This window comes from Coregonus clupeaformis, chromosome 33 (genome assembly GCF_020615455.1).
Source record: "Coregonus clupeaformis isolate EN_2021a chromosome 33, ASM2061545v1, whole genome shotgun sequence".
NCBI classification, from domain to species: domain Eukaryota; kingdom Metazoa; phylum Chordata; class Actinopteri; order Salmoniformes; family Salmonidae; genus Coregonus; species Coregonus clupeaformis.
The window spans coordinates 36,187,215-36,331,393 of NC_059224.1; the positions used below are offsets into that span (position 1 = coordinate 36,187,215).

Here is a 144,179-nt window from a genome sequence, read left to right on the forward strand (position 1 = left end):
TTATGTACCTTTTGGACTCAGATCTGGATTACTGACCTCTGCCTGCCCTTGACCTGTCGTTTGCCTGCCCCCTCTTTTTGTAATAAACATTTGTTACTTCGACACTGTCTACATCTGGGTCTTCTCCTGAAACGTGATAACTATGGTGTTTTTGCGGACAGTATTATACTGTAGTATTTACTGTAGTGTTTTTGCAGACATTACAGTAGTATTTACTATAGTTTTTACTATCTTTGACATAGAAGTGGAGGCATTCTCCTTCAGGAAACCTCCTTGAGAAATACTAAAAGAGCTAATTTTCCATAAACTATAGGTAGGTAGGACTGGGGTCTGTAATATTTACTATAGTTTAACAAAAGTGTAGTGTTTTTGCAGATAAGACTGTAGTATTTACTATAGTATTCTACAGCATTCTATAGTAAGTACTACACATGATCACATAATACTACAGTGCATAGTATAGTATTATGCAGTATATATACATTTTACATTTTAGTCATTTAGCAGACGCTCTTATCCAGAGCGACTTACAGGAGCATTTAGGGTTAAGTGCCTTGCTTAAGGGCACATCGACAGATTTTTCACCTAGTCGGCCCGGGGATTAGAACCAGCGACCTTTCGGTTACTGGCACAACGCTCTTACCCACTAAGCTACCTGCCACCCTGTTGTAAACTGTAATATACAGTTTACAATAGAATTTTATAGTAAACTGTAGTATTTTTTTGATGTTGGTAGTATCCAAAGGTAGAGACTTCCTCCATTTGGAACCAAACTTGTTTTAACCATGATACAGTGTTGTGTTCGAGACCACCTAAAGCGAGACCGATTCAAGACCAAGACCGGAGAAAATCGAGTCCGAGTCAAGACCAAGACCGGAGGGGGGGCAAGACCGAGACCAGAAAAATGCGAGTCCAATTCAAGACCGTGATTGTAATTTTCTTTAGACATTCAAAATAGTGAAAAGATGCATGGTGAGGGAAAATAGAGCCACTCTACAAAGAGAAAAAAAGATCCAATTAGGATTTTTCTTTGCTGGTCTCTGGGAAGATAAATCTAGCTATCTTAATCAGCTATTGGCTAGACCATCAGAAGCTAGATTAAGGCATCTGCCATTCAACTGTATTAAGGCAAAATTTTGGAGTGTGTCGTAGAAATATTTGACTAAAAAGTAGTCAACTCAAAAATATCTCTCAAACAACCTTAGCTTGTGAATCCAAAAATTAGACTTTATTATTTGCATAACAAAGCCGAGCTTGCTCCATGGAACAACTGCCTCTCCTTGACTCAAAGATCTCCTTTTATACACATACAAATGCATAATCATGTTTACATAGCATATACAATTACTCCCCTTAGGGCAAATGATTAACTTATTTTAGTGCCACTTTAGTACCCTTATCTTTTAACGTCCACATGTGGTTTACTCCAAAAGGCCATGGGCGCTTTTCCATATGAGGCCTCTTTCCCTTATCTCGTTATATTGGTGGCAGACCCTTTCTTTAAAAATAATACACTTACATACATTAAAACATGGTTACACACTGTATTGGCTATATTCCTTATTTAAACATGCATCTGGATTATAGAATGTCAATCATATTTACTATATTTTACTTTTGACATTTCCCAACATTTGCCTTAATGATACATAAAATATTACCATATAATCCCCCCTTTGGGACTTCCAAAGTCCCAATAATGACAAAGATTTACTTTAAAATGAATGTAAGCCTGTGCATTTTCTTATTCTTAGCCTTGACCTATGTGGTTACTTTTTATATGCATATATTTAAACCAATATATCTTCCTCATTGTTTGACCCATCACGATGAGGACCCAGAGCCCAGTCAGGTATTGGATACAAGTCTGCAAGGTTTTCCTCTATATTAACCTCCAAGTTTTCCTGTTGGGCTTTGTAACCATGGCAGGCCCATCCACCCCCAGGAACAACTTCATACAAACATTCAGGATTCCCAAATGGACAGTCCATTGGTCCTCCTTTAACATTACAAGGTTTCGCATATTCATTAACATACTGTCCTGGAGCTCCCTGAACTGGGTGTATTTCTTTGGCTGAACTAGTAACAATTGTCTGTACAGTCATTTGTTTTACTGTGGTTTGAATCAAAAGTGATTTTAACAGAGGTAGTATACAACAAAACACTACTCCCATCACTACAAGTGATATTCCTATCATTATTGCCATTTTTGTAAACATTGCACCCCATTTTCCCAAAGTTAAGTCCATCCAGTCCCAAACATGAGCATCATACCCAGCATTGTCCTTAACCTCTTTTCGTAGTCCTTTGAGCTTAGTCATTGCTTCAGTGAAAGAACCATCCGGGGCAGTATTATTGGGGATAAAAGTACAACATTAATCTCCTAACATAACACAAACTCCACCTTTTTCCGCTAATAGCCAGTTTAGAGCCTGCCTATTCTGCCATGCCATTCTACTGGTAGCCTGTACTTGCTCTCCTAGAGTTGATAATGCAGATTCTGTGTAATTAATAAACCTTTGTTGATTATAATAAATATAATTGATCCATTCTAGGTTTTTGTTGGTTGAAATCCAGACAAATATTGATTCAAATCCTGCTTTAATTTAATCTCTTGTCTTATATTAATTTGGAATTCCTCTGGGTTGACCTATTGCATCTAAATATACATTGGGGTCATGTTCATATGATCTTTTTACCCTTTTATTATTATTCTGTGCATCCCTATTTGTTGTTTTGTCTACCTCCCACTCTGATATAACCACCTCCTGAAGCATTTGTACTCTAGCACATACTCCCTTCCATCCTTTAGGCAAAGTAGCTCTAATCTTTTGTTCTCCACATACCCAAAATAAATCTGCCACTGCCACCGATTGATCCTCATAAGGAAAAATCAATGGCATTGCCAGTGTTTGCTTCTCACATTCCCCAGGGTCACCCGGCCCTCCATTTGTAGCTATTACCCCAGTTCTTGATCCTGCTGCCTGATACACTGCTCTGTGGGGGGTATCTGCATTCCAGGACATATCTTTATTTAGGTGCCATGTGGTCTCACACTTTCCCTTAAATTTTCACAAATCGTGCTCCCCATCCGTTTTATTGTAGCATTCATAATTTTGATTATAGTCTATATGGTATTTTTCCGGTGCTTCCATTTTTCTGGGCTTCTGATATCTAATTTTTTACACCACTCTCCCCATCCTACTTGATTATAGAATCTGTAATGATAGGGATTTCCCAAAAATGATAAACATTCTGCAGGACAGTAGGGCCTTTCTCCTCTTTTAAGATGACAGTAGCTTCGTTTAAAGTTAGCACAGTCCTTGTAACTGTGTGGATTTGGTATTACTATCAATTCTTTTAACGGAGAAGGAGCACATACTAAACAATTCGTTTTTCTATTAATTATTTTAGCTGAATATTGTGCCCATTTGTACCAATAATTTTGCATGGCTCCCTCCCATAGCCTTTCTATTTTTGTTGATGCTTTCATTACTTTCGGTATTACTGTTGGGGCTGAAGTAGATTGTCTATTTTCCTGACTTCCCCAACTAATGTCTCCTTTGTTAACTTCTATTTGGCAACCATATTCATCCCAGATTGCTGTTTCGAGCTATTTCCAAAGGTACATGCTTTTTTATTCTATTTCTTATTTTAGCTTCAGGAACCAATTTCTTAAGTACTGATGAAATCATGAGATGTTTGGCTTGTTTTATATCCATTATTTTTTCATGTCCATTCCCTTTTATCTCAACTTCTACACAATGATTTTTTTGGCATTTTATTCTAAACATTGCATATCCTTCAATCTGACATTTCCCCAATCTAGGCCATCCTGTGTACGATACTTGTTCTTTATTCACAACAACAATTCTTCCTGGCTCAGTAAGACTATCTCTAGAATATTGTATAGTTGTAGGCAGACTCACCACCATCTCTCCTAGGTTAACTGCTATTACCGTTCCACAGTTCTTAAATTGTCGGAGATCATGTGAGGGCAGAGAAGTCAATTGTGGGAAAATCCCTTTCCTCAACAGCAGAGGAGTCTCTTCCTTCAATGGTAGAAAGATCGCTTCCTCCTCCTTCTCCTGTTGTCCCTCCATTCCCTGGGTCTCTGCTTGTGTTTGGGGGATCTGCCATGGCAGGTATCCTATCAGCAGTATTCCCCACATCATCAGGCCCCACCTCCCTACTCTCCGGATTTTCAGGAGGGAGTGCCTGTTGTCCTTCGACGTTGGCACTTGGACTCGTGCTTGCTTCTTCTTCTTGGACTCCATCTGGTGCCTCGACATCCTCCGCTTCCCCACGGCTCGCCGACGGCAGACCGGTTCTCTTCGGGACCCTGGTGCAGTGGTTTAGATGGTACCACGTCGTACTTCCTTCCACCTGTACTGCTGTGGGCGTCGCTCGGATCACTGTGTATGGTCCTTCTCTCCTGGGCTCGTTCCACTTCCTGCAAAACACTCGGATGTAGACTCGATCTCCTGGAATCACCGGCCCTGGCTCCTCTGGTCCAGGTTCCGGTTCTCGCCCTTTTTCCTGGAGATAGATCACTTTATGTATAGCAGTTAGTTGTCTTACATATGCTTTAAGTTCCATCTCTAATTGTTCCAATGAGGGTCCTTTGTAGGGCCCTCTTAGACCTGGCACTGGCATGGGTCGACCCGTAAGCATTTCATGCCGGGTTAGATGCGTATTTCTGTTAGTTTGCATGCGATAACTCATCAACACTAGTGGTAGTGCATCCACCCAATTGAGCTTTGCACTGGCACAGATTTTATTCAGTTTAGCCTTGAGGGTACCATTAATTCTCTCAACCATCCCCTGAGATTGCGGCCGATACACACACCCTAGTCTTTGCTTAATCCTTAGCTGCTGTAATACTTGCTTCACTGTTTTCTGAATAAATGCTGATCCTAGATCTGCTGAGGGTACCGCCTCTACCCATCTACTGAATCTATCTATGATCACTAGCATGTACCTTTTGCCATTCACCTTTTTTTATCATATCTACATAGTCCATGACTAAATGTCGAAATGGTCCTTCAGGAACTGGTATGTGCCCTATAGGCGTTGTTATTCCTTTCCTTACATTGTTTTGTGCACACACCTCACATCTTGCTAATGCCTCATCTATTGTTGCCTGTTGGTATGGAGACCAGTATCCTTGTTTTTTAATTTTCCTTACTATCTCCCCCCTTGCGCAATGGTCAAAACCATGCGCATCAGTTATCAATAAATTGAGCAACACAATGGGTGCTACTATGGTTCCTTCATGAGACCTCCATAATCCCTTCACATCTTTGGTGGCCCCTCTTTGGTGCCACATAGTCTGTTCATAAGGTCCTGCTCTTTCCTGCATCCTTATTACATCATCTGGCTGTGGTATGGATTCAATAATGACCATTGGTGCTGTTAACACTGGAACGGTGCATCTAGATGCCTTCCTTGCAGCTTCATCAGCTGCATTGTTTCCTTTGGTTATAAATCCATTTCCTTTCCTATGCGCCTGACATTTCACTATCGCCAATTTAGTGGGATACATTAACGCCATCATTAATTCCACAATCTGCTCGTGGTGTTGTATGGGTGTACCATCGCTTTTCTTGAACCCTCGCTGCTTCCAGACTGCCCCAAATAAATGACACACCCCATGTGCATATGCTGAATCAGTATAGATATTAACAGTTTTTCGTTTCTCTAGGATGCAAGCTGCAGTGAGTGCTTTTAGTTCAGCCAACTGGGCTGAGCATGGCTGTGGACAGTATTCTGCTATCACCTCTTTGAAATCTTCTCCTTGTTTTTGCACTACTGCATAACCTGCATGATTTCCCACATGATCTTTATAACAGGATCCATCAACAAAATACTATTCTATGCACTCTTTCCCCAAGCTCGACAATGGGGTTGACTCTAAGTCTGGCCTTAGTCGAGTAAATGTCAATGAATCTGCTACACAGTCATGTGTTTGCCCCTCAACCTCCAAGGGGATTCTTTCAGCTGGGTTTACTGTACTGCATCGTTTAATGGAAACATCTGGATAGGTCAATAGAGTCATGTATTCTAAAGTTCTAGCATTGGTAAGGACAAACTTCCCTTGTTCTATTAGTTCCACTATTTTATGGTGTGTATGTATTGTTACCGGGTATCCCATAGTAATTGTGGACGCTTTGTCATATGCATATTGTAATGCAGCTAGACCTTGATAACAGGGTGGATATCCCTGGGCAACAGAATCTAGTTTAGAACTATAATACGCAATAGGTTGTTTTCGTCTTCCACTACATCTCTTGCATAAGTACCGCTGTTGCATACCTATCACATCTGTTTGCCACATACAACAAGAATGGTTTTGTGTAATCTGGGGCTGCTAGAGCCGGAGCTGACTGCATTTCCTTCTTCATTGTTTCAAACGCAGTCAATTCATCACTGTTCCATTCCAGGCTTGCTCTGAGGTCTAGTTGTCCTGCTTCTTTCATGATTTCTCGCAGAGGAGCAGTATTAATCGCATACTCCTCTATCCAGTCTGAGCTGAATCCAGTCATCCCTAAGAACGTCATCATCTGAGCAACTGTTTGAGGGAGTGGTGCCTTGCTGATTCCTTCCAGTTGTACTGTTGCTATCGCCTTTGTTCCATGTGCAATTGTTCTTCCTAGATATTCAACTTGAGATTGGCAGTACTGAAGTTTCGTTTTTGACACCTTGTGTCCTCCTTCTGCCAGTCGCTTTAAAACCTTAATAGAATCAGCATGGCATTGTGCTAAGGAGGCAGCGCAGATCAACAGATCATCCACATACTGGATCAATGTTCCTTCAAGTATTAGATCTTCTAGATTAGTTCTTAACACCTGATTGAACACATGAGGAGAATGCTTGAATACCTGTGGCGTCCGAGTATATGTGTATTGCTTACCTTTGTAGGTAAATGCAAACAAGTGTCTGCACTCTTCTGCCAGGGGCACACAAAAAAATGCTCCACATAGGTCAATCACTTTGAAGTACTTGGCTTCTGGGGGAACATTGGTGAGTAGCGTATGAGGGTTTGGAACATCAGCAGGCTAATCTTGTACTATGTCATTTATGGCCCTTAAGTCATGTACCAGCCTCCACTTTTTCCCATCTGCTTTAAGGACTGGCAACAAAGGTGTGTTACAACAACTTTGCGTTTCTATCAGTACTCCTGCTTTTATCAGTCCCTCAATTGTGGCACTGATGCCCTCTACTGCTTCAGGTTTCATATGGTATTGAGCCCTCCAAGGGGGCTTAACATCTGGCTTTATTTTGACAAACACAGGACTTGCTGATTTTACCAATCCAACATCTGTATCATGTTGTGACCATACCTCATGAGGTATGTTTTTCTCCATTTCCTGTTTTTGCTGGTCCTCAAATTCTGTTGCTTCCCCTAGCTGTGTTAGCTGTTTGTCACGATCGTTGGAGGAAGTGGACCAATGCGCAGCATGATGAGTGAACATACTTATTTATTAGAGAACAAAACAACAAAACGATAACATGACGTCCTTGGTTACAAACACTAACCATACACGGAACAAGATCCCACAACACACTGTGGAAAACAGGCTGCCTAAGTATGGTTCCCAATCAGAGACAACAAGCAACAGCTGATTCACGTTGCCTCTGATTGAGAACCACACCGGCCAACATAGAAACAAATGAACTAGATAATCAACCTAGCACACAAAACACATAGAAACAATACACCCTGGCTCAACATAACAGAGTCCCAGAGCCAGGGCGTGACAGTACCCCCCCCAAAGGCGCGGACTGCGACCGCGCCAAACATAAACCGAACAGGGGAGGGCCGGGTGGGCATTCCTCCTCGGAGGCGGTTCCGGCTCCGGGCTTGACCCCCACCCTCCAACAAACCCCCCATAGCGCCCCTGGTCCGGTCTGGCCCTGCTGGCTGGATCTGGACTGGACATCGGTGGAGCGGATCGCTCAGGCTCCGATGTGGAGCAGCTAACCGGTACCTGACCAGGCACCGATGACCCAGGCATGGGCTGTGCGGGGAGCAGGAACGGGCCGGACCGGGCTGATGACGCGCACCACAGGCTTGGTGAGGGGAGCAGGGATGGGCCGAACCGGGCTGACGAAGCGCACCACAGGCTTGGTGCGGGGAGCAGGGACGGGCCGGACTGGGCTGACGACGCGCACCACAGGCTTGTTGCGGGGAGCAGGAACGGGCCGGACCGGCCTGACAATGCGCACCACAGGCTTGGTGCGGGGAGCAGGGACGGGCCGGACTGGGCTGACGATGCGCACCACAGGCTTGGTGCGGGGAGCAAGAACAGACCGAGCCGGGCTGGCGACGCGCACCGTAGGCTTGGTGCGAGTGGCAGGAACAGGCCGGGCCGAGGTGGCGACGCGCACCCTTGGCTTGGTGCGGGGAGCAGGAACAGGCCGGGCCGGGCTGGCGACGCGCACCACAGGCTTGGTGCGTGGGACAGGAACAGGCCGGACCGCACTGGGCACACACACCACTGGCCTTACATGGGGATCAGGAACGGGCCGGAACGGACTGGCTACACACCTCAGTACCTCTCGCCGTGCCTCTACATATTCCTTCCCTCTACTCGCCAATGGCTCCCGTAACCCGGTGGCCTTCTCTCCTCGTCCACTAACTCGCCCCTTATCTGCCTCCAGCAGTCCCGTCGTCCACAGTGTGAGCCCCCCCCTAAAAATGTATTGGGTTTGTCTCTCCCCCGTGGCTATGGCCTCCATGGCTCTCGCCAGACTCTCCCTCTTCTGCTCCCAAGTCCAACCTCTCTCCTCCTCCCGCGGCTTGACCCAGTCGAGGTTGATATCCTTTAGAGACCTCTCTGGCGTTGGCTCCTGGACACGCTGCTTGACCCAGTCGAGGTTGATATTCATTAGAGTCCTCTCTGGCGTTGGCTCCTGGACACGCTGCTTGGTCCAGTTATGGTGGGATCTTCTGTCACGATCGTTGGAGGAAGTGGACCAATGCGCAGCGTGATGAGTGAACATACTTATTTATTAGAGAACAAAACAACAAAACGATAACGTGACGTCCTTGGTTACAAACACTAACCATACACGGAACAAGATCCCACAACACACTGTGGAAAACAGGCTGCCTAAGTATGGTTCCCAATCAGAGACAACAAGCAACAGCTGATTCACGTTGCCTCTGATTGAGAACCACACCGGCCAACATAGAAACAAATGAACTAGATAATCAACCTAGCACACAAAACACATAGAAACAACACACCCTGGCTCAACATAACAGAGTCCCAGAGCCAGGGCGTGACACTGTTGTGATGTAACTTCCACTTCCCTTGGGCCCCAGCCATTATTGTAGTATGGTGTATCTTGATTAAGGCTTTATCTGTTGAGTGATAAATCAGTGGATTTTCTGTCTTGTTCCATTGAATTGTTTTTGCTCGCTTCATCATGGGGCCCAAATCCTTGGCCTCCATTCCCTTGTTCACCAGCAAGGTAATGTGTGGGGTAGCTTTAGAAACATTGTACCATTTTGCCACAAAGTCTGAGCCATCCATGTCCGTCACCTCCATTGCTGCTCCTTGTTTTCCTATAATTATGTACTGAGACATTATAGGTACTGATTTCCCATTTGTATTTAACAACCACAGTTGCTCTAAAAGATCATCACGATAGGGATCATATTGCATGGTGCAGTGAAATTCTGACTTTCCTCTTTCTGCTTCTGGTATCTGAGCCTGAATAAACCTACCCCATTTCTTTACTACCCTATCTACTTCTGTCTCAATATCCCCTAACCAATAGACATTTGCTGTATCCTGTTTCATTACCATTTGTAAGTTTAACCCTGCACTGTCTATAATTACCCCTTCAGAGGAACATCGAATTTGTATATCCATTTTGCATAGGGCATCTCTTCCCAATATATTGACAGGGGTGTGTTCTGATACAAGTATAGGGAGGGTTGCGGATTTGTCATCCGCTGTCAGGCGAACTGGAGCTGTCATTGGAATTAACTGCGTTTGTCCCGATAATCCTATAGTTTTGGCATATTTGCCAGATATGGGGAGGTGTGAGGCATAATTTGGACTTACACAGGTGTAAGTGGCTCCAGTGTCAACCATCATGGGTGTGCCTCTGTTCTCTATTTGAACCTGAAACATAGGTTCTTGATCAGCTCGTGTAGTTAGTACTGAAAACTGACCCTCCCCGGTAGGATTCTCTGGGCACCCCTAGTACCCCTGATTGGGCCATGCCCATGGATTCACAGGACCTTGGATTTGTTGCTGATTTTGTTGCCAGTCGTCAGGTTGCTTTGGTTGCCAGCCGTCTGCTTGCTTCCAATTATTTTGGTTTTTGTTCACCTGTTGTTGCCAGGGGTTTGTGGGGCAGTTTCGTCTGGTATGCCCTGGCTGGTGGCATCCCCAGCAAATTCCAGGTGGCCCTTGTGGGCCCCGATTTCCTCCTTTCTGATTATTTTGCTGAAATTTCTGCTGTTTATTGTTATTATTCCATTGCCGGGGTTGTTGTGCATACACATTCACTACTGGTGCTGTGGGTTGTACTTGGGCCTGTGGCGCGGGAAGCAGATATGGCCCTCCTGGAGTGACTGCAGCCATCATTCCTGTTTCATTCGCAGGTGCTTTTACTGGGGCCTGGATTTTCTTCTTCCCTCTGTTTTTCAGTTCTTCCAATTGGAGTTGAGTCAGTTTACTCTGAATGTCTCTCCCCTGCTCCATAAGTCTCTGTTCATCCTTTCTGTGTTTTTCTACTGCATGTATCACATGGTCACAGAATTCTTTGTGTGTCTTTGAGGTTAGTCCCACCACATTCTCCAGCCTGCTTCTCACTGATTGGGGCATGGCCTCTATTATTGAGTTTTGGAATAGAGTTGTCATCAGTGTGTCCCATTCTGGATCTCGTTCTGTTTCCAGTCTCCATCGTTTCATCTGTTCATGTAGATAGGCAGCTGGATTCTCAGTTTCTCCCAGTGTCCCCCCTTTCAGTGACTTGGGGTCAATTCTCGCCGGGTATTCCAGTCTTAGTGCTTGCCAGACTTCAGGGCGGTGTGAATCAAAGTCCATCCCATCTCCTTGTGGGTCACTCACTTCGCTACTCAGGTCACTGTTCCCCAGTATATCCTCAATTTTTGCCTTTCCAACCACCCACGTGCCTTCAGATCCCCCACAGCCAGCAGTTTCCCCATGGTTTGTTCCTCAAAAATCCTAATCCATTTTCCTGCCCCATCATGCAAATCTGGCAGATGGGCAACCAATCCTTCCAGGTCCTGTGATCCCCACGGAACATAGTGAGCCTGGGTACCTTTTATTAGAATTGGATATTGTCCCTTGTATTTTTCAGGTCTTCTTAATGTTATCCTATTCCGCAATCTTTCTTCCCTTACACCTTGATTGCAATCTCCCCATATGTCAGCTGCTGTTCCTTCTTCCTCCTCTAGCTCTCTGCCTGTACGCTGTCTTACCTCACTTTGCTCCCTCACTTTTTCTTCCTTTTCTCTCAACATTCTCCTCATCCTGTCCATTTCTTTCTCTATTAGTTTGTTTGTTGCTTCAATATTTGCCATTTCTTATATGAGAGTTCTCCATCATCTCTCTTCGTCATTTTCATTCTTCCCAATGCTTCCCTCAGCTCTCCATAGCAGTCCAATCTGTTTGGCTTGATTTCTGCCCTTCGCTTGATTCCTTCTGTTTTCTTTGAGTCTTTTTCCATCCTTTGGGAGGATGTAAACAAAGGTCTTTCTTCTTCCATTTCTATTTCTCCTTTTATTGATATTACTCCGGACACCTGGGGATATTGTCCACAAACATACAGTGGGGAGAACAAGTATTTGATACACTGCCGATTTTGCAGGTTTTCTTACTTACAAAGCATGTAGAGGTCTGTAATTTGTATCATAAGTACACTTCAACTGTGAGAGACGGAATCTAAAACAAAAATCCAGAAAATCACATTGTATGATTTTTAAATAATTAATTTGCATTTTATTGCATGACATAAGTATTTGATACATCAGAAAAGCAGAACTTAATATTTGGTGCTTCTCTTCTTTCCTGTGTCTTTTGCTTTATGGTTCCTTATCATTTCCTCACACACCGAGACATCAAATGTTCCTCCTTCTGGCCATTTGGTGCCCATTTTCCTGGTGCGTTTCTCCAATTTTTCAGATATTTTCGTTATTTCTTCCTTGCCTAAGGGATACCTAGCACTCAGTATTTCTACCGCTGTTTTATTCATATTTATGGCCTATATTTTTAACTTCCTTTTTAATCTATTTTAGTATTCGTCCTATTTATTTATTTATCCTTCTTAATTCTTAATTAGTATTCGCTTTTATTGTTAAACTATTTGTGCTTCTTTGATTATTGTTTGGTCAGAACTTATTTATTATTAATGGGCATTTGACAGTCTCTTTATATAATAATAATATCTCCTGATGTCCACTTTTCCTTTGTGTGGACACCTCATGAATCTTCCCCTTGCTAGTGTTTTATCTAAGCTTTAAATCACTCAGCTATATTCTTTATGTAATAATAAAATAATGTCTCCTGATGTCCACTTTTCCTTTGTGTGGACACCTCATGAATCTTCCCCTTGCTAGTGTTTTATCTTAGCTTTAAATCACTCAGCCATATGTGTGTTCCTACCCCTATGAGCATCCACACCCCATTCACTCTTTCTCTTCTGGTGTGAGACCGGGTGCGTCCTTCCTACCAGGTTACACTTACGTAACGGTCCAGGAAAGGTGCGTCAACCTTTCCCCACCAAGGACAGAGATTTTCACACTCACTTGTACTCTCACTCTTTCACACACTTTTCTAAGTTACCTGTAAACTTAACCCCTTCTTGATACACTTCCTCGACACAAAAAAAACAGTTTTATACAGGATTTCTATTTATTTAGCCCCCTAGGTGATACACTTCCTCGACACACCTGGACTTCTACCTATCCTACGCTTTCCTAAGCAACCTGTAAATTCTGCCCTTCTTCTCTGATTCACTTCCTCGACACAGAGAAAAAGCGATATTTATACAGGATTTCGGCTACCTAAGCAGTCCTAAAAAACGATTCACTTCCCTGACATGTTTTAAAGCGGTATTCGTAAGACTTTCTAACATGTTATTCTCTAATCGCTCAACCAGATGGACAGCCGCCCGTGCCGAAATGACCCAGACAAAGTGATCAGCAAGATGAATCAAATGAATCGACAGAGTCAAACAGACGCATCAGATGAGCAGCCGAGTGACCCCGATGATTGAATGCATGAATTGAGCAATCGAATCAAACAGATCGATCAGACTGTCCAGATGAGCAACCCGAATGAGACAGATGAATCATCCAACTTGACCACAACCAATCAAATCACAATGGATTAAACAGAATGACCAGCAGGACGAACAACTGAATCAAATGACCTGAACAAATGGTTCAGACGAACAACCGAGTGACATCGACGAGTACAAGACGCATCAAAACAGTCGGTTTTGTCAAACAGATGCAATCATACTGACCAAATGATCAACTCAAACGAGACAGATAACCCACCCCACTCAACCACAATGACTGACTCACACCAACCCAAGCAGACCATCCACCTACCGAGCAGATCTGCTTAAACTATTTTCTACTTATTGCAACCCTCAAGGCTTTTCATCATTTAACATGCATTTTAAATCCAAAAGCTCCCAGTCTCTAATTTTCTGGTTCTTAAATTTGGAGAGACCTACTTGGTATTCTGCACCTGAGGCCGGGCCCCGGATCGAACCACACAAACTTTATACTATATAAGTAAGAACTTGGCTTACCTTTTTTTTTAAAGCGGCCGCTTTTGTTTGTATGGTCCGTCCAAGCCGTTTCACAACCGCAGATGTACACCGTCTCTGGTCCCCGTTTTCAACTCCTGGCAACGCTCGCCATTATGTCGTAGAAATATTTGACTAAAAATAAGTCAACTCAAAAATATCTCTCAAGAAACTAGAGCTTGTGAATCCAAAAATTATACTTTATTATTTGCATAACAAAGCCGAGCTTGCTCCATGGAACAACTGCCTCTCCTTGACTCAAAGATCTCCTTGTATACACATACAAATGCATAATCATGTTTACATAGCATATACAATTACTCCCCTTAGGGCAAATGATTAACTTATTTTAGTGCCACTCTACCCTTATCTTTTAACATCCACATGTGGTTTACTCCAAAAGGCCATGGGCGCTGTTCCATATGAGGCCTCTTTCCCTTATCTCATTATATTGGTGGCAGACCCTTTCTTAAAAATGATACACATACATACATTAAAACATGGTTACACACTGTATTGGCTATATTCCTTATTTAAACATGCATCTGGATTATAGAATGTCAATCATGTTTACTATATTTTACTTTTGACATTTCCCAACATTTGCCTTAATGATACATAAAATATTACCATAAGTGACAGTGGACTCAACCAATTACATTTTGCCTTAATGGGTGGGACCGTTTATAGAAAAATGTATGGAAACTTCTGTCTTCTTGAAGGCCAACAGGTCACGCAAAAGCGAGCAGTAGTTTTCCCACGGTCTACCTAGCTAGCTTTTGTTGTGGGCTAGTTTGCTATGGCTGCAGCAGGTGTTATCAAAGAGGATGTTGTTGCTAATTTGTTAGCTTCTCCCTTTTCAAGAGTAACTTTCAACAAGAAGTTAAGTTTCAAATTATCATCATCTGGTGAGTGGAACTGTGTGTGTTATTGCAGCGCGCTTGCTGTTGTTAGACATCTCTATGAAAATAACTTATGTGTGTGAAACATTGTTGCATTTAAAGTGGAACTGACAGCATTTTAGCAACATGAAATATTATTAAAGTCTGTTCATATACACCCCCAGGAAGAATATGACACTTTTAAAAAGATTTTCTGACAAGCGACCACTTAGATATGGTCATTTTCACATTTTCATAAATTCTTAGAATGTTTGGGATTTACGTATACTAAGGCATTTGTGAAAATTCTATAGCAATATAGAGAGGGAAAGCGGCCGTGCATTTGGAGAATTAATAGACACTGCAGTAAATAAAACCGAATAAAAACATCTGTCTTGTCCAGGTCCAGTCTACCTGGCTATCGCCAATCAGAGCTACAGTAGGCCTTTATACAAACAAGCCATTTGCCACACGGGCCTGCCATCATTCACTTTGAACTGGACTGTGTGTTTTTACAGGCAGTTGCAACAGCACAACTTTAGAAGCCACAAAATACACCTGAATGGATTTCTGCAAATATGTAAAGACCACGGAAGTCCTCTTACATTTGGGAACTTTAGAGTCCTATTGATCAAACAACCATGAAAAGGTAGGCTCTCTCTACCTCAGTTATGCACATCAACAACAACAAGATCAATAATTAATGCTAGCCAGAGCAAGATGAGCTAAAATCTAACGAAGGAACTTTAGATAAACCCTCTCAAACATTTTCAGCTAGTTGGCCGTCAAAATTGCACTGATAAATGATGAGGAATTGTAGCCTCCTCATCCTTCTGCAGCTTGCCTGCCAATGCATGCTTGTCCCAACCAAGCACCCAAACTAATTGGCTAAAGTTGGCTAGCTTGCTAGCTAGCTACTTCCAGACACAAATGAGAGAACACCTCACTCTGACCATTTTACTCGCTGTAGCAGAGCTGGTTAAGCTGTTTACATGTTAACTAGAGCGTTCTTGAGTAACTATTACTTTTTTTGTCTATGTTTACTGGCACCGGTTATATTCAGCTGGTGTTACGCGTTTGTAAATTGATCAGTTGATCTGCGCTCTGGCACACTGAAATCGGAGTAGATAGCCAGAGTGAGATTGCAAACGCAACAGATATGCTAACTGGATAACAGTCGTTCAAGTTCTTGCTAGCTAACCAAATGACACCTGCATCTCTAGCTGTGTATAGCCACCGAAAACAATATGAGGGGAAAAAGTCAGTCACTCAACCACTCCTCCAATGACTGCTGTCTTTCCATCGGCCCTATGCAGTAGTGTTGCCTGGAGAAGTGGATATACTGACATTTTGCCAAAAAGTTCCCAACTGGCATGCCCAGTGAAGGAAAGACAACCTGTGTGAAAAATCCTATGTTTTCCTATGTTTTTTATGAGTTTTCCTGTGGAGTTTTCAGATTGTCACTCTCAAAATCACAACTTTTTTGAATAGAAAACATACAAACATTTGATGGTCTTAAGTCCACAATGCAGAGAGCTGTGAAAGCCTGTCTGCAGATCAAGAGGTCGCAATGAAGAGCAGTGGTTCTCAGTCCTGGTCTTGGGGACTCAAAGGGGCGCACATTTTTGTTTTTGACTAAGCGCTACACAGCTGATTCAAATGATCAACTCATCATCAAGCTTCAAGTGGTATTTATGTATTCATTTGTGATGCTATCCTTGATATGATCCTGCTGTTGTCACATGCTACACATGCACATGTGTGTACACATGCACATGTGTGTGCACATGTATCTATCTATCCAATGTTATCATTATTTGTTATAAGAGACATTATACTTTAGTAATCCACAATGACCTGGTGATGTAGAAGTCTAATAATGACATTATCTTCCATAGTCCTACAGATACCTTGCAACTGGAGATTCCTTCAAAATGATTGCCTACAGTTACTGTGTAGGGCACTGCACGGTTGGGTGACCAGGGCCATCTGGGACTGCCGCCTGGGGTATTCAGGTGTGTGAAGGCTACCTGTGTTCTGCAAAGTAAGACACTTCATTATTTCTATTTATATAACTACGCTATATTGTTTTTGTTTTTTTAGGAGGTAGATCAGCTTTAATACTGCAGATAGATTGTAGCTTCCATCAATGTATTTGTCTGCATCATTTCCAATCTCCCATATATTATTTTGTAACTATATACAATACCAGTCAAAGGTTTGGACACACCTACTCATTCAAGTGTTTTTCTTTATTTGTACTATTTTCTACATTGTAGAATAATAGTGAAGACATCAAAACTATGAAAGAACACATTTGCAATCATGTAGTAACCAAAAAGTGTTAAACAAATCAAAATATATTTTATATTTGAGATTCTTCACATAGACACCCTTTGCCTTGATGACAGCTTTGCACACTCTTGGCATTCTCTCAACCAGCTTCACCTGGAATGCTTTTCCAACAGTCTTGAAGGAGTTCCCACATATGCTGAGCACTTGTTGGCTGCTTTTCCTTCACTCTGCCGTCCGACTCATCCCAAACCATCTCAATTGGGTTGAGGTCGGGTGATTGTGGAGGCCAGGTCATCTGATGCAGCACTCCATCACTCTCCTGCTTGGTAAAATAGCCCTTACACAGCCTGGAGCTGTGTTGGGTCATTGTCCTGTTGAAAAACAAATGATAGTCCCACTAAGCCCAAACCAGATGAGATGGCATATCGCTGCAGAATGCTGTGGTAGCCATGCTGGTTAAGTGTGCCTTGAATTCTAAATAAATCACAGACAGTGTCACCAGCAAAGCACCCCCACACCATAACACCTCCTCCTCCATGCTTTACAGTGGGAACTACACATGCAGAGATAATCTGTTCACCCATACTGCGTCTCACAATGACACGGCGGTTTGAACCAAAAATATCAAATTTGGACTCCAGACCAAAGGACACATTTCCTCCGGTCTAATGTCCATTGCTCGTGTTTCTTGGCCCAAGGAGGTCTCTTCTTCTTATTGGTGTCCTTTAGTAGTGGTTTCTTTGCAGCAATTCGACCATGGAGGCCTGATTCACACAATCCCCTCTGAACAGTGGATGTTGAGATGTGTCTGTGACTTGAACTCTGTGAAGCATTTATTTGGGCTGCAATTTCTGAGGCTGGTAGCTCTAATGAACTTATCCTCTGCAGCAGAGGTAACTCTGGGTCTTCCATTCCTGTGGCGGTCCTCATGAGAGCCAGTTTCATCATATCGCTTGATGGTTCTTGAAAATGTCTGTATTGACTGATCTTCATGTCTTAAAGTAATGATGGACTGTCGTTTCTCTTTCCTTATTTGAGCTGTTCTTGCCATAATATGGACTTAAGGCTATCTTCTGTATACCCCCGCCCCCTAACTTTTCACAACACAACTGATTGGCTCAAACGCATTAAGAAGGAAAGAAATTCCACAAATTAACTTTTAAAAAGGCACACCTGTTAATTGAAATGCATTCCAGGTGACTACCTCATGAAGCTGGTTGAGAGAGTGCCAAGAGTGTGCAAAGTTGTCATCAAGGCAAAGGGTGGCTATTTGAATAATCTCAAATATAAAATATATTTTGATTTGTTGAACACTTTTTTGGTTATTACATGATTCCATATGTGTTATTTCATAGTTTTGATGTCTTCAATATTATTCTACAATGTAAAAAATAGTTTAAAAAATAAAGATTTTCCTGCCCAGGCAGGAGAGGAGCAACGGCAACACAGAAGCCGGCCGAGGAGGAAGCCCGAGAAGCAGCCCCAAGAAAAAAAAATGTGGGGGGCTAAAGGGGTGGTCGAGGAGCGAGAGAGAAGGGCCCCGACCACTGCACCCGGTGGGTTTCCAGATTGAGTCCCTACGACCATGGGAAGAAGAGTGGGAACAGTTCTATACTGAGGAGTCGGAGGATGACGACGACGATGAGTTTCTGTTCCCTAACTCGTTGGGGCTCCCGGAGGAGTCCTCACTGGAGGAGGAGTGCCGAGAGAGAGAGAAGGATCGGTTCTGCAGGGTAAGAGAGGAGGCCACCACATTACGGGGGCTGATAGCTAGAATAGAGCGGGAGAGATCCATTCAAGAGGAGGCACTGCAGGAGGCTCGTAGGGAAAAGGAGGAAGTAGAGGCACGGAGAGAGGAGCTAATTAGGCAATATAAGGAGCAGGGGTTAATAGGGGAACCCAGGTATGCGGAGAAACGCACTGTATCGCCAGTGCGCATGCACAGCCCAGTGCGTTCTGTGCCAGCGCCCTGCACGTGTCGTGCGAAAGTGGGCAGCCAGCCAGGACGGGTTGTGCCATTTCTCCGCTCCAGACCTCCAGTCCGCCTCCACAGTCCGGTCAGGCCCGTTCCTGTCCTCGCACCAAGCCAGTGGTGCGTGTCGCCAGTCCGGCCCGGCCCGTTCCTGCTCCTCGCACCAAGCCAGTGGTGCGTGTTCCCAGTCCGGCCCGGCCCGTTCCTGCTCCTCGCACCAAGCCAGTGGTGCGTGTCGCCAGTCCGGCCCGGCCCGTTCCTGCTCCTCGCACCAAGCCAGTGGTGCGTGTCGCCAGTCCGGCCCGGCCCGTTCCTGCTCCTCGCACCAAGCCAGTGGTGCGTGTTCCCAGTCCGGCCCAGCCCATTCCTGCTCCTCGCACCAGGCCAGTGGTGCGTGTTCCCAGTCCGGCCCGTCCCGTTCCTGCTCCTCGCACCAGGCCAGTGGTGCGTGTTCCCAGTCCGGCCCGGCCCGTTCCTGCTCCTCGCACCAAGCCAGTGGTGCGTGTTCCCAGTCCGGCCCGGCCCGTTCCTGCTCCTTGCACCAGGCCTGTGGTGCGTGTTCTCAGTCCGGCCCGGCCCGTGCCCGTTCCACCGGTGCCTGATCCAGCTCCGGTCAGCTGCTCCACTCCAGAGCCAGAGCAATCTGCTCCACCGGGGTCCAGTCCAGCTCCGGTCAGCGGCTCCACTCCGGAGCCAGAGCAGTCCGCTCCACCGGTGCCTGATCCAGCTCCGGTCAGCTGCTCCACTCCGGATCCAGAGCAGTCCGCTCCACCGGGGCGTAGTCCAGCTCCGGTCGGCGGCTCCACTCCGGAGCCAGAGCAGTCCGCTCCACCGGTGCCTGATCCAGCTCCGGTCAGCTGCTCTACTCCGGAGCCAGAGCAGTCCGCTCCACCGGGGTTTAGTCCAGCTCCGGTCAGCGGCTCCACTCCGGAGCCAGAGCAGCCCGCTCCACCGGTGCCTGATCCAGCTCCGGTCAGCGGCTCCACTCCGGAGCCAGAGCAATCCGCTCCACCGGTGCCCAGTCCAGCTCCGGTCAGCGGCTCCAGTCCTGAGCCTGAGCAGTCCGCTCCACCGGTGCCCGGTCCAGCTCCGGTCAGCAGCTCCAGTCCAGACCCAGACTTCAGCCCCTCTCCAGGTTCGGGGTCTCCCACACCAGGGTCCAGACAGGGCTTGGATATCGTGGGAGGAAGGAGAGGGGAAGCAGCGCGCTGAGGTCCAGACCAGACCAGGGGCACAACAGGGAGGCGGAGAGTATGTTTGTTGTGTGTTCAACCTTAGGACTTCACGTTTCATTTGTTTATTGTTTTGTCATGTGTTTATTCAGTTTAATAAACATGTACACATTTCACGCTGCGCCTTGGTATGACCTGTCCTTGAACGAACGTGACAAATGGTAGGTATATTTGAACAGTGAGAAACAGAATAACAACAAAAAAATCCATAAAAATGCATGTCAAAAATGTTATAAATTGATTTGCATTTTAATGAGGGAAATAAGTATTTCCCCTCTGCAAAACATGACTTAGTACTTGGTGGAAAAACCCTTGTTGGCAATCACAGAGGTCAGACGTTTCTTGTAGTTGGCCACCAGGTTTGCACACATCTCAGGAGGGATATTGTCCCACTCCTCTTTGCAGATCTTCTCCAAGTCATTAAGGTTTCGAGCCTGACGTTTGGCAACTCGAACCTTCAGCTCCCTCCACAGATTTTCTATGGGATTAAGGTCTGGAGACTGGCTAGGCCACTCCAGGACCTTAATGTGCTTCTTCTTGAGCCACTCCTTTGTTGCCTTGGCTGTGTGTTTTGGGTCATTGTCATGCTGGAATACACATATATACGACCCATTTTCAATTCCCGGGCTGAGGGAAGGAGGTTCTCACCCAAGATTTGATGGTACATGGCCCCGTCCATCATCCCTTTGATGCGGTGAAGTTGTCCTGTCCCCTTAGCAGAAAAACACCCCCAAAGTATAATGTTTCCACCTCCATGTTTGACGGTGGGGATGGTGTTCTTGGGGTCATAGGCAGCATTCCTCCTCCTCCAAACACGGCGAGTTGAGTTGATGCCAAAGAGCTCCATTTTGCTCTCATCTGACCACAACACTTTCACCCAGTTCTCCTCTGAATCATTCAGATGTTCATTGGCAAACTTCAGATGGGCATGTATATGTGCTTTCTTGAGCAAGGGGACCTTGCAGGCGCTGCAGGATTTCAGTCCTTCACGGCATAGTGTGTTACCAATTGTTTTCTTGGTGACTATGGTCCCAGCTGCCTTGAGATCATTGACAAGATCCTCCCGTGCAGTTCTGGGCTGATTCCTCACCGTTCTCATGATCATTGCAACTCCACAAGGTGAGATCTTGCATGAAGCCCTAGGCCGAGTGAGATTGACAGGTCTTTTGTGTTTCTTCTATTTGCGAATAATCACACCAACTGTTGTCACCTTCTCACCAAGCTGCTTGGCGATGGTCTTGTAGCCCATTCCAGCCTTGTGTAGGTCTACAATCTTGTCCCTGACATCCTTGGAGAGCTCTTTGGTCTTGGCCATGGTGGAGAGTTTGGAATCTGATTGATTGATTGCTTCTGTGGACAGGTGTCTTTTATACAGGTAAAAAGCTGAAATTAGGAGCACTCCCTTTAAGAGTGTGCTCCTAATCTCAGCTCGTTACCAGTATAAAAGACACCTGGGAGTCAGAAATCTTCAAAGGGTCTAAAGTATTCAGACCCTTTACTCAGTACATTGTTGAAGCACCTTTGGCAGCAATTACAGCCTTGAGTCTTCTTGGGTATGATGCTACAAGCTTGGCACACCTGTATTTGGGGAGTTTCTCCCATTCTTCTCTGCAGATCCTCTCAAGCTCTGACAGATTGAATGGGGAGCGTCGCTGCACAGCTATTTTCAGGTCTCTCCAGAGAGGTTTGATCGGGTTCAAGTCCAGGCTCTGGCTGGGCCACTCAAGGACATTCAGAGACTTGTCCCGAAGCCACTCCTGTGTTGTGTTGGCTGTGTGCTTAGGGTTGTTGTCCTGTTGGAAGGTGAACCTTCGCCCCAGTCTGAGGTTCTGAGCGCTCTGGAGCAGGTTTTTAATCAAGGATCTCTCTGTACTTTGCTCCGTTCATCTTTCCCTTGATACTGACTAGTCTCCTAGTCCCTGCCGCTGAAAAAAATCCCCACAGCATGATGCTGCCACCACCATGCTTCACCGTAGGGATGGTGCCAGGTTTCCTCCAGACGTGACGGTTGGCATTCAGGCCAAAGAGTTCAATCATAGTTTCATCAGACAAGAGAATTTACACAAAATATCCCATAATAGATATATTTTGTTTGTTTTTAGTCCTTCCTCTACCCTCAACCTCTCCCATCTATTTCTGATGTCCATCCAGTTTGATTTCTATTTGCCATATATTTTTAACAGTGCTGTTTTGCAAAGGTTCTGAACCTATATACATTTTACGGACACAGTACATTTTACATTAGTTATCTTGTTGTTATTAGTCCCACCCTTCAGCTCCATTCAACCCCTCCCATCTATCTCTTAACGCCATCCATATTGGATTTCTATTTGCCATATATTTTTCAACTGTGCTGTGATGTTTCACAAAGTTCTGAACCTTTATATTCTCATAGTTTCTACAGATTGTAAATTAAAGATAAACATTTTTGATAAAAAGTATTATTATATTATTGAACGATTGACTATGACTTTTCAAATCACCCAGCAGTGCTATCTGCAGATTTAGCTCCAGGTAAATGTTGTAATTCTTCAGCCATTCCTACGCTACATTGTTTGTCCTTGTGTGTCTGTGCATGTTTTTCAGTATAAAGTACTCTGCAGCCACTTAGTGTGGACACCAGGTGAGGCCACACACACCGATCTCTTTAACTAACTTATTTTCTCAATAACAGTCTCTCTCCTTCACTTCATCCCTCTCCCCCCTTCTTCCTAAATCCTCTAGGTTATATCATCTGTGTCGGTGAACCCCTCCCGCATCTGAACTGGCTGACACAGCATGATCAGAGGTGAGAGGTCACTTGGTCGGGTCAACAGGAAGTATTATTAAAGGGATGCTTTACATTGAAATACAGATAGAGATGTAGTAGTCCCAGAGTTAATGATCCAAGGTCAGTTTTGCATTTCACCTCCTGATGATTATCATGTCTGACAGTGTTAGAATAAAAAAAACACAAGGCTTAATCATGCTATCTCTCTCTCCATCTGTCACTCATCTGCAGGTATGTTTTGATGTGAGAGAGGGTGCCAACCCCCAGTCCCGACATCGCCACCTCACCCGCTCTTAAGATAACCTTGAGGCCAACTGGGGGCCCAAGGCTGGTTAGGAGACATCGCTAGAGACACTATTATGTAATTGTGATGAACTGAGAGAATATTAGGGTAGCACTGTGATTCATTAATCATATGCTGCCTTCCCTGCTCCTCTGTTCTTACCTCTTTCCCTTTCTGTCTTTTACACTCTTTCTCACACTTCTCTCCCCACCTCCTCTTTCTTCCTCTGTTTTTATAATGCACACCAGATGTTCATGGAAGTACAGATTTAACTTGTATTTATCATATAATATTACAATTAGAATATTTATAATGCATGTATTATGTGTTTATAACACTTGGATAATTAACTTCTTTCAACAAAGCGTTTCACATTCTCTACTGGTTGAAATTAAGTCTCTCATTTGATGAAATACTACACCTATCCTGTGTCCTCAGATAAGTGCAGATGAAGGAAATTAGATATTGAGATGAACCTGTTTACATTATGCATTATAATTGTGTTGTATTGTTTTTTAAATTCTGTTTCTGTATATATGAATTACAAATCAGCCTTTAACTAGTTAAATCATGTTTCTAGTCTATTGCATAGTTACAATGTGTAACCATTGATGTCCCAGGACCAAGATTGGTAAACACTGTTGAAGTGTATAATTGTAATACATACATGCAGACACAGCGTCATTCAAAGACTGAAGTTTGATACTCCTAGTATTGGATATGACTGAAAAAGAATGTCACAGACATTCATACCTGAACCGCACCTTTATTTCCAAGGTAGAGTACAGTGAATATATTCAATGTACAGGCTACAATGTGGGGAAATCATTCTTGGTAATAGCTACATGTATATACGACTTGCATCCTTGGCACAATAAAGTTATATTATATTCTACTCAATCCATAGGCTTCATTAATGCCATTCAGACTGTTTTGAAGTCGATACAACTGGCTATGATAGCTGAGGTTCATACCTAGGTTCTGAACTAATATTTATACCAAACGTTTTAGGGTCCATACACAGATCGGCTACATAGCTAGCTACACATCCATAGGCATACAGGTATTTTTATCCTCCACTACACAATACGCAAGAAAATAGTTAGCTATCTACGTTACTTCAGCTGCATTGCATGGCAAATATCAGCAAGGCAAGCTTTCAAAATTGTAAATTCCATTTGCAGTAAATGCTTCAGCTAGCTAGATTCTTTACATCCACTGTTTAACAAGACGACAGCCTGGTTTGCTGGTTTTCTCAGGAGTCCCTAAAACATGAAACAACACAAATTACAATTTCAAACTCATGTCACAACGCCCATAAAGCTAGCTAGCTAGATGACTAATGTTAGCTAGTCAGCTAGCTTGCTATATATTGACTTTCTTAAATAAACTTTATGATAAAAAAATGTGCATAATCATTTGTCTCTACATTAACTAACATATTCGTCTCAACTTTACATTTTTTGCATGATTTGTTATGATGTTTTATACAACGGGTGGGTCTAATCCTGAATGCTGATTGGTTAAAACCGCATCCCAGCCGGTGTCTATTTAAGCAATAACGCACGAGGAGGTGTGGTATATGGCCAATATACCACGACTAAGGGCTGTTCTTAAGCACGACGCAACGCGGAGTGCCTGGATTCAGCCCTTAGCTGTGGTATATTGGCCATATTCACTGTAGGCAATTTCAGGCAACACTGTAGGCTACACCTCAGTAAGCACGGACCGACGCCGACGCCTTTTGGATGTCTTTTTTTGGATCACTTCTGGACCGGCCCTGATTTCAACGTCCACGGACATAGGATTTTGGTCCAGTCCGGACAAAATCTGAACCAATCATAGACGTCTATGTTTGGTTCAGAATTTGTCCGGTCTGGAACAGCCTTGATTTGGCCCAAACACGGACGTCTATAAATTACTTATTTTCAACTTTCATTCAGAACCAAAAATGAGCCTGATTTCATTGTCCGGAAAATACGTATTTTTCAACATCCGGAAAAGATGCCTGTTCAACGTCCTGGAAAATATGTATTTTAAACAAACGAAAAATACCTTTTCACCTTTCATTTAGAACCAACATTTTACCTAGCTTCAACATCTGGGACGTCTTTTCAAGGTCATTTTGCTTTCTGGAACTATTCTAGTTTTGCGGGGGGTGCATTTTTTGGTCTTGCCTATGGCAGCAGAACGGCAAGGACCGGCCCTGCGCTGGCTGAACGTAAGCTTATCATTATGAGTTTTATTTACTCCGAGTCAAGACCGAGTACAAATGTATCCGACACTCGATATGTGGTCTCGAGACCGAACTCGAGATCGGTCTACTACAACAGTGCTATGATAGCGTTTGTCTTCTGCCTCTTTTCTTTGGGAATTCAATCATACATGATTGTATATGGAAAAGGGAGGAAATGGAATATGAAAGAGAGAGTACATGGTTCTCCTATCCTGAACGTAAACAAATGTCCCAGCAATAGAACTTTACAGGGAAGAATGTGACTTTTAGGTAATTGCAACCAAAAAAGAACAACCCTGAGAGAAATCCTCCCGACTCCACCAAGATGTAGGTGGAAATAAATTAAATTCTAATAATGTCTCCAATGGATGTTCAATGCTGTCATCTGAGGAGACCCTCCCAGGCTCCCACCACATAAAGCAAAGTTAGGTAACATCACAGCTTTCTATACACAGCATACATTTAGTTTTATTGGCACGTGTATGTCTCCTAAAAATATTAACTTGGATATGTCAGTGGGTATCATAAGTATTCAACCCCCTTGGATTTGTTCACATTTTGTGATTTTTTTTGCAATTGATCATGACAAAATACTCCATAATGTCAAAGTGAAAAGACAATTCTACACATTTTAACAAATTAATAAAACTGTAATAACTGCATATACACCCCCTTTGTTTAGGCAAGCCTAAATCAGTTCAGGAGTAACATTTTCTTAACAAATCACATAATAAGTTACATGGTCTCACTCTGTGTGAAATAATAGGGGTTGACATCACAGGAGGTTGGTGGCACCTTAATTGGGGAGGACGGGCTTGTGGTAATGGCTGGATCGGTTTCCATGTGTTTGATGCCATTCCATTCGCTCCGTTCCGGACATTATTATGAGGCATCCTCCCCTCAGCAGCCTCCTGTGGTTCACATGATTGAATGACTGCCCCTACCTCTGTCCCCCATACATACAACATCTTTAAGGTCCCTCAGTCAAGTAGAGAAATTTCAAGCAGAGATTCAACTACAAAGACCAGAGAGCTTTTCGAAAGCCTCATAAAGAAGGGCAGTGGTACTGTAGATGGGTAACAATAACAAATCATTGAATATCTCTTTAAGCATGGTCAAGTTAATAATGATGCTGTTGATGATGTATTAAACCACCCAGACACATCAAATATCATTCTGAACTGAGCTGCAGGAGAGGAAGGAAACTGCTCAGAGATGTCACCATGAGTCCATTGGGGATTTTAAAACAGCGTTGGAGTTCAATGGCTGTGATGGGAAATACACATGCGGAGATCATCTGTTCAACCATACTGCGTCTCACAAAGACACAGCGGTTGGAACCAAAAATCTCAAATTTGGACTCCAGACCAAAGGACACATTTCCACCGGTCTAATGTCCATTGCTCGTGTTTCTTGGCCCAAGCAAGTCTCTTCTTAATATTGGTGTCCTTTAGTAGTGGTTCCTTTGCAGCAATTAGACCATGAAGGCCTGATTCACACAGTCTCCGCTGAACAGTTGATGTTGAGATGTGTCTGTTACTTGAACTCTGTGAACCATTTATTTGGGCTGCAATTTCTGAGGCTGGTAACTCTAATGAATGAATCCTTTGCAGCAGAGGTAACTCTGGGTCTTCCATTCCTGTGGCGGCCATCATGAGAGCCAGTTTCATCATAGCGCTTTATGGTTTTTGCGACTGCACTTGAAGGAACTTTCAAAGTTCTTTACATTTTCCGTATTGACTGACCTTCATGTCTTAAAGTAATGATGGACTGTCTTTTCTCTTTGCTTGGACTTGGTCTTTTACCAAATAGGGCTATCTTCTGTATACCCCCCCTACCTTGTCACAACTCAACTGATTGGCTCAAACGCATTAAGAAGGAAAGAAATTCCACATATTAACTTTTAACAAGGCACACCTGTTAATTGAAATGCATTCCAGGTGACTACCTCATGAAGCTGGTTGAGAGAATGCCAAGAGTGTGCAAAGCAAGGCAAAAGGTGGTTATTTGAAGAATCTCAAATATAACATATATTTTGATTTGTTGAACACTTTTTTGGTTACTACATGATTCCATATGTGATATTTCATAGTTTTGATGTCTTCACTATTATTCTACAATGTAGAAAATAGTAAAAATAAAGAAAAACCCTTGAATGAGTAGGTGTTCTAAAACTTTTGACCGGTAGTGTATATAACTCAGTCGGGGTCTCAACTTACTGTTGAGAGTTAGAATAATAGAATACACAAGGTGCAATTTCGAGTCACTCAATTAGCCCATGTCAGGAAAACATTTTTAGATTGGTAAGTTAGTCTAGCGGCTCAAGTTAATTTCCTGCAATTCTACACATTTTGCCATGGGGCGGAGAGAAGATTTTTCAATTTTATAACTCATTTCATGCAATCCTACTAATTTTGCCATGGGGCGGAGAGAAAAATTTGCAGTTTTACAGCTAATTTCCTGCAATTCTAAACATTTTGCCATAGGGTGGAGGCAAATGTTTGCAGTTTTTAATATGATAACTGATGATAAATGGGCCCCACCTCGGTTGGTAATTCGATCATGCTTACTAAAAGTTTAGATAGCTGGCCGCTAGACTAACTTACCAATCAAAAAAAATGTTGGCTGACATGGGCTAATTGAGTGACTGCTGATGCACAACCAAATTTCGAAATTGCACCTTGTGTATTCTATTATTCTAACTCTCAACAGTAAGTTGAGACCCCGACTGAGTATTTTGGGGGAAATTGGTCTGCGGGCCTACAAAAGGGGCCGCCAGTTGCCCATCCCTGCCCTAAACATATCTAACCCCAATATCCCTGAACATTGTAAATATGGTATTGGAAATGACCCTGGAACTCACCCTGTATATACAGTAGCTTACTTACTTTCTTGTGTTCTTCGTGTTTCTATTTCTCATGTGTTTTTGTTCTACTTGACTTTTTCATAAATGTTGTATAGGACTACTGATATTGATTACTGCATTGTTGGGAAAGAGCAAGCAAGAAAGACATTTCACTGTACTTGTGCAAGTAACAATAAAAACTTGAAACTAGAGTGGCCAAGTTACAGTTTTGACATAAATCTGCTTGAAAATCTATGGCAATACTTGAAAATTGCTGCCTAGCCAGGATGCCCAACACCTTGACAGAGCTTGAAGAATTTTGAAAAGAATAATGGGCTAATATTGCACAATCTAGGTGTGCAAAGCTCTTAGAGACTTACCCAAGACGACTTACAGCTGTAATCGCTGCCAACGGTGTTTCTAATATGTACAGTATTGACTCAGGGGTTTGAATACTTATCTAATCAAGGTATATTATTAGTGTTTCATTTTTTAATAGTCTTTTTTTTTTACTAAAAAAATTGTTCCACTTTGACATTACAGAGTATTTTGTGTAGATCACTGACAAAAAATGAAATGTAATCCATTTGAATCCCACTTTGTAAGACAATCAAATGTAAAGAAATCCAAGGGGGTGAATTCTTATGATAGCCACTGTAGTTACCATATTGTAATAACAATGAACAAAATAATATTTCCTGTGGATAAACTAGTTGACCTCCAAGCATAATTTCACACATTACACATGTTAACATTTATATTTTTTTAAATGATCATTTTGTATATTTTGCTCCAAAACTTGATTACTGGGAATAAAACAGCAAAAAAATAAGTCCCACCCATCAACCGTATGTTGGTTCACAGGCAATTTTAATGTGGTACTGTAAAGGTAGGGCACCAAAAACATCAATAAAACAAAGAGTTTATTGAGACACTCTGACAAAGACCACATCATATCAAGACGTGTCACCATTAACTGAGTGCCTTCTCAAACATTCACTGTGTAACTTATTTTTGTTGCTTTCAATTGAACACCTTTCACCTCCTATATAACCTGGTTGGGCATCTAAGAACTTCCGTGTCCTACAAAAAAGTCCCCCCTCTATGATTTTCCTGCATTATGTTTTTCATGTCTCTGTCTCCACTGCACCTGTTTCTAGACAATGTATTGTCGTTTTACAATTATTCTGTAATATCCTGACAGTTCTCTTGATAGAACCATCCCAAAACCATCCCCATTTTAGAAACACAAACTGGCTATCTCCCCAGTTTAAACCAATAATGTAGACAATACAGTAGAAGGGGAAAGCATTGTGTCATTATTGTCTTAAACCACTGCAGACCACCTTCACATTTAGTAGGCCCACCAGTGCTTCCAGTCATTTCTGTGTGGTTGGGGTGTGATGGAAAGCAGTCTCCCAGTCTTCCTGTTTGCCCTGTCTTTATCTGTGTTTTCTGTCCCCTGAGCTCATTTCCTCTTATTGTGCTGTAATACTATTTCCAGAATTGTTTTTCTTTCTGTTTTATTTCTCCTCTTTTTTTGATAACTTTCCACACCACCTAACCCCTTCCTGTATCAAGGGTAGTTTGCATTGTCCTGAATTGTGTTGCCATTTATCCTAAACAAGGCTGGAGTGAAAACATGCATGATGTGGGTGAGCTGCTTCTAACAATAAGTTATAGCTGCATTACATAAGTTGATTGCTTTGTGACCCTGAGGAACACAAGACCCATAGGTCAGGGGTGAGAGATGATTTTCAAATGTTATATCCCTATAATAACAGTGACCTTAAATTCCTGACTTTGGAGTAAATTCTTGCTATGATGATCCACTATGAAACTGTACCTATCAATTATGGGACAGATAGTTATGCACAAAAGTAAAATAATGAGGTTTTACCCAAGTGCATTTACAGTTTACATCCTCAGCAGAGGCCACACAAATGGAATTCAACCGGCAGTAGGCTATACATTCTGATCATATCTTTATTATTTAAAAACATAAAACAATATAAATAACTGTGACACAAACTTGAAGACATAAAAACATATTGCACTATGGGGGTCTTTCTGAAACTCCACCATATTCAATATGTGAAATAATTGCATTAATTCTTTACACATAGTGCTGCAGAGGGGTAACCCTGTCATCTTAATGCAATGTCAACCATTTACACACACAAACAAAACCCACTGAAGGCAGGATGAACAGCCTTTTTGATCAATATGAGAGCAGCTTGACCAAATAAAAATGTAGTCTAAGGCTTACACTTCAAAACAGTCATGTAGGCTCCAACACTTTGAGCAAGTAGAATCTTGGCTTGAAAGCTGGCCAGTATGAAAATGTATGCACTCACTAACTGTAAGTCGCTTTGGATAAGAGCGTCTGCTAAATGACTAAAATGTAAAATGTAAATAGCCTCTTTCACATTAATAATACAATGTGACCATATAAGGGGATAAAGCGTTCACTAAAACTCTAGGTTGTGCGATGGTTTTTCCTTTTGAGCACTGCTTTCAGCTATAGGCCTATCTTTCCCTCCACATATTGCATAAATTGCCAAACACACTGGTTGCATGTCAACAAGCCTTGGAACAAGATCCTCAAAGACTACAGCATCATTTCAGGCAGCATCTTGAATGTTTGACAAACGTATTTCTTCTGTAAATTACTTGTATTAGATTATAAGGTAAATGTATCAGAAGAATAGATCCAGATGATGATCCATAATCGGATTATTATTTATTTTGAACATTATGCTACTGGCTCGCAAGAAAGTATTTAGTGGGAGACACAAACAGACGTGTTTTTTGTTGTTGAACTTTTCAAGCACAATGACAACAGGTCTTAATGGTGTTGGCAGCCGTCCATTAAAGTAAGATAGGGCTACATTATCGCTTACGTCAGCTGTTCATTCGATCACAACAACAGACAGCAGTTTACAGAACCGCTGGAGGCTTTTGATCTCTTCTGTAAAGCTGCACGTGTCGCAGTGTCGAACACCTCCCGAATACCATCCTTTGTTTTAGCAGAACACTCCAAATAGTCATATGCATTAATGCGCACGGCCATGGCGCGCCCGTCCTCTGTTTTCACGGGTTCCTGTTTCATTCTGGACAGCTCGCTCTTAACATTGTCGTCGTTGCGCAAGTCTCTCTTGTTGGCAACTAAAATAATTGGCACGTTGGGACAAAAGTGCTTAACCTCTGGCACCCATTTCTCGGGGATGTTTTCGAGGGAGTCCGGGCTGTCCACGGAAAAGCACATCAGGATGACATCAGTGTCCGGATAGGACAGCGGGCGAAGGCGGTCGTAGTCCTCCTGTCCAGCCGTGTCCCACAGTGCTAGTTGGACTTGCTTGGTGTCCACTTCAATGTCCGCCACATAGTTGTCAAATACAGTTGGCACATAGACCTCAGGAAACTCGTCTTTGCTGAATACAATCAGCAAGCAGGTTTTCCCACACGCGCCGTCACCGACGACGACCAGCTTTTTTCTTATCTCTGCCATTTGTTGCTTTTGGCACAGATAGACCACTTTCCCTTGATTCTAGCTGTTCAACAAATATGACATTCGAAAATAATTCTGTATCAGCTGTCTTTGTGTTAGCTAGCTAAGAAGACTGATTCTGGCTGTAGGCTATGAGTCTTGTTAAAACTTCATTGAACGTATGCTCGTGCGTTTAGCCGCTGGATTCGATAATTTCCAAATATTTCTCCCTGTCCAACCACTGAAGGCTTGCTTTATAAAGAACATGGGTGCTTTCCTAATATAGCAATCCAATCGTAACTACGGAGGTGAGATCATCATTTCGGGAAAAGGAGGTGATTGGATCCCAGTCCTGATTTTGTCGGTAGGGGAGGGTAGTGTACGACGAGGATCATGTCTCGCCCAGATACCGACCTGGGATCAACTAATTTGGCAATATGTCTTTGGCATATTTCCTACATACATTTTTTTTCAATAAATGTTTCCTAATTCACAATCACATAACATAATGTATGAATACTCATTTGACATAGGCCTATATGCCACTATCCATCTGACAAACACATAGGGCCTATCCTAAAGTATAGCCAGCTCTAGGCCTACAAAAAAAGTATGTTTATATTTCAATAAATTGTGGCTCACAGCTGGCCATCAAATAACAAGATAACAATTCCCAATGTCACGTTTTTTTCCAGGGCCTGAGCTCAGGCAGGCCTATGCTACCCATGAAACAACTTTTTTCTCTCCCCATGAAACAAAGATGATAAGATATTGCAAAATGTCTCAAACCAATAGGACTATTTGAAATGAGCTCATCTAGATTCTGTTTCCTACTGCGCGTGCCATGATGTGTTCCCATTCACAAGAATCATGTTGGCGTTCCAAAAGGCCTAGCTATTCATATACATCATATTGAGGCGATTTAAAGACAATTGATTGAGATAGGAGCATATGAAGTTGAGTCTTCATCGGTTTTTGTCACACCAATGGAATTAGTCATAGTTGTCATATTGATTAAACAACATGAAAAATATTGATAATAATAATATGCCATTTAGCAAACGCTTTTATCCAAAGCGAATTACAGTCATGCGTGCATACATTTTTGTGTATGGGTGGTCCCGGGGATCGAACCCACTACCCTGTCGTTACAAGCGCCGTGCTCTACCAGCTGAGCTAAAGAGGACCACCCATACTTTCAGCATTACTGAAAGTTTACACGAATGACTCCCTAGTAGACTTTAATTGATACAGAGAAATCATGCATACTACATGTAAATAATTGACAAATTATGAGTGGGTCATTTTTCATAGGTCCCCTGTTGCTCAGTTGGTAGAGCATGGCGCTTGCCAGGGTTGTGGGTTCGTTTCCCACGGGGGACCAGTATGAAAAATGTATGCACTCACTAACTAAGAGCGTCTGCTAAATGACAAAAATATAAAATAGTATATTTTATAATAATCGCAAATATTGGCTTGTTTGACATTTTAGTGCGCAGGTCTAACGTACAACATGCATATAGACTGCAGGGAGGGCACTAGCGTGATAGTCAAACTCCTTCGTTGTACGTTCAATCGTAGCTAATCATTAAAACACGGATCTCCACGGAAACAAAACAATATACATTTCTACCACTGACATTTTGTACAAACATCGCTTTGTACCCGAAAAGACAGCGCGTGAGTATCTACGTTTATATAATGCGATGTATTACGCATTCTCGCTATTTTAAGCGTGGATTATTGCTTTGGTCGTTGAGTATTTCCCCTTTTGTTTAGCGGGTAAGGCCCCTCTCTGTTTGGAACTTGGAGGGGGGCCATGTTGTTAGTGAGTGTGTAGCTAGTTACCCAGCAGCAATGGTGTTTTGTTAATACAGCTCACCAGACGGCATTTGTATGTTTCACTCGGTTAACAAGGGTTGCTTCTGTTCAACGGCGTATGCACAACGGAGAGTTATGCTTTCATTGTATACACTTATTTAACTACACTAGTAATTTTACTGCGCTGATATTATCAAACTGAAAAGGTAAGGGGCCTCCCTTACTCTGCCTAGCTAGGCTAGTAGCTAACAACCAAATTCAACGTTGACGCTAGATTTGCAAGTGAATTGGTAACGTTAGGTAGCTAGCTAACTTGGCTTCTGTCTACTGTTAGTTTAACGAACAAACATGATAGCCAGCTAGCTAGGCAATATGCTAATTAGCTAGGTATCTAACTACTAGTTCACGAATGGTTGTTTTGCCAGTCTGAGCCAATGACTGAGCTCTGAATTAAGAAGCCAGTTGTCTTGAACAGAGAAATCGTGGACGTAGCTAGGTAGTACTGTAGTTAACTGTTTTTCTGACGTCAGTTTCATGCAAAACTAACCGAGTCTGCTAGCTATAGACATCGTTTGTTGGTTTAGCTAGCTAGTTATAAAGGAGCCAGCTAAGTACCTACCTAACTACTCGTGGTATTCAACATCCCTTTCGTGAAATCAATAACCACAATACTAGCTAGCGAACGTTAATTATCTAGAGACTCTATGCGAAGTTGCCAGCTAACGTTAGCTAGCTGGCGAATGTTACCAATTTCGCGTAAAACGTGTTTGAATGGCGTTAGCTAACTAGCTAGGTAGTTAAAGTAACGTTAACGAACTATCTACAATATGTAGCTAACGTTAGCTAGCTACTAACTAGGTACGCCGGCTTACTACGTGTGTAATATTTATTTAGCTAGCTAAAGTTAGGAAAACACACATCCGACAACGACGAGTTGAACACTCCAGCCAGACATTCATTGTTCGATTGGCTACGCTAACAAGTTAGCTAGCTAGCTAAATAAGCTAGCAACGGTAGGCTAGATGGCTAGCTAGCGATCCATCTAGCTAACGTTGTTTTGCTAGCTATATCAAGATATTGGTTTCAACTGTCTGTGATGTAGGTAGCGTTAGCTAGTTAAGTTTAACCATGGCATGTTCACGATTGATGTTAGTTATCTAACGTTAGCTGTTTGGCTAAGAAGGCCAAAGCAAAGCGCATATTACACGGACTTTCGGGACACTACCGACGGTACCGTAACGTAATGACGTTAGCTAATTTAACTATGTAAAGTTAGCTAGCTAAGTACGTTAACGTTAGCTATGTACAACAATGTAATAAATAAGTTGTCTAGATAGCTAGGTAACGTTAGCTAAGTCAAATAAATGGCATGTAACGTCCCCAGAGAAGATTGTTACTAGCTAGAGACAGTGCTTATTTAGCTAGAGACAGTGCTTATTTATGACGCTGACAGTGCTTTATGCTGCAGTTCTGCAGACCTTTCAGCTAATTTATTAAACAAATCAAAGAACGGAAACTCTGTCTTAACGTTTGGGACCAAAAAAGTATATATTTTTAATGATTTTACTAGCTACAGTTAATACACACGTGTATGTTTGGTTGGTTCAATAAGCTTACATTCAATATCAGAAACCTCAGCCTAATGTTTGACAAGTGCAATGCATAGCCAATGTAAAGCAACCCTCTGACATGTTCTGTTATTTCCCCTTCCATAGGCTTCCCCGTGGAATGAGCGTTCCATGCAGCATCCTAGGTATGAATGACGTGGCCTGGCAGGAGACACGAGGTGGGATGCTGCACACAAATGGTGCCCCTGAAGCCGGGGGTGTCAGAGTTCACGGAGGGGGATCCCTGGCAGCCGTAGGGGGAGCAGGGCAGGGTCCTGGAGGGCCACACCCTCTGCAGGGCATGGATAGGGGCCCCAACCCCACCCCAGGTACCCCGCAGCCTCCACTGAGTGGGCGCTCTCAGGACGATGCCACAGTTGGCTACTTCTTCCAGAGGCAGCCTGGGGAGCAGTTGGGAGGTTGCACCCCTAGCAAGCACCGTTGGCCTACAGGAGATGGCAACCACATTGACCAGGTACAATGATTTTGCCAGGGTCAAACTGCTTGGCTACAAACTTCCTGTTTGATAATTATACAATATTTGAACGAAGCAGACCTTAGACCCTTTAGAAACTACTTTACCACCGCAGAGAAGTTATGCCGTTTCAGCCCCCTGGTTCGATTCCAGGCTGTATCACAACCGGCCGTGATTGGGAGTCCCATAGGGAGGCGCACAATTGGCCCAGCGTCGTCCGGGTTTGGCCTGTGTAGGCCGTCATTGTAAATAAGAATTTGTTCTTAACTGACTTGCCTAGTTAAATTAAGGTTACATATATTTTTTTAAATAAATGAAGTAAATTGCACCAGCCAAAGACTGCCGAACCGTTATTCGGTTAGCCTCTGAAAATAAATGTCATCGGTCATGCTTTAGGTTAATTTGCATAATTTAGTGGAATTAAATTGGCACATGTGCATTTTCGTTACTTCATCCTATATCTTATTTATCACACACGCACCGCATACAGAGCCTAGTTTGAGTGGAATAATATCACCTGTCGGACAGCGAGCGCTACAGCTCCTTGAACAGCTGGTTGCTGCTGGAGTGAAACGTGTTCTTATAAGCCCAGTCATTGCGCAACAAATTTTAAATGAAATGTAAAAAACACTTGATGGCACAATTCTAGTTATATTAGCAACCCATCCTTGTTGCGTCTTTAGAGTCCCCCTCTTTCTAAGTTTCTAACTGAGATTTTCATCTGTCACATATGGAACCGCTTGCATCAGGTGTGCTATTTACAGTGCCTTCAAAGTATTCACACCCTAGACTTTTCCCACATTTTGTTGTTACAGCCTGCATTTCAAATTGTTTCAATTGTCCAAGTAGAATTATGTATTTTGATTTCTCTCCAAATTAATTAAAAATGAAAAGCTGAAATGTCTTGAGTAAATAAGTATTCAACCCTTTTGTTATGGCAAGCCTAAATAAGTTCAGGAGAGTAAATTTGCTTCACAAATTGCATGGACTCAATCTGTGTGCAATAATGGTGTTTAACATTATTTTTTAATGACTACCTCATCTCTGTAAGGTCCCTCAGTCGAGTAGTTAATTTCAAACACAGATTCAACCACAAAGACCAGGGAGGTTTTCCGACTCCTGAGTGGCGCAGTGGTCTAAGGCACTGCATCGCAGTGCTAACTGTGCCACTAGAGATCCTGGTTCGAATCCAGGCTCTGTCGCAGCCGGCCGCGACCGGGAGACTCATGGGCGGCGCACAATTGGCCCAGCGTCGTCCAGGGTAGGGGAGGGAATGGCCGGCAGGGATGTAGCTCAGTTGATAGAGCATGGTTGTGGGTTCGATTCCCACGGGGGGCCAGTATAAAAAAATATATATGTATTCACTAACTGTAAGTCGCTCTGGATAAGAGCGTCTGCTAAATGACGTAAATGTAAAGAATGGCACCTGTTAGTAGATGGGTAAACAAATAAAAAAGCAGACTTTGAATAGCCCTTTGAGCATAGTGAAGTTATTAATTACGATTTGGATGGTGTATCAATACACCTAGTCACTACAAAGATACAGGCGTCCTACCTAACTCAGTTGCCGGAGAGGAAGGAAACCGCTCAGGGATTTCACCATGAGGCCAATGGTAACTTTAAAACAGTTAGAGTTTAATGACTGTGATAAGAGGAAACTGAGGATGGATCAACAACATTGTACTTACTCCACAATACTAAGCTAATTGACAGTGAAAGAAGGAAGCCTGTATAAAATACAAATATTCCAAAAGATGCCTCCTGTTTGCAACAAGGCACTAAAGTAATACTGCAGAAAAAATTTGGCAAAGCAATTAACTTTTTGTCCTGAATACAGAGGGTTATGTTTGGGGCAAATCCAATACAACACATTGAGTACCACTCTATATTTTCAAGCATAGTGACGACTGCATCATGTTATGGGTATGCTTGTAATCCTTAAGGACTGGGGAGTTTTTCAGGATGATAAATAAACAGAATGGCGCTAAGCACAGGCAAAATCCTAGAGGAAAACATGGTTCAGTCTGCTTTCCACCAGACACTGGGAAATGAATTCACCTTTCAGCAGGATGATAACCTAAAACACAAGGCCACATCTACACTGGAGTTGCTTACCAAGAAGATGGGGAATGTTCCTGAGTAGCCGAGTTACAGCTTTGACTTAAATCATGGCCCAGCGTCGTCCGGGTTTGGCCGGTGAAGGCCGTCATTGTAAATTAGAATTTGTTCTTAACTGACTTGCCTACTTAAATAAAGGTACAATAAAATCTGCTTGAAAATCTATTGAAATACTTAAATGGTTGTCTAGCAATGATCAACAACCAATTTGACAGAGCTTGAACAATTTTGAAAATAATGTGCAAATATTGTACAATCCAGGTGTGCAAAGCACTTAAACTTACCCAGAAAGACTCACAGCTGTAATCGCTGCACTTTGTCATTATGGGGTGTTGTGTGTAGGGGGGGAAATTTATTTAATACATTTTGAATTTGGGCTGTAACACGTGGAATAATTCAAGGGGTATGAATACTTTCTGAAGGGACTATAGAATGGTATTTTCCTGCGAATTGAATTTTGGCAAATGTTTGAAATTATCTTTTACATTGGCTGCTTCATTACAGTAGTTGTATGTTCAATAATAAATCATTTTGGCCTTGAGACAATTGGCTTGTTACGGTTGCATGTTTCAATTAAACTCAATGAAAAATGTCAGTTCCTTGTATGTATGCTTAGTATCTTCTGTTGTGGGGGGGAAGAGTCTCAATCAGTGATCTCTCGCACAAAGGGAAAAGGCTTTGCTGATAGCTAATATCAATGACTTAAAATGGGGAAAATAACATCTATTGTGTCTAGGGATGTTAATCGGTTAGCTGCCGAAAATAAATTTGACCTGTTGTGCTTATCGGTCTATAGGTTAATTTGCATAATTTAGTGGAATTAAATTGTCTCGTGTATTTTCATTAGTCGTCATGTATCTTATTTATCACACGCACAGCATACAGAGCCTAGTTTGAGGAGTGGAATGGCCTATCACTTGTTTTGACAGCGCGAGAGCGTCCTCAAAAAGCATGTACTGGAGTGAAACCTGCTTTTATAAGGCCAGTCATTGCGCAACAAATAACAATTCTGATTGCAATCGCGTGTTAACTGTTTTGATGGGCACGATTTAAAGGGGGTAAAAAGCTGTTTTTAATTTCTCCATCTCAACTTGTAATTAAAGCGTGCCTCCCAGGCAGGCTATCAGTGCGTCACCCACCACTTTACAACGTGAGTGTGAGGCATTATAATTGTTTGAAACCTGAATGTTTTACTTTCCTTCAGATAATGATAATTGTCTTGCCTTGCCTCAAAGGAGCGTAGCCAAAATCCAACCATAGAAATGTGAAGGCAATTCAGTGTCGCTTTATTTGAAGTGCATTTTATGACGGCTTCTTAAGAACTACAGAGTCCTCACAAATCATCTATAACCGTATATATTATGATCTATAAAGATTAACAATGTGGCATAACTGTGTGACACAACCATCAATTTATTTGTTCATGCTCTATTAAACCTTTATAGAGCATGTACGTTTATAGATTTGTGACCTGTTTATGCAGTGCTTTATTATCGAAAATATTTTTCATTGTGTGGCAAAATTTCTTTGTGTGGGCGGAGCCCTGCTTCAATAATGCAACACTGCATGTATAAATGTTAATTACAGGCTAGAAGACTTTACAATACAAGCAGATACGAGTAGCTTCCAGTTTTGTAGACTTACGTTCCTTGCTAGGTTACAGCTGAAGCGAACATCAATTCACTACCCTAGTACTTTGTTTGTGATAATATACAAACTATAACGCAAAATATGGTGATTTCAAAGCTGATTGTCATCAAAAACCATAGTCCGTGTCATTGCCACTACCTTTATTAATTAACTTTGTCTCCCTTGCTTCAAGTCTCTTCTGTCTCTCTTACTGTGTGTGAATGACATCACTAGGTCTTAAAGAGACAGCGCACACTTCTTAAAAATATAAAACAAGAGGTTGCGTCTTATATGAAAATGTTAAGTACAATAAAATAAGTCCCATATCGAAGGCAAACATCTGTAGCCCCATGAAACCAGCCAAAATAGGGGAAATAACTTGATGCATGCACACTCATATTGAATATGCATTCTACAGTATAGTGAATGGTGCTACGCTTAATCTTGATTTACCCAGTTTATCAATATAGATTTACCTTTAAAATAAATGATTATGATATTAATGTAGTTAGATTGGTAAAAAGTCAAATTGATTGTATAAACAGTCACTGGTCATGTCATTGTCGGTGTGACCAAATCATGTGCTGGTGCCATCAACTGAAAAAATTGGTAGCACCAGTGGAGAAGGTTAGTCTAGAACCCTGGTAAGTTATTTCTATATAACATTTAAATGAACAGGTTAATTTATTTAAACTTTTAATGTTGAGGACAATAAAATGTAAATGAGTGATGTTTTATAGAAAACTTGCAAGTGCTACAGGAGTTGGCATCAATTTGCTTTCCTCCAATTTCGCTATGATGACCAGAGCTAGCCTATTACAAATCAGGATACCATATTCACCTGGTCGAATTGTGTGCGCTGTAACTGACTGAAACCAAACATTTTTTCCTATCTCAGGTTCGCACCGTGGATGAGATGAACTATGGTTTTCAAGCCCTTGCTTTGGAGTCCAGGGGCATGGGTGAGGTAGGTTGAGATCCGCCACATTGCAAGTTTCTACCCTTTTAAACTTAGGTTCTGTGCTACATCTTCCAGAATGTTGAAGTTGCCATTTTGCCTTCTCTTTACAGATGCTGCCAGCAAAGAAACTGTGGGATTCAGATGAATTGGCCAAGGATGGAAGGAAAGGGATGCTCCTTGGAGAGGAGTGGCGGGAGAATGCCTGGGGATCTTCTCGTGAGTGTAGTTTTCTGTGCCTCTGCTGGTCTGTCTGTATGTGTTTTACCCTCAGGTTTTTTGAGAACCGCAATGACTGGAAGTCTATCTGCTAGCAGATACCCATAGATTTCCAGTCATTGCGCTAACGGTAGTTAGCATTGGCTCGCAAAACTGCCTCTAACTTCCTCATACTGGACAGAGACATAACAATGGTATCTGAGTTCATCTGATTCAGGGGAAGTAGATAAAGTATCAAAATGACCAATTCAACCCAAAAATCTTAATGTCCTTCTATGCATAAATAAATAGTAGGCTTGGGCGGTATCCAGATTGTCATACCTTCATTACCGACCTTGTGCCATCCCGGGATATCCGGTAATGCCGGCAATGAAAACAAGTGGCGCTGATTACAAACCACACTGTCTGCAATGCAAAGGTTATTAGGTTTGGGGGACCCTGGTATAAACGTTATATTTTTCCAACTACCCACGGTATGATTTTCAATACCTTGCGGGCGTGCGTGCTACGCCACTGCTTATAACTATAAGTTAAGTATAACTATAAGATGTGTGAAATTATATCCAGCTCAGGCCTCCAGCTATGCATTTGCAGGGCTCTATGCTGACCTTTTTTACAAGGAGCATGCGTGCGCCTAAGTAAAAATGTTTTCGTTTTGAATTCCATACTTCTAACTAGATCACCTGGCGCATGCTGCACAACAGTGAGTGAGTGACTCACAAGGCTCTGGTCTCGCATCGTTGTGTGCTTGTAAACAAAATATGTGACTGGGGACTACTGGTAAGCTTCAGAATAAAAAATGATGTGACCGGTGAAATGAAGAACGCGATCAGCTTAACTCCTAACGTATTGCACAAGTTGACTGCAGGTATTTACTTACAAAGTAGCAAAATGGTTAAAAGGTATAGTTTCAACGGTATTGATGATATGGAAAAACCATCCGTGGCTATTTCCAAATACCCCGGTATACCGCCCAAGCCTAACAAATAGCCTTAGAGTTTAGTGCGGGAAGTTGAAATACTGCAGTTAATACTCAGTTCAACTGGTACCATTAAGACCATGCAGATAGCTTTTTCAAGAAATCTGCTGAAACTCCTCCTCTTCTTGAGGAATTGACCAAGCACAATCTTCCTATTATGAGCATGTCTCACAGTCCTTGATGTCTCTCTTCTTCGCTCCGCCCCCATTCCTCTGATGAGCAGATCACTCAGTGTCCCAGCCTATCATGGTGCAGAGGCGACCCGGACAGGGTTTCCATGGGAACGGCGATGCCAGCTCTGTGCTGTCCCCTCGCTCCGAGGGCGGAGGCCTGGGCGTGAGCATGGTGGAGTACGTCCTGAGCTCCTCCCCCGGTGACAAGATGGATGGCCGCTACAGGAACGGTGGCTATGTAAGTCTTTCTGCCAAGGGTCTCTCTTGCTCTCTCCCCTTCGACTAATCCACTCAGAACCAAGAGAAGACCTACATCGGGGTCAATCGATGGGTTAGCTGACAATGTCACAAACGATGCACTTGCTAAAATGGGGCAGAAGTCTGTGTGTTTATGATTATGGATGACCACATGGCTAGCAACAATGACAAGAAGCTGCCATGTGGGGAATCGTAGGTGGCTTGTTTCAGCTAGTTTTTGATACCATCTTGTTCTTGATACCATGTCTTGTTTTCAGGTGTTTTGACTATCATGTCTATGCTAATATGGTTAATATTTGCTAGCTAGCTAGCTAACCAACAACTAACAATATATTTGAGACAACAGGTGCTCATTGTGCACGTTTATTTATGTTTTCAATAAACAGTGGAGACAAAATATAGTTTAAATGGGTTGGGCTCTAGCCTCATGTTCTCCAATGGAGAATTGCTTCTCTTTGGACAAACAAGCATCAATGTTTTTTTTGGTTTTGCAGGGCGGAGGGGACGTTGACCCTGACAGGAGGGAGAAGGGTGACGCGCAAGACAAGACGTCTCCGTTCGAAGAGGACAAGAGCCCTGACATGAAAGTGGGAGAGGAGAGTGACAGCAACGGGAGAGGCCTGCTCAACGGCATGGACAGAGACTGCAAAGACTTCAAGTACGGTTCCTTTTTAGTGGTTATTTGGGGGTGAATGGGGGGGTCATGAAATAATCATTATAAGATGTATTTACCAATCCTTCACCGCACTTGAAGTTCCCTCTCTGGAGAATGAAATGTATTTGAATTGAGTTATGCAGACAAGACGTTCAAGTCACTTCCAAGCTGTATTAGATCCTTTTTTTGTTTGGTTAAGGCAGTCAGTCCTTGAGACTTTGCATAGAGACAGTTGTGAACAAAGCCTCAAAGACCATATCGTCACATGTACTTCCCCCCCACTTCTCCAGCCCCACCCCAGGAAGTCGCCAGGCCTCCCCCATTGAGGCGGTGGAGAGGATGGGCCCTGGCCAGGCTGGGCTGGAGATGATGACCCAGCACCACGCACAGCACCACGCCATGCAGCCCCAGAATCCAGCTCAGAACAAGCCCCAGCAGCAGGAGGACTTCCAGAGCCAGGAGACCCAGAACATAGGCGGCATGGAGCAGCAGCAGGGCGTGGAGTCCCTCCAGTTCGACTACGCTGGCAACCAGATCCAGGTGGACTCCTCTGGCACCCCCGTTGGCCTGTTTGACTACAACTCCCAGCAGCAGGTGGGTTGAACCAGGAACTAGGGACCAGATTTCTGTCAATGCATAGATACACCTGCTTGAGAGTAGTGGAAACTGGCATATTAAAAGCATCTAACTTGTTCTGTTTGTTTTCCAGTTGTTCCAGCGGTCCAACCATCTGACTGTCCAGCAGCTTACTGCCGCCCAGCAGCAACAGTATGCCCTGGCTGCCGCCCAGCAACAACACCTTGGTAAGTTGTAGTTTTATTACTATAGACAGTGTATGTACTGTGGATTTATTTATACATCTGCTTGGCTCCAAACGGTATACGTACAGACAAGGATTAGAGCATGTTTGTGCAAGATTGGGTAGTCATAGTTAGTGTTAAGTTAGAATGTTTTGTAAGTGAAAAATGTACTGAATGCGGTACTAGTTTGGTTTTGACGGCTATTTGATGATGATGTGTTATTCAATATGGACGCATGGCTAACTGTTTTCTCTAGCCGGCCTCGCTCCCGCGTTCGTGCCAAACCCATACATCATCAACGCTGGACCCCCCGGAGCCGACCCCTACACCGCTGCTGGACTTGCCGCAGCAGCTACACTTGCCGGTTAGCAATCCACACACACACACACATACAGTGGTGGAGAAAGTACCCAATTGTCATACTTGAGTAAAAATAAAGATACCTTAATAGAAAATGACTCAAGTAAAAGTGAAAGTCACCCAGTAAAATACTACTAGAGTACAAGTCTGAGTATTTGGTTTTAAATATACTTAAGTATCAAAAGTAGATATAATTGCTAAAATATACTTAAGTATCAAAATTAAAAGTACAAGTGTATATAAATAATTTCAAATTCCTTATATTAAGCAAACCAGGTTGCCACATTTTCTATTTTATTTTATTTACAGATAGCCAGGGGCACACTCCAACACTAAGACATCATTTACAAACGAAGCATGTGTTTAGTGAGTCCGGCAGATCAGAGGCAGTAGGTGATGACCAGAGATGTGCTCTTGATAAGTGTGTGAATTAGACAATTTTCCTGTCCTGCTAAGCATTCAAAATGTAACGAGTACTTTTGGGTGTCAGGGGAAATGTATGCAGAAAAAGTACATAATACTGTTTAGGAATGTAGTAAAGTAAAAGTTGTCATAAATGTTGAAGTACAGATACCCCAAAAAACGACTTAAGTAGTACTTTAAAGTATTTTTACTTAAGTACTTTACACCACTGCACACATACACACTGTACTCATACATAGCACCCTTTTCACTCTGAATGTGTACCGTCATTAATAGCTTCTTTATTTACATTTTAGTCATTTAGCAGACGCTCTTATCCAGAGCGACTTACATGAGCAATTAGGGTTAAGTGCCTTGCTTAAGGGCACATCGACAGATTTTTCACCTAGTCCACACTAATGTAACAATCTTCTACTTAAATGAATGCAACAATTGTATCAAATCGTTCATGCCACAGGTTTGGTAGTAGTAACTGAGGACTCCCTTCCCTTAGGGCCTACAGTGGTTCCCCCTCAGTACTATGGTGTTCCTTGGGGCGTGTACCCTGCCAACCTATTCCAGCAACAGGCGGCGGCGGCTGCCAGTCACAACGCTAATCAGCAGGCATCCAATCAGGGGCCGGGACAGCAACAGGTAAGCATTTCACCGACTAACAGCAGCTAACTGGAGAATGAATTTGAGTATTGATGAGTTATGACGAAGGAGTATTCAAAGTGATCATGATTGATGTTGTCATTGCAGTCATTTTAAGTGAGGTTGGTGCTCTTCTCTCTCCAGGTGATGCGTGCCGGGAACAACCAGCGCCCACTCACCCCTGGTCAGGGCCAGCAGAGCCAGCAGGAGTCCCTGGCAGCCGCCGCCGCCAACCCGGCCCTAGCTTATGCTGGTATGCCAGGTCGGTGACACTATACACAGAGTAGCATTAGTTTAGGAGCAGACATAAGGCCTTTTTCCCACGCTATATTCAAATGCCAGTATGCATTCTACAAATGGTGGAATAGGCAAAATATGATAACACAACTACTGATGGCAGTAGATAACTACTGTAGCTAACTAGCCAGCTAACTTCTGACGCTAGCAAGCAGCAATAAAAGGGATTGCTTATGGGTTAGCATAACTAGCCAAACACTTTTTTTAATTTTCGAAATATTAGCTTGCATTTATGAGGCCAGCAAACATGTTCTTCGCATGCTAGGAACCTATTTCCTCCGTTTATAATGAAAAGGTGCCTCTCGGGTCCCAAAACACATGTTTTCTGGAGACTTGTGGGAGAAGTGCTGATTATGTCGCCCACTGTATTCACTTTAGGTAGGCTGATTGCGTCTAGACTGAGGAGAAATCTGCACACAATGCATCCCTGACCACCTCCTGAAGTGGTCAGCCAGATCTGAACACAATCAGAGCACAAAGCGACATTTGTGCGTCTAGATCCAGTTTTCTTGTAAAACGTTTTTTATATGCTATCTTCATATTCTGATCGCAGAAGTCGCATGTTAGTGTCAAGTGTAGACACAAAGTTGGTTGCAGGAACCGTGCTGCAAAGGACAATGTGAAACGAGAATAGCACGGTGTGTGAAAAGTGTAAGACCGCTGGTCACATGCACTAAATAGGCCTCAAGAGCCGACCCAAAGAGTGAGAGATGAAGTGTAGCATTTGAATATATCATCCTTGCTCTCTGCATTCTATGCATCAATGCCGCTCTTGAAGCCTTCGAAGGCATGTTGTGGATTGCCCTGTAGCCCCTTTAAACATGCTTAACAGGTCTGTATAGTGTTTAAGGGGGAGATACTTTAATATGCAAACTCATCTCTCATATTCACACTGTCGGAATACCTTTTGTGTGCATACTTCTTCCACCTGCCTTTCTCTTGCTTATGATTATGGTGCAATAAGATACCACATCTTCAGTGCCCTCACGCTCCCTGTCGTAGATCACACACACACACACACTCCAGGCTGATTTTCATAAGTGCGTTTCCCCTCAGTGTGTCTGTCTCCTGCCCACCCAGGTTACCAGATGCTGGCCCCCGCCGCCTACTACGACCAGAACGGGACCCTGGTGATGGCCTCCGGGGCCCGTGGCGGTTTGGGAGGGCCCGTCCGCCTGGTCCAAACCCCGCTTCTCATCAACCCACAGGCCGCAGCGCAGGCTGGTGAGTACCAAGGGTCGTCTGGCCCCATGTTCTCATACTGTTGCATTGTGGGAAATTGTGTATTTTAAAGGAGGCTTAGCAGCCAGTGGAATGAGTGCCACATTTAGTGTGAACACACCATTACTGTGCTTGTGAGAATTGAGCAGGAATTTATATCTCCAGACTCTCACTCTTGCAATGACGTGAATTAATTGCTAATGCCGATGGGACTGTCCCACAGTTTTATGGCACTTATCCACCTCCTGTTCTCTCCTAATGGGCCGCGTTGACCTAGTTTTGCTCCCCCTCTCTTTCCATCCCTCTCCTCTCTCCCTCCATTTAGCGGCCGCGGCGTCAGCATCCGGCTCGGGCAACAGCATGTCTGGCCCTCAGCCCAACGGCCTGTACCGCTCCATGCCGCAGCAGCAACAGCAGCCCCCGCCCCAGAACCAGGGCCTGCCCTCCAGCTCCTTCTATGGCTCCGGGTCGGTGCCGGCCAGCTCCCAGAGCAGCTCCCTGTTCTCCCACACATCCCAGGCCCCGCCGCCCACTTCCTCCCTTGGCTTCAGCGGCACCGGCGGCTCCCTGGGCGCGGGTCTGGGCTCAGCGCTCGGAGGCTTCGGCTCTTCAGGTTAGTGGAGAAGTAACTTGCAGGTTCAGGTTAATCATTATACATATGCAAAAAGCATGCATAAAATGTTATGCCATGCACCACAAAAAAAAGTATATTTTTCTCTTGGCAATTAACTGAGTTTTCCAAGATGGTGCATCTGTACCCCTGCTTTGGATTCTCTGGTGTTCTCTCCTTTCTCTCTCCTCCCTCTTATTTGTTTTTGTTCTCCCCTCTCCTAATTTCACCGTCTTCATTTCTCTCCCTCCCGTAGTTTCGAGCTCTACCAGCAGCAGCGTCTCTCGCCGGGACTCCCTGCTGGCAAGTTCTGACCTGTACAAGCGTGGCGGCAGCAGCCTCACCCCCATTGGCCAGCCCTTCTACAACAGCCTAGGCTACTCCTCCTCGCCCAGTCCCATTGGCCTAACGCCGGGCCACTCCCCCCTCACACCCCCACCCTCTCTGCCATCATCTCACGGCTCCTCCTCCAGCCTTCACCTGGGTAAGGCCGCAAGTTAAACCATTTTTCAATGTTTTATTTTAGTTCGAGCGTATAGCATTACGGCCAAATATATTGGCACCCTTGCATTTTCCTTAAATAATTCTCTATTTCTTCTCAAATAAGTTGAAATTGGAAGAAACCTTTGGTCTCCACACCTTGTTATTGAATACTGGCAATTTGGCCTGCTCTTCATTAGCAGCAAACAGTGCCCTCAACCAACTGCTGTTTTCAGATCTTGCCATAGGGTTTTGCTGGCCATTTCAGAACAGTCCGTCGTTTCTTGTTGAACCATTCCTGGGTGCTTTTTGATGTGTGTTTGGGGTTGTTTTCCTGCTGGAAGACCCACAATCTTCAATGGAGACTGAGTTTTTGGACACTGGGTTGAACATTGAACTCAAATACCTGATCTGCTGATTTCATGATTCCTTGAGCACATTCAAGGCCCCCAGTACTTGAGGCAGCAAAGCAACCATACAGCATTATCAAACCTCCCCCATATTTAATTGTAGGGAGGGTGTTCTTGTCATTGAATGCTTAATTTGGTCATCGGTAAACACAGCGCCGATCTGTATTGCCAAAGAGCTCTGATTTTGTTCCATTGGTCCACAGAACATTTCCCCAGGATTTAGGCTTGTTTGGGTGGGTTTTTGAGAAGTTCAATCAGGCTTTCTTGTCTCAATCAAACATGGGGGAAGTACGCTAATGCTTTGGTCTTGCTTTGCTGTCTCTGGTACTGGTAGCCTTGAACGTGTGCAAGATATCATTAAATCAGAAGCTTATCAAGATGTTTTGGAGTGCAATCTTCAACCCAGTGTCCAAAAACTGTTAAAGTTGTGGGTCAAAAACCCCAAGCACACATCAAAGCACCCTGGAATGGTTCAAGAAGACACGCAGGACTGATCCTGAGTGGCCAGCGACGAGTCCAGATCTGCATCCATAACCTATGGCAAGATCCAAAAACAGCAGTTGGAGGGCACACCTCAAACATTGAAGAATTAGAGATGTTTGCTGCTGAAGAGTGGGCAGATTTCCAGTAGAATGCTGCAGCAAAGCTCATTGAGGAGGCTACAAGACGCATTTGTTGGCTGTGCAACCAAGTAGTAGCTCAGGGGCCATTTTCTCCATGCCATTTGTCTTTATTTTCTAAATGAAAATTGTAAACTGAAGTTAAAATAAAATGTGTTCTGCAATGTAGAAAATCTAAGGTTTGGAGACCAAAAGTTAGTCAATTTCAACTTATTTGAGAAGAAATATGGAATTAAGAAAAGTGCAAGGGTGCCAATGTATTTGGCTGCAACTGTACATGAACTTCACTCGACCACTACTCTGCCTAACTGTGCACCTAGACATGCAACATCCATAGAGTTAATTCACATTCAAGTTAACGTAGTGAGGGTCGAAAAATAATATTTCTATGGCCACGCCCACTCATCCCTTTGTTCCGCCCTGGCATCCCCAACCCCCAGGCGGCCTGACGAACGGCAGTGGGCGCTACATCTCAGCGGCGCCGGGTGCGGAGGCAAAGTACCGCAGCGCAGGGGCCACCTCCAGCCTGTTCAGCTCCAGCAGCCAGCTATTCCCGCCGTCGCGCCCCCGCTATAGCCGCTCGGACGTCATGCCCAGCGGGCGCAGCCGCCTGCTGGAGGACTTCCGCAACAACCGCTTCCCCAACCTGCAGCTGCGTGACCTGCCCGGCCACATGGTGGAGTTCTCCCAAGACCAGCACGGCTCCAGGTGGGTGACGGATAGACGTACGGATCAACAGACACATACACATACTCTGCTGCATATTACGCCCTCCTATCATGCTCTTGAGACACTTTCTTATCGCTATAATGTTCGGGTTACTCTTAAAATTCCCCTTCCATGTCCCCCTCTGTCTCCAGGTTCATCCAGCAGAAGCTGGAGAGGGCCACCCCCGCCGAGAGGCAAATGGTGTTTGGGGAGATCCTGCAGGCGGCCTATCAGCTGATGACTGACGTGTTTGGCAACTACGTCATCCAGAAGTTCTTTGAGGTGGGGACCGTTGTCACAGTTGTAGGGTTAGATTTGATGGCACTCGGGATACTTGTTATCATTGAATCGTAACCATACCAACTTTTAATGTGCCTTCAACCAATATATGTCTGATTTAGCTTTTTACTAGCACCGATATTGCTGATATGTTTTTATTTTTTTATTTTTAAGAAGGTTAATCATGATATGTGGTCGTTTTAACGACTTGGGATGCACCTATTGTAAGTTAATGTGGATAAGCGCGTTGGCTTAAAATGCATATTATATTCAGCAAACGCTCTTATCAATAATATATGCCATTTACCAGACTCTTTTATCCAAAGCGACTTAATCATGCTTGCATACATTTTCGTATGGGTGGTCCCAGTGGGAATCGAACCCACATTGTGGCACTGCAAGCACCGTGCTCTACCAACTAAGCCAGAGAAGACAGGTCGTCATAATTTTGCATCATCTAAATGTTCTCTGTGTGTCTCTGTGCAGTTTGGCAGTGCAGATCAGAAGCTGGCTCTGGCCACCCGAATCCGCGGCCACGTGCTGCCCCTGGCCCTGCAGATGTACGGCTGCCGGGTGATCCAGAAGGCCCTGGAGTCCATCTCCTCCGACCAGCAGGTAATTGTAAGTGGATCTTCACTTCTCTCCTGATTTTAGATGGTTTTTTTTTTTGGGGGGGGGCTTCTAGGTTGTGTCCCAAATGCCACCCTATTCCCTATATACAGTGCACTACTTTTGACCAGAGCCCCATGGGCCCTGGTCAAAAGTTGTGCACTATAAAGGAAATATGGTGGCATTTGGGACGTTGCCCTACTGTTATTGTTTTCTGAGTAGTGTACTCTCCAGTAAGCATGGGTAAGCTGTGTAATATGGTCCTGTTGTCCTTCTCTGTCCACTTTGAACAGCCTTAAGCATCTTTGAATAGCCCTTTACATTGAGGACTATGGTAGACAGAGCATCAAGCAATTAGAAGGAAGAAAATGGATGTGTACTGTATAAATAAAATGACTTTGTCGTTCTATTTCAATGGGATTAACATAGACGGGTAGAAAAATGGTCAGAAGATGTATGGAGGGAGAGATGGATAAATTACTCCTCTCCCTCTCGATCCCCTTCATCAGAGTGACATAGTGCGGGAGCTGGACGGCCACGTGCTGAAGTGTGTGAAGGATCAGAACGGGAACCATGTGGTCCAGAAGTGTATCGAGTGTGTCCAGCCCCAGGCCCTGCAGTTTATCATCGATGCCTTCCAGGGCCAGGTGAGAGCCCATTCATTAGGGCATGCAATGGAAAACTGTTTGCAACAGAAAAGGAAAATGTGTTTCTGATTGGACAATTTCATGTTACATTGTTTTTTTACATCGTTTTTTTCTCTGTTTAGTGCTTAATGAACACGACCCAGAAAACATGAACACAACTGCCAGTCACATTGTGTTCAGCAGGGCACACCGCATCAAAGCATTTTACAACGGGGGAAACAAAAATCTATGTTTTCATTGGACTACTTCCAATAGCTGTACCTGCCCCTTTCAGAACGTTTTTCACCTACTGAAAACGACCCAGACACGGACATATTAGTCACTTTCAGCCCCAGGATTCAATGTATGGACCAGCCGATTTGGGCCCTTTAACAAACATTTCCTAACATCGACATATTAATGACGACATACTCCTATTCTTCAATACATCTTCCTTAATGCATTTATCTGACGCTTTACTTTATTTTCCACTTATCTAGGCTCAAGGGAGACTGTAACCCATTGTGTTGACGCGTGTTGTCTCTTCCCTGCAGGTGTTTGTGCTGTCCACCCACCCTTACGGCTGCAGGGTGATCCAGCGGATCCTGGAGCACTGCACCCAGGAGCAAACCCTGCCCATCCTGGAGGAGCTGCACCAGCATTCTGAGCAGCTCGGTCAGGTAAATGCAGCCAGGCAAGCCCTGGTCTCAACTCCTAACTGCACCCCAGTCGCTCACACATGGTCAATGTAATGCTTTGCAGGGTTTAGGTGGTGGGTGTGGCAGTCAGCGCGGCTGGATTTTTAGAGAACCTTTTAGAGGCCCGCATCTTGGCGGTGTAGATGTTTTCATATTTAAGCCAATTTGCTGCAATTCTACCTATTTCTCCATGGAGCTGAGTGAGGTTGTTTCAGTTTTAAAGCTAGTTACCTGAAATTTTACACATGTTGTCATGTGGCTGAGAGAGAAAATCTGGAGAAATCAGCAGTTGCTACATCCATTTTTGGACTTATAAACAAATATAACAAATAAATTAATCATATGTACCCATTTGATTATTATAAATGCCTCAAGCTTAGTTCAACTGTCGTACCCCATCAGAACCCAAAATATAAGCTTGTTTTACACCAATGTTAGTAAAGATACACAAGTGGAGGCTGCTGAGGGGAAGACGGCTCATAATAATGGCAGGAACGGAGTAAATGGAATGGAATCAAACACATGGAAACCATGCATTTGATACAATTCCACTCCAGCCATTACCACGAGCCCGTCCTCCCCAATTAAGGTGCCTCCAACCTCCTGTGACATACACTATATATAACCCCCATACTCGGTCGGACTTCGACCCCTGGTATCATATAAACGCATGACATGGAAGAATGCATAGAATTGCAGGAAATTTGCTTTAAAACAGCAACAACAAAAAATCTGCCCTATGTAAAATGTGTAGAATTGTGGGAAATGAGCTTTAAAACTGCAACACTTTCTCTCCGCCAACGAGGGGTGTGAATAGTTTGGGGTTGTGAGATGGGGGTTTGTTACTACGCCAATTATTTACATTATCCATCCGGACCTTCGCCACCTTGGAAATTTGTGTGACCGGACCTTCCCAAATAGTACTTGAGTACCCCAGCTCTATAGCCTCAAAACATGGTTAAAACTAATTGTGATATCCTGGATGGTCAGTCCTTGCATCCATAGTGCGGTCTATGAATTTGAGGTTACATTTCTTCAACCCCATCCCTCAGCTTTTTACCAAAACAGGGGCGGAGAAAATGCTTTGTTTCAACTGCTGATCGCTGCTTTAAAGCACATTTCCTGCAATTCTAAATGTTTGGCCATTGCTTATGCCGTGTTCTCATGCTATCTGAGTGACTCAAACATTATAACAAAATCAGTGGTGGCCCCATGACATTTTAGGAATGTTAGATTCTCGCTGTCTAGTTTTTATTTTGGTGATTGTTAGTTCTCAAAGATATTATAAAAATAAAGAAAATATTATGTGTGTGTGTGTATGTATGTGTATATATATATATATATATATATATATATACATACATACATACATTATTTTTTTGGGGGGGTGGGAGTAGCGGCTACGAGTTTAGCAGCGGTGGTCTACCGCTGCTAAATTAATATATGGGAAACACTAGTGTGTGTGTGTGCATATTTTGTAATTCTTGTGATGTTTTCATTGTTAGTGTGGCTGTGTAGCCTGTGTCGTGTTCATTAGGGCCAAAAGGGTGACTGAATGAAAAAAAATAGCAGATTCTCATTGGACAAGTCCGGACAGTCCCTTCCTGTTTCAGTCCGTTTTCTTCCCTTTGGTGCCTAACGAACACGACCATGAGCAGTGTACATTTTTTTTTACATGATTTCTACCTCTGACCTATAATATGATGTTAATTTAACCCCCCCCGCCCCCCACTTATTCCATCTAGAAATATCAAGGCGTTTCATTGGAGATGACACCCAAAACATATTATACAGTGTCCAGCGATGCACTGTTCAAGGTCAGAGCAATTCGCCTCCCACGCGGATGTCGTCCTCGTGTCGCCTCCCTCACTACTCCTCCATATTTCTCTCTTTCTCAATAACCAGTCTGCTTTAACACCGTAGAGGCCTTTTCCCTTCATCAAACTCATCCCTTTTTTCAGGCCGCCTCCCTCCTCCTAAACTTAGAGCACGCCTCTTCCTCCTCCCCGCCGACGCCGCCTCCCTCCCTCTCCTCCTTTTTCTCCTTCCTTTGTTTATAAGACATCTTTCTGTCCTGTCACGTAGAGGATTCACAGCACCCTGCTTCTCGGCTCTGTTTGGATAATCCCTCTCTTAAGTCACAGGCGCCTCCTGATTCTGTCTTTTTTTCCTCCTGCCTTCCTTCTCTGATTTTAATTATCAATACTTGGTAGAAAGACTCCCCAAGTCAAGAGCTTTTCTTAGCCACAATTTGGACCCCACCAACATTGACATATTGTCCCGTATGCTTCAAACTTGACCGTGTAATTTGGTTTAAATCAAATGGGTGGGAGGGTGACAGCTGTAATAAAATAAGGCATGCTACTCATTTAAGGTGGTCAAATGTTGGCGAGTCACTATTGATATCTGGTCAGGTGAGTTTTAGTGTTCGTTTTCCTGCACAGCTTTAGGTATATTACGTTATTTTCCCTTAAAACCACACCCATAACTGTCTTATCACCTATCCCTGAAGGGGCAAATATGCTGCTGGTTGCACATGGACCTATATAGGCCCGTGTCCCATGCAAACCAGTAGCATCTCTCTTGTCGTTTGACCTGCAGTGGTATTTTAATAATTTTATAAAATGTCTATGGTGCTTTTCATAAGATTCTCAAAGCTTTTCAAAAGCAAAAAAACAAAACATCATGAGTAGCCTAGCTATAGTTGGGTCAACCAATAGAGGCCAAGTCCGAGTGCATTCTCCCAAAGATGGAGAGGGACTGTTCATGGCTCGATAAGAGGAAGATGGTCAGGGAGATGATTGATGAAGAGTCTGGTGACAATCATGTTGAGGTCTACTCAGGGAACCAGCCGGAGTCGTGTAGTTACTGGACTTCTCCTTCACAATGTGTAGCACCCACTTGGGTGACGTCTTAGCAGCTCTGGGCCCCAGAAGCTCACCACACACAGTTCAGAGTAGTAGCCAGTCGTTCCCACGATGAGCCCTTTGCCTCAGCACTACATTCCTTTACTGCATCTCCAATTCCTCTCAAGCTTCAGGTGACTCTACAATTTATGTTTTCAAAAGATCAGGAACTAGCAGGCAGGTGAAACAAAAAAGCTGGTACAGTGTCCAGATGCATCATTCAAACAAAAACAATTAGCTAGGCAAGCCAAAAGGCGTTGACCTGCCAGTCAATCTGCAAATCTGTGGGTCAAAAAACAACCACCAGAAATAGGCAATGTTATAATAAACAAAACAGCTGATTTTAAAAAGATAAACACCATACAATTTATAAACACTTACGTAATTAAATGCACTACATGACAAAAAATATGTGGACATCTGCTTGTCGAACATCTCATTCCAAAATCATGGAATGATTTGGTCCCCCCTTTGCTGCTATAACAGCCTCCACTCTTTTGGGAAGGCTTTCCACTAGATGTTGGAACATTGCTGCTGGGACTTGCTTCCATTCAGCCATGAGCATTTGTGAGTTTGGGCACTAATGTTGGGTGATTAGGCCAGGCTAATAGCTGAATCCACTAATTTGAAGGAGTTTCCTCATACTTTTGTATATAAATTATTCAGACCCCTTGACTTTTTCCACATTTTGTTAGGTTACAGCCTTGTTATAAAATGGATTAAATTGTTGTTTTCCCTCATCAATCTACACACAACACCCCATAATAACAAAAGTGAAACAGGTTTTTAGAAATGTTTGCTAATTTATAAAAATTAAAAAAAACATTACATTTACATAAGTATTCAGACCCTTTACTTAATACTTTGTTGAAGCACATTTGGCAACGATTACAGCCTCAAGTCTTCTTGAGTATGACACTACAAGCTTAGCAAAACTGTATTTAGGGAGTTTCTCCCATTCTTCTCTGCAGATCCTCTCAAGCTCTGTCAGGTTGGATGGGGAGTGTCGTTGCACAGGTCTCTCCAGAGATGTTCGATCGGGTTCAAGTCCAGGCTCTTGCTGGGCCACTCAAGGACATTCAGATACTTGTCCCGAAGCCACTCCTGCGTTGTCTTGGCTGTGTGCTTAGGGTCGTTGTCCTGTTGGAAGGTGAACCTTCACCCCAGTCTGAGGTCCTGAGTGCTCTGAAGCAGGTTTTCATCAAGGATCTCTCTGTACATTGCTCCGTTCATCTTTCCCTTGATCCTGACTAGTCTCCCAGTCCCTGCCGCTGAAAAACATCCCCACAGCATGATGCTGTCACCACCATGCTTCACCGTAGGGATGGTGCCAGGTTTCCTCCAGACGTGACACTTGGCATTCAGGCCAAAGAATTCAGTCTTGGTTTCATCAGACCAGAGAATCTTGTTTCTCATGGTCTGAGAGTCTTTAGGTGCCTTTTGGCAATCTCCAAGCGGGCTGTCGTACATCTTTTACCACTCTACCATAAAGGCCTGATTGGTGGCGTGCTGCAGATGTGGTTGTCCTTCTGGAAGGTTCTCCCATCTCCACAGAGGAACTCTGCAGCTTGTCAGAGTGACCATCGGGTTCTTGGTCACCTCACTGACCAAGGCCCTTCTCCCCGGATTTCTCAGTTTGGCTGGGCGGCCAGCTCTAGGAAGAGTCTTGGTGGTTCCAAACTTCTTTCATTTAAGAATGGAGGCCACTGTGTTTTTGGGGACCTTCAATGCTGCAGAAATGTTTTGGTACCCTTCCCATTTTACATTTGCATTTTAGTCATTTAGCAGATGCTCTTATCCTGAGTGCATAAATTTTTTTATACTGGACCCCCGTGGGAATCGAACCCACAACCCTGGCGTTGCAAGCGCCATGCTCTACCAACTGAGATACAAGGGGCCCGAAAACTTAGGACACTAAAGAGGCCTTTCTACTGACTCTGAAAAACACCAAAAGAAAGATGCCCAGGGTTCCTGCTCATCTGCGTGAACGTGCCTTTGGCATGCTGCAAGGAGGCATGAGGACTGCAGATGTGGCCAGGGCAATAAATTGCAATGTCCGTACTGTGCGACGCCTAAGACCACGCTACAGGGAGACAGGATGGACTGCTGATCGTCCTCGCAGTGGCAGACCACGTGTAACAACACCTGCACAGGATCGGTACATCCGAACATCACACCTGCGGGACAGGTACAGGATGGCAACAACTGCCCGAGTTGCACCAAGAACGCACATGCTGAGAGAGGCTGGACTGAGGGCTTGTAGGCCTGTTGTAAGGCAGGTCCTCACCAGACATCACCGGCAACAATGTCGCCTATGGGCACAAACCCACCGTCGCTGAACCAGACAGGACTGGCAAAAAGTGCTCTTCACTGACAAGTCGCTGTTTTGTCTCACCAGGGGTGATGGTCGGATTCACGTTTATCGTCGAAGGAATGAGCGTTACACAGAGGCCTGTACTCTGGAGCGGGATCGATTTGGAGGTGCATCATCGGACTGAGCTTGTTGTCATTGTAGTTAGTCACAACGCTATGCGTTACAGGGAAGACATCCTCCTCCCTCGTGGTACCCTTCCTGCAGGCTCATCCTGACATGACCCTCCTGCATGACAATGCCACCAGCCATACTGCTTGTTCTGTGCGTGATTTCCTGCAAGACAAGAATGTCCGTGTTATGCCATGGCCAGCGAAGAGCCCGAATCTCAATCCCATTGAGCACGTCTGGGACCTGTTGGATCGGAGGGTGAGGTCTAGAACTCACAGCAAGAACTGGCAAATCTGGTGTGTGTGTGTTACATTTACAGTTAAGTCATTTAGCAGACGCTCTTATCCAGAGCGACTTACAATTAGTGAGTGCATACATTTTTCATACTGGCCCCCCGTGGGAATCGAACCAACAACCCTTGCGTTGCAAGCGCCATGCTCTACCAACTGAGCTACACGGGACTACATGTATGTATGTACAGTGGGGAGAACAAGTATTTGATACACTGCAGATTTTGCAGGTTTTCCTACTTACAAAGCATGTAGAGGTCTGTCATTTTTATCATAGTTACACTTCAACTGTGAGAGACGGAATCTAAAACAAAAATCCATAAAATCACATTGTATGATTTTTAAGTAATTAATTTGCATTTTATTGCATGACATAGGTATTTGATACATCAGAAAAGCAGAACTTAATATTTGGTACAGAAACCTTTGTTTGCAATTACAGAGATTTCCTGTAGGTCTTGACCAGGTTTGCACACACTGCAGCAGGGATTTTGGCCCACTCCTCCATACAGACCTTCTCCAGATCCTTCAGGTTTTGTGGCTGTCGCTGGGCAATACGGACTTTCAACTCCCTCCAAAGATTTTCTATTGGGTTCAGGTCTGGAGACTGGCTAGGCCACTCCAGGACCTTGAGATGCTTCTTACGGAGCCACTCCTTAGTTGCCCTGGCTGTGTGTTTCGGGTTGTTGTCATGCTGGAAGACCCAGCCACAACCCATCTTCAATGCTCTTACTGAGGGAAGGAGGTTGTTGCCCAAGATCTCGCGATACATGGCCCCATCCATCCTCCCCTCAATACGGTGCAGTCGTCCTATCCCCTTTGCAGAAAAGCATCCCCAAAGAATGATATGTCCACCTCCATGCTTCACGGTTGGGATGGTGTTCTTGGGGTTGTACTCATCCTTCTTCTTCCTCCAAACACGGCGAGTGTAGTTTAGACCAAAAAGCTCTATTTTTGTCTCATCAGACCACATGACCGTCTCCCATTCCTCCTCTGGATCGTCCAGATGGTCATTGGCAAACTTCAGACGGGCCTGGACATGCGCTGGCTTGAGCAGGGGGACCTTGCGTGCGCTGCAGGATTTTAATCCATGACGGCGTAGTGTGTTACTAATGGTTTTCTTTGAGACTGTGGTCCCAGCTCTCTTCAGGTCATTGACCAGGTCCTGCCGTGTAGTTCTGGGCTGATCCCTCACCTTCCTCATGATCATTGATGCCCCACGAGGTGAGATCTTGCATGGAGCCCCAGACCGAGGGTGATTGACCGTCATCTTGAACTTCTTCCATTTTCTAATAATTGCGCCAACAGTTGTTGCCTTCTCACCGAGCTGCTTGCCTATTGTCCTGTAGCCCATCCCAGCCTTGTGCAGGTCTACAATTGTATCCCTGATGTCCTTACACCGCTCTCTGGTCTTGGCCATTGTGGAGAGGTTGGAGTCTGTTTGATTGAGTGTGTGGACAGGTGTCTTTTATACAGGTAATGAGTTCAAACAGGTGCAGTTAATACAGGTAATGAGTGGAGAACAGGAGGGCTTCTTAAAGAAAAACTAACAGGTCTGTGAGAGCCAGAATTCGTACTGGTTGGTAGGTGATCAAATACTTATGTCATGCAATAAAATCAAATTAATTACTTATAAATCATACAATGTGATTTTCTGGATTTTTGTTTTAGATTATGTATCTCACAGTTGAAGTGTATCTATGATAAAAATGACAGACCTCTACATGCTTTGTAAGTAGGAAAACCTGCAAAATCGGCAGTGTATCAAATACTTGTTCTCCCCACTGTATGTGTGTGTATGTATATACATACATGCATGCATGCATACTGATACATATATACACGTGTGTGTGTGTATATATATGTGTATGTATATATGTGTGTGTATATATGTATGTCTGTGTGTGTGTGTATATCTGTATGTATGTATATATGTGTGTGTGTATATATGTAGTTCAGTTGGTAGAGCATGGCGCTTGCAACGCCAGGGTTGTGGGTTCGTTTCCCACGGGGGGCCAATATGAGAATTTATGCACTCACTAACTGTAAGTCGCTCTGGATAAGAGCGTCTGCTAAATTACTAAAATGTATTTTTTTAAAGTGTGTGTAGTATTTGATCCCCTGCTGATTTTGTACGTTTGCCCACTGACAACGAAATAAAAATGATCAATCTATAATTTTAATGCTAGGTTTATTTCAAAAGTGAGAGACAGAATAACAACAAAGAAATCCAGAAAAATGCATGTCAAAAATGTTATGAATTTATTTGCATTTTAATTTGGGAAATAAGTATTTGACCCCCTCTCAATCAGAAAGATTTCTGGCTCCCAGGTGTCTTTTTATACAGGTAACGAGCTGGATTAGGAGCACACTCTTAAAGGGAGTGCTCCTAATCTCAGCTTGTTACTTGTATAAAAGACACCTGTCCACAGAAGCAATCAATCAATCAGATTCCAAACTTTCCACCATGGCCAAGGCCAAAGAGCTCTCCAAGGATGTGAGGGACAAGATTGTAGACCTACACAAGGGTGGAATGGGCTACAAGACCATCGCCAAGCAGCTTGGTGAGAAGGTGACAACAGTTGGTGTGATTATTCGCAAATGGAAGAAACACGGAAGAAACACAAAATAACTGTCAATCTCCCTCGGCCTGGGGCTCCATGTAAGATCTCACCTCGTGGAGTTGCAATGCTCATGAGAATGGTGAGGAATCAGCCCAGAACTACACGGGAGGATCTTGTCAATGATCCCAAGGCAGCTGGGACCATAGTCACCAAGAAAACAATTGGTAACACACTACGCCGTGAAGGACTGAAATCCTGCAGCGCCCGCAAGGTCCCCCTGCTCAGGAAAGCAAATATACAGGGCCGTCTGAAGTTTGCCAATGAACATCTGAATGATTCAGAGGAGAACTGGGTGAAAGTGTTGTGGTCAGATGAGACCAAAATCGAGCTCTTTGGCATCAACTCAACTCGCCGTGTTTGGAGGAGGAGGAATGCTGCCTATGACCCCAAGAACACCATCCCCACCGTCAAACATGGAGGTGGAAACATTATGCTTTGGGGGTGTTTTTCTGCTAAGGGGACAGGACAATTTCACTGCATCAAAGGGACGATGGACGGCGCCATGTACCGTCTAATCTTGGGTGAGAACCTCCTTCCCTCAGCCAGGGCATTGAAAATGGGTCGTGGATGGGTATTCCAGCTTGACAATGACCCAAAACACACAGCCAAGGCAACAAAGGAGTGGCTCAAGAAGAAGCACATTAAGGTCCTGGAGTGGCCTAGCCAGTCTCCAGACCTTAATCCCATAGAAAGTCTGTGGAGGGAGCTGAAGGTTCGAGTTGCCAAACGTCAGGCTCGAAACCTTAATGACTTGGAGAAGATCTGCAAAGAGGAGTGGGACAAAATCCCTCCTGAGATGTGTGCAAACCTGGTGGCCAACTACAAGAAACGTCTGACTTCTGTGATTGCCAACAAGGGTTTTGCCACCAAGTACTAAGTCATGTTCTGCAGAATGGTCAAATAATTATATCCCTCATTAAAATGCAAATCAATTTATAACATTTTTGACATGTGTTTTTCTGGATTTTTTTGTTGTTATTTTGTCTCTCACTGTTCAAATAAACCTACCATTAAAATTATAGACTGATCATGTCTTTGTCAGTGGGTAAACGTACAAAATCAGCAGGTGATCAAATACTTTTTCCCCCTCACTGTTTGTTTGTGTGTGTGTGTGTGTGTGTGTGTGTGTGTGTGTATACACTGCTCAAAAAAATTAAGGGAACACTTAAACAACACAATGTAACTCCAAGTCAATCACACTTCTGTGAAATCAAACTGTCCACTGAGGAAGCAACACTGATTGACAAATGTCACATGCTGTTGTGCAAATGGAATAGACAACAGGTGGAAATTATAGGCAATTAGCAAGACACCCCCAATAAAGGACTGGTTTTGCAGGTGGTGACCACAAACCACTTCTCAGTTCCTATGCTTCCTGGCTGATGTTTTGGTCACTTTTGAATGCTGGCGGTGCATACACTCTAGTGGTAGCATGAGACGGAGTCTACAACCCACACAAGTGGCTCAGGTAGTGCAGCTCATTCAGGATGGCACATCAATGCGAGCTGTGGCAAGAAGGTTTGCTGTGTCTGTCAGCGTAGTGTCCAGAGCATGGAGGCGCTACCAGGAGACAGGCCAGTACATCAGGAGACGTGGAGGAGGCCGTAGGAGGGCAACAATCCAGCAGCAGGACTGCTACCTCCGCCTTTTTGCAAGGAGGAGCAGGAGGAGCACTGCCAGAGCCCTGCAAAATGACCTCCAGCAGGCCACAAATGTGCGTGTCTGCTCAAACGGTCAGAAACAGACTCCATGAGGGTGGTATGAGGGCCCGACGTCCACAGGTGGGGGTTGTGCTTACAGCCCAACACCGTGCAGGATGTTTGGCATTTGCCAGAGAACACCAAGAATAGCAAATTCGCCACTGGCGCCCTGTGCTCATCACAGATGAAAGCAGGTTCACACTGAGCACATGTGACAGACGTGACGGAGTCTGGAGACGCCGTGGAGAATGTTCTGCTGCCTGCAACATCCTCCAGCATGACCGGTTTGGCGGTGGGTCAGTCATGGTGTGGGGTGGCATTTCTTTGGGGGTCCGCACAGCCCTCCATGTGCTCGCCAGAGGTAGCCTGACTGCCATTAGGTACTGAGATGAGATCCTCAGACCCCTTGTGAGACCATATGCTGGTGCGGTTGGCCCTGGGTTCCTCCTAATGCAAGACAATGCTAGACCTCATGTGGCTGGAGTGTGTCAGCAGTTCCTGCAAGAGGAAGGCATTGATGCTATGGACTGGCCCGCCCGTTCCCCAGACCTGAATCCAATTGAGCACATCTGGGACATCATGTCTCGCTCCATCCACCAACGCCACGTTGCACCACAGACTGTCCAGGAGTTGGCGGATGCTTTAGTCCAGGTCTGGGAGGAGATCCCTCAGGAGACCATCCGCCACCTCATCAGGAGCATGCCCAGGCGTTGTAGGGAGGTCATACAGGCACGTGGAGGCCACACACACTACTGAGCCTCAATTTGACTTGTTTTAAGGACATTACATCAAAGTTGGATCAGCCTGTAGTGTGGTTTTCCTCTTTAATTTTGAGGGTGACTCCAAATCCAGACCTCCATGGGTTGATACATTTGATTTCCATTGATAATTTTTGTGTGATTTTGTTGTCAGCACATTCAACTATGTAAAGAAAAGTATAATAAGATTATTTCATTCATTCAGATCTAGGATGTTATTTTAGTGTTCCCTTTATTTTTTTGAGCAGTGTATATATATATATATATATATATACATATATACACACATTTACATTTTAGTCATTTAGCAGACGCTCTTATCCAGAGCGACTTACAGTTAGTGAGTGCATACATTTTCATACTGGCCCCCCGTGGGAAACGAACCCACAACCCTGGCGTTGCAAGCGCCATGCTCTACCAACTGAGCTATACAGTGTGTAATATATGTGTGTGTGTGTATGTATATATGAGGGAGGAGGAGGATGTCTTCCCTGTAACGCACAGCGTTGAGATTGCCTGCCATGACGACAAGCTCAGTCCGATGATGCTGTGACACACCGCCCCAGACCATGACGGACCCTCCACCTCCAAATCGATCCCCCTCGAGAGTACAGGCCTTGGTGTAACGTTCATTCCTTCGACGATAAACGCGAATCCAACCATCACCCCTGGTGAGACAAAACCGCGACTTGTCAGTGAAGAGCACTTTTTGCCAGTCCTGTCTGGTCCAGCGACAGTGGGTTTGTGCCCATAGGCGACGTTGTTGCCGGTGATGTCTGGTGAGGACCTGCCTTACAACATGCCTACAAGCCCTCAGTCCAGCCTCTCTCAGCCTATTGCGGACAGTCTGAGCACTGATGGAGGAATTGTGTGTTCCGAGTGTAACTCGGGCAGTTGTTGCCATCCTGAACCTGAACCTGTCGGATGTACCGATCCTGTGCAGGTGTTGTTACACGTGGTCTGCCACTGTGAGAACAATCAGCTGTCCGTCCTGTCTCCCTGTAGCGCTGTCTTAGGCGTCTCACAGTACGGACATTGCAATTTATTGCCCTGGCCACATCTGCAGTCCTCATGCCTCCTTGCAGCTTGCCAAAGGCACGTTCACGCAGATGAGCAGGGACCCTGGGCATCTTTCTTTTGGTGTTTTTCAGTCAGTAGAAAGGCCTCTTTAGTGTCCTAAGTTTTCATAACTGTGACCTTAATTGCCTCCCGTCTGTAAGCTGTTAGTGTCCTTAACGACCGTTCCACAGGTGCATGTTCATTAATTTTGTTTCATTGAACAAGCGTGGGAAACTTTAAACCCATTACAATGAAGATCTGTGAAATTATTTTGATTTTAACGAATTATCTTTGAAAGACGGGGTCCTAAAAAAGGGAGGTTTCTTTTTTTGCTGAGTTTATATATTACAGGTGTGTGTGCCTTTCCAAATCATGTCCAATCAATTGAATTTACCACAGGTAAATCAATCAAGTTATAGAAACATCTCAAAGATTATCAATGGAAACAGGATGCACCTGAGCTCAATTTCGAGTCATAGCAAAGGGTCTTTTTTACATTTGATGAAAGTAGAGACTCAGCGCTAGAAAATTGTATATCATGCACTGCAGTTGAGGAACAATGGCAAAATAATTCTGCTTTCAAAGTTGATGAACTTGTAACTCCACTTTTGAGAAAATGATCCTTGAATATTTTGGTTCACCTACTGGAGAGCTCTTTGTCTACACCCATTCAGCATCGTTCACACCCTTTTAAGCCTTAGCCCCACCCATCTCTTTAAGAAGTCACATGTGAGGCCATGTGCTAAACCCAGTGAGTAGTGTAGTAAACAACAAAATATTTCAAGACTTATAGTAGCCTACAATAAGGAAAAACTCCAGGTAAAAATACACTATCTAGTCCTTGGCCTATATCCTAATCTGACTTTGGTGCAGGTCATGTTCTTCACATTACCTCATTTAGATAACACACACTATATCAAATCAACGTATCAAAAACAGAAAGTGTCCAGATGCAAATATTTTATTATTAGATTACTCTTACCCGACACGCTTGTCTTAAATGTTAATGAAATGAAATAATGGCCATACACACCTAGTGAACTTGATGGGTCATGTAATCATCTGGAGTCTTTTGTTTAGACCTCTAGTTAGCTACAATGAGCCGGCATAATCCCAACTCCTACTACTACCAATACAAACATTGTCATAGCTGTAGTATGAATCTGTAGGTAGCTGAAGCTAACCAACTAGGTTCAATGTTAGCTAGCTAACATTAGGCTATAACTAGCAATACAAATGGATTTCTGATTCAAATAATATTACTACACAGATAATACATGTAACGTTAGCTAGCGAGCCAGCAAGCTAACGTTCGCTAGCTACCAGTATGCTTTAACTTGCAATGAAAACAACTTCTGACAAAATTACAAACGTATAATATCTGAAAATGTAGCTCTTACCCGTATACATGGATGAACGCTTCACGGCAGACTGGAACCATTTTAACTTTGTTTGTAGCTACATCTTGTTTGGCCAGCGTTGTCAAGTCACTCCGGTTCACACTGACTGTGGCGTGTGCAATAATTAGCCCATCACAACTTTTTCCAACTGATCTGTCGATAGCGCCTGCTAAATTCAGGGCATCAATGTTGAGAAAAGTAGCAAAACTTTAGGCTAATGTTAGTACTTTCTACCGCAGCGTTTATGAAAGATATATCAACACATACTGAGCAGCTCACATTATATACAGAGGCATGCTACATGGCAGACCAATCCAAACTCATCTCCCGGCATGTCCAGCCCCTCCGTTATCTCAGCCAATCATGGCTAGTGGGAAGGCTTCTTTTTCCATGGCTAAACCAACTTGGCTCGTAATTAAACTTTTTTTAAAATTATTATTTATGGATGGAATACACGTTTGTTATTAAGGTACATGAAAGATCACGTTCCAAAAAACACATTTTGATTTAAAAAAAATAGAATGCCTATCCTGTGAAGTAGTGATGTGCGACATAGGCTTAGCTTCCTGAAACGGGTCACATATTTACAGGAGCTCTTTGCTTAGGCTGCTACTAGGGTGCCATGGTCACTACATAATTGGGGCTATTGATATTATTCTGTTGGGGTGTCATTGTAGATGTCTCTGTCAAACGGTAAATCTGTCAACTATCTATTGAGGGTCATATCTGAACATTATTGAATCCGTAGTGTGGGTTATCTAAATGATATTACAAGATGGTGAAATTAATTATTTTCCTTTGTTGTGAATGGGAAATGTGACCTACAGTCTTTTGCTTCCATCGCCCCCTGCAGGATCAGTACGGCAACTACGTCATCCAGCACGTCCTGGAGCATGGCAGACCAGAAGACAAGAGCAAGATCGTGGCAGAGGTCCGCGGGAAGGTGCTCCTCCTGAGCCAGCACAAATTTGCGAGGTAAGGCAACAAAAATCGTCCCCTTTTTTTTTCATAGCTGGTGAGAGACTCGTGGAGATGTGCTTTCCAATGAGGCCCACCTCCAATTTTAAAGTGACACTAGCCTCCACTGAGTGAGATGAATTAAGTTCATTGACAGACATATAGGGGCGGTTTCCCAGGTTCTTCAATGAAGATTCTTCCCCAGACTTTCAATGGAGATGCTCCATTGAGTTAAGCCGGAAGGACACTACACGTTTTTAACCCAATCTACGGGCTTCCGATCAGCCCCCGGCACATTTTTCAGAACAAGTAAAACTTAACGCCACAACCCGTAAAGTGTAAGCACATACCCTACTTTGCGGTTGATGGCTGCTTCCGGACACTTAGGGCGTCCTGATAATTTTCAAACATGTTGAATATATTCAGACATTATTGCCAAGTGTGAGCAGTGCTCAGAGCAGATGCGAGGCATGTCCCACCGTCAGCCAATCAGCTACTCAGAACTATAAAGATTCAGGCAGACGCTGTAAGGTCCCCACATGTAAGCTGAACAGGTATAAACATTCCTTCATTCCCATGTCCAACAAATATTTAAACTGCAATAAGTAAAGCTGTGCTGTGTTACTACGCCACTGACAGAATAAGGGAATATGCAAAGTGTTATGTATGTGGCTATTTGAGAAGTGTATGATAAGGGTAACGTGCAATGTATTATGTTGAGTGTGTCTTATGTATACAGCAGTACAGTGTGTCTAAGACAATTTTCCTCTAGGGACATTAAAGTTCATCCTATCTTCACATACCTCTCAAGTTAATCTCTCACACACACACACTAGCTGGGCTAGGTTACAAGTCACATTTAAACCTGTTCTTACCTCAATCTTTCTGCAAAATCGTTAATCCATATCGTCCTTGTTTCCATTATCAGTGCCCAAATTCGCTTCTTTCTTGCTTTTGTCTTTTGCTTTTTCTGAGCATTACAATCAGTGATGTAGTGCTATATTTTTAGGGACAGAACCACATTTTTAATTTAAAATGTATTGCGTAATTTCTCAATTAAAGTTGGTACCAAAATGTAGCCTATTGAATGATATACATTTTGAATATACATCGCCTACAATGCATCACCCAAATGTAACAATTGCCTTTTCCTACACATAGTGGCTCAAATACAGTTGTTTATTTTTAAAATCCTCAAACACCAAATTAGGCCTACCTTGTAAAAAATGATATGCCATCATCATTGTCAGTCATGAATGATAATTCTTCACATTTTACAGGTGAAGTGTCCATGCTGCATCTGCATGCCCAACCATTTGATCCCAATCAGTTTCATGGGAATTTACATTTCTATCTTATTCTTCTTGAATGATGTAGGCCAGGGATGGGCAACTGGCGGACCGCGGTGCGGCCTCCCTTTTGTAGGCCCCGCGGGTCTTTTAAAAATATATATTTTTTACTTGACTTACTGTTGCGAGTAAGAATAGTAGAATACACCAGGTGCAATTTCAAAATGTGGTTGTGCATCAGCAGGTTTTCTCTTGTTATGTCAACTTGTATCTAAACTTGTAGTAATCATGGTCAAATTACCGACCCGTGGGCCCCCATTGATTGATGTTTATTTTATATATATTTTTTGTCTCACTCATATCATATTAAAAACTGCAAACATTTGTCTCTGCCCCATGGCAAAATGTGTAGAATCACAGAAAATTAACTCTAAAACAAAATAATCTCTCTGCTGACGAGAGGGGCCACTAGAATGTTTTGTTCGCAAGGTAGGGGGCGCAACAATGTCGCTAAGGGCCCCCAAAAAGCACATCTGACTGCATGTGTCGGTATGGTTGTAGGTATGCAGATCCTCAAGCCACCCTGATGAGTTTAGATTTTTTGCGGCCCCCACCCACATCAAAGTTGCCCATCCCTGATGTAGGCTAACTACTGTTTTAATCAAATTTTACAGCAGAGGGAGTTAAGCTACCCTTCCACCTGTATTTTGTTTCAATCAAAGCATATTAAGCCTAGTGGCCCGGGCTGTAGAGTTCTGTCCGCATGAGAAGAGAAAAAAATGTGGCCATTCAGCACAATCATAATAAAATGTCATAAGTAGCCTAATTACATGGTGTTTTTGTTGAGTAGAGCCTAATTTTATACTATATTATATTTGTTTTATGTAGAATACTAATGAATCATTTAAGATCTCACGAGACATTGATTCAACTTTCATCTAAACTTTATTAAACAAGCATAATTCTGATAAATGGCAGCTGCACTACACCCCTTATAACAATACACATAAAGGAACACAGCATCTTCGTCTGCCATGATTTCCTTACTACACATGCGCAAATATAGCCCGATTTGTATGTACTTTACAGATTTGACTAATTCACCAAGATTTGGCTTGACTGAATCGTTAAATGGGAGATGTTCTCTGATGGGTAGAGCCGTAGATCCGGCAAAAACAGTTGTGTATTTTAGACTTGAACTGTTTAGTTCAGGACACCGGCCCATATAGTTTTGTTTTTAACTGAGCCCACGTCTCTCCCTAAGTAACGTGGTGGAGAAGTGTGTGATCCACTCATCCCGTGCCGAGCGGGGCCTGCTGATAGACGAGGTGTGCTGCCAGAAGGACGGCCCCCACAGCGCCCTGTACACTATGATGAAGGATCAGTACGCCAACTACGTGGTGCAGCGGATGATCGACATGGCCGAGCCCGCCCAGCGCAAAATCATCATGCACAAGGTTGGTTGGCATATACCATCTGAAGTGAATTAATGGTAAACATTTTGGTACATAAATAGCTATTTCTCATTGGACAAGTTCAGGTTAGTCCCTCCCTGTTTCGTCCCGTTTGGTTCCTAGTGAGTACACACCATATTTCACATTGCTTGTTAATTCAGATGAGATTAATTTATGCCAGGTTCATGTATTGCCATAAAACCAAATGTTGGTGGTACTTTTGATACAGCATTTCTAGTTGTTATCCGAATTCTAATTGTTACCCATAGGAGTCTCGATTCCATGTGATATGAAAAGTATTTTACACTGAACAAAAATATATACGCAACATGCAACGATTTTACTGAGTTACAGTTCATATAAGGAAGTCAGTCAATTGAAATAAATTCATTAGGCCCTAATCTATGGATTTCACTTGACTGGGAATACAGATGTGCATATGTTGGTCACAGATACTTTTGGTCATGTAGTGTATGTGGACACCTGCTCGTCGAACATCTCATTAGAAAATCATGGGCATTAATATGGAGTTGGTCCCCGCCTTTGCTGCTGTAACAGCCTCCACTCTTCTGGGAAGGCTTTCCACTAGATGTTGGAACATTGCTGCAGGGACTTGCTTCCATTCAGCCACAAGCATTCGTGAGTTCGGGCACTGTTGTTGGGCGATTAGGAATGGCTCGCAGTCAGTGTTCCAATTCATCCCAAAGGTGTTCGATGGGGTTGAGGTCAGGGCTCTGTGCAGGCCAGTCAAATTCTTCCACACTGATCTCAACAAACCATTTCTGTATGGACCTCGCTTTGTGCACAGGGCTTTGTCATGCTGAAACAGGAAAGGGCCTTCTCCAAGCTGTTGCCACAAAGTTGGAAGCACAGAATCGTCTGGAATGCCATTGTATGCTGTAGCATTAAGATTTCCCTAAGGGGCCTAGCCCGAACCATGAAAAACAGCCCCAGACCATTATTCCTCCTACACCAAACTTTACAGTTGGCACTATACATTGGGGCAGGTAGCATTCTTCTGGCGTCCGCCAAACCCAGATTTGTCTGTCGGACTGCCTGATGGTGAAGCATGATTCATTACTCCAGAGAACACGTTTCCACTGCTCCAGAGTCTAATGGCGGCGAGCTTTACACCACTCCAGCAGACGCTTGGCATTGCGCATGGTGATCTTAGGATTGTGTGCGGCTGCTCGGCCATGGAAACCCATTCCATGAAGCTCCCAACGAACAGTTCTTGTTCTGACGTTGCTTCCAGATGCAGTTTGGAAGTCTGTATTGAGTGTTGCCACCAAGGACTATTATTAAACGCAACGCACTTCAGCACTCGGCGGTCCCGTTCTGTGAGCTTGTGTGGCCTACCACTTCGCGGCTGAGCTGTTGTTGCTCCTAGTCGTTTTCACTTCACAATAACAGTACTTACAGTTGACCAGGGCAGCTCTAGCAGGGCAGAAATTTGCCAAACTGACTTGTGGGAAAGGTGGCATCCTATGACGGTGCCACGTTGAACTTTCACTGTGCTCTTCAGTAAGGCCATTCTACTGCCAATATTTGTCTATGGAGATAGCATGGCTGTGTGCTAAATTTTATACACCTGTCAGCAACGGGTGTGGCTGAAATAGCAGAATCCACTAATTTGAAAGGGGTGTCCACATACTTTTGTATATAGTGTACCTTTTTTAAAAAGGGGGCGTGGATCAGAACCAGTCAATATCTGGTGTGACCATTTGCCTCATGCAGCGTGAAATCACCTTCGTTTAGAATTGATCAGGCTGTTGATTGTGGCCTGTGGAATGTTGTCCCACTCCTCTTCAATGGCTGTGTGAAGTTGCTGGATGTTGGCGGGAACTGGAACACGCTGTCATACACGTCAATCCAGAGCACCCCAAACATGCTCAATGTTTGACATGTCTGAGTATGCAGGCCATGGAATAACTGGGACATTTTCAGCTTCCGGGAATTGTGTACAGATCCCTTGCGACATGGGGCTGTGCGTTATCAGGTGATGGCGGCAGATGAATGGCATGACAATGGGCCTCAGGATCTTATCACGTTATCTCTGTGCATTCAATTTGCTGTTGATAAAATGCAATTGTATTCATTGTCCGTAGCTTATGCTTGCCCATACCATAACCCCACCGCCACCATGGGGCACTCTGTTCACCACGTTGACATCAACAAACCGCTCTGCCTGTACATTTGAAACCAGGCTTCATTCGTGAAGAGCACAATTCTCCAGCGTGCCAGTGGCCGTCGAAGTTGAGCATTTGTCCACTGAAGTCGGTTACGACGCTGAACTGCAGTCAGGTCAAGACCCTGGTGAGGATGACTAGCACGCAGATGAGCTTCCCTGAGATGGTTTCTGACATTTTGTGCAGACATTCTTTAATTGTGCAAACCCAGTTTCATCAGCTGTCTGGGTGGCTGATGAAGCCCCATTTACTGGCTCAAATAGCTGACCAATCAGCCTGTTGCCAACCTTTAGTTAACTTTTTGAAAAAATGGTTTGACCAGAGACAATACTATTTTACAGTAAACAAATTGACAACAGACACTTATAGGGAAGGACATTCAACAAGCACAGCCCAAATGACTGATTTGCTGAGAGAAATTGATGATAAAAATATTGTTTTGTTAGACTTCAGTGCTGCAGCTTTTGACGTTATCGATCATAGTCTGCTGCTGGAAAAACTTGTGTTATGGCTTTACACCACTTGCTATATTGTGGATAAGAGTCACCTGTTTAACAGAACACAGAGGGTGTTCTTTAATGGAAGCCTCTCCAACATCATCCAGGTAGAATCAGGAATTCCCCAGGGCAGCTGTCTAGGCCCCTTACCTTTTTACATTTTTACTAACGACATGCCACTGGCTTTGAGTAAAGCCAGTGTGTCTATGTATGCGGATGACTCAACACTATACATGTCAGCTACTACAGCAACTGAAATGACTGCAACACTTCAAGAGCTGCAGTTAGTGTCAGAGTGGGTGGCAAGGAATAAGTTAGTCCTAAATATTTCAAAAACTAAAAGCATTGTATTTGGGACAAATCATTCACTAAACCCTAAACCTCAACTAAATCTTGTAATAAATAATGTGGAAATTGAGCAAGCTGAGGTGACTAACCTGCTTGGAGTAATCCTGGATTGTAAACCGTCATGGTCAAAACATATTGATACAACAGTAGCTAAGATGGGGAGAAGTCTGTCCATAATAAAGCACTGCTCTGCCTTAACAGCACTAACAACAAGGCAGGTCCTACAGGCCCTAGTTTTGTCGCGCCTGGACTACTGTTCAGTCGTGGTCAAGTGCCACAAAAAGGGACTTAAGAAAATTGCAATTGGCTCAGAACAGGGCAGCACGGCTGGCCCTTGGATGTACACAGAGAGCTAACATTAATAATATGCATGTAAATCTCTCCTGGCTCAAAGTAGAGGAGAGATTGACTTCATCACTACTTGAGAGGTATTAATGTGGAATGCACCGAGCTATCTGTTTGAACTACTGGCGCACAGCTCGGACACCCATGCATACCCCACAAGACATGCCACGAGGTCTCTTCACAGTCCCCAGGTCCAGAACAGACTATGGGAGGTGCACAGTACTACATAGAGCCATGACTACATTGAACTCTATTCCACATCAAGTAACTGATTTAAGAAACATGTAAAAATACACCTTATGGAACAGCGGGAACTGTGGAGCAACACAAACATGGGCACAGACATGCATACGCACAATACACACGTACACATTTTGTATTGTAGTGGTGGAGTAGGGGCCTGAGGGCACACAGTGTGTTGTGAAATCTGTGCATGTATTGTAATGTTTTTTAAATTGTGTAACTGCCTTAATTTTGCTGGACCCCAGGAACATAATTAATACAAAAATGGCTGTGCCCCTGCCCAGTCATCTGAAATCCATAATTAGGGCCTACATTTATTTCAAGTGACTGATTTCCTTATATGAACTGTAACTCAGTAAAATTGTTGAAATTTTTGCGTTTTAATTTTCAGTATACATTACCTTTTGCTGTTGTAAAGCACTATTCTGAATCTACTCAATACAAAAGTTAATGCTGACATCTAGTTGTGACATTACGAACTGCATTTTACTGCATAGGTTGAATTTGTGAACAGTGCAGTTTCAGATTTACTTTGAGACAGTTTAATTCCTTCAGCCCCTGTTTATTAGTATGCTTGTGGTGCTTCAAACACTTCTGCCTTAACCACTGCCATAGACAAATCTAAGAAGGTAAACTGAACAAGTGTTTTGTATTTTGGTGGTTATCGTGTAAACCACAAAAGTTCTTAAATAATAAGACACTTATAGTATCTGTTGATCCTTTGAGCACAGTAAGTTAAGTTTTTATATTCATTCCACCTTTGAAAAAAACAATATATTGGCAGATATATAGGTAATCGGTGAATTTTGCCTCCCTAAAATCGGTATCAGACCTAAAAATCCCATATCGGTTAGTTTAGTCCAAACACAAAACTTTGCATCATACAAAACATTGCTCCATTATTACATTACAATTTTACATTGATCCTTCATTACAAATATTAAATACTCCATAAATAAGAATGTGTGTGTGTGTATCCACAGTCTGTGTTGTCCTGTTATGTGGAATGTTGGCCAGATTTACATTTGCTGTCCTATCACTTTTAATCTCTAAGTATCCTTCAAGGACAATGTTTTTAAGTGGGAGGCAGGCGGCTTTGTTTTTTAAAATCAAAACAAGAACAACTTTTACACCTGATTTGGCCAGTACCACTAAATGTTATAATGATTTAATCTTTGCTCTCTGCTACCCCAGATCCGGCCCCACATCGCCACACTGCGCAAATATACTTACGGCAAGCACATCCTGGCCAAGCTGGAGAAGTACTACATGAAGAGTGGCTCTGACCTGGGGCCCATTGGCGGGCCCACCAACGGCCTCATGTAGACCTGTCCTCCCTCCCGTGTCCCCTGACTAAAGCACAGAGTAGGAGCCCACACCCCCCCTTCTTTCTAGTTCTGTAAAGAGGCGTTCCATCAGGGCTGACCTTTGACACACCATTTGTCGTGTCCCCCATTTTGGGGGAATTACCCAAAAAAGTATTAATCTTCACCTAAGAAATGCTGTGACATCTGACCCTGCCACTCTAATGCCAACCATGGAGCTGGTCCCCTAAGTGGCCACGGAGGGGGGGCAGGCAGGCAGACAGTCTTGCAGGCAATCTCTTCCGGGTAAAGCACAACCCCCCCGCCCCCCTTGTTTGATGGAGCTGGCTGGTTTTTCGTATATAATCTTGTACATTTTTTGTTTTTTACTTTGTAAATCCTCTGTAGAAAAAAAGATTACTGCGTTTGCTGAAAATGTACAATTCTTACAATTACACCAGCAAGTGACTTTATAAGGCTAAACTTGAGTGATCATTTTAAACAACTTTCCATTTGTTTTTGTACCCAGACTTACTACTACTATCATCTGTTCTAATTAAAAGCCAGGTGTTTAAATATAATATATAAATAATTATCTTTCTACTACCACACAATGATCCCAATGCACAAGCAATGGTGCCCATGCCAAAGCAGCTGATGGATCCATTTCTACTTATAGCACTGCATAGTATGGATAGATTATGAAACCAATCTTTCTCACCGACGATTACTATGTCTCTCGTGCCAATGCGTTAGTCACCCACTGGTCTCTATTGGACCAACTAGAATACTTTGCTTTGGAGAGCTCTGTGCTTAAATTTTTGGGGGTGTGTCATCCAGTTGGCTGCTCGTGATTGCCTTGATTTTGTTGCCTCTGTTTTTTCGCAGACGGGTGTAAGGCCTACTCTTGGTCTTGTGCTGTTGGTGGACAGCTTGCAGTTGGCTTGATTTGACTAGTCGGCTCCAGGCAACGACTGGCATCGTTACTAAACGGTGCACTTTGAGAAATGCATCCATAGGCAGTGATTCCACTAAGCCCCACCTATACAGTCTTACGCAATTATTTGTTTTTGCCGCTCACTCAATGGTTACTTGGGGGCTTACGCCAGACACGGCTACCGTAGACGTTTATTCTCTTTCAGAAGCAAAGCATGAGGTCGGGTTGTATAGTGAAAGTTTAACCTGGTTGTAATCTTTACATGTAATGACCGTAGCAGGGCTTGGGGGGGGGGTTATGTTTAGGAGCAGGTTAAGCATAGGCATGCTGTGACAGGTTTTTATAACTTGGAATGATTTTTCTTTATCATGTTGTGGGACATCTTATCGGTCTTGTAGTTTGAGATGAACACTGCCCTAGAAACGGTATCTTTATGTACTGAATATTCATCTCTTCTTGCATAGAAGTAGTTTAGCAAAAATGTATAGCATCTTTAAGTATGAGTAAATATGAAATTGTTGCTTTTTTGGTTAGGGGGCTTTTGTGTAATGATGGCACCCTCACCACCTGCAGTTCAGAGGAGTATAGGAAGATATGTAAGTGGCTCATTCCAGCGGAGAATATAATTGGGTTTTGGGGATGAGCTAACAAAAGGATCCTCGTTATGGGATTGCGAGACCGTCATAGAGGTGGTTTTAATTTGGTTTATCTTTTATTTATTTTTGCAGTCTGAATATGCAAGTGAATTGGGTAGGAGGGTAGTGGGGCCATCTAAAAAGCTATACAATTCATTTGTAATACTAGTAGTAATGGCTTTTGTTTTTTGCTTCATATGAATAAATTGTAGAAAACATGTAGTATATGTGCAGTTAATAAGTGTAAGTTTATTAGTTGACAAAAAAAATTATAGTTGTGATGTTTGACAGGCCTTGCTAAGTTGGTAGTGACGCTTTTATTTCGTCTGTACAGTTGTACATTTGTAAACGTTGATGCTGTAAATGGGATGTCTTTTACACTTTGGGGGAAAAAATAGCAAAAATGTGCTTTTTGATGTTTGTATTTTCATCACTCCTTTCCCCTCAAATATAATGTATACAGTTTTATTTGATCAAGCGTTATTTTAAAACAAAATATTTTTATGGCTTCACAATCTGACTTGTTTTTTGTTTTTAATCTGTTATGAAAAAGGTTGGCCTCATTTTGTACACGGAGCTGTATAACATCTCCTGTTGATGTTGTCTTTCTGACGTGTAACAGTTTAAAGGAACACCAATGCTCTGTACTTAAAATGAGGCTGCTTCTGGTCCTCTCTGCTACCATGGAAAACTTCACAGGATATGACTGAATTATTTTTGTACAGAAGAGGGCTGTATTTTGGAACAGCTACTACCTTGTAAGTGAAAGAAATGTAAGATATTGTCAATTATATAAATATGAACATATGAGTTTTGTCACACTGTTAAAGTCATGTACATTTTCAGGTGGCCTTATGTACATTTCCAGATGTTAGATGAAGAGAGAAATACTCAATTTTTTTTGGAAGCAGAATTGTGACTATGTATGATTAAACCGTTCTAACATTTGATTATTTGTTTATTTGCGTTCTTTCATTTCTATATCCTGTTTATGAAGTTGGTGTTGTACAAACTGCAGTACTTGAATTTGGGACTTGAAGTTGTATTGAGATTAACCTGTTTTTGACCAGCAGATGGCGCTGTTTGGCAGTCACCAGTTAGCCTACTTCATTATCAATTGTTTTATTAAGGAGTTTCGAACGGGTTGCTGAATGTTCACATTCACTAGAACAGAAACTTTTATTGGCGCGATACAGCCTATATCTATAAGGAAGAAATCATAAATTCAATCAATAGTTGTCTATAACTGTGACAAGCTCACTGTACCACAGGTAACTGCCAAAAGAAAGGAAATGCCTTAATAGGGCGTTGGGTGCTACACAGCTTCAATGCAACTTTGCATATATTCTACAAGTGTCTGGAACTGTTTCGGGGGAATGCGATACCATTCTTCCATGATAAATTCCATCATTTGGTGTTTTGTTTATGGGCTCATTTGAGTGGTAAGGCGAAAGCAACCGACTAGACAAGTCAGGGGGTGCATCTGCGACAGTTTTACACTGCTTTTCCAACAGCAAGGCTCAGTGCCCCCTCCCATATCACACACTCACAAACTGAAAATATACTTTATGTATGAACATTGTACAATCAGTTGGTGAGAGACGGCCTCAAATCACATTAATTTGTAAACATACACTGTATACACTAATTGCGGCAAAGTTTGTTCCTGTTTTCAGTCACGTTTTTGGGCACGTTCGTGTGGGTCAAACGCCCTAATGGTTGGTTGACAATAGAGCTGCCCACAATGCAGGTGATGGCTGCAGGAGGAAGTTGAAGAGCAACTGTAGAAACTTGCAGTCAATACTTCATGACCTTTGATCACATGATTTTTGTAAAGTTCATGAAGTTGACATATAGGCGAAGGTCAGACAATTTTTAACCCCATAATGCAACAAACTTGGAAAGTAGGACTGGGAATTGCCAAGGACCTCACGATAAAATATCACAATACTTAGGTGCCGATACGATATGTATTGCGATTCTATATGTATACTGTGATTTTATTGCGATTCGATGTCCCAAACATATTGCTTACCATATGTCTTCGATAGAGGAACAAGAGAGCATGAGGACACTAGTTTTGATCAGTCATGGAAATAAAAGTGCTGTAAACAAATTGTCTCCCTATTTAAAAAGATGGAAACAAGCTATGAAGGAAAAATGCAGTCGTTTTGGTGCAGGTACAGCCAACTAGCGCAAAAATAATATTGTCAAAACGATGTGATATAGTCAAAAATAATATTCCAATATGTAACTTGATTTTTTTCCCCCCATTACTATTTGAAAGGTGGTGACCAACGATGGTCACCAACTTGACCAATGTGTTCCGCTCGAACACGGCAACTGTCTCAGGCACCGCTCCAGAATCTCCCGTAAGTGTTCAATTGGGTTGAGAAGGCCATGGCATATGGTTTACATTGTTTTCATGCTCATCAAACCATTCAGTCACCACTCGTGCCCTGTGGATGGGGGCATAGCAGGGGGAAGACTGCCCCCTCTCATTGAAGCCACAAAGTTCAAAGCCGACCGTGAAACAGCTGGCATTGTTTGCAGAAAACACGATCCCCCATTATAGTGAGTGGAAACATTTTTCCGTGTAAATAAATAAAACATTTGAAGACGGGGCGGCAGGTAGCTTAGTGGTTAAGAGCGTTGTGCCAGTAACCGAAAGGTCGCTGGTTCTAATCCCCGAGCCGACTAGGTGAAAAATCTGTCGATGTGCACTTGAGCAAGGCACTTAACCCTAATTGCTCCTGTAAGTCGCTCTGGATAAGAGCGTCTGCTAAATGACTGAAATGAAATGAAATGAAGACAATCATGGTTCCAATAATTGCTTCTAATACACCAGGTCTATGTCCTTGAACCAATTATTTTAAAATCACACACGGAAGTAATTATAAGGATAATTTAGTTGCTAATGGCAGCCTGCAGTATCCCGGTCGGCCTTCAACTTGAGTTACTCAATGAGAGGGGGCATCACTGAGCTAGCCTGCAACGTTACTTCCTGGAATAGCTCAAACTGCGCATTTTATGATGCCATCTTAACCGACTTCATTTGGCTTCAATGTGCCATAGACCCCACAGTGGAGGTGTCATAATACCCATAAAACCTAGTGGTCAAACAGGTAAATGGTTCCAATTGTTTTTCCACCATTCATTTTTCATTAGAAACACTTAAAATAAGGGCTGTGTTTCGTGTAGGCTTACTCTGCTGTGACGTTTTGATAACCATGTAAATCTCTCTCGGACAAGGTGATTTTTATCAATATATGAGTCTATTTACTCTGATTCGAAAGTGCTAATTAGCATCAAAGTAAACATCATGCAAAACTACAAATCTCTGCAAGCTCCTGCACGTCATCTCTAGCTGACACCTTTGCTAACAGGTATTGTGTCAATTAAAAACTTGCACAAGACAGTTCACAGAATTGTCCAGTTAAAGAAATGTAGCCAATTTATTCATTACTACATTTAGCTAACGTTAGATAGTTAATCCAGAGATTCCTACCTTTGCTTCGATTCGGCAGTTTCGTCCAGATCATGGCATTTGTAGTTCTTTATGATAATCACATTAGCAGCTAATTAGCATTTCATTTTTTGTGGGTAAATACAGGCAGAAGTACAGGCAAATATATTGATAAAAGTAATCTTGTCCTAGAGAGATTTACACGGTTATCAAAAAGGCACGCCAGGGTAAGCCTACACAAAACCCAGCCCTTATTTTAAATGTTTCTAAAATCCCCAATAGGGAAAAAATAATGGTGGAAAAACGAATGGAACTATTTCCCTGTTTGACCGCTAGGTTTTATGGGTATTATGACTCATACTATGGTACTCTATTGAGTCTTCACATATGAATGAATGCTGTCACTTGGTCGATGGCTTTGTCCATTCATACAGTCATTGGGGCATAGCCATGGTAGCCAAAATAATGGCCTGCCCAGCATTTTTATACATGACCCTAAGCATGATTTAATGTTAACTGCTTAATTAACCACACCACTCCCTCATTTACTCCAAGTGTTTCCATTATTTTGGCAGTTTCCTGTATGCCTGTGCTTCTGTAAACAGAGGGCGGGTCTTTAAGAATCCCGCCACAGGTAGGTTTAACTCACACCTGTACTACTATGAGACGGAAAATATGTTTTAAGAGATACAGTTGTAATAAAACCACTGATGAGGATTTAATTGATATGCTCTTTTTCCCCCACTGTTTGCCATAGCCGCATGTTTACCTGCAATAACTACGTCGGTGAGTAGCCTGGTATACTTTTCTCATGAATGTTAGTGGCTGCGTATAATAATAATAATATGCCATTTAGCAGACGCTTTTATCCAAAGCGACTTACAGTCATGTGTGCATACATTTTTTGTGTATGGGTGGTCCCGGGGATCGAACCCACTACCCTGGCGTTACAACCGCCGTGCTCTACACAGGCAGCCCAATTCTGATCTTGTACACAATTATTTGCAAAAGAGCTGATCTGATTGGTCAAAAGAAAAAAATATGAAGTAAATAAAAGATAAGAATTGGGCTGCCTGTGTAAACGCAGCCAACGTGATTTACGTGTTATGAATGTCAATTCGAGCAGTGGACGTTTCTCTGTCACCTCTGCTATGACGTTGCATTGAATGAACATAGGCTTCAGCATAAATATATACAGTGTGAAATATGAAATACCTTGTGATCGATTGCTTGTTAATCTTTTATAAGTATTAACAGTATGCCATTAAAATTCTATGTATTTTGTCATTAGGCCTATGAGAAAGGATATGGAGCATCAGCTCTCAGACAGGCTTTCAAGAACATTCAAAACGATGTTGTTAAAAAAAGCAGCAAGCTACGGTATTGCGCAATGCAGCTGTCCGGCAGCCCACCTTTTGTCTGTATGTCTGGGCCCGTATTCATAAAGCATCTCAGAGTAGAAGTGCTGATCTAAGATCAGTTTTGCCTCCTAGATCAGCACTCCTGCTTTGCTTTATGAATACCGACCCTTATGTTCATGTTCAGATCCCACCGTCTATGGTTCAGATAATTGTCAAACATGTGGTTTCCATATGTTTGATACCGTTCCATTGACTCCATTCACGCGGAAATAGGGAGAGCTCGGTTTGTTGTTTTCGAAAGTTTGTTGTTTTGAAAGTGTATTGAGAAGTTTCTTAGTAGCTAGCTAACTTTTTAGTTTGGATCCCGCAACGCAGGTGGCATCAGTTGCTGGGACTGCTACTCTTTGTCCAGTGATCCTGCCGACCAAGGTCGGGTCTGAGGAGCTATTTGGCGTAGCAGCTAGCTTAGCTGCTAGCTAGCTGCCTATCAAGCTAGCAGGGTTTCTTGAGGGCTTGAAAGCAGCCTGCGACACGGTTAGTCATCTCGAGAGACAATCAAGGCGGAATAACATGGTTGTGGATGGAATTGCAGAATCTCCACATGAGACCTGGACGGAGTCTGAGGACAAAATGAGGGAAATGATCTCTGAGAAATTGAAGATGGACCACAGGAAGATTGAGGTGGAGCGCACCCACAGGACTGGAAAACCCACCACCGGCCACTTGACAGGCACAGGCCGATGGTGGTCAAGTTCCTGAGGTTCAAGGACAAGGTAGCTGTTCTGGAAAGAGCCAAGAACTTGAGAGGAACATATATCTTCCTCAACGAGGACTATCCTGAAGCTCTGCGCCAGAACAGGAAATAACTTATCCCAGCCATGAAAGCTGCCATAGCACGTGGGGACATTGCTAACATCCGCTATGACAGGCTCATTGTCCACCCTCCCTCCCAGAAGCCTGGAAGGGATGAGAGAGCCAAGCCTATGGGTTCGTAGCTTCAACCCCGCAGCACACACACCAACTGATTAATGGACTGCTGAATGTATATATTTTTTATCTTGCTTTGTTTGTTCTTTTCCATATTATGTCTATCTCTGATAAGCTACCCAGGAAAGGGCAGAAAATAGCCCATATTAATATATGTAGCCTTACAAATAAGGTTCATGAAATCAATAACTTGCTAACATCAGATAACATTCATATATTAGCCATTTCTGAGACTCACTTAGATAATTCATTTGATGATACAGCAGTAGCAATACAAGGACATAACATCAATAGAAGAGACAGAAATGCTTATGGGGGAGGTGTTGCTGTTGTGATGTCACGAGAGGCTGTGTCCTGGAGGGACGTTACATCCCCCTGAGGTGGCTGCAAACCCAGACAGCTATGGCTCCATCTGCTGGTATGGTCGGGAACTCCACCCCTCTATGGCCAATCTTCCCACGCAGCTGAAACAAATGAGGAGCTGATGAGCTGAAGGTTTGGGAAGGGAAGAGACACACTGAGGGAGTGTGTGGGGGGTGAAGAGACACAGTCTCCAACCTGGGCTCTCTGGAGGACAAGAGTGCTGCACGTCCACTTCCATGAGGAATATAAGGATTTGGAGATACTTACCTTTGGGAAATACTCACCTTTGGATATATGCACCTGTGGAAATACGTGAGAGACATTTGGAAGGACTTTTTGCTGGGTTGGCCACTAGCTGCAACGTGGACTACAGTAAGGCTGGGGAAAAGTTATCTGAGCGTAGTGAGAATTATGATTTTGGATGTGGAAGAGACATCCCTGAACTGTTAACCCTTAAAGAGCCACAAGAGAACAGAATTTTGTTATATTTTCGTTAATTTCCCAAGACCTATAATAAAATCCTTGTTTTGTTTGAACCTTGTCTCCTTGCACTACTTGAGCAATCCCGCTGAAAGCTGTGTAGCCTCTCGTGACGTCACAGATGGTGGAGAATACGGGCACGCTCAAGCGTTAATAGTGCATGTCAGAGGAGGATACCGAAGGTTTGATCACCCAGTTTTCCAAGTTGGCCGTAGGCTCCCCGCCGACTGAAATGGAGGACATATTGAAAGCCCTTGTTGCTGGCCAGCAAGCCCAGATGCAAGCAAACGTGGCTCTCTTGGAGGAGCAAAAGAAAGCCAACCTTCTGAAGGCAGAGGAATTGCAGTTGCAGAGACAGAGGGTTGTCCAAAATACCCGCCCAATAAAGGCAAGTGACTTTATATCTAAGATGGGAGCTACCGATGACATTGAGGCATACCTGCATGCATTTGAGGCCACGGCCACTAGGGAAGCCTGGCCCAAGCAACAGTGGGTTGGTCTGTTAGCCCCCTTTCTAACCGGGGAATCGCTGAATGCTGTCCGGGGACCTGGGCCCTGACCAGGTTACTGACTATGATGCCCTGAAGTCTGAGATCCTCAGCAGATATGGACTCACAAAGTTTGGTATGGCCCAGCGCTTTCACGGCTGGACCTTCCAACCAGACCAACCTCCTCGGGCGCAGATGCATGAACTTGTCCGAATCGCAAGGAAATGGCTGGATCCGCAGAGGAATACAGCAGCGGCGGTGGTGGAGGCCGTTGTGGTGGATCGTTACCTACGCGCCCTGCCTTATGAGGCAAAACGGTTCATCAGTCAACAGGCCTTGACCACGGCTGACCTGACCGTGGAAGCTGTGGAAAAGTACCAGGCCACAGCGGAGATGCTGAATGCTTCCCGAAAAGACCCCAGGAGTGCGGCCCCCACCACAAATGGGAAGAACCCGTCCAAAGGACCCCCAAGGTCTCGAACCCAGCCACGTCAGGACTTATCCCGGCTCCAGGGGGAGCCAGAAACCAGGCGGGTCCAAGAAGAGTACACCAGGAGGGGGAAACTCGACAGTGTTACCGGTGTGGGGAGATGGGACATATCTCCTGGCAGTGTGGGAAACCAGCCGATGAACCTATGCCCACTGCGGAGTCCTCCAGCTCAGCACCCACACACCGTTTTGCCTCGCTCTTGGGAGTCGTAGATGGCGGCCCAGATCGACCCCCCACCTGCCCGGTAACTGTGAATCACCATGATGTGGAGGCCTTACTGGATTCTGGTAGCCGGGCCACCCTGGTGCGTAAGGATTTGGTGGGCCCAACGTGTCTGACCCCGGGGAAAGTCCTCCCAGTTTCCCTGTGTCCATGGGGACACCAGAGAATACCCCATTACTGAACTTACAATGACCAGCACACGGGGAACCATACACACGACGGCGGGGGTGGTTGATTCCCTCCCCGTCCCTGTCCTAATTGGACGAGACTGCCCAGCCTTTTACCCACTCTGGAGAGAGTCTCAGGAGAGGATAACCCGAGTACCTCGGAAACGGAGAGGCAAGACTCATCCTGGGAAGGCTCCGGTGCAATCCTCCGAGTTACTCACTCCCGCCCGGGCTCTGATAGGGATGGCAGGTGCCCAGACCGACACCGAGACTGGTCCGGATACGGGAGAAGAGAACGCAGCCCAGGAAAGTGCTCCGTTCTCCAGTGAAGAAGACGTCCCAGGCACCCAAGAGCTTCCCCCTCTCACAGGCCAGTATGGTACGGCTCAATTACAAGATCCTACTCTTGCAAATGCCTTAAGAAATGTGCAGGTATTAGAAGGTGTAGTGTTAGGTGATAAGACAAACCCTACTTACCCCCATTTCGCAGTAAACCGGGGGTTAGTATATCAGATAGTCAAGAAAAATGATGAAGTGCATGAACAGCTCCTCGTGCCACAGCCCTATCGGGCCACAGTACTCAACCTAGCACACACACACCCGCTAGGGGCCCACTTGGGGGTAGAGAAGACTAAGGAAAGAATCATGCAACGTTTCTTTTGGCCAGGAGTACACAAAGAGATAGAGAACTACTGCCGTAGTTGCCCTGAGTGTCAGCAGGTTGCGCCAAAGCCCACATATAGAAACCCGCTCATTCCCTTGCCCATTATCGAAACTCCTTTTGAGAGGATTGGATTAGACATAGTCGGGCCCTTACCGAAAAGTTCCAGGGGACATCAATACATTCTGGTCATTCTGGACTATGCATCCCGGTACCCGGAGGCCATTCCGCTGAGGAAGGCTACATCCAGACAAATCGCCAAGGAGTTGTTCCGTCTCTCAACTAGTCTGGGAATCCCAAAAGAGATATTGACGGACCAAGGGACTCCATTCATGTCCAGAGTGATGAAAGAACTCTGTGCTTTACTGAAAATCAAACAGCTGAGAACCTCGGTCTACCACCCCCAGACAGATGGCCTAGTCGAACGTTTTAACAAAACACTAAAATCCATGCTGCGGAAAGCGGTAGGGGGAAGATGGGCGCAACTGGGATCAGCTGTTACCCTACATATTATTTGCGGTGAGAGAGGTACCTCAGTCTTCTACTGGTTTTTCACCCTTTGAGCTCTTGCTTTCCTACAGACCCAGAGGACTGCTCGACATCGCCAAGGAGGCCTGGGAGGAGCAGCCATGCCAACAGCGGACACTGATCGACCATGTCGGGGCTATGAGGGAGAGAATGAAGGCCATCTATCCCATGATGCGGGAACACCTGGAGGCCAGTCAGCGGCAACAGCAAGCCTCCTACAACAGATCTGCTCAACCCAGGGAGTTTAAGCCGGGGGACAGAGTGCTGGTCCTGGTGCCAACCGTTGAGTGTAAATTCCTGGCAACCTGGCAAGGACCATATGAGGTCATTGAACGCATGGGAGAAGTAAACTACAAGGTGAGGCAACCAGATAAAAGGAAAACTGAGCAGATTTATCATGTTAACCTTTTAAAGAAGTGGCACGCCAGAGAGGCGCTGTTCAGCTGTCTACCCCCCACAGAGACCAAGGAACCGGCGCGAGAAGAGGTTCAGCTGGGTCCAAATCTGTCCCCACATCAACGACAGATGGCCCTGGAACTCGTGGAGCAGAACCAGGATGTCTTCTCCTCCCTTCCCGGTCACACAGAGGTGGTCCAACATGAGATCCGCACCATGCCTGGCCGAACGGTAAACCAGCGCCCGTACCGCGTGCCAGAGGCTCGTAAAGTGGTTATACAGAAGGAGGTAAGGAAGATGCGGGAGTTGGGAGTAATCGAAGAGTCCCACAGTGCCTGGGCAAGTCCCATCGTACTAGTTCCCAAGCCAGACGGTTCAGTACGATTTTGTAATGACTATCGAAAGTTGAATGAAGTGTCTGAATTTGATGCATACCCAATGCCTCGTGTCGATGATTTAATAGACTCCTTGGGGCATGCTCGTTTCCTAACCACTCTTGATCTCACAAAGGCTACTGGCAGGTGCCCCTGACCCCGAGCGTCTAAGGAGAAGACAGCCTTTGCCACCCCGGAGGGGCTCTACCAGTATACCCGACTTCCGTTTGGTCTCCACGGGGCACCTGCCACGTTCCAACGCCTGATGGATCGAGTCCTTGCGCCCCACAAGAGTGCACGCAGCGGCTTATTTGGATGATGTTGTTATACAAAGTCCGGATTGGGCCAGCCACATACCCCGGGTACAAGCGGTGCTGGATTCGCTCAGGGAAGCAGGGCTCACGGCAAACCCGAAGAAGTGCAAGCTGGCCTTCAGTGAGACAAACTACCTGGGGTACACCATTGGGCGGGGGTTGGTCAAACCACAGGAAGCCAAACTGCGGGCCATACAGGACTGGCCGCAGCCCATCACCAAGAAGCAAGTAAGGTCATTTTTGGGCCTCGCTGGCTACTATAGACGCTTTATTGCAGATTTTGCTACCATAGCTGCACCGTTGACGGAGCTGACGACCAAACGCCACTCACGAATGGTGAAGTGGAACCCTGCGCGGAGGCGGCTTTCCTCAACCTGAAGCGAGCACTCTGCTCCAGTCCGATCCTGGTAGCACCAGACTTCAAGAAGGAATTCATTGTCCAAGCGGATGCTTCGGAGGTGGGTCTGGGTGCTGTCCTCACCCAGGCACATGACGGTGAAGAACATCCCATTCTCTACCTAAGCAGAAAGTTACTTCCAAGAGAGAAGAACTATTCAACGGTGGAGAAAGAATGTCTGGCTGTAGTCTGGGCCCTGGAGTCCCTCTCGGTTCTATCTCCTGGGCCGACGTTTCATGGTGGTATCTGATCACGCCCCCTCTGCAGTGGATGGCCAAGAACAAGGAATCAAACAGTAGAGTAACCAGATGGTTTTTGAGCTTGCAACCGTTTAACTTTTCTGTTGTCCACAGGGCTGGCAAGCACCACGGCAATGCGGACGCCCTCTCCCGGCGTGATGCCTTCTTCGCTGCCTTTACCCCGACGAGGACGTCGGTCCCGAGGAGGGGGATGTGTGATGTCACGAGAGGCTGTGTCCTGGAGGGACGTTACATCCCCCTGAGGTGGCTGCAAACCCAGACAGCTATGGCTCCATCTGCTGGTATGGTCGGGAACTCCACCCCTCTATGGCCAATCTTCCCACGCAGCTGAAACAAATGAGGAGCTGATGAGCTGAAGGTTTGGGAAGGGAAGAGACACACTGAGGGAGTGTGTGGGGGGTGAAGAGACACAGTCTCCAACCTGGGCTCTCTGGAGGACAAGAGTGCTGCACGTCCACTTCCATGAGGAATATAAGGATTTGGAGATACTTACCTTTGGGAAATACTCACCTTTGGATATATGCACCTGTGGAAATACGTGAGAGACATTTGGAAGGACTTTTTGCTGGGTTGGCCACTAGCTGCAACGTGGACTACAGTAAGGCTGGGAAAAAGTTATCTGAGCGAGTGAGAATTATGATTTTGGATGTGGAAGAGACATCCCTGAACTGTTAACCCTTAAAGAGCCACAAGAGAACAGAATTTTGTTATATTTTCGTTAATTTCCCAAGACCTATAATAAAATCCTTGTTTTGTTTGAACCTTGTCTCCTTGCACTACTTGAGCAATCCCGCTGAAAGCTGTGTAGCCTCTCGTGACGTCACACTGTATATATTCAGAGCCATATCCCTGTAATGCTTAGAGAAGATCTTATGTCAAGTGTTATTGAAGTGTTGTGGTTGCAGGTTCACTTGGCACATCTAAAGCCTTTTCTGTTGCTATAGGCCACCAAGTGCAAACAGTCAGTATCTAAATAATATGTGTGAAATGCTTGATAGTTGGAGCGCAGGGGAGGGTAGTGTGTTTTTTCCCTGGTTTACATTTTATATTCTGCTCATATGTGCCCTATAAACAATGACTTGACTTACTTTTGATATCACCCTAATAAAGTTTAGAAACATTTGTGAAGGTTTGGTATGTTGTGGCTATTATTAAGCTTTAGCTACTGCAGGCCGATGATGCAGTATGAAGGCAGTGCACCCAGGCGCTCCAACTGACTCCGACAGTTGAACTTAAGGTGAGGAAGACTGTTTCAGGCCTACCAGAGTTACTCCTATAATCTAACAATATAATGCTTATCTTTATACAACATATTCGGATCAAACATTAACAAATTACCCCCCTCCTGTACGTCTATATCTGTATAGCAGACGCAGTAGCCATCTGACATAAAGAAATTCATGTTGGTGTTGTAGCATGCCACTGGCATATCTCTATCTCTCTTGGGTTAGGCCTAAACACGGCTGGCCCGCTCATAAGGCAGGATTAGGCGGCCGCGTATGGCGGCAGAATGGCGAGGGCAGCATTTTCTGAGCTAAACTGACAAAGACACACCTCCAACAACAACACATAAAACCTCACATAATTCTGCCAAAAAAACAATGACAATTTCTCTCAACCAGTGGCAGATGGACTTTTTAGGTTAGCGCTGATGCCACCCTGTGATAAGCAGTGCCCACTTTCTCAAAGTCAGGGGCACAAAATATGTTGCTTGTCCATTCACAGCATACCTCTCTAGGGTGCTGTTGGAGAGATGCATCACTGCGGCACTCCACCAACTTTCCGTAAAAAATAAATAATCTAACAAAACTCATGTAGCAGATATAGGATATGGTAGAAAGAGTATGATGCTTTTTTCTGTAGCCTACAGGCTGGAGATAAAATGTATGACAATGTAACAAGATGGACACTTTTTACATTGTGCAGGTTTCTCCGATCAAATAGCCTAACCTAAATGGCGCCCAATCAAATAAAAAATTTTAACAAAAAAACAGGACAGGTCAAAGTTGAACTTAAGGTGAGGAAGACTGTTTTCTGCTAGGTGACCTAAACTGGGACATGCTTAAACCACCTGACCAAGTCCTAAAGCAATGGGACTCCCTAAGTCTTTCTCAGATTATTACCAATCCCACAAGGTATGACTCCAAACACCCAGAAAAGGCTACTCTCCTTAATGTCATCCTCACAAATAATCCTGATAGGTATCAGTCTGGTGTTTTCTGTAATGACCTTAGTGTTCACTGTTTTACAGCCTGTGTTCGTAATGGCTAATCAGTGAAACGACCTGTCCTGATTTGTAATAGACGCTTGCTAAAAAACTTTAATGAGCAAGCCTTCCTTCATGACCTGGCCTCTGTAAATTGCTATAGAATCAGCTTGATCCCCTCTGTTGAAGATGCTTGGACCTTCTTTTTTTATATTTTCAGTGGTATTGTTAACAAACATGCCCCCATAAAGAAAATGAGAATTAAAAACAGGTTCAGCCCCTGGTTCGACCGTGATCTGGCAGAGTTACTCCACCTCAAGAATTCCATTTGGCGAAAGGCTCGGCACACGCTTACTCAGGCAAATGAGAAATAAGTGCACTCAGGCTATCCAGAAGGCTAAAGCTAGTTACTTTAAGGAGCAGTTCTCTCTCTGTGGGTCTCCAAAGGACCTCTCACTTACATGGCTCTCCATCACATGATTGCGTCTTTCTCACAGGCTACAAGTGAAGACAGACACATCGGGACGCAACTGCGTGCGTCCTTATCCAATTCCGAGGTGCATATTGAAGATATTGGAAGAACTGTCCACATTTACTTTTCATCAGCCAACAAGATGAGTTGGCCTAACAAACAGCAAAAGCACCAGCCTATGTCAATCTATTATCCCCCATAGTAAAAAAGTTTACATATTCTATTCTGTGCAAGAAATAAATATTCCAAACATAGTCTGGGACAGTTGTGGGATGCGATAGATCCCAAATTAATACAACCACTAGCATCAAAAAAACAATTTTACGCAATGAGATCAGAACGTTTAGCTTAAAATGTTGATAAACTATTAGGCTATTTCTCCACATTATAAGCGCAGCAATGCGCACACCGCAGTAGGCTATAAGCGCAAATGTTCCATTAGCGGGAAAACACCATTATCAAAAGTGACCACAAATACGATTATGCATGTAATGCTTTTATTATAAAGGTGCATTTTTATGGTGAAAATTATCTTCCCCAAACTTGAAACTCACACGCTGCTTATGTATGCCAGTTAGGCTCTACACTCCTTGTAAAGCGGATTAATCCTGTGTAGCTCAGTTGGTAGAGCATGGCGTTTGCAACGCCAGGGTTGTGGGTTCGTTTCCCACGGGGGACCAGTATGAAAACAAAAATGTATGCACTCAAAAATGTATGTAAGTCGCTCTGGATAATAACGTCTGATAAATGACTAAAAATGTAAAACAATTAATGTGCTTAATTTTAAGAAGTTATTTGGCCACTTTACAGTAAGGGAAAAAAGTATTTGATCCCCTGCTGATTTTGTACGTTTGCCCACTGACAAAGAAATGATCAGTCTATAATTTTAATGGTAGGTTTATTTGAACAGTGAGAGACAGAATAACAACAACCAAAATCCAGAAAAACGCATGTCAAAAATGTTATAAATTGATTTGCATTTTAATGAGGGAAATAAGTATTTGACCCCCTCTCAATCAGAAAGATTTCTGGCTCCCAGGTGTCTTTTATACAGGTAACAAGCTGAGATTAGGAGCACACTCTTAAAGGGAGTGCTCCTAATCTCAGCTTGTTACCTGTATAAAAGACACCTGTCCACAGAAGCAATCAATCAATCAGATTCCAAACTTTCCACCATGGCCAAGACCAAAGAGCTCTCCAAGGATGTGAGGGACAAGATTGTACACCTACACAAGGCTGGAATGGGCTACAAGACCATCGCCAAGCAGCTTGGTGAGAAGGTGACAACAGTTGGTGCGATTATTCGCAAATGGAAGAAACACAAAAGAACTGTCAATCTCCCTCGGCTTGGGGCTCCATGCAAGATCTCACCTCGTGGAGTTGCAATGATCATGAGAACGGTGAGGAATCAGCCCAGAACTACACGGGAGGATCTTGTCAATGATCTCAAGGCAGCTGGGACCATAGTCACCAAGAAAACAATTGGTAACACACTACGCCGTGAAGGACTGAAATCCTGCAGCGCCCGCAAGGTCCCCCTGCTCAAGAAAGCACATATACAGGGCCGTCTGAAGTTTGCCAATGAACATCTGAATGATTCAGAGGAGAACTGGGTGAAAGTGTTGTGGTCAGATGAGACCAAAATCGAGCTCTTTGGCATCAACTCAACTCGCCGTGTTTGGAGGAGGAGGAATGCTGCCTATGACCCCAAGAACACCATCCCCACCGTCAAACATGGAGGTGGAAACATTATGCTTTGGGGGTGTTTTTCTGCTAAGGGGACAGGACAACTTCACAGCATCAAAGGGATGATGGATGGGGCCATGTACCGTCAAATCTTGGGTGAGAACATCCTTCCCTCAGCCAGGGCATTGAAAATGGGTCGTGGATGGGTATTCCAGCATGACAATGACCCAAACACATGGCCAAGGCAACAAAGGAGTGGCTCAAGAAGAAGCACATTAAGGTCCTGGAGTGGCCTAGCCAGTCTCCAGACCTTAATCCCATAGAAAATCTGTGGAGGGAGTTGAAGGTTCGAGCTGCCAAACGTCAGCCTTGAAACCTTAATGACTTGGAGAAGATTTGCAAAGAGGAGTGGAACAAAATCCCTCCTGAGATGTGTGCAAACCTGGTGGCCAACTACAAGAAACGTCTGACCTCTGTGATTGCAAACAAGGGTTTTGCCACCAAGTACTAAGTCATGTTTTGCAGAGGGGTCAAATACTTATTTCCCTCATTAAAATGTAAATCAATTAATAACATTTTTGACATGCTTTTTTCTGGATTTTGTTGTTGTTATTCTGTCTCTCACTGTTCAATTAAACCTACCATTAAAATTATAGACTGATCATGTCTTTGTCAGTGGGTAAACGTACAAAATCAGCAGGGGATCAAATACTTTTAGCCTTCACTGTAGTTGTGATACAAACCTTATCAAAACATATAGGCCTATGGGCTAGGCTACATGAGGTGTGCGACTATGATTCTAAAAAGTCGAAGGGGAAAAAAGGCATTGTTTCTTGCCTTACGCTGGGCATTATTCACAAGTGATAATATATAATTCACAAGTGATAGGCTAATATTGTCACCCATCAGACTATTCTTGATTTAATCTTTACATATACTAAATATGTGTGAAATTTGGTTTGATTTCGAATGGACCATTATCATGCACCTGTCTCGAAACAGGGGCAGGGGAAAAAATAAATGTAAGCTATGCACTTAAATATTGAATGGAGGACGCTTTTCCTGGGGTTCATTTTCATGCCAGGCAAGTAGGCTATACTCCTGTTGTAAGATTTTAAAGAGAAGCAATGTGCTTAATATTAGGAAAGTTAAGAAATAAATATAGTAGGCCTAGCCTATAGAAAGCTGAAGGGATCCTCCTCTTTTAAAGAGGTCATCACTTCCGCAATTGCATAGCCTATAGAAATGTTGCGCAACATGAGCTCATGGGCACTCATGAAGTGCTTGATTAGATTTTCCATAACATTTGCATTGATGTCAGAGTGATTAGAGGGACAATAGAGTGCTGAGTACCAGGCAGTTAGCAAGTTTGGTAGGCTACTAATGACCACCAGCAGCATCAGTGCTTGGAGAAGCCTAATCACCTGACTAAACGGTCACGTGGAATTAGACTGCCTTCATGACTCGTGACCGCCAGTGTGGAAAATACATATTTTCAACGTCTGGAAAATACGTATTTTCAACTTTAATTCAGAACCGAAAATTAACCTAATTTCAACGTCCAGAAAATACATATTTTTCAACATCCGGAAAAGACTCCTTTCAACATCCTGGAAAATACTTATTTTAACCTTTCATTCAGAACCAAAAATTGAACCTAACTTTAACGTCTGGAAAATATGTATTTTAGACCTCTTTTCAACGTAATTTTGCTTACTGGGACTATTCTAGTTTTGCAGGGGCAGCATTCTTTGGTCTTGTCTAGGGCAGCAGAAAGGCAAGGACCGGCCCTGGGCCCAAGCGTCTCTTCTTTTATATAGGATATGTTATTATTATTTATTAAAATATGAATATCATACAGTGGACACCTAAGCCTATAGGCAATTGCATGCAATGCCCTGATACATTTAGTGCTCAAAACTCTGACAGCTGAACTGTGAGGTGGACAAAATTTGTTATAGGCTGTTTTTAAGGACACGTAAACGTGGCTCATTTGGCCAACATCCATCGTTTATTGATGGCACTTGCTGCGCCAGGTTGGATCTGAATGCATATGGATGTCCATTAAATTTGTCAAATGTCCGGTAAATTAAAATCTTCCCTGTCATGTTGTCCTGCGTAAAATTTTCCTAAAGGAAACTCTGAAATGGCATACAGTTTTTATGAAGATTATAGAATATTCACATGAAAATCTCTCGCCAATTGGATGGAAACCTAGCTATTGACACCGTAAAGACTGGCAAGTGCGCTAGTCCAGTGTCAATTTGATTATGCCTGCACATCAGCACATCATGGTTCACCAGCAGCCCCAAACATCTAAAGAATAAGCTACCAGTCAAACAAGATCGTCTCTATGTCTGCAATGTGTCTATGTAATTGTCAGTAGCGGTGCGTGGGTAAAATCACTGGGGAAGCCAAGCCCCCCCACATTTTACAGCCTATGTGTTGTGATAATTGCTTTGTTTGCTCTATAACCTGTTAATTCATATGCCTTGCAACCGTGATATCTAGGCCTAAAGGCCGAGACAATAAGAAGACATAGTGGCAGAATAAATTCAACCACACCTTTGTTTTAACAAAAAACGGATAGCAACCTCTGTCCAGTGAAGTCCACAAAGCATATTGCATGTACAGTAACAGAAAGTTACATGACCTACAGCATGGTCAAGCAAGTTAATGTTTCCGACATTTTTGGACCACTAAACAACCAGTGGTGGACAAAGTACCCAATTGTCATACTTGAGTAAAAGTAAAGATACCTTAATAGAAAATGACTAAAGTAAAAGTGAAAGTCACCCAGTAAAATCCTACTTGAGTAAAAGTCTAAAAATATTTGGTTTTAAATATACTTAAGTATCAAAAGTAAAAGTAAAAGTATAAATCATTTCAAGTTCCTTATATTAAGCAAACCAGAAGGCACTATATTCTTGTTTTTTAAATGTATGGATAGCCAGGGGCACGCTCCAACACTCACACTGTTTAGTGAGTCCGCCAGATCAGAGGCAGTAGGGATGACCAGGGATGTTCTCTTGATAAGTGTGGTGGTTGGCGGAACCCTCAACCTTCTGGCCCGTAGCCCTGCGTGGCATCGACTGTGCCACAAAAGCATGCTGAAGTGGCAAAGTCGATATCCACGTTTATAAACACAGGGTCCCTACAGTTATTGTTATTTGTGGTCATAAACCTTATTTTGAGTTAATTCTATGAGGAGGGAAGGTGTTCAATTTATTTGACAGTACAAGGGTAGGGTCATGTGAAAATATTTGTAACTTTGGGGAGGGGGGTGCATTTTTTTTATGACACCTTGAGTTGGACCAGCCCCTCTCCCCCCCAGTGAATTTCGATCTGTCCTTTGGGGTAAAGGACTAATATGAGAAAGGAAGTCTAAGGTGTGTGTATTAAGTACATTTTAATAATGCTTAATTATTAGTAAATGTTGGCCTATCCTAAGTGTAACAAAGCTCTGAGTCTGTCTGGCATTATGTCGGACATAATGGCTGAGTTTACACAGGCAGTCCTATTCTGATCTTTTGCCACAGATCATTTACATTTTAGTCATTTAGCAGACGCTCTTATCCAGAGCAACTTACATTTACATTTTACATTTACAGTCATTTAGCAGACGCTCTTATCCAGAGCGACTTACAGGAGCAATTAGGGTTAAGTGCCTTGCTCAAGGGCACATCGACAGATTTTTCACCTAGTCGGCTCGGGGATTAGAACCAGCGACCTTTCGGTTACTGGGACAACGCTCTTACCCACTAAGCTACCTGCCTTCCCCCATCAGTTAGTAAGTGCATACATTCTTCATACTGGCCCCCCATGGGAATCGAACCCACAACCCTGGTGTTGCAAGCACCATGCTCTACCAACTGAGCTACAGGAGGCCTGTGAATTTGACTGCCTGTGTAAACGCAGCCAATGTATACACAGGGCTCTATTTTCGGCTGGCGTTAAGGCGGTGCTAGTGTCAAACGCATGCTCTTTGGCAATTTCGACTTGTAAAAGCCAGCACTCTGCTGTTAGTAATTTACCTGTCCCATATCAGCTCGCTTGCACTGAGGTGGGAGGGGTGGAAATATTTGAGGTGTGTCCTTAAAAATGTGCCAATTTCAAGCAGCGCTACTGGTGATATTTAAGACTCACCTAAAGCTGGTCTTAGCGGTAATGCAATTGATTATGGCACCGATTTTGCCAGCGGAGGCGCACACCATAGGGCTGGGACGATGCCAGTATCGGGATACTCTGTAGTGGCGTGGGAAGGAAACAAAACAAGAAGTGGATTTCGCTTCTTTAGGAAAACAGCCTTAATGTTGCAAACAAACATCATTATGTTGTCATCCAGAGTCACATTTATTTATTTTCCAAGCGAAAGCACATAATATTTTACATACAGCACGTTTTTAAAGGACCAAAGTGTGTGTTCTGCTTTGGGTTTTTATTTTCGAAATGCGAATGCAATGTGCGTAAACTAATATTTCCATGTTAAAGCCAGAATTTGATTAGAATTTTGCTCTGTCTTTTTAAGCCTTATCAATAGCCTAGTGAATTTAATCTTTCTTATTGACTACGTTTGGCATGTCAATGTCCAGACTGCAATTTACAGTAGGCCTAGACCCTATATCAGTGTGAATGCTATAGCCTATGTTTAACAATGTATTTACATATTGAAGCAATGCAATTAGAACAATGTGGACCGCAAACATGTTCAACATATTTAGCAAATATGGGGCAGGCTATTTAACAAACTAGGCTACAACGGACTAACATTCGAATTGGAGTTGATGACAACACAATGCATAAAAGACCATAAATACACAACTTGAAGCAACCAAATATTTAGCCATGGAGCACTTTCTGTTTGGCCAGTGAGGTATCAAGCCTCGACAAACCCAGCCCTTTCGCGCCATCGCCAGCTACTGCGCTCATAATTCCAGTTGTGAAAGCTACCGCCAGCGCTAAGATTTACTATTGCGTTAGGCTTTTTAAAATAGAGACCACAATCTTATCTCTGCTCAATCACATTCACATTTTAGGTGAAAAATTACAAGATAAGATTCCGCTCTGAAAAGTACACCAGTGTAATTTTTCTTCTCAATATGCAGGATTACAGTTGCATCTTAAAAAGATGTGTGCTCATGTGTGATGATAGTGTTAATGTGTGATAATGACCGTGTCATGGACACAACTGAGTGCATATCACTCACCATTATTGTGAAGAGATTAATTTCACTGAGTTATTAATTTCACAGGGCAAGAGGAGTAAAATCGATTAATTATTCTCAGTATCACCATGATAGTGACAGAATATTATAGCCTAATTCTATATATTTGAATTAGTGAAAGAATATCACAAGAAATAAGAAATAAGAAATGTAACTATTATTTTATTTTACTAATGGATGACCCCCATCTGTTGTTGAGGTCTTAAATTCTAGGTTCTAGCCCAGTGGCGGCTGGCCGATAGAGGGCGCTAGGGCGCCGCCCCCTTAAATAAAATTATTAAAAAAAAATAATAATAATAATAATAATAATAATAATAAAAACATCAGTATGTCAATATTTGTGTGTTTGAAATATGGAATGCACACAGTAATATGTGTAAGATATGATAGAAAATCATATTCGCAACCTTTCCTCTGCCTGTCAAACGCCTCGTCAGCTCTGGGCGATACAGAAAGTGCCCCGAGGAGGCGGGTCTACGTAGCAGTTAAGCCAATTGCTAATTTAAGATATGAATGTATGACATAAAATGTAGCCAATCAGCGATCTTAAATCGAATCCAAGGAGGGCGATTATTTTATCGCCCCAAGCTCGCCCCTGATAAAATAAGGACCGGGCTCCAGTGGCGCCATTTTTACTAGACGACAATGGCGAGCGCAAACGTTACTCCTCCAAGACCCAACCCTAACTCGGTGAAATCTCTCCTCCAAGATCCGTTTGAGAGGAGAACTTTGTCAGAGAAAGTTCGGGTGAAAGAGCTGGGCCCAGATCAACCTGACCTCTCAATCAGACAGCAGGCTAGCGAGAAAGGGAAGCAGTATATGCGCGGCTTCTCCCGTAGCTGGTACACCAGGAAGGCTTGGCTAGCTGGGTGCACTGATGCTAATGCTTTATTTTGCTTTCCGTGCTTGCTTTTTTAAAAACGACGGGGTCAGATTCAGCATGGACAGGTACCGGAGTGAGGGATATGAAGCACCTGTCAGAGAAGGTAAAGAAACATGAGAACACCAGGGCACACATGGACAACTCTGTAAAGCTAGCTGTATTAGGAAGGGTGAACATTGCTATGCAGCTGGATGACGGCCACAGGATTGCGGTGAGGAAACACAATGAGGAGGTGGATAAAAACAGGCACATTCTATCCAAAATTATCGATTGTGTGAAGTTCTGTGGGGCTTTTGAGTTGGCCTTGCGTGGGCACGAGGAGACTGACTCCTCGGACAACCCCCGGCATTTTCCGGGGCTTAGTGGATTTTGTTGCCTCCCTCGACAGTGTGCTGGAGGAGCACCTGAAGACAGCTACCGTTTTTTAAGGGCACGTCAAAGACGATACAGAACGAGCTGTTGGACTGTATGCTGTCAGTGCTTAAGGATTACATCCTGGAGGAAGTAAAGAGTGCTGATTTTATCGCCATTCAAGCTGACGAGACGACTGACGTTTCCACCCACTGCCAGTTGGTGCTTGTGATACGCTACATCGATGCTAAAAGTAACGTCCCAAGAGCGTTTTTCGAGTTCATTTTGATCGAGAACGCAACCGCCGACACCATCGCTACAGCGCTGCTGGAGAGGCTCAGCACCATACTCTCACATGGACAAAAGGCCAAACTTATTGCCCAGGCTTACGACGGAGCAAGTGTGATGAGGGGAGCCACCGGCGGAGTGCAGCGTAAAATAGTGGATGTGTACGAAAATGCGCACTACGTCCACTGCTATGCACATCAGCTGAACCTCATCATGCAGCAGGCTACTTCACGCATCCCCAGGATCGGCACTTTCTTTTCCGACCTTGCAGGATTTTCTGCTTTCTTCTCCAGGTCTCCCAAGCCGTGCTTGACGAAGTGGTTGCGCATAGACTCCCCAGAGCCTCTACAACACGGTGGAACTTCCACAGTCGCGCTGTAAACACTGTGTACGAGTACAGGGATGACCTCCTAACGTGTTTCCAGACCATCAGAGACTCTGGGAACTTTGATGCCCCGACTGTCAGAGAGGCGGGGGGCTTTGTGAGGATGCTCGAAGACGAGGCTTTCTGTTTTTTCCTGGCACTGTTCCACAAGATCATGCCAAATGTGGACATGCTTTTCAGCCAGCTGCAGAAGAGGAACATCGACCCTGTCTTCATTAAAGCACTTGTCCAGAGGTTCACAGACAGCATGCTAACAATCAGGTAAATAACTATATTTACTATTGGCTGATAAAGATGTTGTTAGAAAGATGAATAGTTCACTTACAACAGTTTAAAAGCCTAAATGTGTCTGGTCATCAAAGTGAGTGATTATCATAGAGCCGTCACAATTATATTTGTTTTAGTATTTTAAAAGGAAAGAGAAGACACAATCAGACGTTGATAATAATGCAGGAAAGTACTACACAGTTTGTAATAATTATTCAGGTGTCCACCAGGTCAATTTCTAGAAGAGGCCTAGTTGTTATTGAAGATTAACTTTATTGCTAAGTGCACAGCAGAACAAAATGATGTTGCATCCCTCTCACAAATGTAATAGAAAAAGGCTTTAAAACGTAATAACATCAGTTAATTATGTACATCACAGGTTAAAAGCAGTTACTAGACATAGTTTGTGTGTATATACACACTATCTGTCTGTCTGTCTGTCTGTCTGTCTATATATATATATATATATATATATATATATATATATATATATATATATATATATATATATATATATATATATATATAAAAGTCACTGGTTGTGTGTTGAGGGGGAATTACAGTGAGTTAAGAAGTCTGATTGCAAGTTATCAAATTAAACTTTATTTTTTGGACCCAGGGCCTCAATTCCCTCTTTGTGTGGGGACAGCGCATCTGACGAGCAGCAACAGCCCATCAAGCGACGGAGGATGCTGGGACCAGGAGAACAACAGAGGTTGGCTATAGAGGTAAGTTGTGATGTAATTGTCAGTGTTTCCCCCCTAGAACTTTTTTCAGGCCTGGTAGTATGTAGCCAAAACCCTGAACAATCAGCACCTTGGTAATCATATACTTGAGTTGGACATAGGCATGTGTCAGTCAGGATCACTTGCATCAAAATAGCTTAATTGCAAATTAAAGCTGATGATGTATCTTTTACAGGTATGTGATACCATCCTGAGTCATGCCAAAGAGAGGTTCTCCTTCACCCAGCACCTCATCAGCGCAACACTATTGCACGGAGAGTTGTTCCCACAACACAGTGTGAAGTTCCCCGATACAGCGCTTGAAACAACCGTGGAGGCGTACCCCATGTTGAACAAGGCCAAGCTCAAAACCGAACTGTCCCTCATCTATGAGAACAGTGAGTTCAAGGCTTGTAGTGGTGCAGTGCCCCTGTACCAGTTCTTCATGGAGAACAACCTTCAGAGCACTTTCACAGAGACTGCCAGCCTCCTCAAGATCCTCATCACCACACCCATGACAACTGCTGAGTCAGAAAGGTGCTTCTCTACACTGAAAAGGATCAAGACCTTCCTGAGAAACAGCATGACACAGGATCGCCTGAACGCTCTGGCCATGCTCTCCATGGAGAAGAAACTTGTCAGGGACATTCCTGACTTTAATCAAAGGGTCATTGAGAGGTTTGCCACTCAGAAGGACAGACGGGCAAAATTCCTGTACAAATAAGATGACAGACACACACACACAGAGCAGCTCTGGCCGCATGTTTCTTTGTATATAGTTGACCTTAGCATAAAAAATCCAGTTATATATGGTACTCTAGAAAGTCTTAATAGTGTCTTTGCTAATATTACTGTATATATGTTGTTTTGTATCAATTAATTGTTGCAGTTCTGGAGCACATTAACAATTAGTCACATTTAGTATGATCATAAAATACTGTATGCTATTCTTCCAGTCAAAGGTTTGAGTTCATCCACTTGATATCCATTTCTATATTATACATCCTTTTATACAGTGTAAGATTTCCTATAAACTTTATAATAATTTCATGTTATTGTCCACTTTCCACTCTGTTCTGACAGCATGCCTGTTGCGTTGCCTGTTTACTACCAATGGTGAAAAGTTCACTTTAAATGCAAATGAAAGGCTTGGGTTTGTGTAATATGTTTTTGTGTAAGAATGCCTCAACTTTTTAATATTGGCATTAAATAATTACTGAATGTTTCACTGAGCACTGCTGTCCTGCAGTTTGTGTTAAAATATATCGCGATGGTTACAGGAAAAAAAAAGTATGGCACAGCCCCACCGAGAATATTTTTCACCAGCCGCCACTGTTCTAGCCCCTCACTGGATTCTGTCAGATTCCTCACGAGCATTTCTGTTGTGAATCACACTTCTACCAACCATTTCCTTATGGCAGACAAAAGATCCAGTGTCCTGTTTGTTATCTCTTGCTGGGTTAATCTGGAAGTTTATTGACACTCACTCACCTTGTAGAATCCAGCCACTGCTATTGTCCCTACAGTTTATGTATTATCCCCTCTGCTTTTTTATAGGGCAGTGACAGCTTGCCGGCAGTGCCCCATCTTGAGTCATTATGTGTCAGCCATGTTGTGTTGTGAAGGGAGGAAATAGCCTGTGTTGCTGGTGTGGTGACGATACTGCTGGCATGGCACTTGACTTTGGACCCCATGATTCACTGGTTGACTCACAGCTTTGTATTATTGAGACAATGTTGTTGTAGTCTTTTCTTTTGTAGTCCTTAAGGTTACACAGGTATGACATAGTTCAAAGAGTTACAGGAAAGTTAACCCTGTAAATACTAGAATTGATTGACTAAATCACTAAAACTACCATAACATTTTTATAAATACTCCCTTGTTTTCTGTTTCTGTTACAATCCTCCTTGCCAAAGAGAGAGAGCCAGGTATTGGTACAGAGGTGCAGACAGTTATTGGCTTGTATGGGCAATGGCCTTATGTTTGACTTCTGGGGTCATTTCTACACTGAAGTTGTGTGTGTGTGTGTTTGTTTGTTTGTTTTACATTTCTCAGTACCAAACATCTCTGATCAAACATGCTTCCACTCCTTTCAGTTTCCAAAGTCAGCAGCAGTTCAAATGACTATGGCACAGTGAGGTTTACCACAATCTCAACATTTACAATGACAATGAGTCAAGATGAATCCTTGTTTAATGCCATCCACGAAGAGGATAAAAGCGTCCCAATTATAAGGAGAGACAACACCATAAATAAAATACCAGTACGTAATTTTACTATTTTAAGAATTGCATTTATTTTTAAGGACTTACTATGAGCTAAATATGTTCTCAAGAAAATTAATTGTGGAGTGTGAGTATCCCCTCTTTCTGTGTCTTTAGTGTGACTCAGACCTGACCTTTGACATAAGGCCTAAGCTAGGAGATGACTCTGGATCCGCCATTGGCAACATGGCAAAGAGCGAGGGGCTTCTAGCAAACAAAGAAGCTCTTGAAGGTAACGTCCAACTTATTTACTATATCTTATCGAGTCTATTTATTTCCTCCATATTTACTAACGGATGCACTCAGAGGAGGCTGGTGGGAGGAGCTATAAGAGGATGGGCTCATTGTAATGGCTGAAATGGAATCATGGAACGGAGACAAACATGTGGTTTCCATTTGTTTGATACCGTTCCATTTATTCTATTCCAGCCATTCTAATGAGCCTGTCCTCCTATAGCTCCTCCCACCAGCCTCCTCTGTTTGCATGGTGGTACTTGTAGTCCAACATTCTTATTAGATTCTTCCTCTTTGCAGCTACAGTGGGGAGAACAAGTATTTGATACACTGCCAATTTTGCAGGTTTTCCTACTTACAAAGCATGTAGAGGTCTGTAATTTTGCAGAAAAGTATCCCCAAAGAATGATGTTTCCATTTTTAAGTAATTAATTTGCATTTTATTGCATGACATAAGTATTTGATCACATACCAACCAGTAAGAATTCCGGCTCTCATAGACCTGTTAGTTTTTCTTTAAGAAGCCCTCCTGTTCTCCACTCATTACCTGTATTAACTGCACCTGTTTGAACTTGTTACCTGTATAAAAGACACCTGTCCACACACTCAATCAAACAGACTCCAACCTCTCCACAATGGCCAAGACCAGAGAGCTGTGTAAGGACATCAGGGATAGAATTGTAGACCTGCACAAGGCTGGGATGGGCTACAGGACAATAGGCAAGCAGCTTGGTGAGAAGGCAACAACTGTTGGCGCAATTATTAGAAAATGGAAGAAGTTCAAGATGACGGTCAATCACCCTCGGTCTGGGGCTCCATACAAGATCTCACCTCGTGGGGCATCAATGATCATGAGGAAGGTGAAGGATCAGCCCAGAACTACACGGCAGGACCTGGTCAATGACCTGAAGAGAGCTGGGACCACAGTCTCAAAGAAAACCATTAGTAACACACTACGCCGTCATGGATTAAAATCCTGCAGCGTACGCAAGGTTCCCCTGTTCAAGCCAGCGCATGTCCAGGCCCGTCTGAAGTTTGCCAATGACCATCTGGATGATCCAGAGGAGGAATGGGAGAAGGTCATGTGGTCTGATGAGACAAAAATAGAGCTTTTTGGTCTAAACTCCACTCACCGTGTTTGGAGGAAGAAGAAGGATGAGTACAACCCCAAGAACAACATCCCAACCGTGAAGCATGGAGGTGGAAACATCATTCTTTGGGGATACTTTTCTGCAAAGGGGACAGGACGACTGCACCGTATTGAGGGTAGGATGGATGGGGCCATATATTGCGAGATCTTGGCCAACAACCTCCTTCCCTCAGTAAGAGCATTGAAGATGGGTCATGGCTGGGTCTTCCAGCATGACAACGACCCGAAACACACAGCCAGGGTAACTAAGGAGTGGCTCCATAAGAAGCATCTCAAGGTCCTGGAGTGGCCTAGCCAGTCTCCAGACCTGAACCCAATAGAAAATATTTGGAGGGAGCTGAAAGTCCGTATTGCCCAGCGACAGCCCCGAAACCTGAAGGATCTGGAGAAGTTCTGTATGGAGGAGTGGGCCAAAATCCCTGCTGCAGTGTGTGCAAACCTGGTCAAGACCTACAGGAACTGTATGATCTCTGTAATTGCAAACAAAGGTTTCTGTACCAAATATTAAGTTCTGCTTTTCTGATGTATCAAATACTTATGTCATGCAATAAAATGCAAATTCATTACTTAAAAATCATACAATGTGATTTTCTGGATTTTTGTTTTAGATTCCGTCTCTCACAGTTGAAGTGTACCTATGATAAAAATTACAGACCTCTACATACTTTGTAAGTAGGAAAACAGAAGAATGATTCAAACCTGCAGATATCCACTTACAGTAAATTAAGAGACTTGTTTTTGTTTTTTTAACTTTTAATGTATAAAGGGTGGGTCACCATTGAGACCAAGGGAGCCCTGTGAACACGAACACACACTATTTAATATAATTACATTTTACATTTATGTCATTTAGCAGACGCTCTTATCCAGAGCGACTTACAGGAGCAATTAGGGTTAAGTGCCTTGCTCAAGGGCACATCGACAGATTTTTCACCTAGTCGGCTCGGGGATTAGAACCAGCGACCTTTCGGTTACTGGCACAACGCTCTTAACCACTAAGCTACCTGCCGCCAGGTAGAATAAAAACAACAACATTAATCAAAACAACAGTGTCATGATTCTTGAGTTTCTATTCCTCCAGAAATTCTCAATCAAGGTGTGTGTAGCTCAGGTACATGACGAAGTGAAAGGGCTAGTATGCTTTTTGTCTCTAAAAAAACGATAGATGTAGTGATTGTTATCCTTTCATTTATTTTGTCATGTGTAGTTTCCTAACAGAAATGTTTCTATATATTAGAGATGATTGTAACTTTTTGACCGACTCCCGATCTTTTATAACCATAATGTACTGTATATATACAGTGGGGGAAAAAAGTATTTAGTCAGCCACCAATTGTGCAAGTTCTCCCACTTAAAAAGATGAGAGAGGCCTGTAATTTTCATCATAGGTACACGTCAACTATGACAGACAAAATGAGAGAATAAAATCCAGAAAATCACATTGTAGGATTTTTAATGAATTTATTTGCAAATTATGGTGGAAAATAAGTATTTGGTCAATAACAAAAGTTTCTCAATACTTTGTTATATACCTTTTGTTGGCAATGACACAGGTCAAATGTTTTCTGTAAGTCTTCACAAGGTTTTCACACACTGTTGCTGGTATTTTGGCCCATTCCTCCATGCAGATCTTCTCTAGAGCAGTGATGTTTTGGGGCTGTCGCTGGGCAACACAGACTTTCAACTCCCTCCAAAGATTTTCTATGGGGTTGAGATCTGGAGACTGGCTAGGCCACTCCAGGACCTTGAAATGCTTCTTACGAAGCCACTCCTTCGTTGCCCGGGCGGTGTGTTTGGGATCATTGTCATGCTGAAAGACCCAGCCACATTTCATCTTCAATGCCCTTGCTGATGGAAGGAGGTTTTCACTCAAAATCTCACGATACATGGCCCCATTCATTCTTTCCTTTACACGGATCAGTCGTCCTGGTCCCTTTGCAGAAAAACAGCCCCAAAGCATGATGTTTCCACCCCCATGCTTCACAGTAGGTATGGTGTTCTTTGGATGCAACTCAGCATTCTTTGTCCTCCAAACACAACGAGTTGAGTTTTTACCAAAAAAGTTCTATTTTGGTTTCATCTGACCATATGACATTCTCCCAATCCTCTTCTGGATCATCCAAATGCACTCTAGCAAACTTCAGATGGGCCTGGACATGTACTGGCTTAAGCAGGGGGACACGTCTGGCACTGCAGGATTTGAGTCCCTGGCGGCGTAGTGTGTTACTGATGGTAGGCTTTGTTACTTTGGTCCCAGCTCTCTGCAGGTCATTCACTAGGTCCCCCCGTGTGGTTCTGGGATTTTTGCTCACCGTTCTTGTGATCATTTTGATCCCACAGGGTGAGATCTTGCGTGGAGCCCCAGATCTGTCATAGTTGACGTGTACCTATGATGAAAATTACAGGCCTCTCTCATCTTTTTAAGTGGGAGAACTTGCACAATTGGTGGCTGACTAAATACTTTTTTCCCCCACTGTAATTAAATGTAAATGTGTGCACTTTGGATATTACACACACTTTGACGAAATGGACACTGTACATACAACTGTGTTGAATGTAATTCATTTAGTGTGGCCAGTAGTCTAAAGTGTACCTTGTAGTCATTTGATGTCTTATGTCCCATCGCTCATTATTATTGCTTAATGAGCGGAAATGAAGAGTGACCTCCCTCACACAATACACTGCTTGTGTTGCAACATGAGAAACACCTTATTATGAAGCAGAGCCATATAATAGCCATTTCTCTCTGACTCTGATCACTGTCAATACACAGTCTTGAATCACTGAGGTCATAAAGAACTGTATTACTACATTTCTGAACCAGATTCTATTATGTTATCTTGCAAACACACATTTATTACATATTGTTATATGCTCATAGAGAAACTGTAGAAAGTTGATCTCTATTCAGATCTACAGTGCATTCAGAAAGTATTCAGACCCCTTGACTTTTTCCACATTTTGTTACATTACAGCCTTATTCTAAAATGGATAAAATAGTTTTTTTCCCTCATCAATCGACACACAATACCCCATAATGACAAAGCAAAAACTGTTTTTTAGAAAATGTATTACAAATAAAAAACTGAAATAATACATTTACATAAGTATTCAGACCCTTTACCATGTACTTTGTTGAAGCACCTTAAAGCCTCGAGTCTTCTTGGGTATGACGCTACAACCTTGGCACACTTGTATTGGGGGAGTTTCTACCATTCTTCTCTGCAGATCCTCTCAAGCTCTGTCAGGTTGGATGGGGAGGGTCGCTGCACAGCTATTTTCAGCTCTCCCCAGAGATGTTCGAAGTCTGGGCCCTGGCTGGGCCACTCAAGGACATTCAGAGACTTGTCCCGAAGCCACTCCTGCGTTGTCCTGGCTGTGTGCTTAGGGTCGTTGTCCTGTTGGAAGGTGATCCTTCGCACCAGTCTGAGGTCCTGAGCGCTCTGGAGCAGGTTTTTATCAAGGATCTCTCTGTACTTTGCTCCGTTCATCTTTCCCTCGATCCTGACTAGTCTCCCGTCCCTGCCTCTGAAAAACATCACCACAGCATGATGCTGCCACCACCATGCTTCACCGTAGGGATGGTGCCAGGTTTCCTACAGACATGAGGCTTGGCATTCAGGCCAAAGAGTGGAATCTTGGATTCATCAGACCAGAGAATCTTGTTTCTCATGGTCTGAGAGTCTTTAGGTGCGTTTTGTCATGTGCCTTTTACTGAGGAGTGGCTTCCATCTGTCCACTCTACCAGAAAGACCTGATTGGTGGAGTGCTGCAGAGATGGTTGTCCTTCTGGAAGGTTCTCCCATCTCCTCAGAGTGACCATTGGGTTCTTGGTCACCTCCCTGACCAACGCCCTTCTCCCCCAATTGCTCAGTTTGGCTGGGCGGCCAGCTCTAGGAAGAGTCTTGGTGGTTTCAAACTTCTTCCATTTAAGAATGATGGAGGCCTCTGTGTTCTTGGGGACCTTCAATGCTGCAGACATTTTTTGGTACCCTTCCCCTGTGCTTCGATACAATCCTGTCTCAGAGCTCTACAGACAATTCCTTCGACCTCATTGCTTGGTTTTTGCTCTGACATGCACTGTCAACTGTCAGACCTAATATAGACAGGTATGTGCCTGTCCAAATCATGTACAATCAATTGAATTTACCACAGGTGGACTCCAATCAAGTTGTAGAAACATCTCAAGGATGATCAATGGAAACAGGATGCACCTGAGCTCAATTTCGAGTCTCATAGCCAAGGGTCTGAATACTTATGTAAATAAGGTATTTCAGTGTTGTTGTTTTTTGGTCTAAAAACCTGTTTTCGCCATGTCATTATGGGGTATTGTGTGTAGATTGATGAGGGGAAACAATTATTTTATCCATTTTAGAATAAGGCTGTAACGTAACAAAATGTGGAAAAAGTCAAGGGGTCTGAAAACTTTCCGAATGCACTGTATGTGAGTGGGGATATTGTAATGTGAATCGTAACCATTGTTTAGTTTAAACCTTCATGCACTCACACACAAGTGTTAAATGATTAAATACATAATTGAATTGCCCGGATAACACATGCAGGTTAGCGTTTTTCCTCATTAATCTTGTTGTGGAGACAGCTCTGCAGCGTGGTCGTTAGCTGGCAAAGCCACAAAGTCATAAAATCGAATTTTAAACCTAACCTTAACCCGAAATGTAACCACATTGCTAACCCTAATGCCTAACCCTAACCTTAAATGAAGACTAAAAAGCTATTTCATTAATTTTTTACAATATAGCCAGTTTTGACTTTGCAGCTAGCCAAAGGGGAAATCGCTTAGTTCTGCCTCCAGGAAAAGACTCATGACAATAAACATCAACCTGCATAACACATTGCCACGTCTGACTTCAGAGTTAGTCAAACCTACTGTCTCACTAGTACTCTCCTTCCATCTAGAGCTCAAAGGAAGAATACTTTTACTGAATCTCAGTTGAATTTGTCACACGTAATACCCTAATACCATACATGGTCTTTGGTCTACATAGTTCATTGCTGTTTTACCATGTATCCATCATTCCAACATTAGCCGGGGTATTAAAACAACAACGACAGCAAAACACTCCAGAAGACTTCTGCATTGCCCAGGCATTGACCTGAATACAGTATGCATATACTTTAGTTATGTATTCTATTCATGATAACAGATTATCTTTCTATGTAACTCGTAAACCCAGTGCTTGACTTGGACTGAATAGGTGCCGGTACTCATTTTGGGTCCCGGTACTGTTTACATTTAGGTGCAGGAGCTCTACAATACTTTTGAGCTAATATGCTATAAGAGGAACAGGAGCTCAAACAGTATAACATTTGAGCTGCTGATACTCAGCTCCAGTGAACTCCGGCCGAAGTCAAGCACTGCATAAGCCCCATAAAGCAGAGGTGAAAAATGCAGGCCCATGTTTAGTGTAAGGGTAGAACAATAAAAATGTTCTGAATAACAGTTTTTGTTTCTTTTTTTGAGAGCTTTCTTCTTTTAGAGAAGGGAAACTGATGTAAGAGAAGGGAAAGTGATGATGGTGTTGTAGGAAATGAATTTCCCCATCATCCTAATCATCAACCCCTGATTGTGCCACAGGGACAGTTCTGCGGATTTGTCAGGTGGTGAGGCAGCTGATTGGTTGACGTTCATCATCCTACCTCTACTAATGGCCAAATTGTCTGTCAATCAAAACAGCTAATTGTTTGTGTTTTCTTTCAACACGCCTGTCACATAAGTGGGCGGTTCATATCAGTGTCGGTTGTTGATGGTGGAGGCTTAGTCGCACAGCTTTTTCAGCGATGTTTATCCCTAGTTTACAGGAAGACATGCACCATTTTAAACCGAATCGACACAGGCTCTACACAACGAGATGCTGTGGTTGTTGCCATGTCAGGACGGGAACCATCATTCTCGGCACATGGTACATGGTACGTACAAATGCCATGTTCGCCTGGCTTTTTAGATTGCGCTAGCTAAAGTTAACTAGCTAGTGTTAGCTTCTTTGCGGTAATGTTGCAGTACCCCCTCGTTGCCACTGTACTGTCGAGAGTAGGCCATTGTGCTAGCTACCAAAAAGCTAAACCGAAGACAATCTTTGTCAAGAAAGTCACTTTGATATCTGATGCGTGCCCTACGTTGGCAACGTTATATATGTGGAATTTGCTATATTAGCACTAACGTTATCGGATAGCTAGCTAGCTAACTAGTGATCAACTTTACCTTAGGGACGTTCAGCTCCCCCCGGTGCACATCGGGTGGACATCGGGTGGTGTTGAATGTTCTAAAGTTGGCTAACTGTTACCAGCATGTCAGGTAACAGTAATGTTATAAATAAAAATAAATATGCCATTTAGCAGACGCTTTTATCCAAAGCGACTTACAGTCGTGCGTGCATACATTTTTGTGTATGGGTGGTCCCGGGGATCGAACCCACTACCTTGGCGTTACAAGCGCCGTGCTCTACCAGCTGACCGCATCCCTTTTGATTTAAACAAAACTTTCCATACATGTTTGCCTATGGAAGAAGTGGTCAGAAAGGGACATTACGGACCATTTAGGAGATAAAGGTAGGGAAGTCAAACATTCATGCTGCTGCACCAGACCGGTCTCATAGACTAGATGTAACATAGTAAACGTAAATCAGGGACACTGAAATTAGTATAAAATGTTATGTTTGGTATAGTTACTTAAAACAAAAGAAGGATGGGTGGGTGGGCGTATAACGTGTGTTCGAATGTCATCACAGACAATTTTGCTAATTAGCAACTTTGCAACTACTTACTAAGAATGTTAGCAAACCCTTCCCCTAACTCTTTAATCTAACTCTGAACCTAAACCCCTAACCCCTTGTGCTAGCAAACATTAGCATTAACCACAACAAATTTGAATTCCTAATAGATCATAGGATTTGAAAATTCGTAACATTGTACTAATTACAATTTTTAACATATCGTACGAAACGGATGATGGACATCCACAAATTAACAAATACAATACGAAATGTAACATATCATACTACATGGAGTGTCTCGTATTTATGTACAGAATAATACGAAATGCTCGGAGACCACGTTGGCTGCACACACTAGCCCAAAGGCTTGCAGATGGCGATATTGAGTCGTTTCCATTTTACCGTCCAAACGCATTGTATGCAGACAGAAATACACTCGTATCCCCTGTGGACCGGTTCGTACCTAAAACATTCTCCATTCAGGCTGCAAAGGTGTAAATTTCCTCCTTAACTAGATTTAATGGCGAGAAGGCAGGGGAAAAAACGGGAATGAAACACAATTTTCCACGACCATTGGTGGCTAATGCCTAGGAATGCTAGTCGCGGATGTTGCGCATCGCGATCAGCCAATCAGGTTGCAGCAGTCTGTTTACCCCTGGCTGAACGCAGGGCGCAACATCAGGAAGTAGCATTAGCCACTAGCATGGTGGTGGGAAATGGTGTTTCGTAAGAAAGTAAGCATATTTTCCTGCCTTCTCACAATTAAATGTACTTAAAGAGGAAATCGATGCATTTGCAGCCTAAATGGAGAATGTTTTAGGTACAAACCGGTCCACGGGAGATATGAGTGTATTGCCGGCTGCATACAATGCGTTTGGATGGTAAGATGAAACATCAATATCGCCATCTGCTGGCCTCTCTAAATCAAATCAAATCAAATTTTATTGGCCACATGTGCCGAATACAACAGGTGTAGACATTACAGTGAAATGCTTACTTACGTGTAGACATTACAGTGAAATGCTTACTTACAGCCCTTAACCAACAATGCATTTATTTTTTAATAAAAATAGTAAAATAAAATAACAAAAGTGTTGAGAGAAAAAAAGAGCAGAAGTAAAATAAAATAACAGTAGGGAGGCTATATATACAGGGGGGTACCGGTGCAGAGTCAATGTGCGGGGGCACCGGCTAGTTGAGGTAATATGTACATGTGGGTAGAGTTAAAGTGACTATGCATAAATAATTTAACAGAGTAGCGTAAAAAGATGGGGTGGGGGGGCAGTGCAAATAGTTTGGGTAGTCCGGGTAGCTGTTCAGGAGTCTTATGGCTTGGGGGTAGAAGCTGTTGAGAAGTCTTTTGGACGTAGACTTGGCACTCAGCTACCGCTTGCCGTGCGGTAGCAGAGAGAACAGTCTATGACTAGGGTGGCTGGAGTCTTTGACAATTTTGAGGGCCTTCCTCTGACACCGCCTGGTATAGAGGTCCTGGATGGCAGGAAGCTTGGCCCCAGTGATGTACTGGGCCATACGCACTACCCTCTGTAGTGCCTTGCGGTCGGAGGCCGAGCAGTTGCCATACCAGGCGGTGATGCAACCAGACAGGATGCTCTCGATGGTGCAGCTGTATAATATTTTGAGGATCTGAGGACCCATGCCAAATCTTTTCAGTCTCCTGAGGGGGAATAGGCTTTGTCGTGCCCTCTTCACGACTGTCTTGGTGTGTTTGGACCAGGATAGTTTGTTGGTGATGTGGACACCAAGGAACTTGAAGCTCTCAACCTGTTCCACTACAGCCCCGTCGATGAGAATGGGGGCGTGCTCAGTCCTCTTTTTTTTCCTGTAGTCCACAATCATCTCCTTTGTCTTGGTCACGTTGAGGGAGAGGTTGTTATCCTGGCACCACACGGCCAGGTCTCTGACCTCCTCCCTATAGGCTGTCTCATCATTGTCGGTGATCAGGCCTACCACTGTTGTGTCGTCGGCAAACTTAATGATGGTGTTGGAATCGTGCCTGGCCATGCAGTCATGGGTGAACAGGGAGTACAGGAGGGGACTGAGCGCGCACCCCTGAGGGGCCCCCGTGTTGAGGATCAGTGTGGCAGATGTGTTGTTACCTACCCTTACCACCTGGGGGTGGCCCGTCAGGAAGTCCGTCCAGGATCCAGTTGCAGAGGGAGGTGTTTAGTCCCAGGATCCTTAGCTTGGTGATGAGCTTTGAGGGCACTATGGTGTTGAATGCTGAGCTGTAGTCGATGAATAGCATTCTCAGTAGGTGTTCCTCTTGTCCAGGTGGGAAAGGGCAGTGTGGAGTGCAATAGAGATTTGCATCATCTGTGGATCTGTTGGGGCGGTATGCAAATTGGAGTGGGTCTAGGGTTTCTGGGATAATGGTGTTGATGTGAGCCATGACCAGCCTTTCAAAACACTTCATGGCTACAGACGTCAGTGCTACGGGTCGGTAGTCATTTAGGCAGGTTATCTTAGTGTCCTTGGGCACAGGGACTATGGTGGTCTGCTTGAAACATGTTGGTATTACAGACTCAGTCAGGGACATGTTGAAAATGTCAGTGAAGACACTTGCCAGTTGGTCAGCACATGCTCGGAGTACACGTCCTGGTAATCCGTCTGGCCCTGCTGCCTTGTGAATGTTGACCTGCTTAAAAGTCTTACTCACATTGGCTATGGAGAGCGTGATCACATAGTCATCCGGAACAGCTGGTGCTCTCATGCATGCTTCAGTGTTGCTTGCCTCGAAGCGAGCATAGAAGTGGTTTAGCTCGTCTGGAAGTCTTGTGTCACTGAGCAGCGAGCGTCAGAGCTGGTGTAGTACGATTCAATCTTAGTCCTGTACTGACTCTTTGCATGTTTGATGGTTCGTCGGAGGGCATAGCGGGATTTCTTATAAGCGTCCGGGTTAGAGTCCCGCTCCTTGAAAGCGGCAGCTCTACCCTTTAGCTCAGTGCGGATGTTGCCTGTAATCCAAGGCTTCTGGTTGGTGTATGTACGTACGGTCACTGTGGGGACGACATCATCGATGCACTTATTGATGAAGCCAGTGACTGATGTGGTGTACTCCTCAATGCTATCTGAAGAATCCCGGAACATGTTCCAGTCTGTGCTAGCAAAACAGTCCTGTAGCTTAGCATCAGCGTCATCTGACCACTTTTTTATTAACCGAGTCACTGGTGCTTCCTGCTTTAGTTTTTGCTTATAAGCAGGAATCAGGAGGATAGAGTTATGGTCAGATTTGCCAAATGGAGGGTGAGGAAGAGCTTTGTATGCGTCTCTGTGTGTGGAGTAAAGGTGGTCTAGAGTTTTTTTTCCTCTGGTTGCACATTTAACATGCTGGTAGAACTGATTTAAGTTTCCCTGCATTAAAGTCCCCGGCCACTAGGAGCGCTGCCTCTGGATGAGCGTTTTCCTGTTCACTTATGGCCTTATACAGCTCATTCAGTGCAATCTTAATGCCAGCATTGGTTTGTGGTGGTAAATAGACAGCTATGAAAAATATAGATGAAAACTCTCTTGGTAAATAGTGTGGTCTACAGCTTATCATAAGATACTCCACCTCAGGCGAGCAAAACGCCTTGAGACTTCCTTAGTATTTGATTTTGTGCACCAGCTGTTGTTTACAAATATGCACAGACCGCCACCCCTTGTCTTACCGGAGTCAGCCGTTCTATCCTGCCAATGTACAGTGAGGGAAAAAAGTATTTGATCCCCTGCTGATTTTGTACGTTTGCCCACTGACAAAGAAATTATCAGTCTATAATTTTAATGGTAGGTTAATTTGAACAGTGAGAGACCAGAATAACAACTAAAAAATCCAGACAAATGCATGTCAAAAATGTTATAAATTGATTTGCATTTTAATGAGGGAAATAAGTATTTGACCCCCTCTCAATCAGAAAGATTTCTGGCTCCCAGGTGTCTTTTATACAGGTAACGAGCTGAGATAATATATCATATTGAAATACATTTCATGTTCAATCAATTGATTTCTATTTAGCTACTTGTAGGCTACGGTCTGTAATTTCTCAATATATTGCATGATGAGTAGCCTAACGTGCGCAATTATGTGCCGAATCTGTGATTTAGTGAATTTTTATTGGGTAGGCATTCGAATAAGCCACCTCAATATTTGCAGTGGTAGGTGGTAATAGGAGCTGATCCGTCGTCAGTATTGTGAAATGACTGTAATTTTAAACTAAGATTTGAATGGAGAAAGCTAATCTGAGAGCAGTGCTCCCTTTCTTTCGATATTATCAGTATCAACAGTAGGGGTGTGCCAACATGACCATACTCGCAATCATATCCGTAAATGACAGTTGATAATCGGATGACATTCGTGATTGTAAAAAACTGAAGTGTTTTAATATGCCTAAGTAGATGTTGGCAAAATACCTCCCTCCACATTCTCACTGCAAAAAAACCTGCAGATTAGGAGCAGTGTGCAAAGGGGGGTGTGTGTGTCCTCAATTTGCAGCTTGTCCTCAGTTTGCAGCGGGCGAGAAACTGACATGCAGCCCTTCTCTTTACAGACAGCCCCCCCCATACAAACTACTTGATGATAATAACCATTTGGTAACTATTATTAAGGCGTAATTTGCTGCTTATTTTACAATATTTGTCTGTGTATCACTTATGTCTGCGGAAAGGAAACGTAAGTAAAAGTTTAAACAGAAACCGGTGTGTCACAAAATATAGATCTTCTAATCTACAACAGACGGTATCCTAGCCTGGTGCCCAGTCAGATCTATTTGTAATGTCTTGACAACTCCTTTGGTCATTGTCACTCACGCCAAATTATAGGCGTTGGCAAACCAGCACAAACAGATCTAGGACCAGGCTATGTCTTCAAGGACATAGTGTAACAATGCCTTTCTCTCTCTCCAGGTGGTGAACCTGTTGATGGGCATCCTGCTGACTGTGGCCGTGACCCACCCAGATAATGTGCCCACTGTCGACTTGCAGTATGAGGTCATTGAGCACTACTTTAGCCACACCTTCCAAGGAGAGGGGAATGTCCTAAAGGGTTAGTTTATCTAATCTTCATGTGTGGCTCATGTTCAACTTGAGTTGTCTATGTAAGCCAGTAGTGACCGCATCCACAATAATCGCTACAGGCAGTAGCTGGCATGATTTAGCATCGTCCCCCGACTATTATAATATTTGTTAACATTTCCCTGATATTAGCAAAGCTGCACTACCTTTTTATATACTGGTACCTCATGGCTGTCCCGCACTCACTCATACACACACACAGACGTGACGTAAATGTAGACAGGGCAATCCCCTTCTCATTCATCATTGCTAACTATCACCAAATGCCTGCTTCTTTAACCTATTTAGCCCAATACGGACTGTTTTAGCTAGAGCTCTTATCTTGTCGCAGGCCCAAACCTTGTAAAACCAGGGATTTAATACATAACCCAGAGCTGGACAGAGCTGGGCCCGGTTACCCAAAAGCATCTTAAGGCTAAGTTCATCATTTATAACCTTTGTAGGAGCATCTTTAAATCACAGAGCTGTTTCTCAAAACCTTAGTTATTAACGGTGCACCTGAAAACGCTCGTAGTCTAACGTTTGCCTTAGACTACTCGTAGAACAGCTAAGTGCGTTGCTAGATTATTATTTTTTTGCCCTCCCGCGTCGCTTTATACACAGATCTCTGCTAAACATAGAATCACATGGTTTATCAGTCTCTCTGTGAACGCTGATTACTTCAGAACAAAGTTTACTACAAATACGAAGTTGCCAATGTCTTTGCAGTTGACACAAACAAGCTACATATAAATGGATGCTTTAAATGAAAACAGAGATGATGGCATTACAATATAAACAGTAGGCTATAGGCCTATTTCAATTATTGAAATACATTTAATGTTAAATAAATTAAGTTATATTTTGACACTTTTAGGCTTCTGTTTGTAATTTGTCTCAATATATTTCATGATGTGTAACCTAACATGTGCACAATGATGTGCCAAATCGGTGATTTAGTGCATTTGTATTGGGTAAGCATTAGAATAAGTCGCCTCAATATTTGCAGCCGTAGGAGCTGATCCGTTGTCAGTATTGTGAAATAATTCTCATTTTAAGGTACGATTTGAATGGACAAAGCTGATCCGAGAGCAGTGCGCCCTTTTCTTTCGATCCTATCGGTATCGACACATGCTTCAACGATGCATTGACCGTTCTGCGTGGCGTTTTGGGAAACGCATCTTCGGCCAATGTAGGAGAGATGCATTGTTAAAACACTCCTAAGCCTAAATTCTATCGCTATCGGGAAACCGGGCCCAGTGCTGTGCACTCTGTGGTTGGCTGGCTGTTTTGGTGTTTAGTTGGCTCGGTCACAGGGAAGGGGGGTTGGTGCGCTATGTAAATCCTAGCTTTGATACAATGTCAGCATTCAGCGGACTGATTGGGCTGTTATCAAAGCCTGGCACTGCTGTGGCTCCATCAGTGCCAGTTCTAGTCGGTCTCTTCCCACTTAGTTACCATGTTTAAGAAGGAGATTGTGAGCCAGAGTTTGGCGTCTACTCATCCGATTTCACCCTGCAGTAGTGGTTCAAAATCCCCGGTCCAACACTTTCAATGCTGTCCATCCCTTTCAATGTTTCCCACCTACTGTCTAAATAAAGTCCACAAAATAAAAGTATATTGTTTACAGACAAAATATGAGGGACTGAACCTCATGAGGGACTAAACCGCTGTGACCTACATTCTGATATTTTAGTGATATCAAAGTAGAAGGTGTGGAAGAAGAGGGCCCTCTTCGAATACCTGAGAAATCAACGGCTTCCTGCACAGCTTAAGAGTGACTGTCTGAATAATAAAGCGGGAGAGCCTTGGGACTGAACCACACATGCCTCTCCTCAATCACTTAATCATTCCCCAGCCTAGCACGAGGCCATGAGCGGTCAGAAGCAGACGGCAGGCCTATTCATTAGCCTAGCGTAGCTTGCGTTGTCGTCTTCACTGATTACCGAGTGCCTGAGCGGGAGAAACTAAGGGCTCCCCAAAGCAAGCTAATGCTAAAAGAGAGCGAGTTGAAAGGCAACCACGCAGCCCCGGAGATGCTCCAGTTACACACAAATCAATTAGGCCTCAGTAGTAGTGCTCTCACTCGACAGTTATATGAATGCACTCTGTGTGGCCCTACCGTGGGATGCAAGTGGCTCAGACCGGGCGGTCATGTTGGCCCGAAACAACTGATGCAGAATAACACTATTAAATTAAAGATAATTCAACATTTGGGCTCATGTTTTTGAGATTAGATTTTTCTCCCAAAAGCCTCTGACTGACATTATTTTCCAAGACTTAGACCAAGTTTTTGGGTTTGTACTTCAATACAAAAGTATTTTACCCTATTGAATGTCTTTGTCTATCTGTGTGCTTATAGAGAATGCCTGTGTGGGATTCGCCATCTCTCTGCTGATGCTCACTATCAGCGCCATGATGGTCTATGGAGCCATTACTGTAAGTGTCTATCCTTCTGATTTGTTTGTCTGTGTTAGCGTGTTTTCATCCACATCCTGTCCACAATGGAATTTACGACAATTACAAATTCTTGAGTCACTCCTCAACATATTTGCTCAGGGGTGGGAAAATAACCCCCTTGCATAATCTTTCATCCTGACTACTCTCTTGGTTTGTTATGCAAATGTGTGCTCCTAAATACACATGCATGAAAGCCTTGCTTTCCTACATTTGGTCGCGGCTATTCTAAACCCTGAATACAAATTAAATTAACGTGTAAAAGCAGGCTGACGACAAATACCCCTGGAGGAGTGGGTAAAATAGGAGGTTGAAAATATAATGTAATCATTGAACCTCAACCATTATGAAAGAAAGCGGACTGAAACAGGGAGGAACTGCCTGGAGTTGTCTAATAAGAAACACTCATTTTGAGTTTTCCGTTGCAAAATGTTTTAAAACGATATGTGCCCTAATGAACACAACTCGGGTGGCAGTCCCTTGTTAGGTCCTGGTGTCTGAAAGGACCATTTCTAATGTATTTAATGCTTTTTCAGCAATGGACATTGACCAATAACAGACTCACTGCATGCAAACTCCTTGCTTGTGCATTCAACTGGCCCCACCAGGGCAAGCAGAATGTTTGCTACACAACGTTGCTCTAACGATATCGTGTTTACCTCACCAGGTTCTGCCTGATGGGCATCCACACTGACAGGTTTGATGGCTATGTGACGTGGACCCGACTAGATCTGCTAGTTTAAATGGCGATTCACAGCTAACGCATGACATCTCGTCGAGGTTCTGCGTAAGCAGTCTTTTTAAGTGTGAGCGACGAGCATTATGCCTTAGCTGTGACTACAAGCTCTTAGGTTACCCTTGTTGATGCCCTGTATTCAGTGTTCACTGTGACAGAGTAGTTCCATTGCTGTCGGTAGCCTCCCCTGCTAAATACCCAGTCATGATGACCTAAGCACAGACGTGCAGTGCCTTCAGAAAGAATTCACACCCCTTTTACTTTTTCCAAATTTTTTTTGTGTTATAGCCTGAATTTTAAAAAGGATTAAATTGAGATTGTGTGTCACTGGCCTACACACAATACCCATAATGTCAAAGTGGAATCATGTTTTCAGAAATGTTTTAACAAGTCACATAAGTTGCATGGATTCATTCTGTGTGCAATAATGGTGTTTAACATTATTTTTGAATGACTACCTCATCTCTGTAAGGTCCCTCAGTTGAGTAGTTAATTTCAAACACAGGTTCAACCACAGACCTGGGACGTTTTCCAATGCCTTGCAAAGAAGCACCTATTGGTAAATGTGTAAATAAATTAAAAAAGCAGACATTGAATATCCCTTTGAGCATGGTGAAGGTATTAATTACACTTTGGATGGATCAACAACATTGTAGTTAGTCCACATTATTAACCGAAGTGACAGAGTGAAAAGAAGGAAGCCTGTACAGAATACAAAATATTCCAAAACATGCATCATGTTTGTAAGGTACTAAAGTAATACTGAATAAAATATGGCAAAGAAATTAACTTTATGTCCTGAATACTGTTACGTTCCCCAGCAAGAAAACAAAATGTTGCTCAAATAGAAGGGGGAACTAACAAATAGTCACGGACAACAACCAGGAGTGGTTCTAATAGACACTCATGAGGGTGTCCACTGAAAGTTGCATAGCAACAACAACTGGGACCTAAAAGACGCCCACTAAATTTGCCAACTAAGAGGCAAACAAAAGAAAAATCCACACCAAACTTAAAGACAGGAAGTGGACCAAAAAGTTTAGCAAAATGAAAAACAGGGAAGATCAGACAAAGGAATGTTTTTCTAGAAATCAAATGGGGATAGCTAACTAAAGGTGTTGACCCTCCACATCTCTCAAGGCAACTGGATCACTGGGCCAGCACAGGGGAAACACCTTCCGACTAACGAGGTGACACCAATCGGTGCGCCCTATGTGCTAACGTGTTAAAAGTCCAACCTCAAAACATAAATGTGAAAACCAAAACCTGTAACAATACCAAAAAATCTATTTAACCCATTTTTAATTCAGGCTGTAACACAATAAAATGTGGAATAAGTCAAGGGGTGTGAATACTTTCTGAAGGCACTGTATATAGAAACCTTTTTGATTTTGTGACATCCTCAACATTGCTTAGTACCCAACATTTAGATTAGGCTTTTGCTAGGGCTACATATGCCCCTTGCTTGACAAACCACCTGACGAACTCTAGTGAAATGGCCATCCCTTTCACACATTTGTTTAGTAATGTGTGTGGTTTTCCCTTCCTCCCCCCGTAGCATCGTGACGGCTGGCTTATCCCGTTCTTTTGCTACCAGCTCTTTGACTTTGCTCTGAGTTGCCTGGTAGCCATCAGCTCACTCACCTACCTGCCCAGGATAAAGGACTACATAAAGGAGCTGGTGAGTCAGTCTAGTCCACCACCACTGCCTGTCAGCTAGTCTCACAAATCAGGATTATGAAGTTAACCAGAAGTTTTGTTGTGAATGTTTTATTCTTAACAATTAATAACGGGAACAATTTATATTATGATAACCAGCGGACTTTATTGTGATACAACAACAAAAATCTGCTATAAACCAGTTAACTTAAATAAACATCCAGTTTCCTGGTTAAAGCACAATCAAGTGGTGAGGAGGAGCTCCGCGGACCCTTACACTTAAGCTCCACTATAAGCGATGCGTTGCTTTACCATCAGCGTTGTCAATGTGACGTTCTACCTGCTACACAGAGCACATTGTTTTGAGAGTGAATGAGCAGAGTGGAAGAGCATCTTTATAAAAAATTTATGTACTGTAACATATTTATCTATTATATGTAAGTACAATGGCTTTGGTCCAGTTTTCCGCAAGTACTCTTAAATTGTTTCTAGTGGTTGTATTAAATATCCTCTAATTACACATGTTGCTTTTGTTTACATTGTGAACATAGCAGAAACTCTAGCTAGCTACATTGACTAACTAGTAGCTTCTTGACATCATAAATCTTAGTAAAATAGCCAGTGGTGTCTAGTGGGGGCCGTTATGCAACCAAAATCTACTTTATTTCAATTCACAAGATAGAATGAACGTGCGTCAGCAGTCAAAATTGGAACCTCAGTGATTCTGGAGCGTGGAAGCTGCCGTTGGATGTGACGCAACGCGAGCAGTATAGCAGCTTTTATTAATTTCAAAGGAAGCATTCCATCAAAGCCTGATGTCTGACGGCTGTAGTGTAGCAGGGCTGTTAGTGTCCGGAAGTAATTTAGCCATTCATTGTAGTCATTGCGATCTCTAGAGTTGCTGTTTTCTCGTGACAATTAACTCGTGACATTCCTGGATTACTCATTATATTAATAAAGCCATATTTAATCAACAAATACGATAGTCAGTTGAAAAAAGGTTAAGGATACAAGATCGTGTACATATCTGGCTGTGTTGGCAAAATCAGTACATCCCATCGAGCCAAGCGGGAAGAGGCTGCCTGTTGTCACAGTTTCAAGACCAGTCGGATACGTCCAGCTAACCTTACACTAATGACGCGGTGGATCTCAAAACTGAACTTGGATCCGCATTAAGTAGCAATGATATCCTTCGCCACTGTCATCTTACGACAGATATCTCAAACCAGTCATGACTATTCAACAAAACAATACATCATTTTCATGTTCTTTCCAGAGTTTGTCTTACTTACTTGATTGTATAACTAGCAAAGGAGTTTTGAAGTTGAGAGTGCAGTATTCATGAAATTTGGCAATGAGGACGAAAACTAGCATAGTTCAGCTAGTTTAGCCAGGGAAAACGAGCTCGGGCCTTGTGCGCATGTGCGCCAGCCAGCTGGGCGCACATGCCCACTAGGCTAATTCAGGAGACAGATTGTAGTTTTTATGCCCTGATATCAGGAGATGGTGGCGAAAAATTGATTAAACAATTGAGACTGAAATGAATAAATCAAATTACTTATATTTAAGGAGTGAAAATCTATATACAGTCTCAATCTACAAATCAGCTGTAACTGCCAATAGTAAAACATAGCTTAAAACAATATTTGAGTGAACACTAAATATACATACTATTAATGGTGAATTAGCTTCCTTCTCACAGTTGATTAAAGCAAAACATTTATATGGGTTGCTGGTTCGAATTTCGAGTTTATATTCAGAGAAAACCGAAGTAATTTCAGAATACTTGGGAAAGTTAGCTGGCTAACTCATTGACCCTGCTCTGTAACATACCCCCCTAGAGGGTTTAAATGTGTTCACTGTCGTTGTCACCTGGCCTGCCTCTACTGTCTTTACATTAGACCTGCCGCCATTACATCATATGGATTTGACATCTGAATGAGAAATTAAAAAGGACTGGGATGTTCAATGGAACTGAAGCTAAAGATGGTCTGTAGGCCCATATTTCAGTACTGGTTTTATGGAGTTTTGTTTAGCTTCTGTATGTGCTGAATGTCTCTCCTCTTCTCTCAGCCAGACTTCCCCTACAAGGACAACCTGCTCTCCATGGACTCCAGCTGCCTGCTGCTCTTCGTCCTCGTGTTCTTCACCTTCCTCATCATCATGAAGGTCTCTGGGAAATAGGCTGTGATTGAATGCTGCACTCCACCCCCCCACACCCAGATTCCCAAGAATATGCAATTTATTTGATTTACTGCACTTGTTAGTGTTCATGTGAGATTTGATCTGATTTACCAATCCGTTAAAGTACTTTAGTAGACTGATGATAGACCTTGACTGACAGGTCTTTAGTAGATGTGTGATAGGCCTTCAGATGCTGAATCAAGGGTGTTTGAGCTGCGTATAACAAAAGCCTGCACACACTGTGGCTCTCTAGGACCAGGATTGAGCATCACTGGCTCAGGTAGAAGGACTAAACATTTTGACCACTTTCACCCCAGGCTTACCTGATCAACTGCGTGTGGAATTGCTACAAGTACATCAACAACAGGAACGTGCCGGACATCGCCATCTACCCCGCCTTCACGGCGCCTCCCCAGGTATGTTTGTGCCTGAAAAGCCCCCTCTCGTATTACTGGTAATCAAATCTGAAGCATACCTTTCACATCTTTTAAAGCGTCCGCAAACAGTTTTGGTTTGATCCTAGCAGAACTCGGCTAGGCGGCGCAAACGTCTGTGCTCGAATACTCCCTAAAGACTTTCGCTTGAAGAATGAGAAAATATTACGCCAATATTACTGTTGTTTATCCCTCTTGAGCCACCATAGCAACAACATAGCCAGAAACACTTCATCAAAATAGTCTGAATTAATCTAAGATAAATCAAGAAATCTGTAACTAATTTTGATGTTTTTTCCGAGGAAGTTGCGCAATTTTACATCTAACGAAGATGTTTGGGGCAGTATTTCAAGCGAAGCAATGTGCATGAAACAAACACTTAATTGAAGAATCCTGTCCATAGTTCAGTCTTCCACTAGGAGTAGTACCATTCACCGACGAAGGTACCAAACTTGGACTTGCCTCAAGAAAAAATGTTGTGTGCTCGAACAGCCGACGAAAAACCCTGCCGAACACCAAAACAAACAAAAAAAGTTTTCCACAAGCACAAACATTTACATTTAAGTCATTTAGCATATATTGCCAACTTAATAATAAAAAAAGTTTCCAGCCAGGCTCCCCCGGGTTAAGACATTTTTGGTGGCCTCTGGTACATTCTAATGCTTAATTGTATTTTCAACCAGTAACTATCAGGAAATAACACTGATTTAAAAAAAAATCACACTATTACAGTGTTAGTTTTATCAGCTGTTGTACAATATGATATAAAACACAGGAAACATTTAATCTTGACTGCACTGGACATTTAAAGAATCCTGTAGCCCCGTGTAGCTCAGTTGGTAGAGCATGGCGCTTGCAACGCCAGGGTTGTGGGTTCACAAGCACAAACATTTACATTTAAGTCATTTAGCATATATTGCCAACTTAATAATAAAAAAAGTTTCCAGCCAGGCTCCCCCGGGTTAAGACATTTTTGGTGGCCTCTGGTACATTCTAATGCTTAATTGTATTTTCAACCAGTAACTATCAGGAAATAACACTGATTTTTAAAAAAATCACACTATTACAGTGTTAGTTTTATCAGCTGTTGTACAATATGATATAAAACACAGGAAACATTTAATCTTGACTGCACTGGACATTTTAAAGAATCCTGTAGCCCCGTGTAGCTCAGTTGGTAGAGCATGGCGCTTGCAACGCCAGGGTTGTGGGTTCGATTCCCACGGGGGGCCAGAATGAAAATGTTTGCACTCGCTCTGGATAAGAGCGTCTGCTAAATTACTAAAATGTAAATGTGAAAAAATGCTGACTTCCACAGGCTTCAAGCTTCCATTTAAGAGGTATTTTCTCATCTATCTGCAATACGGGTATGATTGAAGAATGAAGCAGGTGTCAAACATTGGCTTTGCTACACAGAAAGCAGCAGTTGACAACTCCATTGTCAATAGTTTGATTAAATCAATAGACCTATATCAATATCTTTGAAAATATATACAGTACCAGTCAAAGGTTTGGACACGCCTGCTCACTCCAGGGTTTTTCTTTATTTTTACAATTATTTACATTGTAGAATAATAGTGAAGATGTCAAAACTATGAAATAACACATGGAATCATGTAGTAACCCAAAAAAGTGTTAAACAAATGAAAATATATTTTATATTTGAGACTCTTAAAAGTAGCCACCCTTTGCCTTGATGACAGCTTTGGTAGTCACCTGGAATACATTTCAATTAACAAGTGTGCCTTGTTAAAAGTTAATTTGTGGAATTTCTTTCCTTAATGCATCAGTTGTGTTGTGACAAGATAGCCCTATTTGGTAAAAGACGAAGTCCATATTATGGCAAGAACAGCTCAAATAATCAAAGAGAAACAACAGTCCATCACTTTAAGACATGAAGGTCAGTCAATCCGGAACATTTCAAGAACTTTGAAAGTTTCTTCAAGTGCAGTCGCAAAGTGCTATGATGAAACTGGCTCTCATGAGGACCGCCACAGGAATGGAAGACCCAGAGTTCATTAGAGTTACCAGCCTCAGAAATTGTAGCCCAAATAATTGCTTCACAGAGTTCAAGTAACAGACACATCTCAACATCAACTATTCAGAGGCGACTGTGTGAATCAGGCCTTCATGGTCAAATTGCTGCAAAGAAACCACTACTAAAGGACACCAATAAGAAGAGACACGAGCAATGGATATTAGACCGGTGGAAATCTGTCCTTTGGTCTGGAGTCCAAATTTGAGATTTCTGGTTCCAACTGCTGTGTCTTTGTGAGACGCAGTGTAGGTGAACGGATGATCTCCGCTTGTGTAGTTCCCACCGTGAAGCATGGAGGAGGAGGTGTGGGGGTGCTTTGCTGTTGACACTGTCTGTGATTTATTTAGAATTCAAGGCACAATTAACCAGCATGGCTACCACAGCATTCTGCAGCGATATGCCATCCCATCTGGTTTGGGCTTAGTGGGACAATTATTTATTTTTCAACAGGACAATGACCCAACACACCTCCAGGCTGTGTAAGGGCTATTTGACCAAGAAGGAGAGTGATGGAGTGCTGAATCAGATGACCTGGCCTCCACAATCCCCCGACCTCAACCCAATTGAGATGGTTTGGGATGAGTTGGACCGCAGAGTGAAGGAAAAGCAGCCAACAAGTGCTCAGCATATGTGGGAACTCCTTCAAGACTGTTGGAAAAGCGTTCCAGGTGAAGCTGGTTAAGAGAATGCCAAGAGTGTGCAAAGCTGTCATCAAGGCAAAGGGTGGCTACTTTGAAGAATCTCAAATATAAAATATATGTTTTGATTTAACACTTTCTTGGTTATTACATGATTCCATGTGTTATTTCATGTTTTTGATGTCTTAACTATTATTCTACAACGTGGAAAATAGTTAAAATAAAGAAAAACCCTTGAATGAGTAGGTGTGTCCAAACTTTTTTTTTAATTCAATCTGTATTATTTGATCCTTTTTGGAACAGAGTGAGGCTCTCTCCACTAGCCTATCTATTGTTCCTGCAGTGAAGTGGATTCACCATCTTCATCGAATGTTTTCAAAATTAATCTGCAGATAATCGCAAAAAGGCCTACCAGTATGCAAATTAGGGAGCCAAATGAACTGCTCTCTTACCGATGGAATTTGATAGGCTACTGACGAGTCACTCACTTTAACGTCACTGTCTGGCAAGTCCTGATGGACTACATATCGAACATACAAACGAGATCTTTACTTGTCCCGATGTGATACCATGGACATACACTGTGTACAAAACATTAGGAACTCTTTCCATGACAGACTGACTAGGTGAATCCAGGTGAAAGCTATGATCCCTTATTGATGTCACCTGTTATAAATCCACTTCAATCAGTGTAGATGAAGGGGAGGAGACAGGTTAAAGAAGGATTTTTAAGCCTTGAGACAATTTTGACATGGATTGTGTATGTGTGCCATTCAGAGGCTGAATGGGCAAGACGGAAGATTTCATTGCCTTTGAACGGGGTATGGTAGTAGGTGCCAGGCGCACCAGTTTGAGTGTGTCAAGAACTGCAACGCTCTTGGGTTTTTAACGCTTAACAATTTCCTGTGTGTATCAAGAATGGTCCACCACCCAAAGGACATTTGGCCGACTTGACACAACTATGGGAAACATTGGAGTCAACATGGGCCATTCGACAACTTGTAGAGTCCATGCCCCGACGAATTGAGGCTGTTCTGAGGGCAAAAGGGGGTGCAACTCAATAATAGGAAGGTGTTCTTAATGTTTTGTGCACTCGGTGTATATCTACGTTTTATGATTTATGAAGGATATATGAGGTTGACTTTATTGAGTCAGTTCCACACCTTTTATAGACTAGTCAAGCTTGCTTTTCGTCAATCAAAGCACCGTAAATGGCCTATGCGCCACCACTCCGTGGCTGCATATGAAACTAGGTAGAGTCCAACATTCACTTTCCCCAGTCGGCCCAGTCAGCCCAGTTGGCCAAAGATCTACTGGCCCAAACATGATTTCTACTGGCCCGGACATGGTGTAGTTCTTAAATGCATTGGGGTGGCACAGGGCCTATAGGTTGGCATGCTTTCTCTCTATATTCAGCTATTAATAGGCTACAGTTGGTTATTATATGTATTAAAAAGCTGTGTAGTATAATTTAGCAATGCAAGTCATTACTCTATTCTTTTAAAAACGGCATTGTATTAATGGCATCTGTTTTTGTTTCTGAAGTATGTCATTTTGTGAAGATTTCAAAATAGGACTCTGCCCCTTTAAGACAAACGTTCCTAAAGGGCAATCGACATGGCTACAGTAGGTTAGCCAAGACTAATGCAACTGCTTGAGATGTTGTGACTCGTGAGAGCGTGGTGGTGCTTGAATGAGCGGCCAATCATATTGCTCAAATACAAATAGCATGACATTTTACGTAGTCTTAAATGGTAGACTGCGACCAAGCAGGTAAATGTTGAACTGGAATGCAAAAATGCGCTGAAAAGTTACTGTCCCTGTCGGGCCTGTGACTGACGAGATCCACTGGCCCGACACATATTGTCTGAAAACAATGGGCTTGATTTCGACTCATCTTTACCACATTATATGGGATGTGTGAATTCATGCTCTCGCCCTCCGTGTAAAGAAATTTGACTGGAACCACATCCACACATCACACACCCAAAGTTACCGAGAGGCAGGCCACATGGCAGACTGACAAACCAGCAGTGTTTCTCTGTCATCGCTCACTTTGTGACTGAACAGGCGCCTGTACTATCAGTAGATAGCTAGAAAGTGCGTATTGTTCATTCTAGGGGAGAGGGCTCGACAGTCTTTTTTTCTGACTAGTGAATTGAAAAGTAGCCTAGTTAATTTCAGTGGAAAAAGTAGCCGGCTGAAAATTAGTCTAATCTGCTGTATAGCCGACAAGCGGCACTAGTGGAAAACACTGAAAAACGTCACAATTTCGTCATAATGTATGCGCAAACTGTTTTGACTGAGAAGCATGCGACAGGCTTTAGTCAGTTCAAGACAGCGAAGTGGTTACAAGTGTTACTGATACAGTACACCCAGTGTAGTCTCCTTCCCAAATTGTTTAAGAGACAGATGAATTATAGCACTATCAAATGTCTCATATGATTCATGTCCATCTCTTTGGTCCTCTCACACTGCGCAGTAGGCTATATTTATAAATGGATTCATTCATTAATTAAATGAATGTAATGATTAATTTATTCTCCCTCTCTCCTCAGTACATCCTACCCACCTACGAGATGGCAATGAAGATGCCAGAGAAAGAGCCCCCTCCCCCCTACATGCCTGCCTGAAGACCCCCCTCCTCTCTGTGTGTGTGGCGTTCCACAGCTCGCCATTTTGATCCTGCCATGCATTTCTAGAGAGGGATACTTTTTTTAAAGGCCCAGTGCAGTCAAAAACGTGATTTTCCTGTTTTTATATACATTTCCACACTGAGGTTGGAATAATATTGTGAAAATGATGATAATGCCCTTCAAGTTTCAAGTTGTATGTACGCGATACACATGGGAGACACGAAATGCTTACTTGCAGGTTCCTTCTCGAGAATGCAACAACAATAAGAAATAATAAAAGATGAGAATACTAACAAAGTATAAATGGCTCAGTAGAATAAACATTTTAGCATGAGTATAATACAGGAAGGGACAATTTAAAGTCCAATATTTACATTAGTTTTTTGTGGAATGCGGGATTGGGGGGCAAGTGTTTAAATTGTGCAATATTTAGCCATTTTATTGTAAGAGCTGTTTGAAAAGACCGCCTGAAATTTCAGCCTGTTTTGGCCTTCCATGGTGACATCACCATGTAGTAAATTAGTTAATAGACCAATAAGAAAAGAGTCCCAAACCTCTTTGCCAATAGAGGCTAATTTTCAGTTCTCAACTCGGACTACCCTGACAGTCCTAGCAAAATTCTTGCTTGAGAAATTGCTCTTTGCTAAGAAGCTGTTTTTGTTTTCAATTAAAACGGTCAATCACAGTAAGGTGCTTAATTGTTACCCAGAAATTATTTCATATTGAGATAAAAACGGCTGCATTGGAACTTTAAAGGCCCTGTAACATTCAAACCCAGACCCCATAATATTGTAGATGAGTGGAGGGGTAGATAAAGTAGTCTGCCATAGGATGACGTGTAATGTATAAAGTGATGAAAGCTTTCCAACCCCCCGTCTTTTGATGTTTTAGTAAAAAGTGAAAGTACCATTGCTTGAATGCCTATCACCAGTTAGTTCATCTTTAGAATAAACACCATCCTTTCCTTATAGATTGAAATTATAATGCGTGACTATAAAAAATAAATAAACAAATTCTTAAGACAATCCACTTATGATCTCTTAATCTTATCGTTGAATTCTGTGTTTTTCGCTTGTTAAAATAATCAAGATTCTATTCAGTCTTAAGAGTTTGATGGGGACATTTTGTAGCACTTTGATCTCTTCATCCCCTTATTTAGCATTGGATCTCCATCCGTCACCTGTGTGTGCCACGTTCATTATCCGCCGCCGCCGCCTTTGTGACCTTGCGGCGTTAGCTTAGTAAAGCTAGTGAATTGTGTTGCAGTTCAAAATGACCTGATGCTGCTGGTTAAAGGGACAATACACCCCAAAACCAAAGTTTGTCAGATGATTGCAGACCTTAAAAGTAGTCTCAAGATAAAATAAGACTGATCTAAAAAAAAGTCCACTTTGGAGTTCTGAAAACATCTGATAAATGTTGGTTTTGGAGTAGACTGTCCCATTTTTAAGGAGAGCGATGCCTCATCGGGAAGGTGGAGGGAACAAATGGCTAGTTTTGTGAACAGTGGTGGATGCGTGCTACTCTTTCTGCCTTTTTCTTTACATTGTGTTTTGATCTTTGTGGAAAACACGTGTTCAATAAACATTTGAAAACATTGGTATTCATCACCTGACTGAGCGGTGTGTCCATCCTTTTTACCTGATGTCAGCAAAGAAATTGCGTTACTTTTTGTTAGGGATTTATTTGGTTCTGTACTCTTAATCTTTCCAGGAAAATGCTAAATTCAACCGGCATTTCATCCATGCTAGTAATACTGTATATTGCACAACACATTCATCTATGTAGCAGTTTCTGCCAAGGCTACTGTGTGCAATACTGTACTCACATTTTAAATGTCAATGATCATATCTGTGTTTCAGGGCAGCACTTAGTTGAATGACTAAATCCTCTATCTCGTGATAGGAAATTCTAAGGTATGACAATTGCCTGCAATTTAATCTGACCGACATCGGTGATTACCAAGATCTGCTCTCCACCAATCAGAAGCCCATTACACTGGAGCACCAGCGAAGCCAGATGGCACATGGAATTTACATGGATTTACAGTAGGCATTGGTTTATAATAACAATACATGTTTTTATTGTCACATACACCGGATAGGTGCAGTGAAATGTGTTGTTTTACAGGGTCAATCATAGTAGTACGCAGCCCCTGGAGCAAATTAGGGTTAAGTGCCTTGCTCAAGGGCACATCGACATATTTTTCAATTTGTTGGCTCAGGGATTCAAAACCAGCAACCTTTTGGTTATTGGCTGTAACCACTACGCTACCTGCCTCGCTACCTGGCACCCTACACATTGACACATTCGGGGATTTTGTATAAAGCTGCTTTGCCTACACTTGAATTGTATTATATTTTTTGCCAACGTCTCATATTGACGATCACACACGAAAGACTAATCTGCGCCTTTGTTGGAATTTCCATCTGATTATGGGATTATGGAAATGTTGAGGCCATTTTCACAATTTGGAAAATATAGCGGACTACATAGTTTCCAATTTCTCAACAGGGAAAATATACGGTCACATACCCAATTCTCTGAAGCTGATTTATATGAAACTTGGATGTAGCATACAGTAGGAGTGGACGCTGCGGCAGTGTTTTGTGGTGTGGCGCGACTGGCCTACAGAATAAATGACATTCATCATTGTTAAAATCTACTTCGAGGCATCTTCTCTAGCCTGAATAATGGATACATAAAATGCTCATTTGAATTGCAAGCTCAGTGCTCTAAAGCCTTGTTTACACTGCAGGCATTAATGCTCAAATCAGTTTTGTTTTTCAAATGTGTGTTCAGACAGTTATTTGCTGACATGGCTACGCTAGTTGTCATAGTAACGACGGGTGTGTGTGCAGTGGTGTATGCTGATTGGTGGTTGTGCTCTTGCTTCTATCAATCAGAAGTAATGTAGCAAGCTAAGGTGACAATGCCTGCCATGAATGTTTCCCAGTTGCTATGGACGTTTCCCAGTTGCTTTGAATGTTCAAAATCATAGTTTAAGAACATTTTTAAAGCCTCGAAGGATAAGGTGATCCAACTTTCAAAACACGTCCTTTTTAGCTAGCCACAGCAGTCAACTAGCTAGCTAGGTAGCTATTTAGCTTTTTAGCACATACACTAATTTGTTTGTAAACAATTAACAAGCTAGTTCGCTACCACATCCCTTATGAAAAATGATTATAGTCAGAGTGCAATATAACTGCAGTACACTAGTATGCTGCAAATACTGTCCAAAATAACAGGTTGTTTTACTGCAGTAATTTTGCAGTATAACTGCAGTTTGAGTGCGGTACACTGCAGTTATTCTGCAATTACTTTGTCCAAAATACCACAGTCGACTGCAGTTTCAAAACTGCAATATTTTTTTGTAAGGGATGTTCTTGTCAAACTGTCAACAAAGTAGCTAGCAAGCAACAAGATATGCCAAATAATTCTAAATCACCTAAAGTGGTTTGAAATGTGGTTTAAAATATCAGATTCCATGTGCCTGTTGGATGTTCAGACTGCAGGAAATATAACAATTTCGAATTGGATAGGCAAAAAGATTGGATTTGAATCACTTCAAATTGCCAATGTGAACAAGGCTTAATAGTCCAGCGGATAGGTGAAATCACAGAGTTTCTAAACCCAGAGGCGCAATATCACGAGACTTCCGGGAACACTTGTGAATCAGACCAAGCAGACCAGGCCGAGGTTTGGGGTATGAGAAGTCAATGAGAGAAGTGAATTTTTTTTCCTTAGTTGTTAATTTTCTCAAAATCTAAAGGCTCAACCTAGATTCGAGCCAATGTCTTAAGTAGTTCAACATGTTATTAATCCAACCTCGTGAAATTGACAAACTCAAGAACAACTTTATATCGAAGGAGTGCCTTTGATTTGACGGCATGCACATGCACAGTTCGGCGGTTTCCATTGATCATCCTTGAGATGTTTCTACAACTTGATTGGAGTCCACCTGTGGTAAATTCAATTGATTGGACATGATTTGGACAGGCACATACCTGTCTATATAAGGTCCTACAGTTGACAGTGCATGTCAGAGCAAAAATCATGCCATGAGGTCAAAGGAATTGTCCGTAGAGCTCTGAGACAGGGTTGTGTCGAGGCACAGATCTGGAAGGGTACCAAAATTGAAGGTCCCCAAGAACACAGAGCCCTCCATCATTCTTAAATGGAAGAAGTTTGGAACCACCAAAAATCTAGAGCTGGGGATTTTAACAAAGCAAATTTGAGGAAAACACTACCGAAGTTCTATCAACACATTGATTGTAGTACTCACTCTGGAAAAACACTTGACCACTGCTACTCCCCCTTTCGAGATGCCTACAAGGCCCTCCCCTGCCCTCCCTTTGGCAAATCAGATCATGACTCCATTTTGCTCCTCCCTTCCTATAGGCAGAAACTCAAACAGGAAGTACCTGTGCTAAGGTCTATTCAACGCTGGTCTGACCAATCGGAATCCATGCTTCAAAACTGTTTTGATCACGCAGACTGGGATATGTTCCGGGTAGCCTCTGAGAAAAACATTGATGTATACATGGAAGTGTATAGGGGATGTTGTTCCCACTGTGACTATTAAAACCTACCCAAACCAGAAACCGTGGATAGATGGCAGCATTTGCGCAAAACTGAAAGAGCAAACCACCGCATTTAACTATGGCAAGGTGACTGGGAATATGGTTGAATACAAACAGTGTAGTTATTCCCTCCTTAAGGCAATCAAACAGGCAAAATGTCAGTACAGAGACAAAATGGAGTTGCAATTCAACGGCTCAGACACGAGACGTATGTGGCAGGGTCTACAGACAATCACAGATTACAAAGGGAAAACCAGCCACATCGCAGCATCCCTAGCCGCGTTCTCAGAGCATGCGCATACCAGCTGGCTGGAGTGTTTACGGACATATTGAATCTCTCCCTATCCGTCTGCTCTCCCCACTTGCTTCAAGATGTCCACCATTGTTCCTGTACCCAAGAAAGCAAAGGTAACGGAACTAAATGACTATCACCCTATAGCACTCACTTCTGTCATCATGAAGTGCTTTGAAAAGCTAGTTAAGGATTATATCACCTCTACCTTACCTGACACCCTAGACCCACTTCAATTTGCTTACCGCCCCAATAGATCCACAGATGATGCAATCGCCATCGCACTGCACATTGCCATATCCCATCTGGACAAGAGGAACACCTACGTAAGAATGCTGTTCACTGACTATAGCTCAGCCTTCAACACCATAGTCCCCTCCAAGCTCATCATTAAGCTCGGGGCCCTGGGTCTGAACCCCGCCCTGTGCAATTGGGTCCTGGACTTCCTGACGGGCCGCCCCCAGGTGGTGAAGGTAGGAAACAACACCTCCACTTCGCTGATCCTCAACACAGGGGCCCCACAAGGGTGCGTGCTCAGCTCCCTCCTGTACTCCCTGTTCACCCATGACTGCATGGCCACGCACGCCTCCAACTCGATCATCAAGTTCGCAGACAACACAACAGTAGGACACCTGATTACCAACAACGACGAGATAGCCTACAGGGAGGAGGTGAGGTCCCTGGCGGAGTGGTGCCAGGAAAATAACCTCTCCCTCAACGTCAACCAAACGAAAGAGCTGATCGTGGACTTCAGGAAACAGCAGAGAGAGCACGCCCCAATCCACATCGACAGGACCGCAGTGGAGAAGGTGGAAAGTTTTAAGTTCCTCGGCATACACGTCACTGACAATCTGAAATGGTCCACCCACACAGACAGTGTGGTGAAGACGCAACAGCGCCTCTTCAACCTCAGGAGGCTGAAGAAATTTGGCTTGGCCCCTAAGACCCCCACAAACATTTACAGATGCACAATTGAGAGCATCCTGTCGGGCTGTATCACCGCCTGGTACGGCAACTGCACAGCCCGAAACCGCAGGGCTCTCCAGAGGGTGGTGCGGTCTGCCCAACAAATCACCAGGGGCACACTGCCTGCCCTCCAGGACACTTACAGCACCCGATGTCACAGGAAGGCCAAAAAGATCATCAAGGACATCAGCCACCCGAGCCACGGCATGTTCACCCCGCTATCATCCAGAAGGCGAGGTCAGTACAGGTGCGTCATAAATTGGACCGAGAGACTGAAAAACTGCTTCTATCTCATGGCCATCATACTCTTGAATAGCCATCAGTATCCCTTCACCTTAGAGGCTGCATGGAATCACTGGCCACTTTAATAATTGGTGGTGCACTCAGGCCGGTGGCTCAGTAGACTGGAAAATCAGAGCGCCGGAGGGGAGCAATGGGAGGAGACTTGACAGTTACCCCCCCCACGAGGAGTGGGCCGGTCAGGGCGGCAACGGTGGAAGTCCCGAATTAGGTTGGGGTCCAGAACGTCCCCAGCCGCAACCCAGCTCCTCTCCTCAAGATCATACCTTGCCCACTCACCCTGCCGCTCCTGACAGTGGCAACGAAGAAACCTCCCCAGCTCCTGGTTCATGCGCTCCACCTGCCCATTCGACTGAGGCCTATACTCGGGAGGTGATTTCGGGGCCACGGTCCGAGACAATGTCCTCCAGAAGTCCATAATGCCGGAAGACCTGTTGGAACAGGACCTCAGCGACCTGGAGAGCAGAAGGAAGGCCAGTTAGTGGCAAAAAACTGCATGATTTGGAGAACCGATCTACGACCACCAGGACTGTGGTGAAGCCGTCAGAACATGGAAGGTCGCTGACAAAGTCTATGGACAGGTGTGACCAAGGTCGCTGAGGCACTGGGAGGAACTAGTTTGCCTTCCGGGGCGTTCCGAGGTGTCTTCGTTTGGGCACATACGGAACAGGAGTTGACATAGCGGGAGACATCAGAAGCCAAGGTGGGCCACCAGTATTTTCGGGCTAGAGAATGCAGGGTGAGCATAATACCAGAGTGCCCTGCCATAAGGGTGGTGTGCGCCCAGATCAGCAGGTGGTCACGGACACTGGTGGATACATACATGCGCTGGGTCCTCCTGAGCCGCCAGGCGGATGTCTTCTCCTTCAGCCTCTTGAAGGCAGCGTCAGCCTCAGGGTTCCAGGCCAGCTTCTGAGGCTCACCCTTAAGGTGAAAGGTGAGCGGGGCGGCTATGGAGCTGAAGATCCTGATGAAACGCCGGTAGAAATTTGTGAAGGCCAGGAAGCTCTGTAGGCCTTTGATGGTGGTGGGGACTGGCCATGACCTGACGGTGTCTGTCTTCACTCCTTCCATGAGCACCCCCTGAGGACTGATCCTGTATCCCAGGAAGGAGATGGCCTGTTGGTGGAATTCACATTTCTCCCCCTTCACCAACAGGCTGTTCCAGGAGGCGGAGTAGGACAGCTCGGACGTCCTTGACGTGCTCCTCGAACGTAGCCGAGTAGATCAGGATATCGTCGATGTACACCACCACCTGTCTACTCAGCATGTCCCGGAACACGTCATTGATGAAGGACTGAAACACAGAAGGTGCATTGGCGAGGCCGTAGGGCATGACACAGTATTCATAGTGGCCTGAGGTAGTGCTGAATGCCGTCTTCCACTCGTCTCCTTCCCGGATTCGGATCAGGTTGTAGGCACTCCTCAGGTCCAACTTGGTAAAGTACCGGGCCCCTCATAGCTGCTCGATGGCCGATGGAACCAGAGGGAGGGGGTAGCGGTACTTGGTGGTGACTGCGTTCAGCCCCCTGTAGTCAATGCATGGTCTCAGTCCTCTGTTTTTTTTGCCACGAAGAAGAAGCTGGCGGAGGCAGGAGAGGTAGAGCATCTGATGAACCCCTGTTTCAGGGTCTCCGCTACATACTTCTCAATGGCCTCAGTCTCCGCCATGGAAAGGGAGTAAATGCGACTCTTCAGGGGGTGTTGTCCCTCCAGCAGGTCAATAGCGCAGTCCCAGGGATGGACGTGGTGATGAGGGTATCAAGGTCCATCTCGTCGTCCCGACATGCGAGTTCCGTCTTAATGTCCTCCCGTAAGCCTCTCCTGAAGGCTGTGCGTAAAGCACGCTCATTCCAGCCGGAAGACGCCACCACCGTGCGAAAGCTCAGAGCGTACTCGGACGCGGGCCCCTCTCTCTGTTGTAGATGGGGGAGAAGCTTTCCCTCCGTGGGATGATCAAACACCGCCCTGAACCGAGCGAGGAAGGTGGAGTAGGGAAGTGCCACTGCCTCCTCTCATTCCCAGACTGCCGTGGCCCAATCCAGCGCCTTTCCTTTAAGTAGCGAAATCACCAGCGCCATCCTGGCTTGGTCAGATGGATATGCCCCAGGCTGACGCGCCAGGTAAAGTGAAACCTTTAGCAGGAAGCCGCTACATTTAGTAGTTTTACCATCATACCATCAGTAGAGCGAGTGTTCCCGCAGAAGTGGGTGATAGCACGGGACCAGGTGGATCGGATGCACTCGCCGCTCCCTGAGGTGGAACCGGAGCGCTGGGCAGATTAGGCAGAGTTTGGAGCACTATCTGCATGGTGGCGTTCAACCGGGCAAGCTGCTGCTGGTGCTGGTCGAGGCACTGGGAAACTCCTGCTGCATCCATTTTCGTGGTGTGTGATTCTGTGATGAGTACTGATATACGAAGAGGCAGGACGCAGACGAAGGAATTAACAAGGTCAAGGTGTACTTAATAATGATAAAGAGAATAACAAAGAGAGAGTAAACGACACGACACTAAACAATCACACACAATACAATACAGAACAGTCCATGGCTAAATAGGGGTGGTGATGAGATGATGAGGTGCAGGTACGCTGGAGGTGATTAGGGTGCGTTGGGTTTCCATTCCGGTGCTGCCGAGGTGGTGTGCTCAGACTGGTGGCTCAGTAGACTGGCGAATCAGAGCGCCGGAGGGGAGCAACTGGAGGAGACGTGACAATAATGGAACACTATTCACTTTAATAAGGTTTACATACTGCTTTACTCATCTCATATGTATATACTGTATTCTATTCTACTGTATTTTAGTCAATGCCACTCCGACATTGCTCGTATCCATTATTTTACTTTTAGATTTGTGTGTATTGTTGTGAATTGTTAGATACTACTGCACTGTTGGAGCTAGGAACACTTTCAGACAATGGTATTCCTTCCTCGGGAGAAGAGGTCGGTTGTCTCGGAGGGAAGGAAAGGCTCCAGAATCAGCTTCAACAGCAAAGAGGGAATATTCCAAGACACGGGGCTATGGGCGTCTCCGACCAGGCTGGTCTTTCTTCCTCTGCTCCCTAAGCTGCGCGTGGCCTCCTCCACCGCCTCCATCTGGACCCCACTCGCATGGCCCAAGGAACCGGCGCTGGTGGCTATCCAGCCGTCTGTAATCCCTCTGATTCCAGGCTACAACGTGTCCTTTTCATCACCGTTTTTGGTAGCATTCAGCATTTGCCGTTGTTTTGCTCCATGTTTACCCCCAGGAGAAGAGCGCTGATATTAATGTTAGCATTCATTTCATCAGATCTGGTCGGATTTATCGTACATGCTCATTTCACAGGCTATTCGTGGGGTACACCTACCATATGTGCTTTCTGTACATCCGAGTTTCATATTCACTATCATAAAAGTAATGTTTACCGGGTGAAATAATCACGATTGACTATTATTCAGAACTTCTTTATTAAAACTCCAATAACTTTCAGGTCGTGCTTCCCATCAACGTCTTACCAACATCACTAAAAAAGTACTTCCAGATCATGGTATTTCGGGAATCTTCCAAATAAAGGACCCCCACATAATAGTAGGAAGTGTCAATAACCTGGCACCCTCTGGAGGAAACCTGGCACCATCCCTACGGTGAAGCATGGTGGTGGCAGCATCATGCTGTGGGGATGTTTTTCAGCGGCAGGGACTGAAAGACTAGTCAGGATCGAGGGAAAGATGAACGGAGCAAAGTACAGAGAGATGCTTGATGAAAACCTGCTCCAGAGCACTCAGGACCTCAGAGTGGGGAGAAGGTTCACCTTCCAACAGGAGTGGCTTCGGGACCTGAAAATAGCTGTGCAGCAACGCTCCCCATCCAACCTGACAGAGCTTGAGAGGATCTGCAGAGAAGAATCTGAGAAACTTCTCAAATACAGGTGTGCCAAGCTTGTAGCATCATACCCAAGAAGACTCAAGGCTGTAGTCGCTGCCAAAGGTGCTTCAACAAAGTACTGAGTCAAGGGTCTGAATACTTACAAAAATGTGATATTTCAGTTTTATTTTTATTATAAATTAGTAACAATGTCTAGAAACCTGTTTTTGCTTTATCATTATGGGGTATTGTGTGTAGATTGATGAGGGGAAAAAACGATTTAATCAATTTTAGAATAAGGCTGTAACGACTAGTCATTAATATTTGGTATTAAGTTGGCTTACATAATTGTAGCCTTTTACAAGTGGAGCATTGCAACATTAGTTATTTTATCAATTGATTCGTCAGTGACTCAAATTGAATATTTCCTCCATGCTTTATGACCTCAGTAGACCTACTACTGCCTTTAACTATCATCACACTTGGCATTTTTATTTAATTTGTATTTCATCTCATCATAAACAAAATGTATTATGTTTACTTGATACTGTATGTGTCAGTCCCTGCAATCAGTTATATCTCGAATAAGTATGTGGACACCTGCTCATCGAACATCTCATTCCAAAATCATGGGCGTTAATATAGAGTTTGTCCCCCCTTTGCTACTATAACAGCCTCAACTCTTCTGGGAAGGCTTTCCACTAGAGGTTGGAACATTGCTGCAGGGACTTGCTTCCATTCAGCCACAACAGCATTAGTGAGGTCGGGCACTGATGTTGGGCGATTAGGCCTGGCTCGCAGACTGTTGCCACAAAGTTGGAAGCACAGAATCGTCTAGAATGTCATTGTATGCTGTAGCGTTAAGATTTCCCTTCACTGGAACTAAGAGGCCTAGCCCGAACCATGAAAAACAGCCCCAGACCATTATATCTCCTCCACCAAACTTTACAGTTGGCACTATGCATTGGGGCAGGTAGCGTTCTCCTGTCATCCGCCAATCTCAGATTCATCCATCGGACTGCCAGACGGTGAAGCGTGATTCATCACTCCAGAGAACGCATTTCCACTGCTCCAGAGTCCAATGGCGGATAGTTTTACACCACTCCAGTCAATACTTGGTTTAGCCTCTTCGCTGCCCTGATGTACTCCAGGTTGCGGTAGTACATCCACACCAGGAAGCGGTGTTTGGACCCCTCCAGCCAGTGCCTCTACGCCTTCAGAGCCTTCTTGACCGTCAAGACGTCCTGGTCTCCTACGTCGTAGTTCCTCTGGGCGGGGCTCAGCTGCTTGGAGTAGAAGGCGCAGGGCCACAGTTTTGGAGGGGTTCCGGTGCGCTGGGACAGCACTGCTCCGACGATGAAGGGGAGTGAGGTGTCGGGATGTGCCAGCACGAGAGCAGAGGTGAAGCGTGCCTTCAGCGTTTCGAACGCCCTCTCCGCCTCCACCATCCAACGAACCCGCTGGGGACCTCCTCTCAGCAGGGAGGTAAGAGGCACTACCACTGTGCTCCCGAGTGGCGCAGTGGTCTAAGGCACTGCATCGCAGTGCTAGCTGTGCCACTAGAGATCCTGGTTCGAATCCAGGCTCTGTCGTAGCCGGCCGCGACCGGGAGACCCATGGGGCGGCGCACAATTGGCCCAGCGTCGTCCAGGGTAGGGGAGGGAATGGCCTGCAGGGATGTAGCTCAGTTGATATAGCATGGTGTCTGCAATGCCAGGGTTGTGGGTTCGATTCCCACGGGGGGCCAGTATGAAAAATAAAAAAATGATGTATGCACTCATTAACTGTAAGTCGCTCTGGATAAGAGCGTCTGCTAAATGACTTAAATGTAAAATGTGCTGAAGCCCCGGATGAACCTCTGGAAATAGTTGGCGAACCCCTGGAATTGCTAGACTGCTTTCAAGGAGTTGGGGATGGGCCATGACTTGACTGCGCTTACGCATTGCTCCGCTATCTCTACTCCCTCCGTGGATATGAGGTAGCCCAAAAAGGATACGGACCGCTGGAAAATCAAACATTTATCTTGTTTGACATAGAGATTACAGTCTTCCCAGCACAGACCTGACTAACGAGACATGCTGGGCTCGGTCAGCAGAATAGACCAAAATGTTTTCTATATAAACCACTACACCCCGCCCCAGCACGTCCCGAAACACTTCGTTAATAAAGGCCTGGAAGACTGAAGGAGCATTAGACAGGCCAAAGGGCATTACGAGATACTCGTAATGCCCCAGGGTCGTGGAAAAGGCCGTTTTCCATTCGTCGCCTACACGAATGCGCACCAGATTGTAGGCGCTCCTCAAGTCCAGTTTCGTGAAGTGCTGCGCCCCGTGCATTTGTTCGATGATAGTTGGGATGAGGGGTAAAGGATAGTTGAACTTAACGGTGGCTTTGATCAGTGTTCGATATTCAATGCAGGGTCGCAGTCTTTCTTCTTAACAAAAAATAAGCTTGAGGAGGCTGGTGACATAGTGGGTTGGATAAAACCCTGCTGGAGGCTCTCCTGTACGTACACGACCGTTCAAAAGTTTGGGGTTTTCCAAGAAAACATACATGAAATGAGTTTGAATAGGAAATATAGCAAAATGAATAGGAAATGTAGTCATTGACAAGGTTAGAAATAATGATTGTTAATTGAAATAATAATTGTGTCCTTCAAACTTTGCTTTCGTCAAAGAATCCTACATTTGCAGCAATTACACCCTTGCAGACCTTTGGCATTCTAGTTGTCAATTTGTTGAGGTAATCTGAAGAGATTTCACCCCATGCTTCCTGAAGCACCTCCCACAACTTGGATTGGTTTGATGGGCACTTCTTATGTACCATACGGTCAAGCTGCTCCCACAACAGCTCAATAGGGTTGAGATCCGGTGACTGTGCTGGCCACTCCATTATAGACAGAATACCAGCTGACTGCTTCTTCCCTAAATAGTTATTGCATAGTTTGGAGCTTTGCTTTGGGTCAGTGTCCTGTTGTAGGAGGAAATTGGCTCCAATCAAGCGCCGTCCACAGGGTATGGCATGACGTTGAAAAATGTAGTGATAGCCTTCCTTCTTCAAGATCCCTTTTACCCTGTACAAATCTCCCACTTTACCACCACCAAAGCACCCCCAGACCATCACATTGCCTCCACCATGCTTGACAGATTGCATCAAGCACTCCTCCAGCATCTTTTCATTTGGTCTGCGTCTCACAAATGTTCTTCTTTGTGATCCAAACACCACAAATTTCGATTCGTCTGTCCATAACACTTTTTTCCAATCTTCCTCTGTCCAGTGTCTGTGTTCTTTTGCCCATCTTAAACTTTTCTTTTGGCCAGTCTGAGATATGGCTTTTTCTTTGCAACTCTGCCTAGAAGGTCAGCATCCCGGAGTCACCTCTTCACTGGGTACTATTTAGTACTGCGGATACTATTTTAATGAAGCTGCCAGTTGAGGACCTGTGAGGAGCCTGTTTCTCAAACTAGACACTCCAATGTATTTGTCCTCTTGCTCAGTTGTGCACCGGGGCCTCCCACTCCTCTTTCTATTCTGGTTAGAGCCAGTTTGCGCTGTTCTGTGAAGGGAGTAGTACACAGCGTTGTACGAGATCTTCAGTTTCTTGGCAATTTCTCGCATGGAATAGCCTTCATTTCTCAGAACAAGAATAGACTGACAAATTTCAGAAGAAAGTTCTTTGTTTCTGGCCATTTTGAGCCTGTAATCGAACCCACAATTGCTGATGCTCCAGATACTCAACTAGTCTCAAGAAGGCCAGTTTTATTGCTTCTTAATCAGCACAACAGTTTTCAGCTGTGCTAACATAATTGCAAAAGGGTTTTCTAATGATCAATTAGCCTGTTAAAATGATCAACTTGGATTAGCAAACAAAACGTGCCATTGGAACACAGGTTGCTGATAATGGGCCTCTGTACGCCTATGTAGATATTCCATAAAAAAATCAGCCGTTTCCAGCTACAATAGCCATTTACAACATTAACAATGCCTACCCTGTATTTCTGATCAATTTGATGTTATTTTAATGGACAAAAAAATTGCTTTTCTTTCGAAAACAAGGAAATGTCTAAGTGACCCCAAACTTTTGAACGGTAGTGTAGATCTCCATGGCCTCAGTCTCCGCGTAGGAGAGGGGATAGACGTGTCCTCTTGGGAGGACTGCGTTAGACAGCAGGTCAATGGCACAGTCCCAGGGGCGATGAGGAGGCAGGCGTGTAGCCTGGGTCTTAGAGAAAACCTGTTCCAGATCCTGGTATTCCTCCGGTAAATCCACTTGAGTGGTGTTTTCCGGACTTTCCACTGTAGTGGTGTTGACAGACACCGCGAGACACCTCCCTTGACACTCCTGCGACCAACCCAGATTCCTCCTTCTTCTACGCTCTGCCTCGGGAAAACATGCAGAGCCCACCTCCATCGGCTCTGGCCACGGAGCAGGTGTAGCCATGGGCTCCGGATTCCACGCAGGTCTTCGCCGGGACCGCAGGAGGTTGTCCAACCAGATCACCATGCTGATGAGCTGGTCGAGTGACAGGTTGTCATCACGGCAGGCTAACTCCATCTGTACCTCCTCCTGCAGTCCGCTGCGGAAAACGGTGACCAGAGCCGACTCGTTCCATCCGGTGGAGGCCGTGATGGTCCGGAACTCCAGGGCGAACTCCGAGGCGGTCCTAGATCCCTGGCGTAGTCGTGGTAGACGCTCACCCTCCTCTCGGCCCTCCACAGGATGATCAAACACCGAGCAGAAGAGGAGGGTGAAGCGCTCGTAGGACTCGACCTCGGGTCCGCCTGTTTCCCAGACCGCGGCACCCCAGTCCAGGGCCCTTCCGGTCAGTGCCGAGATGACTGTGGCAACCCTGTCTCTCCGGAGACAGCCTCGGCGTAGCGAGTGAGGTACTGGTCGCATTGCAGAAGGAATCCCTTGCATCTCGCTGGCACGCCATCAAAGCGAGGGACAAGGGTATTCCGCGGACCGGCTCAGATGGGACAGAGGCAGGTAGTGGTCGTGTTGGGGCTGGTGCCGGAACCGGTACTGGAGACTGGAGGGACTGCACTTTCCCCTCCAACCGCAGGATGGTTGCCAGCATGCTGTCCATGGCGCTGCCGAGTCTGGAGACTCGTGAACTGTGAGCAGTATTGTATCATACCCAGTAGACTGCAAACTTCTGAGACATTTTGAGGTGCTGGCAGATTCTGTATGGCTTAGATTTTCTTTGCATCCGCCAAAATGCCTTTCTCTGAGAAAACATAGCCGTAAAACTCGTGTTGTTTTGCTGAATTTGCATTTTTCTTTGTTCAGCATGAGATTTTTCTCTCTCAATCTCTGAAACCCAGCTTTAAGACTTGCGTTGTGTTCATCTGGAGATGTACCGTAGACTAGGATGTCATCTCTCATGTTTCTCACGTTGGGAATGGCTTGCAGCACTTGCTGTATTGCATTTTGAAACACCTCAGCGGCTGAATTTATGCCAAAGTTCAGTCTGGTGTATCTCCAGAGGCCAGTATGTGTAGCGAAGTTTGTGATATACCTTGAGTCTGGATGTAACTCAAGCTGGTGGTATCCAGCATTAAGATCTAGCTTGGAGAACACCACTGCTCCATTCAGATCATGGATGAGGTCGTCAACCGTTGGTGTGATGTGTCGTTCATGTTGTGTTGCTGTGTTCGGAAGGCGCATGTCGACACAGACACAAACTTTATCAGGCGTCTTGGGTTTTGGTGTGACCACTATTGGGGATACCCATTGCGTTGGCCCGCTGATTTTTTCGATGATGTCTTGGCTTTGTAGTGTGTCAAGCTCCTGTTGAACTTTTTCTCTCATGTGAAAAGGAATCATCCTGTGTGGTTGTAATCCTGGTTGCACTGTGTCATCAATGTGCAACTTCACTTGAAAGTCTTTGAGTTTTCCTATGCCTTGGAAGAGGTCCTGGTATTCTTTGGTAAGCTGGCTTATGAATGAACCATCAGCTGGTTCACTTGGAGTGGACAGAGAGTTGATTATTTTCAGAAGTCCAAGGTCTGTTGCTGTCTGACAGCTAAGTAGTGAGCCCAAGTCACCTTTGATTGCATAGAAAGTGGTATCCACCATCTTAGTCTTGGAGAGGACTGGTGCTGTGAATTTTCCTCTCAGTGGAAGTGGTTCAGATGAGCCATAAGCAAAGATGTTTGCCTTAGCCTGTTTTAATTCACAGCTGGGCTTTAACTTGTCATATGTGACATCATCAACAATTTTTGCTCCCGAATCAACATGTGTTCATAATGGTAACTTGGATGTGTGGTTGCGATGGTTTCTGCAGTGTACACACAACATACACATAATCATCATCATCAGAGCTTGGTGAGGTGTCTTGTTTTTGTCTTTTTTGTCTTTTTATCATCTTGTGACTGCACTTTATGCACTTTGTGTTTTGGATGCTGTTGGGTTAGTTTTTCAGCAACTGGAGGAGTGGACTGGGTGGTTTGTGATCTACAGCATTTAAAAAAAGTGATTCAACTTTCCACATCCTTTACATTTTTCCCCCCTTGCAAGGCAGTTTGTTTGTCCTCCGTCGTGTGGTAATCTTCCTCTTCCACAGATATTGCATGTTCTGTTTTGACGTTTGTCGCTTCATTTTTGTAGCCCTGGATTTTGTTATATTTTTTGTTGTGTACAGCACACACTGAAAGTTATTTTTGTGATTTTGATTGAGCATTCTCCATGCTTGCAGCTTGTTTATCCATCATCTTTTGTGCCCTGCCTGTATCAAGTAGTTGTTGGAGAGCCATTGAACTATCGTTTACCGCCCTCTGGCGGAGGCACGCGGAACTGCAGCTTAGTATTATCTGTGACTTGTTTTCTTTATCAACATTTGCAAACTCGCCTGTGGATGCTAATTGCCTCAATATTGTGTGGTAAGCATCCAAGGTTTCGTTTTCATTTTGTCTTGCTTGTCTGAAAACGTAGGTTTCATATTCAGTGTTGACTTTTGGACAGAAATATGCATTGAGCTTGGCAGCTGTATCATAGTCATTAGCTGCTCCGGTATCTTGCAGTGTGTCAAATATATCGTACACATCCGACCCTGCATAGTTTAACAGTAATGCCCTTTTCTGTGTGTTATCCGCTATGTCTAATGCCACTAGAAAATTGGTTCCCTCCGCATTGACGTCTCTGTGAGGTCATCTTCTTACTGGTTCATGGTTCCTTCGATGGCAAGTTCACAACTCCTTATATCACTCTTATTTCCTTCATGTGATTTAGGGTTTCTGATCTGGTCTTTTCACTTTAAATCACTAGCCACACTGCTAAGCATTCTAAATTGGGTTCCTGCTGTAGTATCATGATAGCTCGCACTTCCACTTCATCCTTTCTCTTGCTTTATGGTTATATTTATTCATGATTGACTGTGCTCTGCTACTTATCATTCTATTTTCAGCCCTCCTTTTCTGCCCTGTTTCATTCCTCTCCTTTCTCAAGTAATATAAAGGTGCTATCTTTCCCCTATACCCTACACTGGTCTTTCATTCAGAACTGGCTCCTGACCATAGTTATCAATAGTTATCAAATGCGAGTTTCTAATGACACGCATGCATTCATATTACATCCAGCTTTTGGGTTAGACACTGTTTGGCATACATATCTTACAAATTGCATTACAGCATGTGTGGTTGGGTTCTACG

At 43.7% G+C, this 144,179-nt stretch overlaps 3 protein-coding genes and 1 non-coding gene across 18 annotated transcripts; 2 read left to right on the plus strand and 2 right to left on the minus strand.

Moving 5' to 3' along the window:
• Nucleotides 1–246: 246 nt before the first annotated feature.
• LOC121549372 lies at nucleotides 247–301 on the minus strand. The gene has a single exon (XR_005996812.1). It is a non-coding gene; the product is annotated as a U7 small nuclear RNA (small nuclear RNA).
• A 29,991-nt stretch (nucleotides 302–30,292) lies between these two features.
• LOC121549113 (rho-related GTP-binding protein RhoB) lies at nucleotides 30,293–32,071 on the minus strand. The gene has a single exon (XM_041860965.2). It carries the CDS (start codon nucleotides 31,829–31,831, stop codon nucleotides 31,241–31,243), a length of 591 nt encoding a protein of 196 aa, XP_041716899.1. The 5' UTR covers nucleotides 31,832–32,071; the 3' UTR covers nucleotides 30,293–31,240.
• A 1,278-nt stretch (nucleotides 32,072–33,349) lies between these two features.
• Nucleotides 33,350–75,843, plus strand: LOC121549111 (pumilio homolog 2). Of its 15 annotated transcripts, none has more exons than XM_041860949.2 (23): nucleotides 33,350–33,490; nucleotides 35,347–35,713; nucleotides 40,359–40,427; nucleotides 40,532–40,637; nucleotides 41,840–42,027; nucleotides 42,542–42,705; nucleotides 42,993–43,296; nucleotides 43,412–43,505; nucleotides 43,759–43,866; nucleotides 44,779–44,918; nucleotides 45,063–45,180; nucleotides 46,272–46,439; nucleotides 46,762–47,049; nucleotides 47,303–47,530; nucleotides 48,997–49,264; nucleotides 49,417–49,546; nucleotides 50,030–50,164; nucleotides 50,662–50,799; nucleotides 51,333–51,458; nucleotides 53,222–53,293; nucleotides 65,549–65,670; nucleotides 68,206–68,398; nucleotides 73,212–75,843. In XM_041860949.2, the coding sequence occupies exons 2-23, from the start codon at nucleotides 35,360–35,362 to the stop codon at nucleotides 73,341–73,343; spliced, it is 3,645 nt and encodes a 1,214-aa protein (XP_041716883.1). In that variant the 5' UTR covers nucleotides 33,350–33,490; nucleotides 35,347–35,359; the 3' UTR covers nucleotides 73,344–75,843. The 15 variants fall into 15 exon arrangements, with proteins under 15 accessions (XP_041716883.1, XP_041716887.1, XP_041716890.1 ...); XM_041860953.2 differs by having other exon boundaries at nucleotides 50,030–50,158; XM_041860956.2 differs by having other exon boundaries at nucleotides 46,296–46,439.
• Nucleotides 75,844–107,725: 31,882 nt separating this feature from the next.
• On the plus strand, nucleotides 107,726–128,157 carry LOC121549109 (lysosomal-associated transmembrane protein 4A). The gene is made up of 7 exons (XM_041860946.2): nucleotides 107,726–107,911; nucleotides 113,614–113,752; nucleotides 116,123–116,199; nucleotides 118,512–118,634; nucleotides 120,686–120,781; nucleotides 121,114–121,212; nucleotides 126,465–128,157. Exons 1-7 carry the CDS (start codon nucleotides 107,783–107,785, stop codon nucleotides 126,537–126,539), a joined length of 738 nt encoding a protein of 245 aa, XP_041716880.1. The 5' UTR covers nucleotides 107,726–107,782; the 3' UTR covers nucleotides 126,540–128,157.
• Nucleotides 128,158–144,179: the final 16,022 nt, after the last annotated feature.

What these genes read in the sequence shown, in the direction of transcription:
- LOC121549111 (XM_041860949.2), top strand. Translation starts at nt 35,360, where the DNA reads ATGAGCGTTCCATGCAGCATCCTAGGTATGAATGACGTGGCCTGGCAG. An exon ending in AGGGGCCGGGACAGCAACAG is followed by an intron (nt 44,919 to 45,062) that starts GTAAGCATTTCA and finishes TTCTCTCTCCAG; the next exon opens with GTGATGCGTGCCGGGAACAA. An exon ending in TCGATGCCTTCCAGGGCCAG is followed by an intron (nt 50,800 to 51,332) that starts GTGAGAGCCCAT and finishes TCTTCCCTGCAG; the next exon opens with GTGTTTGTGCTGTCCACCCA.
- LOC121549113 (XM_041860965.2), bottom strand. Translation starts at nt 31,831, where the DNA reads ATGGCAGAGATAAGAAAAAAGCTGGTCGTCGTCGGTGACGGCGCGTGT.
- LOC121549109 (XM_041860946.2), top strand. Translation starts at nt 107,783, where the DNA reads ATGTTTATCCCTAGTTTACAGGAAGACATGCACCATTTTAAACCGAAT. An exon ending in AGAGGGGAATGTCCTAAAGG is followed by an intron (nt 113,753 to 116,122) that starts GTTAGTTTATCT and finishes GTGTGCTTATAG; the next exon opens with AGAATGCCTGTGTGGGATTC. An exon ending in CCTTCCTCATCATCATGAAG is followed by an intron (nt 120,782 to 121,113) that starts GTCTCTGGGAAA and finishes CTTTCACCCCAG; the next exon opens with GCTTACCTGATCAACTGCGT.